The sequence below is a fragment of the Ascaphus truei genome, chromosome 8 (genome assembly GCF_040206685.1).
Source record: "Ascaphus truei isolate aAscTru1 chromosome 8, aAscTru1.hap1, whole genome shotgun sequence".
NCBI classification, from domain to species: domain Eukaryota; kingdom Metazoa; phylum Chordata; class Amphibia; order Anura; family Ascaphidae; genus Ascaphus; species Ascaphus truei.
The window spans coordinates 64,894,569-65,025,572 of record NC_134490.1 but is presented as its reverse complement, the minus strand read 5'-3'; the positions used below and the strand labels follow the sequence as shown (position 1 = coordinate 65,025,572).

General features: G+C 44.0%; 4 protein-coding genes across 6 annotated transcripts; 3 read left to right on the top strand and 1 right to left on the bottom strand.

Annotated features, from left to right (window-relative positions):
- Positions 1-41,931: 41,931 nt before the first annotated feature.
- RRP12 (ribosomal RNA processing 12 homolog) lies at positions 41,932-88,835 on the bottom strand. 2 transcript variants are annotated; one of them, XM_075612389.1, is made up of 34 exons: positions 88,607-88,835; positions 83,443-83,675; positions 83,052-83,135; positions 82,113-82,189; positions 81,496-81,601; positions 80,734-80,850; positions 80,419-80,557; positions 78,086-78,213; positions 76,460-76,558; positions 76,106-76,197; positions 75,343-75,454; positions 74,823-74,923; positions 74,246-74,360; positions 73,995-74,137; positions 67,094-67,215; positions 66,327-66,391; positions 65,360-65,522; positions 64,843-64,997; positions 64,097-64,164; positions 61,702-61,795; positions 61,459-61,617; positions 59,450-59,530; positions 58,297-58,402; positions 57,578-57,685; positions 56,617-56,774; positions 55,290-55,381; positions 54,834-54,995; positions 54,173-54,342; positions 53,636-53,746; positions 51,893-51,945; positions 49,730-49,802; positions 46,089-46,150; positions 44,073-44,155; positions 41,932-42,659 (listed from the first exon to the last, which is right to left on the bottom strand). In XM_075612389.1, exons 1-34 carry the CDS (start codon positions 88,743-88,745, stop codon positions 42,560-42,562), a joined length of 3,870 nt encoding a protein of 1,289 aa, XP_075468504.1. In that variant the 5' UTR covers positions 88,746-88,835; the 3' UTR covers positions 41,932-42,559. The 2 variants fall into 2 exon arrangements, with proteins under 2 accessions (XP_075468504.1, XP_075468505.1); XM_075612390.1 differs by having other exon boundaries at positions 51,893-51,942.
- A 3,962-nt stretch (positions 88,836-92,797) lies between these two features.
- Positions 92,798-109,453, top strand: LOC142501862 (uncharacterized). 2 transcript variants are annotated; one of them, XM_075612388.1, is made up of 12 exons: positions 92,798-93,426; positions 97,497-97,597; positions 98,868-98,919; positions 99,861-99,894; positions 101,034-101,102; positions 101,626-101,790; positions 102,199-102,270; positions 103,116-103,178; positions 104,423-104,521; positions 105,977-106,101; positions 107,467-107,578; positions 108,967-109,453. In XM_075612388.1, the coding sequence occupies exons 1-12, from the start codon at positions 93,242-93,244 to the stop codon at positions 109,156-109,158; spliced, it is 1,269 nt and encodes a 422-aa protein (XP_075468503.1). In that variant the 5' UTR covers positions 92,798-93,241; the 3' UTR covers positions 109,159-109,453. The 2 variants fall into 2 exon arrangements, with proteins under 2 accessions (XP_075468503.1, XP_075468501.1); XM_075612386.1 differs by having other exon boundaries at positions 97,497-97,630.
- Positions 109,454-112,997: 3,544 nt separating this feature from the next.
- On the top strand, positions 112,998-120,344 carry PGAM1 (phosphoglycerate mutase 1). Its single transcript, XM_075612384.1, has 4 exons — positions 112,998-113,181; positions 116,337-116,611; positions 116,943-117,123; positions 119,497-120,344. Exons 1-4 carry the CDS (start codon positions 113,043-113,045, stop codon positions 119,664-119,666), a joined length of 765 nt encoding a protein of 254 aa, XP_075468499.1. The 5' UTR covers positions 112,998-113,042; the 3' UTR covers positions 119,667-120,344.
- A 1,378-nt stretch (positions 120,345-121,722) lies between these two features.
- On the top strand, positions 121,723-128,572 carry EXOSC1 (exosome component 1). Its single transcript, XM_075612385.1, has 8 exons — positions 121,723-121,812; positions 122,278-122,393; positions 123,029-123,103; positions 123,491-123,579; positions 123,768-123,801; positions 125,650-125,700; positions 127,765-127,849; positions 128,103-128,572. Exons 1-8 carry the CDS (start codon positions 121,785-121,787, stop codon positions 128,207-128,209), a joined length of 585 nt encoding a protein of 194 aa, XP_075468500.1. The 5' UTR covers positions 121,723-121,784; the 3' UTR covers positions 128,210-128,572.
- The last annotated feature ends 2,432 nt before the right edge of the window (positions 128,573-131,004 follow it).

The window sequence follows — 131,004 nt, the reverse complement described above, 5'->3', positions numbered from 1 at the left end:
TCTTGCCGATAGTGAACACTTGCCGAGAGCACTTTTTCGGCGCTTACTGCATAGAGCCCCTTGTTCAAAAATATGAACAGAATCCACTTTGTATGGGAAAGCATACAAGCATAACGAAGTATCAGATTATCTGAAAGCAGTACCTTGAAAAACCTTTGTCTACTCTGGTTAAGACCCTGTTTTGGTCTTTTTACTGTTTCCTGATCATTCGCTTCTTGCCACTCCACATTGTAGTGCATTCGACTCCTCCCTGAATCATACTAACAATTTGCCATAAACATTTTTACAGTCATACAACTATTACAATAATAAATTCAGTGAAAAACACACACACACACACACACACACACACACACACACACACACACACACACACACACACACACACACACACACACACACACACACACACACACACACACACACACACACACACACACACACACACACACACACACTATACAGTGTAGTTTAGGATATCCTTAATTGTACGGTGCTACACACAAAGGTAGTTGGTTTTTGTCATTTTAAAGAATCCATTTAATATAAATAAACGTTATTTTTTTTAATAAGGTGAAGTACCAAAAGCAGCCCATTAAATGAATGCACACAAAAAAGATGAATCTTCAAGAGACTAATTAGGTCAATTCATAGGAGCAATTATAGTTCTGAGATATGGGAAATGAGTGTCTTTTTATAGAAACACGCTATTGCTGCATGCTGTAGGATTTATCTGAAATACAGAACTCATGTTAATGATCTCCCCAGTCCAGGTCAAGACAGATTAACACGTGTCATTGTCATAATGAATATTTAAATGCCATATCTAAAATAGTAAAATCAGTCTTTCATGCACCAAATATACATGCAACATTTTATAGAAATAGAATGCAGTCATTCATGATGAAAATGTTAACATGTCAATGAAGGAAATAAAACGAAAACATAAACATAGGGGAAAAGGAATCTCTGACCCCAAGAGCTTACGGGTTTTATATGGCATTTGGGGAGACATGCAAAGACATTAAGAAACATAAATACCCCAGTCTTTCCTGTAATTAACTTAAGACCACCGGAGACCACATGTATTTGAGTGGAAACGGGCAGTAGGACACATTATAAGCATATTAGCTTTATAGTGCATGGCCAAGAAGATAAGTAAGTGTGTTTGTAGGGGACAGTATAACCATCTTTTTAAATCTATTAAAATGTTTCTTTAAAAATGTAAAAAAGAAAAAATTAATAGTTTTTTTTATTGGTTTACAAGCATTAAACAACAACATTTCAACATTGCAATACAGAAACAAAAACAATATGAAACACAGAAAAACATACTTTTAAGTGATGTTTTTGGGTTTGTGAGTGATAATAGAACATCGTCCGCAAATAGTGACACCTTATATTCTTAGTCCCCTATCGCTACTCCCTTTATATCACGATTCCCTCTTATTTTGGATGCCAGTTCTTCTATACATAATGCAAACAGCAATGGTGACAAGGGGCAACCCTGCCTGGTGCCGTTCATAATTTGAAATGGAGCTGAAGTATAGCCCGGGTTCTCTATATATACATATATACATATACAGAGCCTAGACTCCTCTGATTGTTTGTTATAGACCATGTGACAGAGTTTTTTGGGGAAAGGATGTGACGTCATCCAAAGGGAGTCACATGGTGTACAACAACCAATCAGATTGGGGATACAGTTCCCACAATCTGATTGGCTCAAGTACCATGTGACGGCAGCCATGTTGCTTTTGATCACGTCATGTTAAAGGGAAAGGAAACACAGCCATTCTGATTGGCTGGCTTCATTTCCTTTATATAATTTTCTATCTGCTGCTGAACTACCGGCACTTGCTGTCTATAGTTATAGATTTATACTATTGGACATGGTGTCTTGTGGTTGTTTTGTTTTTAATTTATTATTGTGTCGTTAAGTGTCTAGTGATAACATCTGTGTGCCTTGATGATGCATTGGTGTGTGCTCTAAGAGTGGAGATTATATTGTTAACCTTACTCATATTCTTATGGGTTCATTAGTCTCCAGGTGTGTTCACATTCAGTGTCAATTTACCTATTTACCTATTAACCAATCGTATGAGGGTAGCGCAGTATATATGCATCATAGGGCACAGTGCTGGGTACTCTTTGACAAAGTTCCTGATAGGAACGAAACGCGTCAGAGTTTGCTCTGTAGCGGATTTTTTGTGTAATATGCACCAATAAATTACCTTTTATTTTTATTGCGTGTCTTCATTCATACCCCGGCGGCAGCAGTGACCGCCTTGCAACCTTCTATTTTTGTCCTACATACCCTTGGGCTGGAGCACGCTGACATCCTCTTCCGGTTCACAGTTCAGTGACGTCATCGCAGACCGGAGCCCGGCGAGTCAAGACTGTGAGTTTATCTCCCTTCCCCTGCCTCCGTGAGAGGATTTCTGGGTCCGTGGTAGACACCGGGTGCAAGAGGGCAGTGGCGGAGGGTAGCGGTGTACTTAGCCTGTGGTTCCTATTGGAGACACGGCGGTATCACTGCTATTCATTCCTCCCAACCACATCTAGCCCCTACCCGTGGTAGTCATAGCCATGCACTTTCTAACAGGGGTGCTATTACTGTGTTCATTTTAATAGAGGAACAGTGAACGGAAGAGAGTATTATGGACATTTATTTGTGATTTATGGATCTGGTTCTTTTGTAGGTTTTGTCAGTTTCCATTTAGTAGCACCAGTTTTTCTAAGGAGTGATTCTAGGATTTTGTTGGGTGGGTGGGGGGGTGAATCTTGGGTGGGTGGGGGCGGTGAATCTTGTGTCGGTGGGGGGGTGAATCTTGGGTGGCTGGGGGGTGAATCTTTGGTGGGGTGGGAGGGGTGAATCTTTGGGGGGGTGGGAGGGGTGAATCTTTGGGGGGTGAATCTTGGGTGGGTGAATCTTTTGTAAATCTTGGGTGGGGGGGGGTGAGGTGGGGGAGATGGTGAGGTTACATAGTTACATACATAGTTACATAGTAGATGAGGTTGAAAAAAGATGTACGTCCATCAAGTTCAACCTATGCTAAATTTAGACAACAGATACTTTATTCTATATCTATACTTACTTATTGATCCAGAGGAAGGCAAACAAAAAACCCCATTAAGGGGAAAAATTAATTCCTTCCTGACTCCAAGAATTGGCAATCGGATTAATCCCTGGATCAACATCCTTCCCATGTATACTTATTTGGTATATCCCTGTATACCTTTCCCATCTAAAAAGATGTCCAACCTTTTTTTGAACAAATCTATTGTATCTGCCATCACAGTCTCCATGGGTAGTGAATTCCACATTTTAACTGCCCTTACTGTAAAGAACCCTTTCCTTTGTTGTAGGTGAAATTTCCTTTCCTCCAACTTTAAGGGATGGCCCGAGTCCTTTGTACTGCCCGTGGGATAAATAGTTCTTTTGAAAGCTCCTTGTATTGTCCCTGAATATATTTGTATATAGTTATCATATCCCCTCTTAGACGTCTCTTTTCTAATGTAAATAAATCTAATTTAGCTAGCCTCTCCTCATAAGTTAGAATGTCCATCCCCTTTATTAATTTGGTGGCTCTTCTCTGCACTCTCTCTAGTTCCATAATGTCTTTTCTTAGGACTGGTGCCCAAAATTGTACTCCATATTCTAGGTGTGGTCTTACTAATGCTTTGTAAAGGGGCATAATTATGTTTACTTCCCTTCCATCCATTGCCCGTTTGATGCAAGATAAGATCTTGTTTGCCTTTGCAGCTACTGCATGACATTGGGCACTATTGCTAAGCCTGCTGTCTACAAGCACTCCTAAATCCTTCTCCATCAAGGATTCCCCCAATATATCTCCATTTAATTTGTAAGTCGCCTTTTTATTCTTGCATCCCAAATGCATAACCTTACATTTATCTGTATTAAACCTCATTTGCCATTTACCTGCCCACATTTCCAGTCTCTCCAAGTCCTTCTGAAGAGAAATGACATCCTGCTCTGATTCTATTACCTTGCACAATTTAGTATCATCAGCAAAGATGGAGACTTTGCTCTCGATCCCAACCTCAAGGTCATTAATAAACAAGTTAAAAATCAGGGGTCCCAGTACCGATCCTTGAGGTACTCCACTCACGACTTTAGCCCAACCTGAAAAAGTTCCATTTATGACAACCCTCTGTTGTCTGTCCTTTAACCAGTTTTCAATCCAGGTGCATATATTATTACTGAGTCCAATTTTCTTTATTTTGTACACCAACCTCTTGTGTGAAACCGTATCAAAAGCCTTTGCAAAATCTAAGTAGACCACATCAACTGTATTACCCTGGTCTAAATTCCTACTTACCTCCTCAAAGAAACAAATAAGGTTAGTTTGGCATGATCTATCCTTCATAAATCCATGCTGACTATTACTAATAATTTTGTTTGCCATTAGGTATTCCTGAATATTATCCCGTATTAAACCTTCAAGTAGTTTCCCTACTATTGAAGTCAGGCTTACAGGTCTGTAATTCCCCGGGTTTGATCTAGCTCCCTTTTTAAATATAGGCACCACATCTGCTTTACGCCAATCTTGTGGTACTGAGCCTATGGAAATGGAGTCCTTGAATATTAAATATAATGGTTTTGCTATTACTGAGCTTAACTCCTTGAGAACTCTTGGATTTATGCAATTGGGGCCAGGTGCCTTATTTACTTTAGTTTTTTCAAGTCACTTATGAACTTCTTCCTCAGTTAACCAATTGGTCATTAATATGGAGGTTGTGGCTTCCTCCTCTGGCGCTACTATTGAACTTAATTCTTCCCTGGTAAACACAGAGGCAAAGAATTTGTTTAATACCTCTGCTTTTTCCTTATCTCCAATAATCTGCCTACCCATCTCACACTGAAAGGGTCCTATATTTTCTTTTCTCATTTTTTTGTTATTAAGGTACTTAAAGAACTTTTTAGGGTTGACCTTACTTTCTATTGCAATCCTTTTTTCATTATCCATTTTTGCTAATTTAATTGCCCTTTTGCAATTTTTGTTACATTCCTTATAATTCTGATACGATGTCTCTGTCCCTTCTGACTTAAAGAATTTAAACGCCTTCCTCTTCTTGTCCATTTCCTCCCCTACCTGTTTATTTAGCCACATTGGTTTTGACTTATTTCTTTTATACTTATTACCCAAGGGTATACACTGATAAGTGTGCTTTTCTAACAATGTTTTAAAGACTGCCCATTTATCTTCTACATTTTTCCCTGCAAAAACATCATCCCATTGTATTACTACTAGATTAGACCTCAGTTTATTAAAATCTGCCTTTCTAAAGTTTAAAGTCTTTGTTGAACCCAAGTAATCTGTTTTTTGAGCATTTATTTCAAATGAGACCATGTTATGATCACTGTTACCCAAATGTTCCAGGACTTGAATATTTGTTATTACTTCTACATTGTTTGATATGACCAAATCCAGAACTGCCCCTCTCCTGGTTGGTTCCTCAATAATTTGGGTCATATAATTATCTTTAAGCACCCCCAAAAACCTGTTTCCTTTTGTTGTAACGCTAATCTCATTGCCCCAGTCTATGTCTGGATAATTAAAATCCCCCATTATGCAAACATCACCCAGTTTTGATGCCTTTTCCATTTGCAAAAGTATTTTAGCTTCCTCAATCTCACAGATATTTAGTGGTTTATAGCATATTCCCACAAACATTTTCTTTATACTTTTACCTCCACTGCTAATTTCTATCCACAAGGTCTCTACATTTTCATCATTCCCTTCATAGACATCATCCCTTATAATAGGTTTTAGATCTGGTTTAACATATAGACATACTCCACCTCCCCTTCTATTTGTTCGATCCTTACGAAAAAGAGAATAGCCCTTTAAATTAACTGTCCAGTCATGAGTTTCATCCCATCATGTTTCAGTAATGCCTATGATATCATACTGCTCCCTTGCAGCTATTAATTCAAGCTCCTCCATTTTATCTGTAAGGCTTCTTGCATTAGCAAGCATGCATTTAAGTTTTTTTTCAGCCTGTACTATTATCTTATCTGCTCCTTCCTTTCTGCTCCCACTTGATTTAGTCTTTAGAAGTTTTCTAGTATTATCTCTATTTACTATGGGTATCTCACTGCTTGTCAAACTTGCACTTGCCCCCATTCTACCTCCATACCACCTTGTATCCTCATCTATTCCATTTAGTTCATTATCTGTTTCATTCCCCTCCCCCCTCCATCCTAGTTTAAAATCTCCTCCAACCTTTTTAGCATTCTCCCCCATAGCACATGAACCGAACAGTTTGTTGTCTCCCGGGTGCTCGGCTACGGCACATTGCAGATCGGGTAGACAGATTGTTGGGGGGGGGGGTGGGATTGACCCGGCGGTCTTGGTACATGTTGGCACCAATGACAAAGTTAGAGATAGATGGAGGGTCCTAAAAAATGATTACAGGGATCTAGGCCAAAAGCTTAAGGCAAGGACCTCCAAGGTAGTATTTTCTGAAATACTACCAGTGCCATGCGCTACCGCAGGGAGATGGGGGGGATGGTGAGGTGGGGTGTTGTGTTGTCGTCCCCCGTCACAGGCGATCGGTTCCCCCCTCCCCTGTTCCCGGTGCTTGTTTCCCAACCCCCCCCCCCCCCCTCGTCTCTGGCGGTGTTTCTCTTCCCCCCTCCCCCCTTGTCCCCTGCGTGTTTCCCCCCCCCCTCTCCACCCCTCCCCGGCGCTCCCGGCAGTCCCCGCTGAGGGGAGGGGAGAGAGAACAGGGCCCGTGGGTGGTGAGGAGAAGCGATGTGCGCTCCTTCCACCCCCCTCCCCGGTGCTCCCGGCATCCCCGCTGAGGGGAGAGAAAACGGGGGCCACAGGTGGTGAGAGCTGCGGGTGAGGGGGGGGAGCCGGCAGGGAGGTGAGCTGCGTGTAAGAGAGTAAGTAGCGGTGGCACCGGAGGGTGTACTATAGGGGTGGGGGGGGGGTGGTGGTGGCATTTGGGTGTCAGCAGCGGAGGGTGTGCGTGAGGGGGGGGGGGTGACCAGACGGTGTATGGTGTGTTGGCGGGTGACTGCACCGGGCGGTGTTGGTGAAGGGGCGGGGGTGTAATGTGGGGGGCTGGTGTTGGTGTGTGGAGGGGGCACGCGGCAGCGCACGGAACCTGAGGTGGTGTCTAGTCCGCAGGGGGAGGTGAGAGCAGGCGGTGAGGCAGTGATTGTTCTGAGTGTGGCAGTTGGGTTTGTGAGGTCAGCGAACCACGCAGGCCAATGAGAGGCATGTGGGGGCGGGGCCGAGCCACGGACCAATTAAAATGGCCAGAGAGTGATTGACAGACCAACGGACCAATCAGATTACCCATAGGCACAGCAAACATACAACGTTTTCATTTTTATAGATATAGAATTTTTATAGATATAGATTAAAATAAAATGACGAAATGGGAGTAGGAGTTAATAAGAGTGCGTACTTACCATGAATAGTTAATGAAGAACAAATACATTAAATTAACCCTTTCAGTGCGGGAGGGTCTGCAACAAACATCTGGAAAGCACAAGAGCAGAAGCAAATATACTTGTAAATATACATATACAAGAAATTACCTAGTTGTTATGACACTGGGGATATATCAACCTGAACCCCTTCAGTGTACATCTACGTCGCCCCAAAGGTGGAAGCCTGATGGGGCTCCCCAAGAGCTGCTCTTCTCTGCACAGGACCAGTGTGCTAAGGGTTAACATTTGCTTGTACTTTGTGGATCGTCAACCCCACCACTGGAATGTTAATGAGCAAAGATTACAAAGAACTTTGTGTTCACAGCTGCATTCAACCAGAACCCCTTAAATGTACATCTGCGTCGCACCAAAGATAGACAACCTTTGGCGCAGCCGAAAGGCTGCTAAAAGGCATGAGCCTTTTTCAGCCATTCGCTGATGTTGGGTAATGCTAAAGCTGATCTATTTCAATCTAGAACTCACCAGCCCTTTTATCCCTTGTACCCAATTTCCCAACTCTATCTGTGCATGAAATGTATGTGAATTGGCTGCATATCCCTGTTCTATTAATGTAACCATGTATTGTTATAACTCGGTGCCCAGGACACACTTGAAAATGAGAGATAACTCTCAATGTATTACATCCTGCTAAAACATTTTTATAAATAAATGAATAAATAAAAAATAAAAATATATCGAAATGGTGCAATTTGCCCCAAAACAGGGAGTAAATATTTGCATCTGCACCAGCGACATACATATGAATATTTCTAAACTTGCTTCTTACATTTGGCGCAGATCTTTTTAGAGCAAAGACAGGCGCCACCTAAACCTGGCGGGCTAATTTGATGTTAGGAGAGAGAAAAACGGTACCAATTATAGGCGCAACCTTTGATACGTCTCATTATCATGCGCAAATTAACCATCGTCTCCCCTCCTGCCACGCCCCAAACAGCTAATGGCCAAATTGGAGCAAACAGTGGAGTAATGCTAATAGAAACATGGACGCAATCCTGCAGTGTTAAAATGAAACCAGTTACACCAGTTTTCGGAGCAGTGCTCCAGTTTGCAACATTTTATACAGATCCCCATAAACCTTTGAAGTGGGAAATTCCAGTGGCAACTTCATGTGAAATTTACCAAGTCGTATCTCCTATTCCTCAGCAATCAACACATTAGACTGTAAGCTCTGTGGAGCTCTTGCCTGCTGGGAAATGTATAAAAATAAGTTTAGGCAGTTATCTCTGGTTCTGCCCTTACTGCTGGGTGCACAGGTGGCCTTTAATGAGTGCATTGTATGAACTTGTCAGTCCCCACCAGGGTTTTTTTTTTGTTTTTTTTTGACAGACAGACATTATTGTGGCTGTGGGTGACCCTGCTTGGCTGCTTTGCAATTATGGAAATAGTTCACTCATCTTTGCATATATACAACTGTGAAATCACTGGGGCATCTATAATTATGGTCATAGAACAGGTGTCCTTTCAAAGGTGAATAGCTTTGTGAAGCTGTCAGAAACCTTCCTTTCTCATTATTGGTAGTTACTGTATCTTTGATACCTTAGCAGCACAGTATGTAAATGTCAGAGCTAGTGTAGCTGAGCACCCGGAACCCAGATTCTGCGAGCACCCGGAACCCAGGTTCTGCAAGCACCCAGAACCCAGGTCCTGAGAACACCCATGGCAGTATACCAATAATTTCAGCGTGAGTGCTCCTTCCTTCTTTTTCAGAGCCAGAGCAATTGACATCCTGTCCTGATTTCCTTGGATTCTGATGAGTTCTAGATTTACTTGGTGAAAGAACAATTCCGTGACCACCCTTTCAGCCTAAGTGGACATAGAACAGATTGCACTGTGCTAGAAGTTTAAAAATCAAAAAACAGAATTAATCGTATAATTGTGGAAAACAATAAGGAACACGTTAAATATTGTCAAAATATTTTAGGGGCATATGAACTAAGTGGTTTAGTGAGTGGTTGAATAGTGATGGTTCTAGACTAGAGTATAAAGAGCACCAATACTATTTTTCTTTTTCTATTTACACACACTCTTCCAATTTATTTTCGAGAAGCGACCTCCTTTTCTGTGTGTTAGAGGCAGTCCAAGCAGCACTGTCATTTATTTATTTTTAATATTTGCAGTCTTTTAATTACTTTTGTTGAAAACTAATTACCTAAGCTGCCTATTGACTTGTTCTCCCGTGCTTGATCAGCAAAGATCCTGCTTCCCAGGGTTCACTAAATGGCTGCCTTTCAGTTTCAACCAATCCTTCAGTAGGTAGGACTCAGCAGCTACAATATATTCTTATAATACTAAAGTAACATTATTTATTGTTAAAGTTTGCAGCTCAAACTGCTGGGAATATTGGCAACAAATGATCACAAACAGGTAAGTGTTGCAGAGATCTTGCACTGCTGGGGAAGTGTGCTAAAATCAACTATAGAAATCAAAGGATGCTCAGTATATTAAAACTCATGAAAAATGTAATTAAAAGTTGAATAAAAAAAAGTAGTAAGTATTATCTAATACTACAGAACTGATTTTTTTTAAACACACTTGTAGGATATTCAATGAATTGCTTCTTTATGCATATTATATATATCTTTCTAAAACATACTTCAAAGAGCCCAGGTTCAATGTTTGATACTGTTTCTGATTAGAAGAAATTGAAAGCTTAACATAACTTTTTTTAGAGCACCTTAACCACTGGGTGGAGCACATGCGAAAACAACTGATGTTAATGACATTAGCGCCTGCTTAACCACGAACATGGTTTAACCCTTTATATGCCTGGATAGGTCAGCAGCACATCACTATGCAGAATTAGCAAGGGAATAATGAAGGAAGACCCCAACACATCCCCATGGATTGCTCTGTGTTAAATGATAGCACCAAATATATGCATACAATGTTTTTGATCTCCCTCCCACACTGTACTCCTCTATGGCATACGTTGGCACCACACACATAAAAGATCATAATTCAACCAAGTGATGTCAAATAACTAGCTATGAAAGAATTCTGCCCCTGCCAACGTCTAATACTGATTAATGCCTTCCTGGTTAGATTATGGACCAATGCATTGGGCTCTCTCTACACTGGTAAAGAAGTGACATTCGGCCCCCAAGACGTAAGTCACAAACTTTACCTTGTACTTTTTGCTGCCACGGAACAGAGTTTGCCTTTCTAGCCACGGATATAAAAATGTTCTGATGAGGTCAGCTACTTGTGCAAATATCAGCTGAAACCCTGGTATAAAACATGTACATCACGTGGCACTTTCATCACTTCATTTCTTTACAGCACTCTACCTGAGCTCTGTATACAAGGCCAAGGCCCAATACTTATTCAATGTGCTTTGGAACTGCTGATCTGTTCACCAGATCAGGGAGCCAGCTTTCCATCATATTGAATAAGGACTTAAATTATAGATCTACCAGGAAAGCAGATTGTTTACACTTTGTATGCCCACCGTGGCCTGTTCATAAGATAACTATATTAGACATATTGGGGAAATCATCTGTCCAATGCTCAAGGCATGAAGGGACCTGTTTATCAAATCTGAAAATGACCTAAAAAGTAAACACACAATTTGCCCTTATCTACACAGTATTTCCACCCAGAGGAGAGAGAACTGCAGTGAGGCAGAGAAGATGGAAGGAAAGAAGCAAAGATGTGACAGCAGAAAGGAGCAGAACACAAAAAAAAGAGTAGATTGGTTTGAACTACTGCAGGAGTAATTACCCCACACACTCTCTAATGTGGGTTTTTTCCCTGGAAATATACCTTTTTTAATAAATAACCTTTAATAGAGAGTCCAGTGCATTCTTCTTGTTTGTTATCCATGTACAGTAAGTAGTTGGCTGCAGCAGTTACTGATCAGCATGTGGGCTACTGAACATGACAAGTGGCTTCTTAAACTCAGCCACTCACAACATTCCCTGTGGGTTCCATCATACTTATCATATCCTGATACCTCTTCTGCAGGAGCACTCGGTTGCAATAAGGGTTTGGAGGAAATGTAAGTTAAAAAAAAAAAAAAAAGAATAACCCTGCTATTAGTAACATTACTATGTTCAAATTTAAAAATATAAAAATATAATGTTGCTACATGTTGAACGTAGATATTCTTTGTTGGTAATATTTAAATATGCAGTGTTTGTTCAGATAATGTAAACTGGTATCAGGGATTCTGTGACAACGAGCAGCTCACAGCGCTGCAGAGCGCAGCTGTTCCTTTATCCCTGGGGTGACCAGATTGTGAGACGTAGAGACCGGGACACATGAAATAATGAAATCACTTAAAAATAAATATTATAGTGGTATTTGTCTAATAGCGCCCTCATTTATTCTGCTGTATTACTGATTTATTCCAGCTTCCCAACATAACACAAAATCTCGAGTTTAGCAAAATGACAGTCTGGTTTATGTTAATAAATTGTTTTATTAAATGATCTTACCTCTATTGTTGATAACAGGGTCCTCACAGTCTCACGCACAGCGCAGAGCATTGTGTGTTACCTGTAGCTACCGGTAAATACAGTTTACCAATACATTTACAATGTTTGCTCTTTGATATGATCGATCGCATAAAAACTTGCAGTGTCTGTTTTTTACGGTTTTAAGGGAGTCCAAACAGGAAAAAGCTCAAACCCGGGACATTTGTACAATTGAGAAATTTGACGGGACATGTTTAGTGAAAATCCGGGACTGTCCCGACTAAACTGGGACGTATTGTCACCCTATTTTTCCCTCTCCCACACCATCTCCCAACTCACGAATCTTATACAGTAGATATCATCAGTAGCAAAAACAGGCCACAGCTTTATTATCATAATGATAACATTAGACATACAGAAAACAGCCTACAACACCACTCCACCCGTCCTCACAGCCATGATAACCCCACACATGTGCAACCTCCCATTATTCATTTCTCTTCTGTGTGCTGTCCCTTTCCCCACCGTCCAGCACAGGGAACAGACTAGCAACTTTGTGCGTACCCCAGATCTAACCTATCAACCTGACTCGTGCTGAGCAGAAGACTACGGTGCAGGGAACGGCAGTGGGGTCTGTAACAGGGGTAAGCAGATACCCAACAGGTAGATCTGTTCGGTGTCGGCCAGGTAATAATTAAACCCTGTCTGCCGGAAGGTAGGGCTACTAACGAGCCCAACTGGGTGTAGCAATGGTTTAAAAGGCAGGAAAGGGAAGCGTTTGTCTCTCTTCCCTGGTCTGCTACAGACTACATGTATATAGGGACACCAGGGCGTGCAGGCCACATGTACATGTCCATGATAGAGGGACACCAGGGCGTGCAGACCACATGTACGTGTCCTGGATACAGAGGGACACCAGGGCATGCAGACCACATGTACGTGTCCTGGATACAGAGGGACACCAGGGCGTGCAGGCCACATGTACATGTCCGTGATACAGACGGACACCAGGGTGTGCAGGCCACATGTACATGTCCGTGATACAGACGGACACCAGGGCGTGCAGGCCACATGTACATGTCCGTGATAGAGGGACACCAGGGCGTGCAGACCACATGTACATGTCCTGGATACAGAGGGACACCAGGGCGTGCAGGCCACATGTACATGTCCGTGATACAGAGGGACACAGGGCGTGCAGGCCACATGTACATGTCTGTGATACAGAGGGACACCAGGGCGTGCAGGCCACATGTACATGTCCGTGATACAGACGGACACCAGGGCATGCATAGTTACATAGTTACATATAGTTACATAGTAGATGAGGTTGAAAAAAGACGTACGTCGATCAAGTTCAACCTATGCTAAATTCAGACAACAGATACTTTATTCTATATCTATACTTACTTATTGATCCAGAGGAAGGCAAACAAAAAACCCCATTAAGGGGAAAAATTAATTCCTTCCTGACTCCAAGAATTGGCAATCGGATTAATCCCTGGATCAACATCCTTCCCATGTATACTTATTTGGTATATCCCTGTATACCTTTCCCATCTAAAAAGATGTCCAACCTTTTTTTGAACAAATCTATTGTATCTGCCATCACAGTCTCCATGGGTAGTGAATTCCACATTTTAACTGCCCTTACTGTAAAGAACCCTTTCCTTTGTTGCTGGTGAAATTTCCTTTCCTCCAACCTTAAGGGATGGCCCCGAGTCCTTTGTACTGCCCGTGGGATGAATAGTTCTTTTGAAAGCTCCTTGTATTGTCCCTGAATATATTTGTATATAGTTATCATATCCCCTCTTAGACGCCCCTTTTCTAATGTAAATAAATCCAATATAGCTAGCCTCTCCTCATAAGTTAGAATGTCCATCCCCTTTATTAATTTGGTGGCTCTTCTCTGCACTCTCTCTAGTTCCATAATGTCTTTTCTTAGGATTGGTGCCCAAAATTGTACTCCATATTCAAGGTGTGGTCTTACTAATGCTTTGTAAAGGGGCATAATTATGTCTACTTCCCTTCCATCCATTGCCCGTTTGATGCAAGATAAGATCTTGTTTGCCTTTGCAGCTACTGCATGACATTGGGCACTATTGCTAAGCCTGCTGTCTACAAGCACTCCTAAATCCTTCTCCATCAAGGATTCCCCCAATATATCTCCATTTAATTTGTAAGTCGCCTTTTTATTCTTGCATCCCAAATGCATAACCTTACATTTATCTGTATTAAACCTCATTTGCCATTTACCTGCCCACGTTTCCAGTCTCTCCAAGTCCATCTGAAGAAAAATTTCATCCTGCTCTGATTCTATTACCTTACACAATTTAGTATCATCAGCAAAGATGGAGACTTTGCTCTCGATCCCAATCTCAAGGTCATTAATAAACAAATTAAAAAGCAGGGGTCCCAGTACCGATCCTTGAGGTACTCCACTCACGACTTTAGCCCAACCTGAAAAAGTTCCATTTATGACAACCCTCTGTTGTCTGTCCTTTAACCAGTTTTCAATCCAGGTGCATATATTATTACTGAGTCCAATTTTCTTTATTTTGTACACCAACCTCTTGTGTGAAACCGTATCAAAAGCCTTTGCAAAATCTAAGTAGACCACATCAACTGCATTACCCTGGTCTAAATTCCTACTTACCTCCTCAAAGAAACAAATAAGGTTAGTTTGGCAAGATCTATCCTTCATAAATCCATGCTGACTATTACTAATAATTTTGTTTTCCATTAGGTATTCCTGAATATTATCCCGTATTAAACCTTCAAGTAGTTTCCCTACTATTGAAGTCAGGCTTACAGGTCTGTAATTCCCTGGGTGTGATCTAGCTCCCTTTTTAAATATAGGCACCACATCTGCTTTATGCCAATCTTGTGGTACTGAGCTTGTGGAAATGGAGTCCTTGAATATTAAATATAATGGTTTTGCTATTACTGAGCTTAACTCCTTGAGAACTCTTGGATGTATGCCATCGGGGCCAGGTGCCTTATTTATTTTAATTTTTTCAAGTCGCTTATGAACTTCTTCCTCAGTTAACCAATTGGTCATTAATATGGAGGTTGTGGCTTCCTCCTGTGGCACTACTATTGAACCTGATTCTTCCCTGGTAAACACAGAGGCAAAGAATTTGTTTAATACCTCTGCTTTTTCCTTATCTCCAATAATCTGCCTACCCATCTCACACTGAAAGGGTCCTATATTTTCTTTTCTCATTTTTTTGTTATTAAGGTACTTAAAGAACTTTTTAGGGTTGACCTTACTTTCTATTGCAATCCTTTTTTCATTATCCATTTTTGCTAATTTGATTGCCCTTTTGCAATTTTTGTTACATTCCTTATAATTCTGATACGATGTCTCTGTCCCTTCTGACTTAAAGAATCTAAACGCCTTCCTCTTCTTGTCCATTTCCTCCCCTACCTGTTTATTTAGCCACATTGGTTTTGACATAATTCTTTTATACTTATTACCCAAGGGTATACACTGATAAGTGTGTTTTTCTAACAATGTTTTAAAGACTGCCCATTTATCTTCTACATTTTTCCCTGCAAAAACATCATCCCATTGTATTACTACTAGATTAGACCTCAGTTTATTAAAATCTGCCTTTCTAAAGTTTAAAGTCTTTGTTGAACCCAAGTAATCTGTTTTTTGATAATTTATTTCAAATGAGACCATGTTATGATCACTTTTACCCAAATGTTCCAGGACTTGAATATTTGTTATTACATCTACATTGTTTGATATGACCAAATCCAGAACTGCCCCTCTCCTGGTTGGTTCCTCAATAATTTGGGTCATATAATTATCTTTAAGCACCCCCAAAAACCTGTTTCCTTTTGTTGTAACGCTAATCTCATTGCCCCAGTCTATGTCTGGATAATTAAAATCCCCCATTATGCAAACATGACCCAGTTTTGCTGCGTTCTCCATTTGCAAATGTATTTTAGCTTCCTCAATCCCACAGATATTTGGTGGTTTATAGCATATTCCCACAAACATTTTCTTTATACTTTTACCTCCACTGCTAATTTCTATCCACAAGGTCTCTACATTTTCATCATTCCCTTCATAGACATCATCCCTTATAATAGGTTTTGAGGATGCAGACCACATGTACGTGTCCGTGATACAGAGGGACACCAGGGCGTGCAGACCGCATGTACGTGTACGTGATACAGAGGGACACTGGGGCGTGCAGACCACATGTACGTGTCCTTGATACAGAGGGACACCAGGGTGTGCAGATCACATGTACGTGTCCGTGATACAGAGACACCAGGGCGTGCAGACCGCATGTACGTGTCCGTGATACAGAGGGACACCAGGGCGTGCAGACCGCATGTACGTGTCCGTGATACAGAGGGACACCAGGGCGTGCAGACCGCATGTACGTGTCCGTGATACAGAGGGACACCAGGACGTGCAGACCACATGTACGTGTCCGTGATACAGAGGGACACCAGGACGTGCAGACCACATGTACGTGTCCGTGATACAGAGGGACACCAGGGCGTGCAGATCACATGTACGTGTCCTGGATACAGAGGGACACCAGGGCGTGCAGATCACATGTACATGTCCTTGATACAGAGGGACACCAGGACGTGCAGATCACATGTACATGTCCTTGATACAGAGGGACACCAGGACGTGCAGACCACATGTACGTGTCCGTGATACAGAGGGACACCAGGGCGTACAGACCACATGTACGTGTCCGTGATACAGAGGGACACCAGGGCGTGCAGATCACATGTACATGTCCTTGATACAGAGGGACACCAGGGCGTGCAGATCACATGTACATGTCCTTGATACAGAGGGACACCAGGGCGTGCAGATCACATGTACATGTCCTTGATACAGAGGGACACCAGGGCGTGCAGATCACATGTACATGTCCTTGATACAGAGGGACACCAGGGCGTGCAGATCACATGTACGTGTCCGTGATACAGAGGGACACCAGGGCGTGCAGGCCACATGTACGTGTCCGTGATACAGAGGGACACCAGGGCTTGCAGATCACATGTACATGTCCTTGATACAGAGGGACACCAGGGCGTGCAGATCACATGTACATGTCCTTGATACAGAGGGACACCAGGGCGTGCAGATCACATGTACATGTCCTTGATACAGAGGGACAACAGGGCGTGCAGATCACATGTACATGTCTGTGATACAGAGGGACACCAGGGCGTGCAGATCACATGTACATGTCCGTGATACAGAGGGACACCAGGGCGTGCAGATCACATGTACATGTCCTTGATACAGAGGGACAACAGGGCGTGCAGATCACATGTACATGTCTGTGATACAGAGGGACACCAGGGCGTGCAGATCACATGTACATGTCCGTGATACAGAGGGACACCAGGGCGTGCAGATCACATGTACATGTCCGTGATACAGAGGGACACCAGGGCATGCAGATCACATGTACATGTCCTTGATACAGAGGGACAACAGGGCGTGCAGATCACATGTACATGTCTGTGATACAGAGGGACACCAGGGCGTGCAGGCCACATGTACATGTCCGTGATACAGAGGGACACCAGGGCGTGCAGGCCACATGTACATGTCCGTGATACAGAGGGACACCAGGGCGTGCAGGCTACATGTACATGTCCGTGATACAGAGGGACACCAGGGCATGCAGATCACATGTACATGTCCTTGATACAGAGGGACACCAGGGCGTGCAGATCACATGTACGTGTCCGTGATACAGAGGGACACCAGGGCGTGCAGATCACATGTACATGTCCGTGATACAGAGGGACACCAGGGCGTGCAGATCACATGTACATGTCCTTGATACAGAGGGACACCAGGGCGTGCAGATCACATGTACATGTCCTTGATACAGAGGGACACCAGGACGTGCAGATCACATGTACATGTCCTTGATACAGAGGGACACCAGGGCGTGCAGATCACATGTACATGTCCTTGATACAGAGGGACACCAGGGCGTGCAGATCACATGTACATGTCCGTGATACAGAGGGACACCAGGGCGTGCAGATCACATGTACATGTCCTTGATACAGAGGGACACCAGGGCGTGCAGATCACATGTACATGTCCTTGATACAGAGGGACACCAGGGCATGCAGATCACATGTACATGTCCTTGATACAGAGGGACACCAGGGCGTGCAGATCACATGTACATGTCCGTGATACAGAGGGACACCAGGGCGTGCAGATCACATGTACATGTCCTAGATACAGAGGGACACCAGGGCGTGCAGATCACATGTACGTGTCCGTGATACAGAGGGACACCAGGGCGTGCAGATCACATGTACATGTCCTTGATACAGAGGGACACCAGGGCGTGCAGATCACATGTACATGTCCTTGATACAGAGGGACACCAGGGCGTGCAGATCACATGTACATGTCCTTGATACAGAGGGACACCAGGGCGTGCAGATCACATGTACATGTCCTTGATACAGAGGGACACCAGGGCGTGCAGATCACATGTACGTGTCCGTGATACAGAGGGACACCAGGGCGTGCAGATCACATGTACATGTCCTTGATACAGAGGGACACCAGGGCGTGCAGATCACATGTACATGTCCTTGATACAGAGGGACACCAGGGCGTGCAGATCACATGTACATGTCCTTGATACAGAGGGACACCAGGGCATGCAGATCACATGTACATGTCCTTGATACAGAGGGACACCAGGGCGTGCAGATCACATGTACATGTCCTTGATACAGAGGGACACCAGGGCGTGCAGATCACATGTACATGTTCTTGATACAGAGGGACACCAGGGCGTGCAGATCACATGTACATGTCCTTGATACAGAGGGACTCCAGGGCGTGCAGATCACATGTACATGTCCGTGATACAGAGGGACACCAGGGCGTGCAGATCACATGTACATGTCCGTGATACAGAGGGACACCAGGGCGTGCAGGCCACATGTACATGTCCGTGATACAGAGGGACACCAGGGCGTGCAGATCACATGTACATGTCCGTGATACAGAGGGACACCAGGGCGTGCAGATCACATGTATATGTCCGTGATACAGAGGGACACCAGGGCGTGCAGACCACATGTACATGTCCGTGATACAGAGGGACACCAGGGCGTGCAGATCACATGTACATGTCCGTGATACAGAGGGACACCAGGGCGTGCAGATCACATGTATATGTCCGTGATACAGAGGGACACCAGGGCGTGCAGACCACATGTACATGTCCTTGATACAGAGGGACACCAGGGCGTGCAGATCACATGTACATGTCCTTGATACAGAGGGACACCAGGGCGTGCAGATCACATGTACATGTCCTTGATACAGAGGGACACCAGGGCGTGCAGATCACATGTACATGTCCTTGATACAGAGGGACACCAGGGCGTGCAGATCACATGTACATGTCCTTGATACAGAGGGACACCAGGGCGTGCAGATCACAAGTACGTGTCCTTGATACAGAGGGACTTTAGTCACTGAAAACCCTGGACTTTATGCTGCTGGCCTCAGGAATCCTGGACTTTGGGCGAGGATGGCCGAGCTGTGCAGACCACAGGTGCGTTTCCATGATATATAGGGGCACCAGGTATCTGCACAGACATCTACAGACTCATATAGACTTTAATCCGCTATTGCAAACTGTTCTTTGTGTTGCTGCATTTTGCTAGGAAAAGCCTCTATTTCCTGTTGTTAAAGCTTTGGGGCAAAATAAAGCCTACACTTATTTCCGAAAAGCAGTCTCTTGGTGTAAACCGCTGCACACATCTACTTCAGGGTCTTTCTTCCTTCAGATATCCTTCACCCACTTATTTCAGCTCCCCTTTATATAGCCATCAGCAATAATCCCTCCTCCCCATAATTACCCTTCTGTTTCCCGCACTTCCTTCCTAACCTGCCCTGCTAATTTCATGCCATGCCACCTGCGATGGCTGATACAAGGTGAGAGGACCCAAGGTCATATTGGACTCTCATACATTCCATGTGCTCTGTCCTGTCTCTGCTCTCAGTTTGTAAATAGGTTATTGCCGCATCCCTGCTACAATGTAAGATGTTGGAGTATAATTAGAATTAAAAAAAAACAACTTCATCAGCTTCTATTGTCCAACATAAAAGATATAATCTTCCATAAAGTCGCTTGTTGATCACATGATGTCCAATCCTTGAGTTGAATCAGGGAATTCACGTGTGAGATTCAGCTTTCTGAATGAACATCTAAGTGCTAAACAATTAATGATGCTGTAGGTAGATTCCAATCTGATTTTAATTGGCAGCTAATTCTGGCAGCCTATTTATCGAGTGGGTTTGCAAGATTACTGTTTTATTTTCGTCAGTGCAAGCAGGTGAAAAACAACTGAAGCAATAAGAGGAAGAATTATTTCCCACCTATCATTTTTCTTTCTTTGAACCCTCCATGGGCAGTAAGAAACAAATGGATAATCATCTCTTAGCTGAGCGGGACAACTCTGTACTGTAGTTGCTTGAGCTTCACGAGCCCAAGAAGTCGATATAGCTCTGCTGGAACGAGCTTTCAGTATTGCAGGCACCTGTACGTCCCTTTGAATATATACTATCTTGATTCCATGATCCATTCAACAACGGTGTCTTTGCTGGAAATCCTGTCCTTCTCCCGTCCCGAATCACAAATAACTTTTCTGTTTTTTTTTTAAAGGTTTTGGTTCTTTCCAAATATTTACAACAGAGAAAAGAATCCCTAGTATAAGCACTCAACCTCTACTAATAAATAATAACGTAAAAAACTGGGACTGGGTCCTAATAAGGCTCCCTGAATGAGAGACAAATCTCTAAATCCCATTAATGCATCTAAATTATAGAAGGTGATACAGTTGTATATACATGAGAGCTATGCTTTACAAGTTGGTTGATATCCTACTCCCACGCCTGTACATGAATAATAGGTAGTTACACTGACAAATAGGTGCCAGTATAAAAGTGCAGTCATTGAAAAGACAAAATAAATCAAAACAGGCAAAGCTGTTTAAAGAACTGTGTGATCCAAGTGCTATATACTATATATACACAATGTACCCCTGACCAGGGTATATGAAAGTGGTGCAATATATAGGCTACCTATATTCTGCCTGATGTTAAGGCTAGGGATATTACCAAACAGAAACTGCTAAATGGTTGTAATATTACAGGCATTGATTGTTAGTCATTGCCACAAGTACTCTCTTTGGAGAGTTGAAACACACCCTCCCGTTTCTGTCGCCTTATCAGTGCTGTTGAAGCCGGATAAAGATCTTATACTGTTGTAGATATGTCACCATCCAGGTTTAGGGTATTTTAACAATCTAAGGGCAATATCTAAGCTCAAAATAGTGGCTGCCTCAGAGGTCCCACATCACGGCTAGACTAGCTATTCAGCCACGTCTATCACTCAAAGATGCCGGTACTTCCCGAAACCTAACGTTTCGGTAGCGTCTATGATGTCACGATCACTGCGTCAATCTCTGCCCGATGCGCGTTTCGTTCCATTGGTCTCTACATAATAACTCTTCTTCAAAAGGCAATGCGCATAGCCTAATCATAGAGAAGCGATCTACAGACCAGGAGATGATCCATAGCGCTCTCCTTGCTGCCACAGCCCAGGCCATAGTTCTTGCTGATATCCAAACCGCATCATATGAGGCCTCGCAGATGAAATTCACTGCTGTCTGTGCTACTTCTACAGCTTTTAGGCCTTGGCCATGTTTGGCGCTTGCTGGCGGAAGCGTGCTGACGCGCGCTCCCGCTCAGCACTGAGCCCCTACAGCCGCAATTAGAGCGGCTTTAGTAGGGGCTCACCTGCGCTTCCGGAAGCGCAGGTCTTAGGGGAATTTTAAATTCCCCCGCTTGCCGGCGAGACAGGCCGGTCACGTGAGCGGTTCGCCCAATGAGGGCCAGTGATGGGCCAGTGACGCGCCCGCCCCCGGACCGCCCCCTGACGGCCTGCTGAGAGCGCTTGCGGTAAGCAACCGCAAGGCCAGGGAAAGCACCCGCTTTCCCTGAGCCTCAGCGTGCCTCAGCACGCCAGCGGTAAGCATGTCCGAGGCCTTAGGATCGTAGATCTCTTTACTTCCTCCCGGACCTCTCTCCTTGTAAATTGGCCAACCAAACCCTGAGAGTTCTTGCCACTAAAGCCATAGAAACCACTGGTTCTGTAGTACCCTCGCTGTCCAGTCTATTTTCTGGAAAAATGATGTCATTTTGCGATTCATAGGATCTCTGAAGGCAGCCCCTCTTTTTCCACAAGGAAAACTACATTTTTGGGGGGTCTTGAAAAAGGTGCATCTATTTTGGGAAGAACAATCTAGAATTTCACGTTGTGTGCTTGAAAGGGAGACCACCTAGTGAAGCTTCTGGATGTTGCTAGGTTGAAATCCAGTTGCTCCCACTCTTTAGTTACAATATCATGTATTGCTTTTTGCACATAGAAGGAACATTGCTTTCTTTGTGATCTCTCATATTGGAGGTCCTGTGGAGAGCATACGTGTCCTGATTCCTGAATGCCCCATATCGTTTGAATAGACCTTGATGAAATCCTCTGCTTGATCTGAGATGAATGCCTTTTCTTCCTCTCTGTGTTGCTGCTAGTGTCTGATAAAACATGAGACTTGTGATCTGACCGCTTGCATCCAGACGGGTCGGTGACCTTGACCTTTCTGTGCCTGTAACCTCTTTAACTCTTCCTTAGTTACAAATGTTTCTGCTAAAGCAGATTGTAACTAAACAATCACCGAAGTTATTTGTTCAGGGGGTCGAGGATTCTACGGTCAGCACTGAACGTACCCCGCAGTCATCAGTTCATTTTTGTTTTTTCTTAAAGACTTTTTCAGTACCTCCCCTTTCTGGGGGGTCTTGGCTGCGGGTGGGTCAGACATGTTTCCAGCGGGACTACAAAAAGAAGTGGAGCAAAGGAGGGGGGACGGTCCAGGTAGGGATAAAAAACACTGCATTCCCCTATATACCATTTGGGTTTAACCTGTGGGCTTTACAGGTGAGATCCAGCATCCTGCAAAGTTCACCCCTGCTTACAATATGAAGTCATTACGGGGGGGAGAACCACGTACCCCATGGTGGCAAGAGCACTGCCTTCCCTCCATCTGATGCACCCTCCGCATGATGTAGAACAGGTTTCTAGCCAACTCCAGTGATCAAGAGCTACCATTAGGTCAGCTTTTCAGCATATCCCTGCTTCAGCACAGGTGGCTACGTCGGAGAGGTATGCTCGCTCAGCAGGGAAAGGAATAAAGACGCTGGTTGGAAAGACGAGTTGCCTTATATGGGGCTGGGCAAACCGTGGTTTTTCCTATCCCGCTCTGCTAAGGAGAGGAGATTACCCATTTGTTTCTCACTGCTATGGAGGGCAGTAAATTAAAATACCACTTGTGGGGCATTTGCATGTCTCAGACAGGTCTGCAACCCTGTCTGTCCCCATTATCGCTTAGCAAACAGTGCTTCCATTGCAGAAAGGGATTCTGGGTAATGACATGACAATGGCATGTGTCACTCTTTACTTCTTATCCATTTTAACATGGAGCCCTATAAACATATGCCAGCCCTATTACACAGCTTTGCAGCACTGCCTGGGTTAAAGAAGTACTATGGAGGAGAAAGAGGAAATACCATTTTACATTCATACGCAAACAATGTCAATTTTCAGAATAATTACAAAGTAGTTTAATGTTGAACAGCACAAATTAATCTACTATAAATCCTAAGAAATTTGCACCGATCAACATTTGTTTAAAGTTAATGAGAAAATGAAAAAGTGTATTTGCAATCTGTCTCTTGCAACAATTGTAAATTAATGTTCTGTCTACAGGAGAATTTTAGTCTCTAAAATTGAATTCTGCACAGGAAACCAATTGTTGAGTTTAAAGAAGAGCTGCAGTTAAAGCTGACGGTTAAAATTTTTTTTTTATATATACCGTATATATAAATATATATATAAAAATATATATTTATATATTATTGAATACGTGCATCAATACAATCTGCACAATGACGTGATTAGCTAAATTGTTGATCAATCCGTTCTCCTGTAATCGATCGCAGAAGTGGGGGTTATTTCATTCACTGTTAGGGCTGCACAAGAGTACCCAGGATGCAAAGTTCTGTGTTGAAGATCATGTGACCAGGCAGGCACTAGATATAATTGGCGCACTGATAGAGAGAGGGCGGGGCTCAAGAGCCAGAGTCTGTCTCAGAAGTGGAAGGGGGTGTGACTTTGTAAATGGTTTCTATAGAAACAAAAACACTTGCTACTGTACATTAGAATAAATTAAAATGTTTTTTTTTAAATACTACAAGTATTTTCTCATAGTACAGAGCTGATTTTTTTTTTTAAACATGTATGATATTGCTTGAACTGCTGCTTTAAAGTGTGTAGAGAACAGAAAAGTCACTGAAGTATCCAATAAAAATGATATATTATTTTAATAACTAAAGCTCAGTAGAACAAACAAGGTCATACAATTGTGTTCTAATGGCACATCTCCTGACTCAGTTAGTTTTATTCATCAGTAACTCGATAACTTTTTCCTTCCTTCGTTACGAAACAAATAGACAATAACCTTAGGTAAGAGCTATGCTAATGTATGTAGCTTCTTCTAAGTTGAATGGTTGATACATTAGCTTTAAAAGGGGCATATATTCTTAACTGGACCTTGGTATAGAACTCAATACGTTACCTGTATACCGGATTGGGAATTAAACAGTGTGCCTTATGCTGTGGTTGCCAGGTGGACACCACTAGACATCTCCCTCTGGTCACATTATATATGGAATTTGTCACGTTGGACATTTATTATAATATCCGGACATTTATTGATGCTTATACTCAAATACTTTATTGACAGTCACATGTGATTATTGAGCACCATCACCTATAAAGCTTCTCTCGCCTGATCACTTTTTGGCGGGCGCTGTCCTAGTTGGTCATCACTAGGCGCATTTCTGGATTCATGGGTATGTATGTATATATATATATATATATATATATATATATATATATATAAAACAGTGGTTGACAAATCACCAAAAAATCTACTCGCCACCTAGTACCAAACGTGTGCTGCTTGGGCCAATATTTACTCGCCCGGGGGTTAAATCCACTCGCCCGGGGCGAGCAAATGTATAGGTTTGTCGAACACTGTATATATATCTTAATATAGCGCCAAAAGTGTGCTCAGCGCTTCACAAACAATACAATCAGAGCAGCAAAATCAGACAACAGGAATGGAAATTCTTGCCCCGGAGAGCTTACAATCTAAGTGGTATGTGGTAAGACAGCATACGAGGGAATAATTGCAGTATATGGCAGTGCTTGGCCACAATGGTTGGTAGGAGTGACTGAGTGTGGGACAGTAGCCATGAGTGCAGGCTTTTGGGATGCTTCTTTTGGGATGTGGGTTTTAGGGTTGGACAGTATTAAATTAGATGGGTTAACACCATTAACACCAGGGAAAGAGGTGGCAGGGAGCCATAGATGAGAGAATGTGAGTATAGGGCTGGGTCCAGAATGAGGAGATATCCACAGCAGGAAGGAGTGGTAGTGAGGGAGAGAAGGCGAATAGAGGTCTTCTAGGTTACTTTTTATTGACTGGTAAAGAAGTTGTTGGGAAAGAGGTATATAAATAATGGTGCAGTTTATAGACACAGGCATAGGTGGAGGGGAGTGGGGAAGTTTATTTATTTATTTATAAAATATTTTACCAGGAAGTAATACATTGAGAGTTACCTCTCGTTTTCAAGTATGTCCTTGGCACAGAGTAAAACAAATAATACATGGTTACAAATACAGTTACATAAATGAACAAGGTATACATTATATACAAGACATTGCGTGCACAGTTAAAGAAAATATATATTATGGGCGTATGAAACAGTTACAGACCAGATTAAAGTGTGAGACAGCCTTAGATTTGAAATAACTTAAACTGGTGGTGGATGTGAGAGTCTCTGGTAGGTTGTTCCAGTTGTGTGGTGCACGGTAAGAGAAGGAGGAACGGCCGGATACTTTGTTGAGCCTTGGGACCATGAACAGTCTTTTGGAGTCTGATCTCAGGTGATAAGTGCTGCATGTGGTAGGGGTGAGGAGCTTGTTCAGGTAGCTGGGTAGCTTGCCCATGAAGAATTTAAAGGCAAGACAGGAAAGGTGAACTTTGCGCCTAGACTCTAGTGATGACCAATCTAGTTCTTTGAGCATTTCGCAGTGGTGTGTGTTGTAGTTGCATTGGAGAACAAAACGACAAATTGAATTGTAGAGGGTGTCAAGTTTGCTAAGGTGGGTTTGAGGTGCCGTGCCATATACTATGTCTCCATAGTCAATAATTGGCATTAGCATCTGCTGTGCGATATGCTTTCTGACCAGGAGACTTAGGGAGGATTTGTTCCTGTAAAGTACCCCTTGTTTGGCATAGGTCTTGGTTGTCAGGGTATCAATGTGCATCCCGAATGTTAAGTGGGAGTCAAACCATAAGCCCAGGTATTTAAAACTAGTGACAGGGGTTAGGGTGGTGTTAGCGTTGGTTCTAATCAGGAGCTCAGTCACTGGAAGCTTTACAAATTTAGTCTTGGTCCCAAATACCATTGTTACAGTCTTGTCAGTGTTTAAAAAAAGTTTGTTTTGGGAAATCCAGTTTTCGAGTCTCAAAAAGTCAGACTGAAGTATGTGTTGAAGGTCAGAGAGGCTATGGCTGTGTGCATATAGGATTGTGTCGTCTGCATACATGTGTATTGAGGCTTCCTGACAAGCTGTGGGAAGATCATTAATGAACACTGAGAAGAGTAGGGGCCCCAGAACAGAGCCTTGCGGGACACCACAGGTGAAATCCAGGGGGTTGGAGTTAGAGCCTGAGATGGACACATGTTGGGATCTTCCTGACAGGTAGGACTGAAACCAGTTTAACGCATGCTTCCCTATTCCAGAGCTCTGGAGTTTGTTAAGCAGGATAGCATGATCAACTGTATCAAAAGCCTTTGCAAAATCTAGGAATACTGCACCAGTGAGTTGTCCCCGTTCCATTCCACACTGGATTTCATTGCAAACTTTTAGCAGGGTAGTTACGGTGGAGTGTTTGGGACGAAACCCAGATTGGAATTGGCTAGGGAAATTTGTCTTGGTATAGAAATCGCTTAATTGGGAGTGGACACATTTTTCCATGACTTTGGATAGAATTGGGAGAAGTGAGATTGGCCTGTAGTTTGAGACAGTGTTTTTGCCCCCACTTTTGAAGATTGGGACAACTCTGGCAGTTTTCCAGGTCTTAGGGATATGGCCTGCAGACAGGATAGAGTTGACTATGGACGAAATTGGTTTGGCAATGGCTGGGGCACCAAGTCATAGGAACCTAGATTGTAGTAAGTCAGGTCCACATTGGCTGCTTAGTTTTAGTTTGAGGAGCGCTTGTATAATCTCCTCTTCAGATAATGGGCCAAATTGAAAATTGTGGCCAGTGTTGGGAGGGGGTGGGGCTATGTGTGTACTCCCAGAATGAGATTCAGATTTGTGGTTTGGGCTGCGTTTCGCTAATAAGTTAGTGGCACACCCCACAAAGTAATCATTGAATGCATTTGCAATGTCAGTAGGGTTTGTCAGAGTAATATCCCCCTTAGTGATATTACTTGGTTGTTGATGGTTAGGAGGCTGGAATATATTGTTGATAACCTTTCAGAAGTTAGCTGGGTTTGATGTATTTTGGTGGAGATTGTCAGAGTAATATTGTGCTTTTGCGTGCATTGTTTGTCTTGTGTACATGTTCCGCAGGCATCTGTAGTGATTGGTAGATCCTTGGTAGTGCCAGTTACTTTATAGCTTTTCCACAAGGTATCCCTGAGCTGGTAGAGTGCAATAAGGTCAGTTGTAACCCATGGAAGGTAGGCCCCCCGTACCTTTATTTTGCGTAGTGGAGCATGGGTATCGCAGAGTTTTAAGAACTCGGATTGGAAATAGTCGAGCGCAGAATCAGGGTCGGGAATTAAATCGATTCTGTGCCATGGGCAGTTGGTAAGGTCATCCAGAAACTGTTGTGGGTTAAAGTTTTTAAATGTTCTAGTGAGGAGAACTTTAGGGCTTGAATGAGGCGGTTTAATTTTCCTTACACAGTACACTATTGCATGGTCACTGAAAATGTCAGGAAGGATGCCAGAGGATTGGATTCTGCTGGGGTTTGAGGAGAGAATCCAGTCTAGCAAGGAATGGTTATGCGACTTCAGGTTTTTTCGTGTGGGTTGGGAAATGAGTTGTGATAGGTTAAGTGACTTGAGTTGTATCTGGATTTTGTGGTTTTTAGGGTCAAGCCAATTGAAGTTGAAATCCCCAAGAACTAGCAGCTCACTCTTCTTATTCAGAGAGAAAATGGAGCCAAGAAATTGGGTGATATCAGTCAGGGATTGTAGAGGGGCTTTAGGGGGGCGGTAGATGCCAGCAACCAAGATGGGCTTAGAAAAGGGGAGGCAGATTCTGCCAACTAGAATTTCAAAAGAGGGTGGGCTTGGTGGCCAATTTAACAGTGTAAACTGTAAGGTGTCTGCAATATAAAATAACACCACTCCTCCTCTCTTTGACATATCTCTCCTAAAAATCGAGTATCCCTGAATGGCGATATTTGCATCAGGGGTTTTAGGGGTTAGCCATGTTTCTGTAAGAACGATGGCTTTGGGTTTATGCATAAGGCACCATGCCCTTCGTTCGTCCAGTTTGGGCAGCAGGCTCCGGATGTTTATATGGGCGACAAATAGCCCTTTTTGGAATTTAAAGGTGGAATTCTCAGGGGCATGGGACAGATTTGAAATTGGGAGGACCTGGGTTAGGTTCAATATCACCTGCTAAAGAGAGTAACAGTACGAGTAGGAATTTAGGTAGTTGTTTGAAAGTTGTAAATTTGTGGTGTTTGCCATTAGAGTGAGCAGTGATTGGTGTGCTGCTTTTTAGAGTTCTCCACCAACATTCAGTAGATAGTGCAAGGCTTTTGAGTAGTCCAGGGTGTATGGTGATGTTGGGTGTGGGCCAGGATGGAGGAGTTTGTAGTGGATGGAGGGAGTAACATCTCCATGAGGCCAGGAGAAAGAAAAAAGTTAAGATACATAGCAGGTTCATTATGCCAGAGGTAGGCAGTGCTGCATGGAGCTGTTGTGAGCAAAGTGATTGTGTGCAGACTAAACAGCAGAGGTGTGCCTGTTCCTTGTCAAAAGTTTAGCTGCATTGCAATGCTAGAGTCAATTCAGGGTTTCAGTGTATTGTGCAGTCAGTTTTGGGAGAGGCTGCAGTGAAATAAGTTGTAAAGGGGTGGGGGGTTAAAATATGCAGGTTAGCAAGCATGGGATCATAGTGTGATCTGAATAGCTTACCGTTTGTTGTCTTGAGTAAAAGAGTTTGCAGAAAGATGCAGTCAACAGTCACCTCTAGTCAAACTATAGTCTAACTATAACTTCTCACTTAAAAGCTCACTTTAAATGCTTCACTATTTCATGCCAATGCAGTTTCTGCAAATGCAGAAGGGGTAAGTTGGAGAGAACAGAAACGTTTACATAGGAGTGAGGAAACAGCAAACAGAAAAGCAATAGGGAGGGCATAGTGAGATGCAGGAGGAGAGACTTCCCAGGTATTGAGGATAGGAAGAGTACAAATTAGCAAAGCATTTAGAAATCCCAGTTCTCACAGTTGTAGAGTCCCAGATTTTCTTGTAATCTTCACCTCCAATATTAACGCCACAGACACTTTATATGTGACACTTCAGATGTTACACAGCCATGGGTGAAGCTAAGTGACGGATTCTTGAACACGATACTATCTTTAGCCTTAAATATGTTTAACTAGAGGTAGAGACTTGGAGTCTGTCTTTTAAATTACCATCATTAAAAAAAAGATACGCTTGTCTTCCACTTTACATACAAATAACCACTCGTATAATGACGAGGAAATCTTATGTCCCCTCCTTCCAGTGTATCTATTTTTTTATTTTATATCTAGGGATTGCAGTTTCTTTTTTAACCGATAATGATAACAACAAAAAAACAGAACTAATCAATCATCATGTTCTATCCCAGAGGGGGCTCAACTCCAGTACTCAAGACCCCTCCCCCCAACGGTCAGGTTTTCAGGAAAGCCCAGCTTCAGCACAGGTGGCTCAATCAGTCCCTGCTTCAGAACAGGTCTACAACTGAGCCACAGATTGAGGCACCTGTACTGAAGCAGGGATATCCTTAAAACCTGACCTTTTGGGGGGTTCTTGTGGACTGACGTTGAGCACCCCTCTTCTAACCAATAGCCATTAGCATGAACACTAAGTCAAGATATGAGGTGACAAAGTGAGTATGACAAGCAAAAGAAAAAATAGGCAACTTGATTAAACAACGAACTACACGTCTCGTTTTTTTATTTCAAATTTACCCTGTTAAAAAAATAATGTTTATCGAACACAAGAAAAAGAAACACAACGCCAGGATTTGTACTTACAGTTAGGTCCGGAAATAATTGGACACTGACACAATTTTCATCATTTTAGCTCTATACGCCACCACAATGGATTTGAAATGAAACAACCGAGATGCAATAGAAGTGCAGTCTTTCAGCTTTAATTCATGGGGTTGAACAAAAATATCGTATGAAACGTTTAGGAATTGCAACCATTTTGATAAAGTCCCCTTATTTCAGGTGCTCAAATGTAATTGGACAAATTAACACAATCATAAATAAAATGTTCATTTTTAATACTTTGTCGAGAATCCTTTGCAGGCAATTACTGCTTGAAGTATGGAATGCATGGACATCACCAAACGCTGGGTTTCCTCCTTTGTGATGCTTTGCCAGGCCTTTACTGCAGTTGTCTTCAGTTGTTTGTTCGTGGGTCTTTCTGCCTTAAGTTTTGTCTTCAGCAAGTGAAATGCATGCTCGATCAGGTTTAGATCAGGTGATTGACTCGGCCATTGCAGAATATTCCACTTCTTTGCCTTAAAAAACCCCTGGGTTGCTTTCGCAGTATGTTTTGGGTCATTGTCCATCTGTAAAAAGGGAAGCGCCGTCCAATAATTTTTGCTGAATTTGGCTGAATCTGAGCAGACAATATATCCCTATACACTTCAGAATTCATCCGGCTGCTTCTGTCACATCATCAATAAACACTAGTGACCCAGTGCCATTGTAAGCCATGCATGCCCATGCCATCACACTACCTCCACCATGTTTTACAAATGATGTGGAATGCTTTGGATCATCAGCCGTTCCAAGCCTTCTCCATTCTTTTTTCTTCCTACCATTCTGGTACAGATTGATCTTAGTTTCATCTGTCCAAAGAATGCTGTTCCAGAACTGGGCTGGCTTTTTTTAGATATTGTTTAGCAAAGTCTAATCTGACCTTTCTATTCTTGAGGTTTATGAATGGTTTGCACCTTTTGGTGAACCCTCTGTATTTGCTCTCGTGAAGTCTTCTCTTTATGGTAGACTTGGATAATGATATGCCTACCTTCTGGAGAGTGTTCTTCACTTGGCTGGATGTTGTGAAGGGGTTTTTCTTTACCATGGAAAGAATCCTACAATCATCCACCACTGTTGTCTTCCGTTGACGTCCAAGCCTTTTTGTGTTGCAGAGCTCACCAGTGCGTTTTTTTTTCTCAGAATGTACCAAACTGTTGATTTGGCCACTCCTAATATTCCTGCTATCTCTCTGATGGATTTTCTTCTTTTTTTTTTGCAGCCTAAGGATGCCCTGTTTCACTTGCATTGAGAGCTCTTTTGACCACATGTTGTGGGTTCACAGCAACAGCTTCCAAATGCGAATGCCAAACCTGGAATCAACTCCAGACATTTTACCTGCTTAATTGATGATGAAATAATGAAGGAATAGCCCACACCTGTCCATGAAACAGCTTGAGTCAATTGTCTAATTACTTTTGGTCCCTTGAAAAAGAGGGGGCTACATATTAAAGAGATGTAATTCCTAACCCCTTCCTTCAATTTGGATGTGAATACCCTAAAATTAAAGCTGATAGACTGCACTTTAAGCCCACATTCCTTATTTAACTGTAACTTGATTGTATTTTGGTAGACAGCCGCAATAACAAAACTTGTATCAGTGTCCAATTATTTCCGGACCTAACTGTATTATTGTCGTTTCTTTGTGCATCGAATTATGGAAGCGTATCTAATCTAAGTTCTGATATTCAAGTCCCAAATAAAGCAACTCAAAGGAGGCAATATTTTGCTTAAAGTGCTTTTTCAATGTCATATCCATTGTCTTAGGCACAAGACTCTTCCTGCACTTTGCACCAAAAGCACATTTATTTTTATCTACATGTAAAGCTTCTTAATCATCTGATGTCCTCATGCACACGCTGCACCTGGAATGTAATTACGCTTTCAGAGCACAATTACAACTAGGGAGCATGTACTTTTATAGGTCAATAACAAGCCCTTGACGTGCACTGCAGTCTCCCAAAGCCATGAAGCAGCTAATCAAAGTTGCATTGGATTACTAGGACCATACATGTTTTTCCCACACTGCACTTAGTAAAGATTTAACGACTGGGGTACAGTCTAAGTGATTCATAGAGAAGATACCATGTGTGAGACAAGAGAAATACATTGATTGCAGCATTTCACAAGGGTTTTTTTTTTTTTGCCTTTTAAAAAGGTATGTTGTCTTTCTAGGAAGTTACATAAAAAATGTGAACTCACGGCAAGAATTACAGAATAAATTAGGACACTTCATGTATGAATGTTGTGCATATTACTGCTTAGGATTGTACGTAGCTGTCTCTTTTGTCTTTGCATTTGAATGGATATTTATCCGTGGCGCTCTGAGATATTGAAAGGCTGGGCAGGGCTTATGCACAATTTATTATTGATTGCTTAAGACTAACTGAACTTATGCAGCTGCAAAAAAAAAAAGAGAGGCCACTTCTGGTGATATTAGAGCACAATGTCCCACTGGTGTAATCAATTGGAATTTGGAAGAAATATGTTTAATTATAACGATTTGTCCCTAACAAGTAACACTACAAAAATGTACAGTAAACGCAGTATGTCCTGGTGCGCATGTAACCCCTGCAATACCAAAATAAGTAATATCATTGTATCTGCATAAAACTGCAAGCATTTATGTATAGAACAAAAATGTTGAACAGGATCAATGGATGGAGAGAGGGAATCTGCATGTTGTAGCATTGCATTTATCATCCAATGTTATTTCTGTTCGCACTTTTGTTGCCAGGGGGCCTTACACTCATTGTGCCCCTGTGCCGCCCCGCCCCGCCCCCAGTATATGACAGAACAATGGCTTTTTTATTTTCTAGTTTAATTTTTCTTCCCAGGTTCGGCTTTCAGCCTGAACTACCAGGTGTGCATGTTATCACTTTTATATTTTCTAGAGGCTCCTGGAATACCTTCTGTGTCCATAATTTCATTTTAAATCATTGTTCGGTTTTTATTTAGGAAGCACATCAGGGTACAATGTGTCTTATGCACGAACAAAGCACACAGTATGTTTTATGCATGGTGTTGTCATCTTTTATTAGCTTTAAAAAAAAAATGCATATACCCAAAGCTCAGCATATTCCACACAATATATTTAGATTGAATAATATGTAAAATGACATTCAAGTCAAAGGATTATACAAAATGAAACTCGCCCCATTTGTGTTGGCAAGGGAAGCTTTGGAAACAGGGTTTCTAGGTCACTTCTAAAAGAACTGTAGACGCCCCCCCCCCTAGGGACTACTAGTTAATGTAAGGGGGTTAATGGCCCTTAATGGGTTAACTGTGTGGGCTCACACAGAGTAACACCCCTTTCCCCTCATATAGTAACCTGGCAGGAAAGACATCACACCCACTTTATGCTTGGTGGCCAGATCGATATACAGTCCCAAGGTTCTATAACTAGGTTCCTGGGAGTGACAGTTGGAGGAGCCTCACTGTTAATAATACAAATATGTTTCCAAGTATAGATGTGTTTTAGGATTGATCTATCTCTGGTTATTGTTTTATAGTTGGGGAAAGTGCCCTACCCAGATAGCGTCCCTAGCAATGGCCATGATGAACCTATTTAAATCACCAACGACTAAGCCTGACCAAAAGGGGTTCCCCAGATAGGAACTTTAGGCCATAGCTAGATCAGTCCAATTGGAAGGTCCATAGCCAACTCAGACCCAGTCTGCCCAGAGGTGGCAGTCAGTGTACAGTACCGAGATATTGATCCCAAGGAAATAGGTCATCCAATGCCCTCAAGGGGTTCACTGGTATGGGACATGTACGCTCTACAGAAGTGGGACGATTCAGCTGACCCAAAGAGAAACAAGTCTCAGTACCTCCTTAAGAGTATTAAGATAAGGCTAACTAGGGCAGAAGCAAATAGCACAAACTGTAAATATATCAGTAAATGTAATAGAGTGAAGTGTGTCGAAGTGTGAAGAGCCTTATCAACAGCGGTTAATAAAGCTCCTGTTAGAAACTTTTATAGTACAAACACCCATTATTATTTCATCAGCATATCTATGCCCTGTCTGCACAGATCCAGCACCCTTACGAGGTAAGAGAGACTGAGCAAGGTCATGTAAACGGATGTAAACTCCTTAAGAGCCGGGCAGGGAGGGTTACAGAACAATGTAGTATTGCTGCTTTAAGCACCAATTCTCTTTCAAATGTTATGGAATATACTGCACACTCAAACTACACCTTTACGAGACATTGAAGGCCATGCATATTTCTGGTAGAAAAAGCAAATAAAACACAAATCATGTTGATGTACGAAGCAATGTTGGACCCATTTGACTCTCCTTGTACATACCTGCAAATTGAGGGGTAATTATGTGGAAATACAAGATTTGAATGGGAGCTAACGCTGTACCTGCTGCGATAACCCACACCGGTACGAGATGTATGTGCCCATTAGGGAGAAGTGCTACGGTGCACAAATTATAGGAGGAGGACAACCTTTACCTGTAGGACAGTCACTCCTCTCAGCGGAGTATTGTCATCCTCCATGGCAAACACATCGGTGACTACAATAAGCAGCAAGACTGCAATACAGTTATTACACTTGCACATGGGAGAAGCGTTTAAAGCACATCTAAATACACTTCTCAGCACATTAACGAGTTCAATTTGTTCCAGTACTTCCACCATACTCAATGCATTGCCGGCTTCTCCGGAACAGAGTATATTAGACCATTACGCATCACAGAAACGGCAAACTGAAATCGTCCAGCCATTATCTGTTGAAACATCACTCCAGCAGTCTAGAATTGAACAGTAATGTAGTGATATTTATTGACCCTCACACACCTCCAGAGCAGCACACAAAGGTAGCCAAGCCAGCAAATCACAAGTATTCCAACTGGAGAAAGCTCTGCAGGGCTCTTATGTAGCTGTACACGTGACCCGAGTAGTGTGTGCAAGGTGACAATTATTTTAAAAGGCAGGCACCAAGCGTTCCTCAAAAAGGCTTCACTGATAAACGCCGGATATCATTACGAACGAGATAGAATCCTTCTGGCACTGAACTCAATCCCAGTAATACAACGGAACTTGCGATATCTGCAATGCTCCAGTCATGGACCACAGTAGAAATATAGATGTAGATGTATTGTTGGATGCTCCAATGTATTGATGGGTAACAACTGATCTATAGGCATTGCCTTTAGAACAAACCCGCCATCAGCGTACTCTACCCATTACAAGATCAACCACCCGAGAAGATGTGAAAAAACACCGGCGCTTTTAAAACACAACAGTGAAGTGAAAAATCTAAACTTAAAGTGGCCAGCAATGTGCTGAACAAACACTACAAAACATACAATAAACATAAATGTCCTTGGCGCATTGTCTGGTGAATAACCTGACAGTTAATGAAGTCCAATTGGTCCTTGATGATAGGGATATTAAATCCGGAATCCAATCTTTCCTGGAGGCCCTTGGAGGTAGTTGAATCAAATCTGTATTAATATAAAAGACAGAACAACCATTGCGCAGTACTTCTGGTCAAACTTCTACTCCCCCACCGTTGCCAGCTACTTACATAAAAATGATTATAAAAGGGCCTCAAAAGGTATCTTTCACTTCTTCCCCGTCACCTTAATTCTGCTGTGTTGCCAGGTGGGATGACTCCTCTGATAAGAGGGAGGCCTCTCTCCAGCGTGATACCGGAAAATAAGGGGATAGGGCCAATGGTATGATACCGTCACAATTTTAATACAATAAAAACAAGACTATAAATCAGTGCACTCACATGCTTATAGTCCCTATATACGTGGTACAATGTGCCGTCCGCTTGCGTGGCAGGATGCTGGGTTGCTGCAGGTAGGGGTAAGATTCAGCGTGCGTCCCCGCTTCGTGGCCTCGATTCGGAGCGCCTCGTCTCACACCGATGATGTCACCGCTCAAGCTCCCCTGTTCCTCCGTGCATGCGTGGACGTAAGCAACGTAACACTGCTACAGAAACTCCACCCTACGCGCGTTTCGTGACTGCTGACGTCACTTCCTCAGGGGCAATGGAGTGTCCATGGTAGTAAGGGCTATTTAAACCCACCGGATTGTCAATGCAGGGCTCCCATTGGATATAGCCAAATTGGAAACCCCTGCTCATTACGTTGCACAATTTATCAATGTACAATCAAATGATATCATTAATACATGTAAATCAGATATTATAAAATAATAAAACTGCATTAGCACAAAATTAACTCGACAGAATACAGGTAATTAATGTGTATGCTTTATAAAATGAATTCGGAGGGGGTTAACCTATATTGCACTGGGGGTTACCCTCTATTGCATCTAATAGAGAACTCAGAGGAAAAGATGTTTATTGAGGTTGAGGAATATACTAGCAGATGTCTAAACAATGTTATATTGATCTATCCATTTTTTAAAAATGAAGCCAGGTCGAACTCTATATTAAGTCCTTTTGGGGTCAGAGTTTTTAAAGTATATATCCAAAAGCTTTCGCGTCTGGATATCAGATTTATTTTATCTCCCCCTCTCCAATTTTGCTTTGGGCATTCAATTCCCTTACAGATTAACCCTGCTGGGTTCTGCCCATGCTTCAATCTAAAGTGGTTGGAGACACTATGTGTCTCCAAACCCCGTTTAATATTGAATACATGTTCTGCCAAGCGCCGTTTTAGTGGTCTACCTGTTCGCCCCACATATTGAAGCCCACACGGGCATTCTAACAGATAGACCACAAAAGGGCTCTTGCAGGTGATGAATGACCTAATTGGGAATGATATACCTGTTACATTTGACTTGAAGTCCTTACATTTTTGACCATATTTGCAGCCTATGCATTTATTACATATAAAGTATCCATTTAGTTCCTTTAACCATGTTGTATTCCGTGACTTTACCTGGTTAAATGGGCAACTTGGTGAGAGTTTTAATTTCAGGTTGTCAGCCTTTTTAAAAACTATCTGTGGATGCTGGGGTAATATATTTTTTAGCTTCACATCACCAAGTAGGATACTCCAATGCTTTTTGATTATTGTTGTAATTTTATTTGCCATGCCATTATATTTCGTGATGAAAGGAATAAACTCTACCCCATCATTTTTAATTATGGTCTTTTTATTCATTTGAATTAATTCCTCTCTCTTTGTGTTTTTAGCTGCCTCTAGTGCCTTTTTTACCCTATTGTGGTTATATTCCCTTTCAATGAACTTGGTTTTTAGTTCATTGGCCTGTGTGTTAAATATTGCTTCCTGTGAGCAATTCCGTTTCGTGCGTAGAAACTGGCCTTTGGGAATATTGTTTATCCATCTTGGATTATGATTACTCGATGCTAGTAAGTAAGTGTTTGCATCTACTTTCTTATAAAAGGTCTTAGTTTCAATTAATCCATTTTCAATGAATAAGGTCAGGTCTAGAAAATCAATGGTGAGTGGATTTATATTGAATGTAAATTTTAAATTCATATTATTGTTGTTAAGATACTGTTGGAATTTACCCAAATCCGCTTCATTACCACCCCAGATACATAGCACATCATCGATATAGCGCCTCCATAGCACCAGGTCCGCCCCAAATGGGCTGTTGGATTGGATATAGTTTTCCTCCCACATGCCCATAAATATGTTGGCATAACTAGGGGCGAACCTGGTACCCATGGCAGTGCCACATATCTGGAGGTAGTAATCATTATCGTAGTTAAAGAAGTTATGGGTAAGGATATATCTAATCCCTTCTATTATAAATTCCCTAAATCCCGATTCGAGACTATCATCCTGCTCTAACACTCTCCTAATGGCCTCCACACCTTGGTCATGATTGATGACGGTGTATAGGGAGGTCACGTCACACGTGACCCATGTATAATGATCCTCCCACTTAAGATCATTTACTATGTTTAAAACATGGGTGGTATCTCGAAGATACGATGGTATTTGGGAGACATACTTTTGTAATGCAGAATCAATAAACTGGGACAGATTTGAGGTCATCGACTTAATCCCAGAAATTATTGGGCGACCAGGGGGATTCCAGAGATCCTTGTGGATCTTTGGTATGAAATAGAATATTGGAATCCTTGGCTGTTCAATATCCAAGAATTCCAATTCCCCCTTTGTAATTATACCGTCTGTGAATCCCTTATCTAAATATTTATTTAGGGCTAGCTTAAACTTAGTCGTTGGATTACCTGGCAACTTTTGATAGGTCGTGGGATCACTGAGTATTCTCATGGACTCCTTTTTATAATATGCTGAGTCCATGATTACAATACCGCCCCCCTTGTCTGCTCCTTTGATTACAATTTGAGTATTACTCTCTAGGCTCTTAACAGCATCTATCTCTATTTTGGTCAAGTTGTGTTTATCAAATTTAAACTCGCTGGTGGCCTTCTCTAAATCCTGAATTACCAATTCGGTGAATGTCTCTATAAAATTACCCTTAACATGTTTAGGATAGAAAACAGAAGGTCTTTTAAATTTATTTGGTGGACTCACCTGAATGTTATTTAGATTATTGTTTGCCTGCATAACCTCTCTACTCACCGCATCTTTAAGAAAATATTTTTTGAGTGTTAGTCGTCTGTACCTGCTGCGATAACCCACACCGGTACGAGATGTATGTGCCCATTAGGGAGAAGTGCTACGGTGCACAAATTATAGGAGGAGGACAACCTTTACCTGTAGGACAGTCACTCCTCTCAGCGGAGTATTGTCATCCTCCATGGCAAACACATCGGTGACTACAATAAGCAGCAAGACTGCAATACAGTTATTACACTTGCACATGGGAGAAGCGTTTAAAGCACATCTAAATACACTTCTCAGCACATTAACGAGTTCAATTTGTTCCAGTACTTCCACCATACTCAATGCATTGCCGGCTTCTCCGGAACAGAGTATATTAGACCATTACGCATCACAGAAACGGCAAACTGAAATCGTCCAGCCATTATCTGTTGAAACATCACTCCAGCAGTCTAGAATTGAACAGTAATGTAGTGATATTTATTGACCCTCACACACCTCCAGAGCAGCACACAAAGGTAGCCAAGCCAGCAAATCACAAGTATTCCAACTGGAGAAAGCTCTGCAGGGCTCTTATGTAGCTGTACACGTGACCCGAGTAGTGTGTGCAAGGTGACAATTATTTTAAAAGGCAGGCACCAAGCGTTCCTCAAAAAGGCTTCACTGATAAACGCCGGATATCATTACGAACGAGATAGAATCCTTCTGGCACTGAACTCAATCCCAGTAATACAACGGAACTTGCGATATCTGCAATGCTCCAGTCATGGACCACAGTAGAAATATAGATGTAGATGTATTGTTGGATGCTCCAATGTATTGATGGGTAACAACTGATCTATAGGCATTGCCTTTAGAACAAACCCGCCATCAGCGTACTCTACCCATTACAAGATCAACCACCCGAGAAGATGTGAAAAAACACCGGCGCTTTTAAAACACAACAGTGAAGTGAAAAATCTAAACTTAAAGTGGCCAGCAATGTGCGCTTAAAGTGATGAGCAGCAAGAAATAAAATACTCTTCAAAACCCAGTAGAACTGTCCTTGGATGATGTGTGCTATCGAAATGGGGAGCGTAGGATCACACAAGATATAACATTATTGTTTTTTTAAATACGTAGTGCAATATTGCAATGGGCCAGAGTGATAGAAGTGTCTATAAAAACGCGAGGCGTGCTACGAGTGTCCTGGGAGGGTCGGGAATTACTTGTGAGAAGCATCAAAAATGTAGAGGTAATCTAAGCGGCACTTTAAAAAATATATATTTTGTATAAATATATGCATGTGATTACCTTTATTTAAAGCTAATTACCCAAGCGGCTGATCAATTAGTTCTACCGTAATCGATCAGCAAAGATCCTGCTTACAAAGGTTTACTAAATGGATGCCTTTCAGTTTCAATCAATCAATCCTTCACTGTAACTCAGCAGCTACAATGTATTCTTATATTACTAAAGTAACATTGCATATTGTTACAGTTTGCAGCTCGAATGGCTGGGAATATTGGCAACAATTTATCATAAACAGGAACGTGTTACAAAGATCTTGCACTGCTGGGGAGGTGGGCTAAACCCGGCTATAGAAATCAAAGGATGCGCAGTATATTAAAACTCATTAAAAATGGCATTAAAAGTTGAATACATTTTTTTTTTAAAACGCAGTATCATCTAATACAACAGGACTGATTTATTTTAAAACTACATGTAGCATATTGCATGAATTGCCTCCAATTGCCTGCGCAATTCTCTGTACAACGCTGCATACACGGGCAGCGGTATACATTAAAAAAACCTTGTTAAAAAGGAGAAAGTGCGTCAGTATCACTCGCCACCGTCACTGCACATACAGTAATGATAGAAAGATATTATATGCATAGAAAGACATGTGTAGCTGCTCACACACTGCTCTTCTCAAAGTAGTTCTTTATATTCCACTGAACATTCAGCCTGCTGCTGAGCCCTGTGCTACCTACATCCTTCCACGCGTTTATTCCACCACCGCTTCAAATTAGGGTTGCCAAGTGTCCAGTATTGAACCGGACTGTCCTGTATTTGGACACTGTCCAGTAAAAGATTAGAGGTAATACAGGACATGTATGTGTCCAGTATTACCTCTCTGGCCATAGTGACCTGACCGGCTTGGGGGGGGGGGCGCAGGATTTCCGAAGCAGGGCTGTTAGGGGGCTGGGTGGTTTCCTCCATCCTGATTGGCTGCTGCTGGGTAATGCAGCCAATCAAAAGGTGTCAAACCTGGGGATGTGGCCAAGGAGAGGAGAAAACAGCATGGAGCAGAGGTGAGGGGGGCGGGTATCTAGAGCACGTCGCACCTTTGTGTCCAGTATTTTTGGAGAAGCCACTTGGCAACCCACTTCAAATATGTTAACATCTACACAAGTCCGCTTCTGTGTTTGGGAAATCAGAGACACCTCCATTTAATTCGTGACGGTAATAGATCCCAAAACACAGCTAATCACACACAATTCTTTATAAAGTGTAACGTTACAACATTACAACCTGAACTCAGAATATTGTTATTAAACATTATAGAAACACACAGGAGGAAAATCCACCAGCCCCAAACCCAACAATCCCTGTTTCAGATGGTTGCAGCAACGTCTGCGCTGACCAGTTAGTATAGCCTTGCCAACATGATATGCACTACGGACCCCCAGCTATGGAAGCAGAGGCTCATTAAATAATTAAAAATGGATTACAAATGACAAGTTTTTATGCAATTTAGAGAGTCCCATAAGATTACAGCCTCAATAGGGACTCAGAATGTCATTTGTGACCAGATCGGAAATGCAGAAACCCGCACCACACCCTCGCGTTGGTTATTTAGTTAACTCTCATTTGACCGAAAAACTGTGCCGATTAACTATAAAAAAAAGGCCGAAAACAGAATGCATCTTCATATTGACATTCATTATATATCAAAAGAGCGAGATATCATAGCCTTCACTTCAGGAAGGAGCAGTCATTTTTAATGGACATTTAATCGCACGGATTTGCATCTCGCCTCAATAATTAAACCTTTATTGCATTGTCCAAAACAGCAGTTTTTGACATGATTTCATTCTGTATTATGCAATTCCATGCGAAATGCACGAGGAAAACTCCCCAAATGACATTTACGAGAGAGAGGGGACCAACCAATTTTGGAGAAGGTCATTGACATATCACCAAATCAACGAAGCTACACTCCGCATGGGAACACGAGATACCTGGGAAATATGTTAATCTCAACACAATCTACATATTTAAGGTGGAACATTGCCCAGGTGTCTAAGCATGTGGAATACAGGTTACTAATGTACTTGGAGGTACAGTATACAAGTCACTAGATCCTCTCCTAAATTGGTCGTAAAGGTAATTCTTTTGCAATAATGGAAAAAAAGGGACATTCAATTTCCCTTGCACTTAATCTTTCACTCCCTCCCTTAAACTGAAGCCAATCAAGGTTTAGCATCAGTATGGGAAGCCTTACACCAACAGCATTAAAGTGAAGGTACAGTCTGGCGCTCCATGCTTCTCCGCGTCCGTCAGTAACACCACGTAGCAGGGCAAGACATAAAAGAGCGAGGTTTCTTTATTAGAGTTTGAATTCACACACAGTCCTAAGAGCGCCGAGAAGATTAGGCAAATTCAAGCCCGTCTCTCTTTCCTCTTTTTGCGCCCGGCCTGCGCCCCTCTCTGCGCAGCTTTCACCATGCCTTTGAACTGACCCTGCAGCTTGGCTTTTTTCCTACAGATGCAAAAAAGAGAAAAAAGAAACATCACGTAGGATATTCAGAAAAAACAAGTGATAGACAGCACTCAGAAAACAAGATAATCTCACGCAGGGTGCAAATAAAGGAACAAAAAGAAGGACCCAATTCCTCCTAAATAATTACAAAGCAGTAATAATAGTTCCAGCACTCACTCACTGACTGGTAGAGTAGGTAAGAGTAGGTAATTGCCAAATCAAAAAAAGATATTTAATGTCAACACAAGTCAAATCCACAGAGCGATCTGACCAACACAAAAGCGTCTAAAATACATACTGGAAAAAAACATAGTATGCGAAAAACCGAATATCACACAATGGGAGGTGGGGGTGGGGTGGGGGGAGAAACAAGGGGAGGGGAGGCAAAAAATGGAGATAAGCAGGGGGGCAACGTTTCGGGCACAAACCCCTTCCTCAGGGCCATTCCCTCAGGACCCCAAAAGGCGACACAGAGGTACTTCCCTTCCCCAATGCCCCAACACAATGAAACAGCAACCCTAGCAGATTAAGCACACAAAGCACCTCTAAGTAATCAATCTAAGAGTATGAATGACAAAGAAAAATAGAGAGAATATAACTGGTGTTAAATCCGACCACAGGGTATAAGACATCGAGCGTAATCACAAGCACTTCTCCTCCCCTGCTGCAGTCACCCTCGCATACTCTTAGATTGATTACATAGAGGTGCTTTGTGTGCTTAATCTGCTAGGGTTGCTGTTTCATTGTGTTGGGGCTTTGGGGAAGGGAAGTACCTCTGTGTCCCCTTTTGGGGTCCTGAGGGAACGGGCCTGAGGAAGGGGTTTGTCCCCGAAACGTTGCCCTCCCCTGCTTATCCCCATTTTTTGCCCCCCCCCCCCCTTGTTTCTCCCTCCACCCCACCCCCACCTTCCATTGTGTGATATTCTGTTTTTTGCATACTATGTTTTTTTGCAGTATGTATTTTAGACGCTTTTGTGTTGGTCACATGGCTCCGTGGATTTGACTTGTGTTGACATTAAATATCTTTTTTTGATTTGGCAATTACCTACTCTTACCTACTCTACCAGTCAGTGAGTGAGTGCTGGAACTATTATTACTGCTTTATCACGTAGGATATTGCTTGGTCTGCGGTTTTAAGCGGGCAAAAAACCTTCCCATGTGCTAATGCCCACGTGGTGGTGTGGGTACCAGGGCCTCGCTCCCCCCTTTAGCCTCTCCAAGTAATGTATCAAATATAGTAAAACAAGCTTTTACAGAAAGATCCCAAATCAACATGAACATAAATTTGATGAGAAATAAAGTTAAAAACATTACTGCAATAGAGAAAAAGTTACTGCTGATTATACAAACTCAAGTGTAACACGGCCCGCCCCCCCCCCCCCCACTTCCCACAAGAGTAATGGGTATTCATACCTTCGGTTGAGGTTGGCTTTGTTTAGGGGGATGTACGCATACGGATCATGTTTGCCCTTCTGTTTTACGTCACCTTTTCCCTTCTGCAAGGAGAACAGACATTTTGATCGGAAAATAAAAATGTATATGGAGCCTTCTTATCCTGCGTAACCTGTCCGCCAGTGCTTCAGCATTCATAGAAACAGAGAATGGGACAGTAAATAAGAACCACTTGGCACTTGCCATTTTCCTGATGTAAAACAGGTCCTATTTGATCATTAGCTTACTTTTGTACTTAGGATTTAGCCTGGTCTATCTCGAGCATGTTTGAATTCATTTACTATGTTAGCCCCCTACCACCTCTGCTGGGAGACTATTCCACTAATCCACCACCCTTTCCGTGAAGTACCGCCTCCCATTTCCCCCTAGCTGCCACCTTCCAGCTACAGAGAATGATCCTGTGTTCTAGTGCATCACTTTCTTTGAAATATGTTTCGATCTTATACTTTGCTGAATCCCTTCATACATTTCAAAGTTTCCATCATATTCCCCAATCCTCTAAGCCAGGGGTGCTACTCAACTCCAGTCAAGCCCCTACCCCCACCGGATCACCCCCCCCCCCACCCGCCGCCCCCCCTCAACAGGTTAGGTTTTCAGGATATCCCTGTTTCAGTACAGATGGCTCAATCATTCCCTGCTTCAGCACAGGTGGCTCAGAGTTAGTCTTTTACTTTGCCACCTGTGCTGAAGCCGGGATATCCTGAAAACCTGAAGACCTGTTTGGTGGGGAGGGGAGAGAGAAGAGAGGGGTTGTGGGGTTAGTCAGGACTGGGGTTGGGCGCCCCTGCTCTAAGCTGTGCATATTAAGGTCCTTTAGTCTCTCCCAACCAGTCTTCCGCTGCAGATCACGCACCATTTTAGTAGCCCATATTTTGCACACTCAGTGTATTAATGTCCTTCCTGAGATATGGACTCCAGGTGAGGTCTCACCAATGATCTAAAGTGGGATGACCGCCCCTCTCTTTCTGCTGCGAATACCTCTCTCTATACAACCCAACATCCTACTGTCTCTCCACATTGCTCACCTACTTTTAGTTTTGTACTATCATGGTTTTATTTGGCATCACTGTCAAAGGTTATGTCTTAGGTCTCGGCCAGGCTCCCCGCTGGCGTGCTGAGGCGTGCTGAGGCTCAGGGAAAGCGGGTGCTTTCCCTGGCCTTGCGGTTGCTTGCCCTGCGCGCCGTCATGTGGTGGGCCAGTGACGTCACGGAGCTGGTTCGCCCTCGTTGGGCGAACCGCTCACGTGACCGGCCCTGCGCTCTGGCAAGCGCGTGAATTTTAAAGTCTACTAACACCTACACTTCCGCGCGCTTGCGGAAGCGTAGGCGAGCCCCCACTAAAGCCGCTCTAATTGCAGCTGTAGGGGCTCAGTGCCAAGCATGAGCGAGCGTCAGCACGCTTCAGCGAGCAAGCGCTTACCATGGACGAGGCCTTAAACAGTAATGTAATAATTGGTTTGCTCCAAAGTGAACTTGTGACCCGAGGACATACCTGTGTGACCGAGCCTTCTGTGTCCTGTATACAGCATGTGAGCAGTGATGCCCCCGCAGTATTCCATTATTAGCGCTACATCAATACGGATTTCATGTGAGATATTTAGTGGCGACAACGGGGGCGTTTTTCATGTCTTACGTCGGCTGAAATGACGACTCCCAGGTCCCTTTCGTCTGTAGCAGTTGACATTATCGTGCCACTCATTCTGCCTTTGGATTTTTGCGACCCAGATGCATTATTTTGCACTTTGGCATTCATCATTAAGTAATGAATGGAATAACCCTCTGTGCTATTCCAAATTGCATTACATGTATATACACAAGATTAATACAAATCTACACTTGCCAAAGTGCACCGTAAGTAACACACAAGTGAGACAGGCACTTTCAGATATCATCCAAATCAATGTAATGTGATTAAAGTATTGTTTCAGTCCTCGCTGGGAATATATACACACACACACGATTAATTCTCCACTGTACCTTGGATTTATAATTCGTTCCCGGTTTTTTGAAGATTGGCCGGTGAATTCCGGAGCCTCCAGCTGTATAATACATGAGCAAAAACAAAACCCCAATTACAGGAGATTATTGCAACAGAGCGAGTTTAACCACTGACTAAGAACAAAGCAAACACATTAGAGAGTGAAACCACTTGTAGGATTTGTAGTTTTGCTCCTAATTGGGTTTCTCTGAAACGGCCAGATGCTGAATATCTGTGAGAAAAGCACGAAGCATGACAAATAAAGCACATAAAATGCCAGCAAATACTCATCATTACAGTCATTCGCTCCTGAGCATAATATTATTAGCACACAAATGACGATTATTAATGGGGTTATACTGCAAAACAGAACGTTAAAAAAAAAAAAAAAAATCGGGAAAAAATAACAAACTTGTCCTAACAGCTTCCACTCTGTGTTCTCCAACATAATTACCCAAGCGGCACTTTGTGTCTGAATGTAGCTACCGCGTGCGTCACTCTGAATTACAATGTTCTATTCGGCTTTTGCTTAAGACAGGTGGCCAACACCAGTCCTCAAGGGCCACCAACAAGTCAGGTTTTCAGGATATCCCTGCTTCAGCACAGGTGGCTCAATCAGTGGCTCAGTCAAACACTGTGCCACAGATTGAGCCACCTGTGCTGAAGCAGGGATATCCTGAAAACCTGACCTGTTGGTGGCCCTTGAGGACAGGAGTTGGCCACCCATGGCTTAAGAATTCGCTGTTTTTCACCCAGTTTCTTGGCTCCGTTTCCTCTCTGAATGAGAAGAGCGAGCTGCTATTTCTTGGGGATTTCAACTACAATTGGCTCGACCCTAAAAATAACAAAATCCAGATACAACTCAAGTCACTTAACCTAACGCAACTCATTTCCCAACCCAGACGGACAAACCTTAAATCTCACAACCATTCCTTGCTAGACTGGATTCTCTCCTCAAATCCCAGCAGAATCCAATCCTCTGGCATCCTTCCTAACATTTTCAGTGACCATGCAATAGTGTACTGTATAAGGAAAATTAAACCACCCCAATCAAGCACTAAAGTTCTCCTCACTAGAACATCTAGAAACTTTAACGCACAACAGTTTCTGGCTGACCTACCATCTTAGGGATGCCTTGTGCACAAGTCAAACAAGACACACAAAAGCCCAATACTACACTGACAATCTTCACCAGAATACATCAAATCCAGCTAACTTCATGAAAGTCAACAATATATTCCAGCCTTCTAGCCATGAACAACCAAGTCATATCATTAAGGAGGTGTTACTCTGACAAATCCCACTGACATTGCAAATGCATTCAATGAATACTTTGTGGGCTGTGCCATTAACTTATTAGCAAAATGCAACCCAAACCACAAACATGAATCTCATTCTGTGAGTACCCCTATAGCCCCACCCTCTCCCAACACTGCTCACAATATTCAATTTGTCCCAGTATCCTAAGAGGAGATTACACAAGCACTCCTCAAATTAAAACTAAGCAGCCAATGTGGACCTGACTTACTGCAATCTAAGTTCCTAAGACTTGGTGCCCCAGCCATTGCCAAACCAATTGCTTCCATAGTCAACTCTATTCTGTCTGCAGGCCATATCCCTAAGACCTGGAAAACTGCCAGAGTTGTCCCAATCTTCAAAAGTGGAGACAAAAACACTGTCTCAAACTACAGGCCAATCTCTCTTCTCCCAATACTATCCAAAGTCATGGAAAATGTGTTCTCTCCCAATTAAGTGATTACTATACCAAGACAAATTTCCCTAGCCAATTCCAATCTGGCTTTCACCCCAAACACTCAAACGTAACTACCCTGCTAAAAGTTTTCAATGAAATCCAGTGTGGAATGGAACGGGGACAACTCACTGGTGCAGTATTCCTAGATTTTGCAAAGGCTTTTGACACGGTTGATCATGCTATCCTGCTTAACAAACTCCAGAGCTCTGGAATAGAGAAGCATGCGTTAAACTGGTTTCAGTCCTACCTATCAGGTAGATCCCAACGTGTATCTCGGGCACTAACTCTCACCCCTTGGATATCACCTCTGGTGTCCCGCAAGGATCTGTCCTGGGGCCCCTACACTTCTCAGTGTTCATAAATGATCATCATACAGCTTGTAAGGGAGCTTCAATACACATGTATGCAGATGACACAATCTAATATGCACACAGCCCCAGCCTCTCCGACCTTGGTCACATACTTTCAATCTGACTTTTTGAGATTTGAAAATTGGATTTCCCAAAACAAACTGTTTTCAAACAATGACAAGACTGTAACAATGGTATTTGGGACCAAGGCTACATTTTTAAAGCTTCCAATGACTGAGCTCCAGATCAGAACCAACTCTAATACCATCCTAGCTGTCACTAGTTTTAAATACTTGGGCATATGGTTTGACTCCCATTTAACATTTGGGTTGCACATTGATACCCTGACATTTAAAACCTATGCCAAACTAGGTGTACTATATAGCAACAAATCCTCCCTAAATCTGCTGGTCAGAAAGCGTATCGCACAGCAGATGCTAATGCCAATTATCGACTATGGGGACATAGTATATGGCTCAGCACCCCAAACCCACCTTGGCAAACTTGACACCCTCTACAATTCAATATACCGTTTTGTCCTTCAATGCAACTACAACACACATCACTGCAAAATGCTAAAAGAACTAGATTGGCCATCACTTGAGTCTAGGCGCAAAGTTCATCTTTCCTGTCTTGCCTTCAAATACTTTCTGGGCAAGCTACCCAGCTATCTGAACAAGCTCCTCACCCCTACCACATGCAGCACTTCTCATCTGAGATCTGACTCCAAAAGACTGTACAGGGTCCCAAGGCCAAACAAAGTATCCGGCCATTCCTCCTTCTCTTACTGTGCACCCCAAAACTGGAACAATCTGCCGGAGACTCTCACAGCCACCACCAGTCTAAGTTCTTTCAAAACTAAAGCTGTCTCTCATTTTAATCTGATCTGTAACTGTTACATACGCCTATAAAATATATCATCTTTAACTGTGCATGCAATGTCTTGTATATAATGTATAACCCTGTTCATTTAATGTAACTATGTATTGTCATCCCAACTCTGTGCCCAGGACATACTTGAAAACGAGAGGTAACTCCCAATGTATTACTTCCTGGTTTTTTAAATAAACAGTAGGTGCCAGGTGCACATTTTTGGAGGCAGAATTAATGGATTTGTCAATGCCCTGTCCTAGCAGATTACTGTAAATATTTTGGGTTGGGCAGTTGATGAACAGATCAAAATGGCGCTCAGTTAAACTAATAATGAGTGGGTCCAAAAAAATTGGGTTGATGCTATATAATGTAATTGTTATACATGAAAAAACAATGACTGTGTTGACAATGTTGACAAAGATAGCCTTTTGTAGGCATGAGTCCCTGCCCCGTAGAGCTTACAATCTATGTTTGGTGCCTGAGACACATGGAGATAAAGTGACCTTGCCTTGCCCAAGGTCACTAGGGGCCAACACCGGGATTTGAAGCAGACTCCCCCTGCTGCGCACGGTCTGTGTTTTCTTTACTTACTGAGCCCACTGCATCGGCATACCCAAATTATCATGTAAAATGGAAGACCAGTTGGCACATGACTTAAAATCACCTTTATAATTTGAAGTCCTCTCTACAGCCTCGTCATCGTCATCTTCTCGAAATCGCTTCTTCTGAGCTTTTTTCTGTGGACAGTGTGACAGCGTAGAAATAAAATCAATGAGTCAAGGGTTCAAAGTATCAATGTGAGTTTATCTGCACCAAGGTACAAGTGAGAGAGAATTCAAAAATGAGCTCATGCCTCTGAAAACATATTGCTTGGTATCACATTTTTATACATTTCAAAATGAGTAATACGCCCCTTAAGGGGGCTGGCTTAGAGATAAAAAAACAATATGAAGACTTATACAAAAATACTTATTGATGCATAAATATGCTTCACATGCTATATTCTTATCCTATATATCACCATAATGTGGGCCCCTTAACCTCTGAGTTTAAGGAGTAACCCTGTTTAGCCCTCTGTGTGTACTGTATCTGTCAGATAACAGAACCTAAGGTCAGCAGAAATGTCAAAGGAAGGAAAAACCTCTTACGAATGCAATTTCAATTTCTTTCATGACTTGTAGCAATTATACAAGGGCGAGTTACAGCCAAGAGCGATACTCTGCAGGATCAAACAGTCACAAATCATACAGAAATATACATACATTCAAACACTCAAAAATGACCACTGCGCCAAAATGGTGGTGATGATAGTCTGTCTTCATATAGCCTGAGCCACACACATTATCTCAATCTTCACAAGAGAAAAAGCTGTGAGCCCATCAAAAAGGTCTACAAAATACAGGATGCATAATGCTTAAGCACCAAATTCCCACAAAGGTTCATAATCACTCACTTCAAACAGGGCCGGTGCAGGAGTATTTGGCGCCCAAAGCAAACCTTCAGCTTGCGCCCCACCCACCGAATTTACTTTCAGATTTTTTTTTCTATCTTAACTGAAAAATGTATATGTTATTATACCCAATAGATTGTTTCATACGTTCATACACACTCCTCCCTCTCTGCCGTGTAAACACACAGACACACACACACACACACACACACACACACACACACTTTTTTCTCCTCTGCTTCGCCCCGCCCCAAGACTCCTTACACAACCTCCTGATTGGCTGCTGCTGGGTAATGCTGGTAAGGATGGAGGAAACTGCCCAGCTCTCTCTTTCTGCTCTGGGAAATCTCCCTGCAGTTAGAAATCTGCAGGCCCAATATTTTGCCGCCCTGGGCAGGCACCCAGTTGGTGTAATGGGTAAACTGGCCCCGACTTCAAATCACTATATTTTACCTAAACTGGGCATGGGTTAAATACTGTAACAAGCTTGCCATTACTCTTAACCCCTTGAAGCTTAGCTGTTCCACATTTAAACAGTCTAACACCAAGCAATTGTGTTAACATTTGTGCTACAAAGGACGCAAATACTTAAAGGAGCTTTGCCTTCAACAAAAAGGACCCCCCTACAATCGGTTTGAAGCAGGGGGTCTCAGGAGCTGAACCACGTTGATTTCTGCTCCGGGGACCCTATAATCGCTAAGATAGTCCCAAAAGAAGATGATGCCGGTATCTCAGTCCTGTTTAAAGGTCCCGCTGTACGCGTTCAACAGGAAGCCCCGCACGGGATCACGTCACGGCTTCCTTTGGCTCCCAGGACCTTTATGCAGGCATTTTTTCTGCCCAGCTAGGGCGTGTACGTGCACCCTTTCCTGAGATCTCTCGAAAAAGGGGGTCCCTGGAACTAAAATCAACTGGTTCAGCGCCGGAGACCCCTGCATCAAACTTAGTTCTTAAAAAAAAATAAAAAAAGTGGGGGGGGGGGGGGGGGGGAAACATAGCGGTATAGCCAAATTTAAAGCAACAAAGGATATTTGTTCTATAAAAACAAGGTAACAAAATGGTCAAGTAATGCACCATTAACACAGTAGTATTAACATGTAGAAATAGATATGGGACTTATTGTCCATCGCACCAACTGTGGCATAGCTATACATGTAGAATAGGACCTGCAGTCAGAACGTTTGCAATATGTTACATTGTGCCATAGGTTTCCTACTGATGCTTTTTTAAGGGTATTTTTAACGTGATAAAAAGGCAGGATATTGCAAACAGATCCATAACCGTGTGCAGTGACCAAGGCTGAAACAAGCGAGGAAACTTTACAGGATGTCATGCAACTATTCCATCCACCAAAACCGAAAAGAAAGCCCAACTTACAGTCCGAATTCCAACTTCCTGCATGAGATCTGCCATTTCTTCATCTACTCCTGCTAAATAAAGCAAACAAGGAAATGTCATCACAGCAAGTATGCCCCCAACTCTTGTGATGAAATGACCTTTCCACCATTTATTCTGACAGTAATTGGAAAGCCATGCACAGAAAGCGAGTGCGGAGACTTCCAATGCAGAAGCAGACTATCCAACACTGGTCTTCGAACTACGCCCAACCCGCAGCCTCAGGTCCCATCACAATAGAGTATTTGTTACAACAGATTACTGTGTACGGATACAACAGAGAAAGGGGATTCCGCTTATTGTACCACACCAATTAGAGGAATCCCTTTTCTCTCTAGCTACCTTTTTGTGTTCAATTATCTTTGACTCCCCTGTAGCACCCCTTCCCTGCTAGATTACACCTAGTTTATTTATCTAGGCTGGTGTGGCGAAGTTCCCCTCTCCCTAATATACGGATACAAGAGCACATCAAAATATAGAGAGCTGAGGCACTCACTAATTGTGCTTCTCCACATTTACAGACCGTACTTAACGCAACGAATCATCCTTCACTGTGGAGTTTCAGGTCCAAATAGCAGTATACGCCCCGACTTTATTTCAACATGGTCATTTATTGCAGAAAGGCTGCATCACAACGGCTGCATCCAGATGAACAGCGGTTTCATGTAAAGATGCATCTTGTTTCCCTTTCATTAGTCAGCACAGCAAACATTATTAGACAGCCTGGGACAGGAGTATTATTATCGGATACACTCCTCTAAAACAGGCTTCTATCATCTGTAGCTCTTCTCTTCGGCTGAAACATGCCACTAATTTTTTTACACTTTCAGGGTCACAAAACCTTTCACATTAATGACTTAATGCTAAAAACAAAATAGGTAAAAACTGAAAGTAAATGTCTGCATTTTTAGTACCAAAATGTTACTGACATTACGTGAGTGTGTTGACCACTAAAATATCACAATACTAATAAGGCAGGAGGAAAAAAATGAAGCAAAGTTTTCTGGAGACAATAGGGGTCATTCATTGCTTGGTGCCACAATCTGCACTATCGCAGGTTATATAACCGCAAAGGTATTCTTGGATCCTGATCCTGTGATGTACAATTCCTTTGGTGCATGGGATTATAAGGGTGGGATATATGTACATTCTTGGTGAAACAGCAAATACAAATATCACTTGGGAACACATTCACATGTCTTAAGACAGGTCTGCAAATCTGCTTTTCCCCATTATCTCCTATTGTACAGTGCTTCCACTGCAGCAAGGGATTGTGTGTAATGATATGCAAATGAGCACAGGGTGACTTTCTGCTTCTTGTCCATTTTAACATGGATCTGTAAAAGTTTATGCCTGCCGTATTAAACAGCATTTTAGCACAGCCTGGGTTAAGAAAGTGCATAGCCAGTAACCCTACTCACAGACAGCTATTTCCAGCTTTTGGAACTCATCAGTGTGAGGCTGGTTACTGGCTCTGCAATGTGAAGCTTGAAGTGGCTCAAACAACACAAGTGATGTTGGGTAAAAAAAAGTGACAAAAACCCTCCACAGTATAGCATACAGTAAATTAAAATACCACGTGTGGGCACATTCACAAGTCTCACACAGGTCTGCAACCCCTGTCTTTCCCCATTATCTCCTAGCATACAGTGCTCCCACTGCATCCAGGGATTCTGGAGAAACAAGCAATTTAACAGAAAGTAGCACCGCACACGCTGCACACACCTTTTGACTTCTCATCCTCCGCATCGCCATCCCGGATAATAAGGCGACCGTCTGACGTGGTCTTGAAGTCGTGCTTTAGCTTTGTGTTCTTGTTTAGGTCTGGTTTTGTAGCTGTGGGACAAACAAATGTACAATGTTCATGCAACCATTTCCAACCTCGTTTTGCAGCTGAAAGCTGGATAGTACCGTGACTCAATTGCAGGGCCAAGCTCTGGCAAGTAGCTAAATAGCCGGTTTAATTTAAGTATTTAACATTGTACTCTTCTTACAAGTGTTATTTAGAAGCTTACAACTTCACTTTTTAGTTAAATGCATCTGTTTTATAAGGGATCAATTATCTGGATTATATAGGGGGGGGAACCATGCCCATTAAAATATTCCAATAATTATCTATGCAGAACATTATTATTCAACTAGCACAATAACCCCAACTTCTTAAGTTGCGACATATTTCTCAACAGTCACTGGATGCTGTGATCGTGCTGGTGTCTCATCTCATCTCGGCGTCAATGTCACTTAGAGGTTACAATTTCTCACCGAGGACTCGTTGAGCTACATTTGGATCGAGGAAGTTCAGGGGTTCATCTCCTTCGCCTTCCTTTAGCCAGGCTCGACTCTTCTGCCTGGTCTGTTTCTTCTGCTGTTTCGTTGGCTTCTTCTCATCAACTTCCTCTTCCTCATCGGTGTCTGCCAAGATATCGTCTATGCTACAAACAGAAACATGGAGGAGGAATCAACGCAGGAGCGGAAGAACGGTCTGAAAGTCAATGCAAAAGGTTGCCTGGCTTTCTACTGAATGGATCAACAGAATTTAACTCAAAAAGGTCGTCCGATATATTAGCGCCATAAAAATTAACTGCAGCCTCCTTTGCATGGACACGCACTACAAGGAAGACCACCAAAGAAAATTTATTCATTGTGCTGTAACAAACACACACAAACACACACAAACACACACACCTATTAGGGGATTATACATGATGCACATTAGTTGTACTGCACGTGGTTAAGCACAATCACTTAACTAGAGAGGATGTTAGATACTTTTACCAACTAGATAATTTATAGCAGTCTTACGGAGCACCTTAGTTTTGGAAGTACAGCTTATTTATTAAGAAGAGCAGTCAACAAATTGAACCCCTCCCCCAATAGGACATCAATTGTCAACAATTTTGAGGGACGGCAGAGAGGTCCTTACCCCTCTCCCTTGAGCTTTGCCGTTTCCAGCTCATCGTCCGCTTCTCCCTCCGATGCAGCCTGTTTCAGGGATTTCTGTTTCTTGTTCCTCGCCTCTGCCTTACGGATATTCACCAGGACCTTGTGATACTCCTCGGGAAGCATGCTCTTCACTAGCTCAAACCTAGACCGTGGACAGATAAAGGTAAGAGTCAGCCCTGCTGTAAAGAGGTACATAGCAAAACCAAAATCCCATGAGGACTGGAGTGGAGAACCCCATACCTAATGTATTAGCCTGTATTTATCCTGAGGATTATTTGCACATTATATAACATTATCAGACTTGTGATAGGAGGCCGATGCATTTAACAGTACCCTCCCAGGAGGGAAGTTGATACAACGCATCCTGTCCGCATGTGCCTGGCCAAAGTCAACCACGATTTGTATTTTTCACCCAGAGCGAGGGACTATTTCCTACCCGAACTTTCGAAGGAACTTTGTAAAGACGTTTCGGAGCTTAACGCGAAAGAGACGCCTCATGTCTTTGTTAATGTTTCCAATGGCTTCCACCTACACGAAGACAAAGAGAAACACATGAAAGGCTTAGAGAGGATTCAGGGAAATATTCAACATGCCTTATTATACTTTTAAGCAATCATTATGAATTATAGAAAAAGGTCCAACAGGGTTTAGTGCTTTCACCCTACACCAACTCAAATATGCTGCAGATCCTCCTCTAATAACACAGTATTGTCGTTCTGGACGAGCGCGCACACACACACACACACACACACACACCTCTGCATTATTGCATTTCATTGATGACATTTGAACAGACAACTCCTATGCTGCACTCGCAGCGCAGAACTGCCCCACAAAGCCACACACTACTGTGGAGGTGGTGGTTCTCGCATTAATAGGAAGGGAACTGTGAGGAAAATAAGATCCCAGAGAAGGAGGCAACTCCTCTTAGGGGTTTCCATTGTAAGAGGTATAGATTTGGGAGCGGGTAGTGAAGGGAATATGGACGTACAGTGCCTATCTGGAGCTGCAGCTCAGAGGGATATGAGGTGCATTCTAGGAATTGTAAGGGATCAAGACAAGAGGAAGAGGTACATGTCATTGTCCACCTAGGAACTAATGACCTGGCTAGGATAGTGCACGAGCTTAGAGAGTTAGGGAAAACTCAGAGATATTGCCAGTTTATAGGAGAGAGGAAGGCAGGACTGTCACACCAGAGACAATGTGTGGTCGAGGAAGTGGTGTGAAGCAGAGATGATTTATAGGACGTACTGGAGGGATAGAGCCAGGGAATTCAAACATGCTTGGGGATAGACCAAGCTAAATTCTAAACATAAAAGCAAAGGATCAAGCAGGGTTTGAGGTTTTACAGCAGACAGGAGAATAGGTGGACAAGGTTGGCAAGGAGGTTATCCGACATCAAAATCACATTCTACAAACAAATAATACGGACCACACGTGGATGCCGTGGCAGGCGAATCATTCAAGCATTGTACGCAAATTACAAGAGCACACCAAATAATAAAGCATAGACCTGCATTAAAACCATAAACACAGCCGCCACTCTCAGAACCATCACTGTGGTTTGCAAACACTGCAAGCATAACATGACCGTGGCATGTTTACCAACGCTGACCAGAATGCCAGGACTGACGCGGGGGTAACAAATGTTTTAAATGATATTCTTTCCTCTATGGACATTTAATTAGGAAAAACAATCTTTTACCAATTTTGTGCTAAAATGTAGCTACTTGGTTATATACACTTGTGACGTAATATCTTACCATCAGCTGCAGGTGCTTAGAGAGAACTTTCATGTCCATAACAAAGATGATGACTTTAATGAAGCCTAGCGCTGCTTTCACCACCTCCCGCGTTTTGGAGCTCAGCAAAAGGCACACGTTCTCTAGCAGCTGCTCAATGACCTCAACGCCCATCTGATCTGTTAGAATAAAACAAGGGATTCAGTACAAGACATTTTTAGGTCAGTTACATGTGGCTTTAAAAACCTAGATTTGCAGTGTGAACGTGGATTAATTCTATCCAAATAGGTTTACCAGTATACACGGACAGTTTTATGGCTTTAGGGTGATGCAGAGATTGGTCCACTACTGTAGGAGGGATAATCAGACAGGCTAAGTTATGCAGGTTCTCAAAACATTTGTCCGTGTCTGTCATGTGGAAAACCCAGAATTAACATTGCTTAGCAAACGCTAGAAGCCTGCAATGGAAGGGAAGCACAGGGGTCAGAATATACCCAGCTCTATCTGCTGGGAGACTACAATATCTGGGTCTACAAATTGTACGAAACATGACAGCACTCGTGCTCAACTCCAGGCCTCAAGCCCGTCCAACAGGTCAGGTTTTCAGAATATCCCAGCTTCAGCACAGGTGGCTCTGAGCCTCTGATTGAGCCATATGTGCTGAAGCAGGGATATCCTGAAAACCTGACCTGTGGGGGGTGGGAGGTCTTGAGGACTGGAGTTGGGCACCCCTGCTCTAACCCAACAGCATAAAACATATCAAACAACTAAGAGGGGGGAGACGATAGATGTTGATTCCCATTAAGTTCATACGTAAAGTTGACATGTTAATATATTAGATTTTAAAATCAGCATCACAGTCTTATTTTTAAAAGTATAGTTTTAATTTTAAAAATATGCACCATCCATCACATTACATCAGCCTCAGCATTACCAAGGTCATTTATTTTTCACACCAAGATTGCAATATTGCTTTTCTTACCTTTGAATTCAAACAGGAGCCTGGTAAGAGTCAGAACAGTGCAGCTGATCATGGTGACGGAGCCAGTGAGCCCAGCGTAGACGACAGCCAGGTAACTCTCCATAGCTTCTGTCAATGCAACGGAACAGGTGAATGTGAGAGGTCAGGCTCCATATTTACTGCAAGCCGGGGCTTTCTCCTCTCGGGAAATGGATCGTTCAGTAAATATAAAGCAGCCTTCTATTGTTAAACACAAACATTGGCAAACTGATGATACAAAGTATGCACCCAAAATGTTTCCTATGCATGATTATATATACAGCTCGGGCTACTAAATTATGCGAATGTTATCTCACCAGCATGACTAGCCGTAAACAGGAAAAGCACAAGGTCAGTAATTCAGCAACGTATGGCTTTTGAAAAAATCTTAAACTGGATACGAGCGCTGACAAGCTCCTATGTTATTCTCTACTTCCATCTGCTGACCGCTTCCACGTATCCCAGCAATTACTAGCAAATGTCTTGTTTTTCATAGATACAACATGCGTGAGAGTGAGTGAGTGTGTGTGTGTGTGTGTGTGTGTGTGTGTGTGAGAGAACCTCACCCTGTGTCAAATACACACACGCATATTCAGATACAGATGTATGTATTAGCAACAAACATTTTTACAGTGTGATTGAATAGAAAGGAGGATAACAGGTGACCGACATGGTTCAGATACAAGGGGCTAATGTGTCACCTTTCTGATCTTGGCTGAAGCGCAGGAAAGCGTGTCCTATGTCTGCCAGCAGTGTATATGCGTTCTTCCGCGCTCCCACGGACACTTCCTTTGTGCAAATCATCACCTGACAAAATACAAGTCAAACATTCATCCCAACGCTTTGAAAAACCCACATGATGTAATATACAATGTAATATATATACAACGTCATAGATACAACATACAATGCAACTGCTTGGCTGTGTTTGTTTGCCAGGACGTCTTTAACAAGGCTTGCAAACGCTTAGAGGTCATTTGCTAATCTACATAAATCTCCAGGAAGTTAACAGTAATTGCAGTGAATGGAAATTAGCGTGCAATTATTGTTACAGCTGCTTAGTGAATTCATTTAGAAACTGAACATGGAGTTATTCAAAACAGCAGATAATGAAAAGATGGATCTACAGAAGACAAATGTAATCTTGTCTACAATCTAAAGCTGAAAAATAAAACTACACAGAAACCATTTAGCAGGGAAATGGAAATAAGGAAATAGGATATATTAGGATATTAAAATGCATTTATTATGAAAGCTCGTAAGAAGCATGTTCAATCAATTGCAAGTTTCTAGCTGTGAAGGGAAATTCAGCTGGAAAATAGGACGGACATTTAATTCCCTCTGAAAATGTTATCTAACTCAGGTGGGCAAGTCCTCAAGGGCCACCAACAGGTCAGGTTTTCAGGATATCCTTGATTCAGCAAAGGTGGCTCAATCAGTGGCTCAGTCTTTGATATATCCTGAAAACCTGACCTGTTATTGGCCCTTGAGGACTGGCGTTGCCAACACCCCGTCTAACTGCAACTGCTCAGAGGGGAAACTACCTCGATTTTCAAGATAGCAACAACACGTCAGACTGTCTGGCTGCAAAAGGGATTGAACACACGACGAAATCATATATCTCATTGCTAGAAGTCTTAGCGCCATCCTGATAAATCTATTGCTACAGTTCTTATCAAATATTTATCCCTCAAATGCTCATGTTCCCCATATAAATAAAGATTCTAGGACGAGGGGGGAAATTAAACGTGTGCCTGTTGGCCTCTTCTCCAGTGAAGCCTACCCAGTGGAGTAGGAGGTGGACCGTGTTAAGGCATGTTTATACCAGTACAGCACAGTGATGCGGGGCCTCACCTCGGGAATAAGGGAGGTTATGAATTCTTCATGGTCAGCTGTGAGCAGCTTCACAATGTGGTTCAGGCACTTCAAACGCGGCTGGTGAAGAAAAACCAAGAACAAAGTTAGACTGTCAAGACCTGCTGCATAATGTGGTCCACCAATGTGCTAGATGTAGCTGTATGGCATGTTATGTACCTAGGGCATGGACTCTAGGGGCCGGAAATTAACTTCACAAATACAGCAACCCCTACATTGAATTTAGATGCAATTGATAGCATAGGAGAGTACACAAGAAGGATGCTAAAGTGTCAGCAATTGCAAGGATAACTGTCAGCGATCCACAACCAGAATAGTGCAGCCACAAGTGACAAACACACAACAATAAGAAGGTACTCAGAACAGTGACATATAGGCTTTTACTTGAGAAGCAGAGATCTGTGCGCAGAGCAGCGTGGCTGCGCTATTCTGAGATCTGTGCGCAGAGCAGCGCGAGTGCGCTATTCTGAGATCTGTGCGCAGAGCAGCGTGGGTGCGCTATTCTGAGATCTGTGCGCAGAGCAGCGCGGGTGCGCTATTCTGAGATCTGTGCGCAGAGCAGCGTGGGTGCGCTATTCTGAGATCTGTGCGCAGAGCAGCGTGGGTGCGCTATTCTGAGATCTGTGCGCAGAGCAGCGTGGGTGCGCTATTCTGAGATCTGTGCGCAGAGCAGCGTGGGTGCGCTATTCTGAGATCTGTGCGCAGAGCAGCGTGGGTGCGCTATTCTGAGATCTGTGCGCAGAGCAGCGTGGGTGCGCTATTCTGAGATCTGTGCGCAGAGCAGCGTGGGTGCGCTATTCTGAGATCTGTGCGCAGAGCAGCGCGAGTGCGCTATTCTGAGATCTGTGCGCAGAGCAGCGCGAGTGCGCTATTCTGAGATCTGTGCGCAGAGCAGCGCGAGTGCGCTATTCTGAGATCTGTGCGCAGAGCAGCGCGAGTGCGCTATTCTGAGATCTTTACCACGTAACAGACATTTTATGCGAACCAAAAGTGACTTTATTGGATGCAGCCAAATCATTCATTTCCCATGGTCATAAGGAGCTGGCAGTGTCTCAAACTAGGTTTTACCAAGTCAAAGATGGGAGTCACCACTAGCCAACTCTTACGCCCAATTAGAAATATGAAATGAATGTGTTTATTCTTTTACCAGATCTACATACCAAAGCTAACATTTGCAGCCTATGTTACAGCCCTATTTACAAGGTGTTGCTATTCCATAAGACACTTTAGTGCTGTGGGTTCCCAACTGGTTTTTTTTTTTTTTTTAGCACGGGCACAGCTGGAGGATTTGGAAAGTCTCGGGGTACCCCTGTTAACCAGATCGCGCAACCCTTCCCGCTACCCCACACCACACTCACCCTCCTCACATGCACAAAACCACCACTCACCCTTATTCTCAACACACTTCACATGTACCCCCCGTCACACTTCACACTCACCATTATTCATAACACTCTACATTTACCACCCGCGCCCCCGCATAGCACACGCATCACCTCTATCACATACTCCACTGACGGCAGGGAACCTGCGATCCACCGTTTCTCTCTCCTCTGTGCCGGGGCTGAGAGAGGAGAGCGAGTAGAGGTGGATCACAGACTTTTCATTCCCAGACAGCACAGGACACATCAGCTGAGCAGCCTTTCCCTGGAAGCCGCAGCACCAGAGTTGAGAAGCACCGCCCTTGTGGCCATTTAGGTCAACAAGCAGTAAGGAGTTTTCTGGCACCGGGAGGGGTCTTATGGAATAGCACGACGCTGCAAACACTACTGTACTGAGCTTTTATCCCTGTGCTGTATGTCACTTTATGTCAGCACTATATGAAAAATACATACAGATGTAGCCAGCTCCACTGCCCCTGGTGGGAAGTCGGGGGAAATTCTGAGCCATCGCTACCATTGAATCCAAAGGGAACTGTGATATTCTGAGGTATGGCAGGGTATGTATGACTACTAACAATGAGGTATATCTAGGTGACAACACCTCACCCTCTTAGCCGGCGATGAAGCAGTCTTCAGGGAACCCAGCAGAGTCTTCTTCAGATCCTCCAGGTTCTTCGTCACAAAATCTTTACACAGTGGCCTTTCTCCTCCGCAGATTTCTTCCAGCACTCTGTACGCTTTCTTCTGCAAACTGTGATTTTTATTCTGCCAGAGAAAGGAGAAGGGCCCATTTATTTCAGTGAACACCACGCGTCACTTAGCTGGACTTCATTCAACTTCTCAACCCACCTCCAGGTACGGCAGAATAGTGTGGTAAATCTTGGTCATTGAAGGTTCATCGGCATACGGAGCCATGGCTACAATCAGATCCAGCATAGACAGCCTGTGTGGGATAGAAAAAAGACCAGCACACAACTGTATGTGGGATTCTGCGCTCCCAACTCCTTTCTGCACAGGATGTCTGCAATCAGGCAATGATGTGCAAGACGGGCAACTTTCTCTGCTCTTCCCAAATGGATACCCATAGAAAACTTTGCAGCCACTAACCTCTATGCTTTAACAACCTACCACAAAACACAGTAGGCATGTTGGTTATGACTGTGGGTTAGTGTGTCATAGTGGTGGGATAGAAGGCAATTAGGGAGGTATAGCACACAAGATCTGTCTCTGTGTGCCATGCAACAAAAAAGGGCATCATTGCTAGAGCAAGCGGTGTTCTTGCCATTTGGGTGGGATGGAGCTAATTTAAGATATTTCCTCTGAGAGAAAGAAAGGGGGCTGTACAGTTCATAAGCATCCTGTATCATTATGAAGTGCAGACTAATCAGGATATGAACTGTGAATAAAGCAAGTATTGGGCAAGTATGTAAACAATTGTGCTGTATAAAAAGCCATTTTCACTGACACATTTAAAAATAAATAATTATATGATGTAGAAATGAGGTTGCTCGATTTGTTCCTGCCAAAAACATACAAGATGATGTGCTTTCAGGTCTGCTGGGACTCCATGCTGCGCGCTTTAAATGAACCCCAATATCAAGCAGCTTGTGCGCTCATTAGGAATCAACCAGCACAACTCTACACTGTGTCACACAGTCCATCCCTCTCCATATCCAAGAGGAAGTCATCTTTACAACCTGGCCACTTCAGTTTCAGCACACTGCCGGACAAACATTAGCAAAAGGAAAGCCTTGTGATCTTGGGAATGAGTAAAAGGCAATAAGTATGCTTCTTAAAACACTATAACTGGAGAGTATGATCACTTAAAACACCAGCAACACACAAGGAGTTCCCAGCACTCAAGCAAAGAGTAATATATCCTACACACAAGGAGTTCCCAGCACTCAAGCAAAGAGTAATATATCCAACACACAAGGAGTTCCCAGCACTCAAGCATAGAGTAATATATCCTACACACAAGGAGTTCCCAGCACTCAAGCATAGAGTAATATATCCTACACACAAGGAGTTCCCAGCACTCAAGCAAAGAGTAATATATCCTACACACAAGGAGTTCCCAGCACTCAAGCAAAGAGTAATATATCCTACACACAAGGAGTTCCCAGCACGCAAGCAAAGAGTAATATATCCTACACACAAGGAGTTCCCAGCACTCAAGCAAAGAGTAATATATCCTACACACAAGGAGTTCCCAGCACTCAAGCAAAGAGTAATATATCCTACACACAAGGAGTTCCCAGCACTCAAGCAAAGAGTAATATATCCTACACACAAGGAGTTCCCAGCACTCAAGCAAAGAGTAATATATCCTACACACAAGGAGTTCCCAGCACTCAAGCAAAGAGTAATATATCCTACACACAAGGAGTTCCCAGCACTCAAGCAAAGAGTAATATATCCTACACAAGGAGTTCCCAGCACTCAAGCAAAGAGTAATATATCCTACACAAGGAGTTCCCAGCACTCAAGCAAAGAGTAATATATCCTACACACAAGGAGTTCCCAGCACTCAAGCAAAGAGTAATATATCCTACACAAGGAGTTCCCAGCACTCAAGCAAAGAGTAATATATCCTACACAAGGAGTTCCCAGCACTCAAGCAAAGAGTAATATATCCTACACACAAGGAGTTCCCAGCACTCAAGCAAAGAGTAATATATCCTACACACAAGGAGTACCCAGCACTCAAGCAAAGAGTAATATATCCTACACAAGGAGTTCCCAGCACTCAAGCAAAGAGTAATATATCCTACACAAGGAGTTCCCAGCACTCAAGCAAAGAGTAATATATCCTATACACAAGAATAAGTCCGTGAAATATTTTACTGGACAGGAAAAAAATCAAATACGCAAATGAAAATAGAAACAGTATATACACAGAATGGTGATATGTGGATGAGAACAGGCACAGTGCATATACAGACTCAATAACAAGTTGAAAAAAGGCCTAATGTAATAAACCTAAATCATAGTAGAATCCAAGGGGGATAGAGGGATGGGATCCAGGAGCGGGAGAGCACGTCCTCATCTACACTGAGCCTGGACTCGTGTGCTTGTGTCCATATCTCTTTCCGTGGTCTTCAGCCTACTGCCCTTGCCCCCTCCGACTACACGGAGCCTGCGTCTGTTACATGTAATGTCGGTTTGGGATTTTGAGGCATTGGGTTACTGAGGCGTTTGGACACCTGTATTGATATAGTTCTAGAAATCTACAGAGCCTTACCTCATGAACTCTGAACTCTCGGGTTCGGTCAGTTTGCCACTTGCTTTATCCAAGAAACTACTGACCATCTGCAAACAAATGTAAAACGACAGGAGTTACTAGCTTTATTCTGATTAAAACGCACAATTGTATGGTTCATTCCCTGGTTCAGACCTCAGCAGCACGTACTGTCAGATTTCCCTTTCTCCCACCAACAAGAGAAATGCCCGTCTACCTTTGAGACTGGTATCCTGGTAGGAGGCAGCTGTAGTAGAAGAGGGAGAGGGAGTAGGGGGTATGACACCTTTTAGTGGACCAGCAAGTAGTTGATATGTTACAAGCTTTCGAACATAACTACTTGTTGGTACAATAAAAGGCATCATACTACCTCCTCCCTCTGCTGCTGCTACTACATGGAAGAAAGGACACGGCTACTCACTCTTCTTTGCTTACTAATGAGGTGGCAGTGAAAGGATTCCCTCCAGAAATGAAGAATACTTTCCTGGGTGGAGACTGAAAGCAGAACATGCTGATTTGCTGAAGAAACATGCAGTGCGTGTAAGACCAGAACTGCAGTGACAGGTTTGAATAAACGTATCCGAGAGTAACATGTATGTGCATACAAACGTCACCTGCATGGAAAGACCAATGTGTGTTGTCCTCTCACAGGACAGACTGTGCCCCCACTGCAAAACCAGTCTTCTGGATAAAAAGATGGTCAAGCAGCAGCACATTGCGAGACCGTTACAGTTACCACTGCAATTTACCTGCTGGTCGGTGATGGTGAGATAAGCTCTGACCGTGTCCAGCACAGGAAGCTTCTGAGCCGGACCCTCTCCCGGAGCTGGCTGCTGGCTGTACACATTGAATAAGATTGGCAAGAAATTCTTGGCAAAGCGGCCGACCTCAACTTTGTCAACCTCTGCAAAAGAACAAATACAAAAATGTACAAAGCTGCTGTAATGACCTACGGAGGATTGTTCCTAAAAGGTAACCCACACTGCTGCAATGCTAAGTTGCCATTACATGCAGCATCTCGAAATCTGGCAGGAAGACAGAGGGCTATCATTACCCAAACGTGACAATTATTTAAGGCCTGATGCAACGCGTCTCTGTGACTTACCGCACCGAGGAAACAACCCGCAAGGTGCAAGTCACAGAGAATGACACACAAATAGCACTTCGTGAACTTCAGAGCAACACAGAATATTAGAGAAACGCTTCAGAGAAAAGAATGCAGATCAGTTTGACAGGTGTTTCCCATAACAAAGCCGCGGTCTGTACCTGCTTCACATCCCTTGTTTATCAGAGTCCGCAGAGCCTGGCAAACCGTGAGCCTGAGGTCCGGTCGGTCACTGATTGCCATTCCCAGGGTGCGGGCTATTTCCTTGAAGGCTACTGCTACGTCTGTGGGTTTGGTGCAGAACCCAGGTAACATGGTCCAGATCTGTAAAACACAGTCATTCTTTAGAAAATGATTTTTCACCATGGGAGTGACTTTATGGTTAAGCAAGGGAGAACTAGGCTCATGTAGAAAGAAACTTGTCAAATAAGGATCCACAATAAATCATTGAAAACCCCATTTTACAGAACCACACACTTTTTTGCAGGCTTTCATAACAAGGTCCAATCTTCTGTTAATCAATTGTTATCAACGTTTTGCATTTACTCTTAAAGGAGCAATCTAAGCAATATCCTGCGGTTTTTTTTTTAAATAAATCAGTTCTGTAGTACTAGATAATACTTACTACCTTTTTTATTTTAAAATTCAACTCCACTGAGCATCTTTGATTTATATAGCAGGATTAGCCCACCTCCCCAGCAGTGCAAGATCTTTGCAACACTTTCCTGTTTGTGATAATTTGTTGCCAATATTCCCAGCAGTGTGAGCTGCAAAACGGTAACAGTACCTAATGTTACCTTAGTAATATAAGAATACATTGTAGCTGCTGAGTTACACTGACTGAAGGAATTGATTTGAAAGGAAAAGGCAGCCATTTAGTGAACCCCGGGGAAACAGGATCTTTGCTGATTGATCATGGTGGAACCAATTTATCAGCAGCTTAGGTAATTAGCTTTCAATAAATGTAATAAAATCCTACATATATTTAGAACAAACATATATTGCCTCTTTCACTAGTGTTTCATTGCCCGTAAAACAAATTAAAAAGGGGAAATAACTGCATAAATTAAAATATCTGTTACCAACGTAGAACATGAAGCCAACAATTAAAGGAGTTTCCCTGCTTACTTGCCACTGAAGAGTCTCGTAGATCTTGGCTTCAAGGTTTCTCCCTCCCTGGGCGAGTTCCCCAGCTGAACAGACAAAAGCAGGATAAAATTATCAACACTTCTGTCAGTAATAATAAAGCATTATTGCAACATCCCCATGAAATGTATAACCCACACGGGGATAGTCAGGAACCCTGTCACAGATCTAAGTAATAAACGGTAATAACCACATTGGTTCCAAAAGAAAACAAGAGCTCTTGGCAGTCTGAGATAACATTTATGGGACAATGTAAGAAAGATACATTAATGATCATGTACATAAAACCACAAGGTCCACATCAGATGCGAGTTGCAAAAAAAAACTGTGCAGTTTCCAAAATATTTACCGCCTCCGTATATATACCTAGGGTGGGCAACTCCAATCGTCAAGGGCCACCAGCAGGTCAGGTTTAGGATGTCCCTGCTTCAGCACAGGTGGCTCAATCAAAGACTGAGCCACCTGTGCTGAAGCAGGGATATCCTGAAAACCTGACATGTTGGTGGCCCTTGACGACTGGAGTTGCCCACCAATTACAAAGTTCCACTTGAATGCCACGCAGCTTAACAAAGCCACATTTTACTCCTGGAGTGGTAGGGCTGCCAAGACAATATACAGGGTCAACACAATTAGATAGGAGTTACTCGCACATCAGACATTTCACAATCGTCAATCTCCGTTTATACGTCAGCCACGTTCGTTAAACAGATGCGCCACGTTCGTTAAACAGATGCACCAACATTAATTACCTCGTTTTTTGATGTTGGCAGCTAAAGGTAGGAAATATCTTGTAAAGAAACCCAATTCTGTGTTCTTCACGTGGTCCCGAATCACTGGGACTAGCCAGCTGCGTGGGAAGTCACAGGAATCCCTGACCGAAAAAAGGGATTAATCAAAAGGCATGTACATTTCTCCAACATTATGCCCCAATACCCTCTGCCACGGAAGCTGCCTAGATAAACTAGAGCAAGACAGATGCAATCGATATCTTGATTCACTGTTCAATACACATTGACAGCCGCTTTAGAGTAGCAGAATTAGACGTTTTACACGTAAGAACGAGGTTTGTTCAGCAGAATGTGTGGCTTTATTCCACCCCCAAACAAGGGGGGGGGGGGGAGGACAGGAAATCACAGCACATCACTTGTCGCTTTTTCCTCCGCAATATCACAAAGATACGCCCTTTCCTCTGTTACTCTACTGCTAAAACTATGACTCAGGCCCTCATTCTCTCACGTCTCGATTACTGCAACCTCCTGCTGTCCGGCCTTCCTGCCTCTCACCTGTCTCCCCTACAATCTATCCTAAACGCTGCTGCCAGAATCACTCTACTCTTTCCTAAATCTGTCTCCGCATCTCCCCTCCTGAAATCCCTCTCCTGGCTTCCGATTAAATCGCGTTTCTCACACTCAATTCTCCTGCTCACTTTTAAAGCTTTACATTCTTCTGCCCCTCCTTACATCTCAGCCCTAATTTCTCGCTATGCACCATCACGACTCTTGCGTTCTTCTCAAGGATGTCTTCTTTCTACCCCCTTTGTATCTAAAGCTCTCTCCCGCCTTAAACCTTTCTCACTTTCTGCCCCACACCTCTGGAATGCCCTTCCCCTCAATACCCGACTAGCCCCCTCGCTATCCACCTTTAAGACCCACCTTAAGACACATCTACTTAAAGAAGCATATGAGTAGCACTGGATAATCATGGACACATGACACATAAAGCTTGGCCCCCTGCAGACACACTTACTAGTATTCCCTCCTACTGTCTCTGTACGTTCTCCCTACCTACCAATTAGATTGTAAGCTCCTCGGAGCAGGGACTCCTTCCTTAATGTTACTTTTACAGTATGTCTGAAGCACTTATTTCCATGATCTGTTATTTATATTATTTGTTATTTATATGACATGTATTACTACTGTGAAGCGCTATGTACATTTATGGCGCTATATAAATAAAGACATACAATACATACATCAGAAAGAAGGGAATGGATTGAACTCCTTGGGACAGGGGTCATCAACGCCAGTCCTCAAGACCCCCCCCCCCCCCCTCACTCCCCTCCCCAACAGTTCAGGTTTTCAGGATATCCCTGCTTCAGCACAGGTGGCTCAGAGGCTCAGTCGAAGACACTTGTGCTGAAGCAGACAGCCACATGTTTTCAGGATATGCCGGAGCAGGAATATCCTGAAAACCTGACTTGTTGGGGGAGTGGGGGGGAGAGGAGAAGGGGTCTTGAGAACCCCCCTGACTTAGGACAACAAAAATCATTTTTGTATCTCCCAGCATTCTTTTCCCTCCAGGGTCTAACATGGGGAACATGCAGAAAAGTATATCTCCCATTCACTTAGCCTGGATTAGTGCAGGAAGCATTTCAGAGAAATTGAGTAGTTGACAGCAAGACCTCATTATAAATAAGATTAAGAGCAGACAATTACATTAATTATATTAACCTATGTAGCTCTTAAAACTACTTGCAGTGTCTCATAGGAGCCAGCATGTACTCCCACCGACCACATACACCTACACCAGGCCTGCACAACTTGTAAAGCGAGAAGGGACGAACTGCTCTAAGGAAAACAGATTTGGGGGGCACGGGTAAAATCATCATCATATCTCCCCCAGCACCTCTCATCACCATCCTCATATCTCCTCCAGCACCTCATCAATCTCTCCCAGCACCCCTCATCATCCTCATATCTCCCCCAGCACCCCATAAACCTCATATCTCCTCCAGCACCCCTCATCATCCTCAAATCTCCCCCAGCACTCATCCTCATATATCTTCCCCAGCACCCCTCATCATCAACCTTTGCAACTCACCCTTTATCTCACACCCCAATCTCTCCCCCTCACCCATACACAATACTCCCCCTCCACATAACACACAATACTCCCCTGCAGACCACACACATTCCACCCCCCTGCACCTCACATCACTCTCCCCCCTGTATATCATATCACCCCACTACACGTCCCCCCCTGCACCACACCTCCCCCCCTGCACCTCACATCACCCCACTACACGTCCCCCCCTGCCCTCACGTCCCCCCTGCACCTCACTCACCTGCACCTCACCCCCCGCACCTCACCTCTAACTCCCCTGCACCTCACCCCCCCCACCTCACTCACTCCCCTGCACCTCACCCCCCCACCTCACTCACTCCCCTGCACCTCACCTCCCCCCCCTGCACCTCACCTCACTCACCTCCCCCCCCCTGCACCTCAACTCCCCCCCCTGCACCTCACCTCACCTCACTCCCCTGCACCTCACCTCACTCCCCTGCACCTCACCTCACTCCCCTGCACCTCACCTCACTCCCCTGCACCTCACCTCTCCACCCTGCACCTCACCTCCCCACCCTGCACCTCACCACCCTGCACCTCACCTCACATCACTCCCCTGCACCTCACCTCCCCACCCTGCACCTCACATCACTCCCCTGCACCTCACATCACTCCCCTGCACCTCACCCCCCCCCCTGCACCTCACCTCACCTCACTCCCCTGCACCTCACCTCACCCACACCTCACCTCACCTCACTCCCCTGCACCTCACCTCACTCCCCTGCACCTCACCTCTCCACCCTGCACCTCACCTCTCCACCCTGCACCTCACCTCTCCACCCTGCACCTCACCTCTCCACCCTGCACCTCACCTCTCCACCTCACCTCACTCACTCCCCTGCACCTCACCTCACTCACTCCCCTGCACCTCACCTCACTCACTCCCCTGCACCTCACCCCCCCACCTCACTCACTCCCCTGCACCTCACCTCCCCCCCCTGCACCTCACCTCACTCACCTCCGCCCCCCTGCACCTCAACTCCCCCCCCTGCACCTCACCTCACCTCACTCCCCTGCACCTCACCTCACTCCCCTGCACCTCACCTCACTCCCCTGCACCTCACCTCACTCCCCTGCACCTCATCTCACTCCCCTGCACCTCACCTCCCCACCCTGCACCTCACCTCCCCACCCTGCACCTCACCTCCCCACCCTGCACCTCACCTCACATCACTCCCCTGCACCTCACCTCCCCACCCTGCACCTCACATCACTCCCCTGCACCTCACCCCCCCCCCTGCACCTCACCTCACCTCACTCCCCTGCACCTCACCTCACCCACACCTCACCTCACCTCACTCCCCTGCACCTCACCTCACTCCCCTGCACCTCACCTCTCCACCCTGCACCTCACCTCTCCACCCTGCACCTCACCTCTCCACCCTGCACCTCACCTCTCCACCCTGCACCTCACCTCTCCACCCTGCACCTCACCTCTCCACCCTGCACCTCACCTCTCCACCCTGCACCTCACCTCTCCACCCTGCACCTCACCTCTCCACCCTGCACCTCACCTCTCCACCCTGCACCTCACCTCTCCACCCTGCACCTCACCTCACTCACTCCCCTGCACCTCACCTCACTCACTCCCCTGCACCTCACCTCACTCACTCCCCTGCACCTCACCTCACTCACTCCCCTGCACCTCACCTCACTCACTCCCCTGCACCTCACCTCCCCACCCTGCACCTCACCTCACTCCCCTGCACTTCACCCCCCCCCCACCTCACTCACTCCACCGCACCTCACATCCCCCCCCCCACACCTCACCTCACTCACTCACTCCCCTGCACCTCACCCCCCCCCCACCTCACTCACTCCCCTGCACCTCACCTCCCCACCCTGCACCTCACCTCCCCACCCTGCACCTCACCTCCCCACCCTGCACCTCACCTCGCATCACTCCCCTGCACCTCACCTCTCCCCTGCACCTCACCTCTCCCCTGCACCTCATCTCACTCCCCTGCACCTCACCTCACTCCCCTGCACCTCACCTCACTCCCCTGCACCTCACCTCACTCCCCTGCACCTCACCTCACTCCCCTGCACCTCACCTCACTCCCCCGCACCTCACCTCTCCACCCTGCACCTCACCTCTCCACCCTGCACCTCACCTCCCCACCCTGCACCTCACCTCCCCACCCTGCACCTCACCTCCCCACCCTGCACCTCACCTCCCCACCAAGCACCTCACCTACTCCCCTGCACCTCACCTCACTCCCCTGCACCTCACCTCCTCACCTGCACCTCACCTCACCTCACTCCCCTGCACCTCACCTCACTCCCCTGCACCTCACCTCACTCCCCTGCACCTCACCTCACTCCCCTGCACCTCACCTCTCCACCCTGCACCTCACCTCTCCACCCTGCACCTCACCTCTCCACCCTGCACCTCACCTCTCCACCCTGCACCTCACCTCTCCACCCTGCACCTCACCTCTCCACCCTGCACCTCACCTCTCCACCCTGCACCTCACCTCTCCACCCTGCACCTCACCTCCCATCACTCCCCTGCACCTCACCTCCCCCCTGCACCTCACCTCACTCACTCCCCTGCACCTCACCTCACTCACTCCCCTGCACCTCACCTCACTCACTCCCCTGCACCTCACCTCACTCACTCCCCTGCACCTCACCTCACCTCACTCCCCTGCACCTCACCTCACCTCACTCCCCTGCACCTCACCTCACCTCACTCCCCTGCACCTCACCTCCCCACCCTGCACCACACCTCACTCCCCTGCACTTCACCCCCCCCACCTCACTCACTCCACCTCACCTCCCCGCACCTCACATCCCCCCCACACCTCACCTCACCTCACTCACTCCCCTGCACCTCACCTCCCCACCCTGCACCTCACCTCCCCACCCTGCACCTCACCTCGCATCACTCACTCACCTGCACCTCACTCCCCTGCACCTCACCTCACTCCCCTGCACCTCACCTCTCCACCCTGCACCTCACCTCCCCACCCTGCACCTCACCTCCCCACCCTGCACCTCACCTCCCCACCCTGCATCTCACCTCCCCACCCTGCATCTCACCTCCCCACCCTGCACCTCACCTCACATCACTCCCCTGCACCTTACCTCACTCCCCTGCACCTCACCTCCCCACCCTGCATCTCACCTCCCCACCCTGCACCTCACCTGCACCTCACTCCCCTGCACCTCACCTCACTCCCCTGCACCTCACCTCTCCACCCTGCACCTCACCTCCCCACCCTGCACCTCACCTCCCCACCCTGCACCTCACCTCCCCACCCTGCATCTCACCTCCCCACCCTGCATCTCACCTCCCCACCCTGCATCTCACCTCCCCACCCTGCATCTCACCTCCCCACCCTGCACCTCACCTCACATCACTCCCCTGCACCTTACCTCACTCCCCTGCACCTCACCTCACTCACTCCCCTGCACCTCACCTCACTCACTCCCCTGCAACTCACCTCACCTCACCCACTCCCCTGCACCTCACCTCACTCACTCCCCTGCACCTCACCTCACTCACTCCCCTGCACCTCACCTCACTCACTCCCCTGCACCTCACCTCACTCACTCCCCTGCACCTCACCTCACTCACTCCCCTGCACCTCACCCCACTCACTCCCCTGCACCTCACCTCACTCACTCCCCTGCACCTCACCTCACTCACTCCCCTGCACCTCACCTCACTCACTCCCCTGCACCTCACCTCACTCACTCCCCTGCACCTCACCTCACTCACTCCCCTGCACCTCACCTCACTCACTCCCCTGCACCTCACCTCACTCACTCCCCTGCACCTCATCTCACTCACTCCCCTGCACCTCACCTCACTCACTCCCCTGCACCTCACCTCACTCACTCCCCTGCACCTCACTCACTCCCCTGCACCTCACCTCACTCACTCCCCTGCACCTCACCTCACTCACTCCCCTGCACCTCACCTCCCTTCACTCCCCTGCACCTCACCTCACTCCCCTGCACCTCACCTCACTTCACTCCCCTGCACCTCACCTCATTTCACTCCCCTGCACCTCACCTCCCCACCCTGCACCTCACCTCACATCACTCCCCTGCACTTCACCCCCCCCCACCTCACTCACTCCCCTGCACCTCACCCCCCCACCTCACTCACTCCCCTGCACCTCACCTCCCCACCCTGCACCTCACCTCGCATCACTCCCCTGCACCTCACCTCGCATCACTCCCCTGCACCTCACCTCGCCTCACTCCCCTGCACCTCACCTCACCTCACTCCCCTGCACCTCACCTCACTCCCCTGCACCTCACCTCACTCCCCTGCACCTCACCTCACTCCCCTGCACCTCACCTCACTCCCCTGCACCTCACCTCACCTCACTCCCCTGCACCTCACATCACTCCCCTGCACCTCACATCACTCCCCTGCACCTCACCTCACATCACTTCCCTGCACCTCACCTCACATCACTTCCCTGCACCTCACATCACTTCCCTGCACCTCACATTACCTCCCCCCCCCCCCCCCGCACCTCACCCCCCCCCCCCCCCCGCACCTCACGGCGGCAGAGCAGGCAGGACTAGCACACTTGTGCAGTCCTGAGAGCAGGCTCGAGGAGGAGTAGGCGTAGGAGGGGGAGAGCAGGCTCGCAGCTCGCGGGCGGCAGAGGAGGCGGAGAGCGGCTTGCGGGCGGCAGTGGAAGGGGAGAGCAGCTCGCGGGCAGGAGAGGAGGGGGAGAGAGCAGCTCGCGGGCAGGAGAGGAGGGGGCAAGCCACCGCAGGCCGCACAATGAGTGCAGGCATGTTGTGCAGGCCTGACCTACACCATACACGCATCCTTACTCTGTGCCATCGATTTGCAGAGGAACAGCTTTTAGGACGACCTCAGGACCCATACTCTCCACTGCAGCACCCACTGCCCGATCCAGCTCCCCGGTGTATGGGAAATGTGCAGAAAGGCGCAGGTCACAGAGAGACTGCAAACACTGAAATGAAGACGGGTTAGTGAATCAGTGTGTGGGATTTAAGCCTGACGAGCATTGCAGCAGGAAAGTGAGAGGTTTACATGTCACAGACATATTGTGCTTTCTTACCTGTTTCATAAACGGGTGGCAATACTTTCCAGCAACCTCAAAAAATGTCTGCAAGGCCTGAAGGACATAGGCCCAGGAAGCATGGAACTTGTATGTTAAACCTTCTTCCACAACCCTACAACCACAGATAGGAAGGTCAGTCTCTAAAAGTACCTGTTTATGCTGGGAGGAAATCCTGCCCACCTGACGAGATGAGAGTGCAGCAGAGAGACAGACACACAGAGGCAGACACACAGAGGCAGACACACAGAGGCAGACACACAGAGGCAGACACACAGAGGCAGACACACAGAGGCAGACACACAGAGGCAGACACACAGAGGCAGACACACAGAGGCAGACACACAGAGACAGACACACAGAGACAGACACACAGAGACAGACACACAGAGACAGACAGAGACAGACACACAGATTTTACTAAGGTAAATATAAAATGGGTAATGCCCAAATTCCTAAATAAGAGTTTTTGTTGTTAATGGGTGGATGAGTGAAGTGAAACATGAACTTGCTTTACATCTGCACAACTCAATGCTTCATATTATTAAAAAAAAAGCCTCATTATGTAGCCACTCGCCTGAACATTTTACAGATGTGAGCAGCTGGTCCAGACGTTGGGGATGAAGAGACAGATCCAACGTCCGCAATATGAGGAGCGATGCATTCTGTGAGGAGACACTGCAGACATGAACACAAAGTGAGTCCAACATTCACAGAGCCCACTACAGAGTACATATCGTGTGTATTACACCCTTCACCATCACAGGGAATTGCACCTTGTGAGGAAAACAAAAAAGGGAGAAACACAAGAGCAAATGATATTGTACACATCTGACCCTAAATCAATTAACCCAATACTCTAGCTGGGACTAAAATATCAATTACAGTTATATTTGCCAAGAAAACGGCTCTAGAAAAGTAAAATAGTATTTGGAAAGGCAATAAAAAAACCTTGCAAGAAGTAATTTCGACATGTCCTTATCTATGCCTACAGGTCTTACCATAAACCTGACATTTGCATTTGGCCTCGCCTGCCTGCATTACACTGCTTGGGTTGTTAGATCCGCACGCATTATTGTAGAGGTCAGACCACATACCCTCAATGTTTGGGCAGCTGCAGACACAACCTGCGAGTGAGGCGACAGGAAGCAGTTCATGGAGGTGGAGAAGAGGCGGGGAAGGTGAGCCAGGCACAGCTCACCCTGCAATCTTCATGTAATAAAGGGGAGGAAAAAAAAGGCTTTAATAAAAATAAAACCGCACAGGTCCAGATTCACTAAATGGTGCTATGCTTTAGCACATACTAACGCCCGAATCGTGCTATGGTTTAGCACCCTAATGAATATAGGTCACAATTGGGTCGTATGTGTCCATCTAATAGCACAATAACGTCTTGCCGATTAGAAAACATTCATTTTTTCATAGTGTACATTTGTTTTTTTTATTGGTTAAGGTGGCTGATCATGTAAAAAAACACCTTAGGCTGAGTCCATGGTGCCTCAGCCCGTGCGGAGGCGCGCTGAGGCTGAGGGAAAGCAGGTGCTTTCCCTGGCCTTGGTTAGCGCGCCATCCGGGGGCGTGTCGGGGGGCGGGCCAGTGACGTCACGGAGCTGGTTCGTCCTCATTGGGCGAACCGCTCACGTGACCGGCCCAGCGCTCCCGTGAGCGCTTGAAACGAAATTTTTCCTAAGACCTACGCTTCCGCACGCTTGCGGAAGTGTGCGCGAGCCCCTGCTAAAGCCACTCTCATTGCGGCTGCAGGGGCTCACTGGTAAGCGTAAGCACACCTCAGCACGGGTCAGCGCTCTTAATCAGTAAAGAGCAGCCAGGTAAGGAATGCCACAATTGCACAGCAGTTACCTGGACAGGTTGACGTGAGCTTTCTCCATGACTGCTAGCCACGCCGACAGGGGCTGCAGGTCATTCTCACTGGGCAGGTAATCATACAGCGCCTGTCAGAACCAGAGGCACAGAAAGAACATAAGGCTAATTAGTCAACCATCAGCTTTGAGGCTAGTTAAAATCAACAGATCAGGTACCAAACCGCAGCAATAATCACCATGGAAACCACTGAATGGACAATATATTTCCTGTGGTTATAAAAATGAAAAAATTTCAAACAATGAGGACAGACGTGATTCCCAAAATGTCAAGCAACTAAATAGAAGAATTATGCTTAAAAGATGCTATTAACTATACCCATCCCATACTCACCGTGATGATTTGACCATTGAGCTCAGCAGTCAGTGTGGAGGAGCTTGGTTTGGAACGGAAGAGCTCATGAAATGCCTGCATTGCACACGCTGTGATTAGCTGCAAAGTGGGAAGAATATCCAGGTTTAATACAGAGGAACACGGAACAGAGGGAAGAAATATGACAATCTTTGCAGCCAACCTAATATCCAACTTCCCTCCCCCCCCCCCCCCAGCCTCATTGAGACCAGCTGTGTGGCTGGACCAATCTCTACCCTAAGTAACATCCCCCCACGCCAAACCTTAATGGCTTCAGATGTCAGACTGGGTCATATTGTAACCCGAACCACACCTTATCCTACTACAATGAGTAGCCACCTTAGCTTCTTTCTTTTTTTTTCAAAATTGTCCCTCATTCCCTCTAGACTGTAAGCGCTCACCAGCAGGGCCCTCCTCACCTCTTTGTATCTGTTTGTCCTCCCTTATATGTAGCCGTTTTGTTTTTTGTAAAATACATAAATTATTGTACCGTGCTGTTGAATATGTTGGCGCTTCACAAATAAACTATGATATCCTCACCCCAGGCATCTCAGTTTTTTGGAAGAGCGAGTCTGAACTAGGGGTTCTTTCTCCTTATTTAGGACTGTGGCGTTCCTACACGTGGAGACCCCACTGGCTATATAGAGCTTTTATCAAACTTGGGTAGAAAACTGAAACAGGGTTTCATGTCCGCCTAAAATAAATAATTCCTACTGGAAATATGTACACACTTCAAAATCTCAGAAATGGGAAGCAGAAAGTAAAACAGTAACTGTGAGGGGGTTGGCAGAACTATAAAACACCAGGTGACCCAATACCATGGGGAAAAGGATCTGCTTATGGTTCTCTCTGTGGCATAGAGAGGAGGAAAAACATGTACAATAAGCACGCCCGGTATGCACAAAGAAGGGGATTCCAATGGTTGAGGAATATCATTTCAGAACTCGTATTTATACTTTAATAGTAGAACACACCACACACACCACACGTGGTTCTTTCACGTCTCAGACAGGTCTGTAACCCTGCCTTTCCGCATTATCTATTAGGATATAATGCTTCCACTGCAGACAGGGATTCTGGGTAACGACATGCAAATGGGCAGTGTGTCACTATTTCTTACTACTTTAACATGGTCCCCTATAACATTATGCCTGTCATATTACACAGCTTCTCAGCACAGCCTGGGTTCCTGGGTTAAAGAAGTGCACAGCCAGTGAACGTACTCACATAAACACACACAAATGTAGCAGACATTAAAGATTCCACTGGCGCATTGCAGCAGGGGGACGACGCGCCAACTGGGGTGGGGAGGGTGGGGGGTGTTGGTGTGTGTGTGTCTTGGGTGTGGAGGTGTGTGTGTGTGTGTGTCTTGGGTGTGGAGGTGTGTGTGTCTGTGGGGGTGGGTATATTCCAAAAAACAAGAACACCCGTTCCAGCTTGCAAACAAAAAAAAAAAAAATCGGGACACATACAAAATGAAGAGGGAAGGAACATTATCCAACTTTGTCCTAGAGAGAGAGGGGAAAGGTAGGAAAAAGGACAAGAGGATCCTTTCATGTAATAAGTGCATTTCAGTGGTAGGGTATTAGACAGGTTACAAGTGCTTACCACGTGGCTCAGCGTCATGACCTTCAGCAGGGTCTCGCTACAGGATTTCACCACACTGACAGGGAAACAGGACAGCGAGTCCTTGAGCAGTGTCAGCATGTGCAAGGTGGTGGTGGCTTCTTTACTGCCTGATACAAACACGATAGGAAGGAATTATTAGACTAATTGCGAGTGATGTTTATAGACCTCTGCAACAGGGATAGGATTATATGCTCTCAGGACGGGCAAACATGTTCTCATCAGATCAGCACAATGCCTCATGAGAGAAGACTGTTCTAACTAAAGCGGCAAGCGCAAAATTGTTTTGCCGAATTACTTTTTTAAACAGGATTGAAGCTGGGGGGTCTCAGGAGCTGAATCTCATAAATTTGAGCTCCAGGGACCCCGACTCCGAAGATACGCACCTCCGCTCAGCTAGCAGGGTTAACGTAATGGCAGCATTTGAAAGCTCCAGCAACCCGCGGGCCAATACGAGGCCGTGACGTCATCACGTTCGGCTTCCTATTGCCCGCGTGACGCGGGAGCTTTAAACTTTGCCGAGATACCGGCACCCCCTTTGGAGGTCTGAATCTGGGGAAGCAGGGGGTCCCCGGAGCGGAAATAAAAGCAGCACAGCACTGGACATCCCTTACTTTCCACCAAAATGCCTCTTTCTTTAAAGAGTGAAGCAGAGCTATCCTGGCATATACAAACACCTATAGATTGCAGGATTTGTCTTTGAATATACCCAGCTCTGCAAACCCCTAAAGAACTAGAATATCCCCAAACCATTTGCTTTTGGATTATGATAAGATAAATTAACCAATATTTTGCAATGCATTTATGTAAGAGAATAACTATTTGTAAAAGCTTCCTCACCCAGCATGATAAATATAGGATTATTCCAAACATTATGTTATGTGATTAATAATATATAAAAGGTATCGATGCGCTCAAAAATCAAGATACTTGCGGGTGGCTGAAACTAAATGGTGGTGGGTTTGAATAATTTTAGCAACTGGTTCCCTCTCCCCTTACCGCCTTTTCATAGTGAAAAATCACAATCAACAGCTTCTCCCTCTCATCATCAGATCTCCCCAAGCCCGCATCATTCTCCCCAATCCCGCTCAGATCTCTCCCTCACATCTCCCCTCGATCTCTCCTTCACCTGTCCGGGAAGCGAGCGGCGTCTCCCAGCATGCTCCGGCATCGCATGTTCCCCTGCAAAGCTTTTAAATATGGCTGCGCAGCATCACATGGCTCTGCGTTGCCATGACAACACGAAGCGTGACGTCATGTTGCGGTTACGTCGCGTGGCATTCCCGTTGACATGGAAACGCAGCGCCAGTTGATGCAGTGCGGCCATATTGAGAAATATGCAGGGGAAAGATGCCGGGAGATGCTGGTAGACGCCGCGCGGACAGGTGAGAGAACTAAGCACCGGTTCGGCAAACTTGTGACATTTTATTAAGAGGTTCGCACAAACCGGTGCACACCAGCTGAATCCCACCACTGGTGGTATCCCATAGAAATGTCGCGAAAAGAATAGCGCTCCAAAACAGTGGAATATTTATTTATTCATCCAAAATTTCGATCCAACACTGCAGGCCTTTCTCATGAGAAATGTTGTATCAGTGCTGGCCAACTCCAGTCTTCAAGAGCCACCAACAGGTCAGGTTTTAGGGATATCCCTGCTTCAGCACAGGTGGCTCAATCAGTGGCTCATGAAGCAGGGATATCCTTAAAATCTGGCCTGTTGGTAGCTCAAGGACTGGAGTTGGCTACCCCTGGGTTAGATAAATAAATACTGACCACTATGTTGGAGTGCTAGGCTTTTCGCTTAATCTCTGTGCGTCTAATAATGTCCTACAGATGCTACACTAGACATTTGAAGGGTTTAAAAATTATTTAAACAAGCAAATACAAAGAAAGCAAAGGTACATTTACACACTGAAAGCGTAATTCTACCAACGCTGTATATTTTGTGTACTGCTTCTTCTTTTATGGCTTTTGGTCAAAAATGGCCAGTCACGGTTTCTACCATGTGTGATAAACATCTTAGGGAGGGCTAATCTTTATTTTTCTGATCAAATAGTACATGGCCTTGCTGCTACGGTTTACAGATAAAGCACCACAATGAAGCCACGGGACATCGGAAAACAGGGGCCTTTCTGTCTAGTCCATATGTGGAAAAATGCTCAGGGTAGAAAGGATGCAGAATAAACTGTTTATTTACCAAGGCAATACTCAATTAAGCAGGGTTTTGTGAAATGTAACGCACAACATTGAGTCTTACAGGAACTGTGCTAACCCCAACCCAACGCACTGCCTCTAAATCCAGCAGCACCTCCTACCTCCGGACTTCTCAATTTCTTGGATGCAGAATTTTGCTGTAGATTGTGCAGCTGGATGGTGACTGGGAGCAGAGTCGCTAAACATGAACTCGCTGCCTTTTAAGATAGAACATACACCCAGCTGGGCCGCCTTCCGGATCTAAAAACAGAAATTAAAAACAATACATACTCAAGAGAGAAAAACCATTTCTCCCCAAAGAAATCGCACATGTATGAAATGACTGCTTCCCCACCCCCCCACGCTTTGCCCTAAAAGCAGTTGAAAAAAAGGACTAGGTCCTCGCAGTGCGAGTACTGCAGATGTGGATCACTCACCTTCGGCTTTGTGTGGACTGTGAAGCTGAGTAAGCCGTGATACACCTGTAACGTTGACGGGTAGCTCCACGCTGACAGATCCTGCTTTCGTAGCAAGACAGCCAGACAAGAGACAATCTAAATAGAACAAGAAAGGCACGTTTCTTTTAGAAAGTCACATAAATAACTAGTTTAGCGCACCCATTTAAAAAATGCAATTAAAAAGAAAAGCAAAGTTCTTGAATGTTATCACTAATGCAGGGGTCTAGTCATGAACACAGGATTCTAGCAAATAGATATAGATGATGAAGCTATAATAATTCTCTATGGTTAAACTGGAAGAAGCTTCTAAATCCAGCGCACAGTTCACATTATTTAATAACCGAGCCAAAGGGGGGTGGGTGTGTGTTACTTTCATATAGAACAATATCTACAGACTACCCATTGCACAGGAAAACAGCATATCAATATTAACGAAAAGATATTCCAAACAACAAGTAAAATGTTGGGGAAAAAAATTTCACGACAAGCTCCTTCTGTTAAGCTTATCTGAATGTCAATCTACAATGCGCTTTGTAGTCACCAATGGATGCATTTTTTTTCCTACAATGTTTTCGTTTACATATTTAATACCTAATATTTTTCAGCATTCTGTGTGTTTGGGAGATTGCGGAGAGAATCTCCGGGAGTTCGTTTTAAGAACCATTGTATATTTGATCTTATTGTTGTTACTTTGGTCATTTTCAAAACGCATATCTTGCTATTATTATTGCTGCCACTTACCCAGCGGACAGTCGAGGTGCTGCCACAGTTGGCCTGTGAAGCCATGATATCCATGAAAGCCTTGGAGGTGTCGGAGAACTTCTTGATCAGCACAGGACCTGGAACCCTGAAGGACATGAAATGAAACAGGTGGTAACGTAGTGACAAGCTGGATTAGAAGTATTTTATCCCACAGGCTGAAAGATACTTGTGTACAATGTAGATTTTACATATACTTCAAGTTGCTATACCTCTCGGTAATTCTTTTGATTTCAGCTCCGGGGACCTGTGCTTCCTGAGCTACTTACATCGGAAAGTGATGCCGGTAGCAGCTCCAGATGGGCAAAGAAAGGGCCATCTCTTGCGGCTTCCTATTAGCCCATGTGATGAGCAGAGATATCAGCATCACTTTCAGATGCAAGTATCTTAGGGGGCAGGGTCCCTGGAGTAGAAATGATTGTGGTTCAGTGTTTGAGTCCCCCTGCTTCCCACCTAGGGGAGAAATAATCTATATATATTTTTTTTTTAATGGCACTGGTGCATTAATGCATCTCTGGCATGTGAAAGTCATGTTATGTTCTAACATTTAAAAGGGATGAAAAAACATCCAAAGAATTCACTCGAATAACACAACTGACCTTTTCAGAACGAGGTTGAGCAGGTATGCAACTGCAGCCACTGATTCAGGGGATTCTACTGCTTCCAGTGTGGTCATCTAAACACAAGGGCAAAACATGAATAAAGCAGAATTTCCCACTGTGCGCTTATTACACACATACATCAGTCCCCCCAGAATTAATAATATACAATGATCTATCTCAAGATGAAAGACCTGCACGAATCACCATGGAAGGTCAGATACCAAGTGTATTTTAATACAAGGGAAACTGTTGCTTACTACTTATACAGCAACGTTGGATTACCTTGTCAGTAAAGGGTACGCTCTCTGAACATCTCGAGTACCAATCTCCTATAGCTGACACTTATTCCAGTAGTCCCAAAATGATCTCCTATAGCTACAAACATCCCTCTGTTCCTACAAAGATTACAAGCCAAGGTCAGGCTCTCTTTTTCTTAGTGTACAAGGTTTGGAAACTTTGGGCATTGCCCCTTTCTATATAATTGTATAGCCACATTGCACTTTAAACCAGATTTCCGCTTTCTCACAAATAAAATGTGTGATGTAATCATAGTATAGCTTGATAAAAACATCTGTGATTGCATTATCTAATGTGCTTAGCAAAAAAACAAGGTGGAAATTACAACAATCATTTGTGAGGCAAATGATAAATTGGTCGGGAAAATGAAGCGCTACTTCCCGCTAGACTAAAATACTAGTTTTTATCCCGATTTTGATTGGACCATACATTAATGCAAGATGACCTTTTAAGTTCGATGTTATGTGCATCATGTGAACATAACCAAACATTTATGTTCAGTTTGCCGCATACACAAAATAAAAATAAGGCAGCTATGTTACGCATTGAAAGAACCATAATGTGCTAAACCAAGCAATACAGATGACCGCTCCTAACACTAAATGTATATGGCCCATGAGAGCTTCGCTGACAACTCACCAGTGCAGCAAAGTATTCAGTCTCTGTCTCCTTCCCTCCCTGTGTGCGGATCACTTCAGTAACAGCAGCCAGAACAGCACAGATCTGAGGAGCAACCAACACAGGATTGAAAGATGTGAGCAACTAAGGATCAGTCTTGACTGACATTTGGTGAATTGATTGGTCTGCAATAATAAAACAGTGTTTGTACCACGTAACATCTTCTACTTCCTGCTCTTCTGGCCGTGAGAACCATTACTTAGATGTACATAGCCATTAATGTAGATGATTGTATGGATATCCAAAGTGGTTTATAACATCTCAGCACATTAAAGGTTTCCAGAAACTGCCTAGATGAAGGTATAAAGCCCACAGCTAAACAAGAGATTTGAACCACAACAGGAAAACTCACCTCCTTGTGTGCAGCAGAATTTGACTCCCAGAACCTTTGCACTTTGCCGAATGTAACATTAGTGCAGTCAGAGAGGCCACTAAGGAAAGTGGCACCAGATTTCACAGTTATCGCCATTTCATTCTCCTCTTCCATGTGGTCTTGGAAGGCATCAGCCTTCTTCGGCATGGACAGGGACCCTGACTGAAGGTCATTGTGAAGTTTCAGAGCATCTACCGTCAAGTCGCTATTTACTGCAACAGAAACATTGAGGTCAGCACTGGAAGCACTTTCTATACACTGGGTACCTACACGGTATCGAACTCCACTTCTCAGGCTCTTATACAGGACAATTTTTAATTACATTCAAGTAGAGATCATGTGGTTTGGAGATGCAAAATGCATGCTTGTGACCAAATATCTGAATCCCACAATATCCTATGTTCCTTCCCTCTACATAAACGTTTGCAAAATGATTATATTACATCACTGCCTCTTTCAAGAACGAAGTTAACTACAGAAAAGTTTACATAATTCAAGTTAACCCAAGACAGTAATGTAATGAAGAAGTGATAATCATCTATCCGAGAACGTACACAGTAGACCAAAACCAAGAACTCTAAATGTTGTTCAACAAAGCCCCTCTATCCAGGCACCTGGACATTGACTAGTGTAAAGTTGCCCTGTCTCCCTTATGCTTCTGAACTTCTGGAACTAATTTTCTTCTTTACGTATAGATCACTTTCAGAACTCCCATAACCTACTTGACCTTCTCCAAAGAGGCTTCCACACAGCATACTCTACAGAAACGGCACACAAAGTAGTTAATGACTTCCATGTTGCAAATCTCAAGAAAACAACTTAATTGTGATTCTTCTAGACCTCGCCTCAGCTTTCGATAGTGTTGACCACCCGCTTGTCCTATACATGCTTCACTCTTTTGGCATCCGTGGCACTGCTCTCCTGGTTTTCCTTCTACCTCTCTCACCATCCCTTCAGTGTCTCTTATGACAACTGCTCCTCAACCTCTATGGAATTCTCCGTAGGCGTATCTCAAAGCTCAGTTTTAGGCCCCGTAGTCTTCTCTACATACCGACTCGCTGGGTGACCTCATTGACTCCTTTGAATTCCCCCATCGTCTCTATGCCGATGATACACAACTATATACACATCTCCACCTGACCTTACACTTCCAGTCCAGTAAAAAATTGGCCCTTTGTTGCCTAAAGCTTAACATGGTTAAAACATAACGTCTCATTCCCTCCCAAAGCAGGTGTCATTGTTCCCTTCTGTGTTAGTCAATAACACCAGTATCCAAAGCCTCGTTAGAACACTGCCTATGGGTTACATTCAACTGCCCCCTTTCCTTCTCCCCCCACCCCCAATACAAACCTGGTTACTAAATCATGCTGCGTCATCCTTCACAAAATTGCTATGTTTCACCTCCACACCAATGCATGCCCTTGTTCTTTCCCGCATTGATTACTGTAACATTCTTTTATCTGGCCTCCCTGCCTCACACCACGCTCCTTTACAATCCATTCAAAATGCTATTGCAAGGTTATTGAATCATCTCTTGCTCTTTTAGTAACTTATCTGCTTTACCTCCTCAACTCTCTCTAGCTTCCTATTAATTTCCGTATAAACCACAACATTTTTCTGCTTTCTTTTAAGGCTCTACACTCCTCTCTGCCTCTCCATATATCTCCAATCTCTTGTTAATCCCTTACTTCTCTTACGTTAAACCCAAGGTTCTCATCTTTTACCTCTACAGCCCTCTCCCGTTGAACCTTTTGCACTACTCTCTCCCTGGACGCTCTTCCACTCAATACTCGTCAAGCACCGTCACTTTCCACAAACCCAGCTGAAAACCCACCTATTAAAAGCAGCATCTCATTAAACGGTTTATGCCTCTGTTTCACTCTCCAGGTGCACTTGACCTTCCCTGTCTGCACTTCTACCCCTGTGTCTGTAAGCCCCCCAACATAAGTTAGATTGTGTGCTCTTTGGGGCAGGGGCTCCTCTACCACGTCTTCCCATTGTAATGTATTTACCTCCTGTTGTAATGCGCTGCGTACATGGTTGGCGTTATATAAATAAAATGATAAATACATGCCATGCCAATGACATATAACAGCACAGAACATAAGGGAAACACCTGTGCAACTACATGCGCACATCAGTTGAATTGAAAAGAAAGCTGAGACACTAACCCAGTGCAAGTTTACCAGAGATTTGAAAACAGCTGTCAAAGCAGCCGTTTTTGTCGCCCCCCCCCCCTTTAATATGTGCCTCAATACAATTCATACAATAAGTAATTAGCTAAATTGGCGATCGATCGGCGAAGATTCGGCTAAAGGGTTCACTAAATGGCTGTCAGTGTAGCAGAAGAGGACCAAAGATGCAAAGTTCTGTGGGGAAGATCATGTGATACACAAAAGGGGGGGGGGCCTGCTCAGCCTTTTAATGTTGTGGGGGTGCAAATATGGATAAAATATATGAACACAGCAAAAAGAGAAGATCCCATAAACATTGCACTCAACCTCCATTTATAACTGGAAATATAATAATCATGAGAGATAGAAATCCATCTACACACATTTTAAATAAATGTTTAATGATTATATAGACAAAATAAATGTCAATTTAAAACCTATCATTAGTAGCACATCTAGTGATATCTTTGACCTGGGGCTGGGATAATTCCCTATTTATCAATATTGCTAGATCCAGAATTAAACAGAATATTCTAAGGACACACAAAGTTGGTTTCCTGTAGATCATGTGACCAGACAGTCACTAGATACAATTGGGTCACTGCTAGAGAGGTCAGGGCTCAAAAAGGAGTGTTCCAGAGCCTGTTTCATAAGAGGAAGGGGATGTGACTTTGTAAATGGTTGCTATTGAAAACAAAAATGCTTATAATACATTACAAATGTAATTCAGAGTTGTTTAAAACAAATGCGATAAGTATTCTCTCATGGTACAGAACTGATCTATTTTAAAAACAAAACAAACACGTAGGATATTGCTTGGTCTGCAGCTTTATGTGAGGAGGAACCAATTAACTACTTCAACTGGTGACAAACTGCTAATCAACATTCATCTGCTCATGTGTTAGCACTGACCAGCAAAAGATTGCATGCACAAAAATTATGGTAATTTAAAGCTGCAGACCAAGCAATATCCTACATGTGTTTTTTTTTAAATAAATCAATTCTGCACTATGAGAAAATACTTGTATCACTTTTTTTAAAACAGCTCTGCATTACATTTGTAATGTATTATAATGTAAAAAAAAAGGGATAACAGTGCTGCACACCTAATCAGGTATCAACATAGAGCAAGATACTTGTGAATAAATACCGGTGCTCCTGGGTCAGGGAATCCTGTAACACAAATTCCTAAACTAAGGCACGTAATAGATGATCCAAGGCACTACGGATTTAAGAAATTTATTATCAAGCTAAGCACAACGTTTCGACCTTCTCTGAGGTCTTTCTCAAGTGACTGGCATGACGCCAGTCACTTGAGAAAGAAGACCTCAGAGAAGGTCGAAACGTTGTGCTTAGCTTGATAATAAATTTCTTAAATCCATAGTGCCTTGGATAATCTATTACGTGCCTTATAATGTACTGATGCAGCAGCCGTTATTCGATCACATCCCGGCGCCGATTTGGAGTTCTCTGCTGTTCCCCACGCAGCATGAACGCGGCCAATCGCCCCAGGCACCCGCGCTTATCGCGGATGTTTTGTTTCAATTTCATGGATTATGTTTCTTCGTTTGCAATAAAATGGATGAATTGTAATGTGTACAGTTCTGTGCTATTGTGCTACTGTGTCAATTTCATGTTTTTAAAAAGCCAGAACACTAAAATTCGTTTTTCTGCACTCGCCGCGCTTGCATCTTATTGCGGGGAGGCTGGAATTCATCCCGCGGTTTCAAATCGGGATTCCGATGTACATGACACGTGAAGTGTTCGAATAACGGCCGCAGCATCACTAACAAGCCTTTTGTTTATATAGCAACCATTTACAAAGTCACAGATACTGAGTCAATACTCCTCTGCAGCAATTTAGTGAACCCCTAGCCAAATCTTTGCCAACCGATCACAGGGAACGGATCTGCAACTTAGCTAATTACTGATTGTGTGGCTTGAATTGATGCACATATAAAAGGAGGAGAGGGAGAGAACTGGCAACTTGGACTGCTGCTTTAAAGTTATAAATAGTAAGCTGCAAGAAATTTTTGTGTCTAATGCTGCACTTGGTGCCAGCAACAGCGACGTCGCGTCAAAACAAATGCATTGCCGCCGTCGCGTGCGCTTATAGTAAGCGCGACGCGATGGCCTCGCCGCGATCGCTGGAATGCCGAGCTCAGACTGGCTGCTACGTCCGTGCACTTGCGTGCGCACCTCTGCCGCACGATCCTGCAGTCCAGCGATCTGTGCTCAAACTTCAAGAGTTGGGTCGCGGTGTTTGGGGACGTGGTGGGGGCGTGACGAACACGTCACGGCGCTGGTTCGCCATTATTGGCTGAACCAGCTCACGTGACGCAACTACAGCCCCAAATTTAAATTTGAGTTGTAGCGTCAACGCTGTAATTTACCGCAACTAACAGTTTCTTGTGTGACAACTTTCATCCACTAGCCTCAAAGAGTGACAAACGTCACGTGGCATCTTGTCTGATCTGGGCCAAAATCATCTCAATTTGATTTTTCCAGCAACCGTAGCCTGACATCACCGGCACTATAAGCATAGCCCAAGATTCTACTGTACATACAGCAATGTCCCTGTCACTACTATAATAACGCACTATTATCTCTAATTGGGGTCACTATTGCTGAACATTTACGTTCTGCCTTGATACTGGGTCAAGAATCACACACAAAGGGAACCCCCAAAATAGCTGGGCCGCTGGCACACCCTATAAAGTTGCACCTCCCTCACCCAATATAGCAAACACCTCCGCCAGACCCCAATAGAGCAGCACCCCCTACCGAAGACCCCTATATAATAGCACCCCCTATCTTGTAGCACCCCCTACCGCAGACCCCTATATAGCAGCACCCACTGCACTACCCCTATATAGCAGCACCTCCTACCGCAGACCCCTATATAGCAGCACCCACTGCACTCCCCCTATCTAGCCGGACACCCTGCCCCACTCGGGCCCACTCCTGACCTGCCGTGCGGCTGAAAAATCGGCTCCGCGCTGCCTCCCGGTGCTGCCGGATCACCGGGTTGGAGTCGCTGCTGTGCCCCTTCTTCCAGCGCTTCACTTTGCCGGCCGCGCCGGAGCGGAGCTTCCCAGACTTCCCCATACCGGAGCCGGACAGGAGCAAAGCTGCGAGACACGCTGTACCCACGTGCGGCCACAAACACGGCGACTTCACTTCCGCTCTGTGCCGACAACTCTATGGTCAGCGTGTTGGCAAGAGGTGCCTGGCAGCGGCACACTGCCCCCTGTGTCTTGTTAGGAAGTGTGTCGTATGGCTCCGGAAAGGAGCATGGGGGGCCTCAAGAGGGGGCTATGGGAGAGGGGGCTATGGGAGAGGGGGCTATGGGAGGGGGAGAGGGGGCTATGGGAGGGGGGAGAGGGGGCTATGGGAGGGGGGAGAGGGGGCTATGGGAGGGGGGAGAGGGGGCTATGGGAGGGGGGGGAGGGGGCTATGGGAGGGGGGGGAGGGGGCTATGGGAGGGGGGGGGAGGGGGCTATGGGAGGGGGGGGGAGGGGGCTATGGGAGGGGAGGAGGGGGCTATGGGAGGGGGGGGAGGGGGCTATGGGAGGGGGGGGAGGGGGCTATGGGAGGGGGAGAGGGGGCTATGGGAGGGGGAGAGGGGGCTATGGGAGGGGGGGGGGGGTTCTATGTGCAATCCCTATTTAGATGGGATTTTATTGGGGACCCAATTATCACGTCTTGGTAATCTTCCTTTGTACACCAAATACAGAATTGGGGTCCCAAAGGTAAGAACCAGGGAAACAGAAGTCCATCTAGTCATGTTGTCAGGGCCGGACAGAGACATTATTGCGCCTGGGCAGACTAAAAATTTGGCGCTCCTGTAAAACAATTTTATTCTAGACCAGGGGTGCGCAAAGTTTTGATCCTGCACCCCCCCTGCCTGCTCACCTCCCGGCTCGTGCCCCCGCCAGCTCTGCTCCGGCGTCAAATTACGTTGTGGGGTCATGTGATGTCACATTGCCATGACGACGTCACGTGACCCCTGCAGCCGCTTTTGACGCCGAGTTACCATGGCGACGCGTCGCCGAAGACCAGGTAGGAGAAGCTAGAGAGGCCTCGGGCGGTCCCCCGGCATTTAATTTATATGCCTTGGGGGAGAGCGTGGGACCTCTGTAGCCGCCGCACCTCCCCCCATGAAAATCTCCCACCCCCCCACTTTGCGCAACCCTGTTCTTGACTCCCCACGCGCCGGAATGTGACGTTTGTCCGCTACCAAATCGGCACCAGTGCTCTACCGCCAGGACTACTCATCGCAGGTCACTTTGACGCCTCCCACCATTTTTAAATGTCCTCACCGCTCAGATATCCCCAGCCGCAGAGCACCTCGCTGGGCCGCCGCTCTGACGCCATTTGTGAGCGCGCCCGGAACACTAAGTTTAACCACAAGCAGCCAGGACACATTTTTACGTTTCCTGCGCAGCCAAACGGTGTGTCCTGTGCGCGCTTGCAAATGGCATCGGAGCGACGGCCACGCAAGGTGCCCTGCGGATGTGGATATCTGAGCGGTGACGACATTTAAAGATGGCGGAAGGCAGCCGTGTGACCTGCGGCGATGGTGAAAGGTGCCCGTTTTCAGTTGCCCAGCCAGCTTTAATCCGGTTCGGCATGTTGTAAGCAGGTTGTCGTATATTACACAGCGGTCAGAGTTGCGGTTAAAACATTGTAGGCTTAGGGACATGATTCATCCAACATTTTGTATGAAAATATTATTATTATTAATAATGTTAATAAAAATCAACGTTCGAAATGGCCTTAAAAAGGAGTTGTTCCTGAACCTGATTTAAAAATGATATCTACATTTATTACAAATTGGGGTAAAACTGGACTGTGTTTTAGATTTAGACAATGTTTATGCTTTAAAAATAGGAAGAGGCCTTCTAAAATAAATCCCCTTCAAAAGGAATGTGGAATTCGAAGTTTGTAATTGAAATAAAGTAGTGTTTCTCTAGGTGCAAAAACGAAAAGGTAACTGTAGTCATTACCCCAAGTACCATTACACATCATTATTGGTCTTTCACGAAATTGCAACTGTATGGGCTGAAGGAGTATCTCAGTGAGAACAATGCCTTCGAAGAGGTTTGAATCCCAGTTTTTGACCTTATGACGTTGGTCAAGTCACTTTATGTCCCTGTGCATTAAGAGCCACAATTAGATGGTACATTCGTCAGGGCAGGGACTCATTGTGCCTGCAAAATGCCACTGTTGTGTTTTTTGCAATACACAACAGCATATACAGAAGAGCAAATAAGCAATATAAAAACCAACACTGCTCAAAAAAGTCAATCGAATGATACTTATCTGCAGGCAGAGTGGTGAAAAACAGGGGAGCAGGAAAAAAATGTAAAAGGGGGAGACTGAAAACATGGGGATTTGAAACGAAGGCAGGGAACGATTGCAAAAAAAATCACAAAATTGGCCTTAAGGGGTTAGCTGTGTGGGGTCGCACAGAGTAACGCCCCTTCTCCATCACATGGTGCTTGGTGACTAGGCAGAATCATAGCCCCGTCCTCTTCTGCCTAGTGACGTAATCGCAGGATATATAGAGGAGAGGTTTCTAGGTCAGGTCCTAGGAGGAGTTGAAGAAGAGGGATCTCACTGTGGATAGTGTATATACGGTATACCAGTGTTTCCCAACTCCAGTCCTCAGGGAACCCCAACAGGTCAGGTCTTAAGGATATCCCTGCTCCAGCACAGGTGGGTCAATCAGCAGCTCGGTCATTTTGACTGAGTCACCTGTGCTGGAGCAGGGATATCCTTAAGATCTGACCTGTTGGGGTTCCTTGAGGACTGGAGTTGGGAAACACTGCGGTACACTATAGATGAGCCTAGGATATAGGGGGGTAAGGATCCCCTTTATTGTTTTATAGTTAGGGACAGTGCCCTACATAGATAGTGCCCCTAGGAATGAATCCACACTACTCATGATTCACATAGAGGAAATCAGAGGGGTTCCCCAAGCCGCAGCCTCGAGGCATAGCTGGATCAGCCCAATTGGAGGGTCCATAGGTGACTCTGACCTAGAAGGCCAAGGAATGACATTCAGCAGCCGAGATGGGGATACTGACAACAGTGAATAGTACTGGGACCGACAGAGGCCCAAAGGAGACAGAACATTACCGACGGGGATCACTTAGGTAACAAGGATTAGTCAAGCTTCAGCACCTCCCTAGCGGGCAGAGATAGAGGGTACCCAGGGAAGAGGATACAGACAGCACAAGTAGGAAACAGAAATGATGCTATAGTATACAAGAAGTGTATATATATTGAGGATGAAAGGATATCGACGGTGATTAATAAAGGTGCTTGTTTGTATGAATGAAGTTCCTTGCGCCCATCATTGCATTATCAATGCCCGGCCTGCACGAATCAAGCACCCTGACAAGGTAATCAATACTGAGTAAGCCATTAATGAGACGTTTGATGTAAACTCTTTAGGACCCGGGCAAGGAAGGTTACATAATGTCTAAAAAGAGGCATTCATGCAAGTAGAGATGGGTAAATTGTTAGCCAAAATTAGAATTCCCTGCAAAAAAAGATGTTTTACTTTTTAATATTTCGCAAATTCGTTGGAGTTTGCAAAAAGCTGCTACTATATTTTTTATTTTATTTTTAAATGTGAACGTTAGCAAACATTCAAACATTTTGAAAAAATAAGGGGCGGGGGTCACATTTTAGAGAATATATATTTTGTGAAAGAGAAAATGTTTTTTTGAGTGTTTGAAAATTCTAAAAGAAAGGAAAATGAGAGAATATTTTAATATTCACATTCACACACATACACATTTTCAAAAAGGTTTTAAAAAAGCGAAAATCCAATTTGTACACCGTTGCCCATCTCTGCAGGTGAGTTTATAAAGATACTAAGCATTTGTATTTTATATGCTATGATTAATTTCAGAACAGATCAGTAAATGTTCCACCAATATGAACAGCAGCTTAAAATTAGGAGTAGTTTCTGCTGGATATTATGCTCCCATATAAACAGGAACGCACCCTGAAATTGTCCTGCTTCGGCCTTTGAGATGAAAATACAATATTTGGACCATCATTCTCAAAAGAAATGTCATTGTTTCTCAATAATATACAAAGAAATGTGTTTATTGGACAAAGTTATTGCCTACAAATATAGAAAGTCCGATGAAGACATCTTGCCCAAAAGGTAATTATAACGGTCAAACATTTTTTTCATGCACGTTGTCTCCAAATATCACAAAACAATACGGTATGGTATAAGCAGGGGAATGTATTGATGAATACACGCAGCTCAAAATACCGTTATAGTTTCCTTGGCTCTGTGACCCTCCCCCAAACAGGATCAGCAAGAAGCCTTTAATAAAAGCTGTCCCCAGCTTTGCTTGTTGTAGATACTGTCACCAAGGGGCAGGGATTGTGGGCTGTCAGAGAGGGACATTTAAACAAGAAGCAGAACAAAACAGCAGAAAGGGCAGTGAATATAAACACGCTGAGCTAAGGAAATAACCAAATAATATAACATATTGACTTTATTTTGTACAATGGGGATTTTTTTAAGGAACATCCTAGATTTTTGTGTTTAAGTGTATGGCGTTAGTAGCACCATGTCCTATGTTCCAGCTGATGAGAAGCTGGTTGATGTGGATATCCTAGAAGTGGTCAGCTTCAGAAGTGGACCTGGGTCCTCGGATACCAGTCTGGATGAAGTGCTTACATTTTCCCCCGATCTGGGACTGTCGCCTGTCACCTCTTTGTCTGGTAACATGGGACACCTGAGCTGCATGGACAGGTATGTATGTATGTATGTATGTATGTATGTCTTTATTTGTATAGCGCCATAAAATGTACATAGCGCTTCACAGTAGTAATACATGTCATATAAATAACAAATATAAATAACACATCATGGGAATAAGTGCTTCAGACATACTGTAAAAGTAACATTAAGGAAGGAGTCCCTGCTCCGAGGAGCTTACAATCTAATTGGTAGGTAGGGAGAACGTACAGAGACAGTAGGAGGGAATACTAGTAAGTGCGTCTGCAGGAGGCCAAGCTTTGTGTCATGTGTCCATGATTATCCAGTGCTACTCATATGCTTCTTTAAGCAGATGTGTCTTAAGGTGGGTCTTAAAGGTGGATAGCGAGGGGGCTAGTCGGGTATTGAGGGGAAGAGCATTCCAGAGGTGTGGGGCAGAAAGTGAGAAAGGTTTGAGGCGGGAGAGAGCTTTAGATACAAAGGGGGTAGAAAGAAGACATCCTTGAGAAGAACGCAAGAGTCGTGATGGTGCATAGCGAGAAATTAGGGCTGAGATGTAATGAGGGGCAGAAGAATGTAAAGCTTTAAAAGTGAGCAGTAGAATTGAGTGTGAGATACGCGATTTAATCGGAAGCCAGGAGAGGGATTTCAGCAGGGGAGACGCTGAGACAGATTTAGGAAAGAGTAGAGTGATTCTGGCAGCAGTGTTTAGGATAGATTGTAGGGGAGACAGGTGAGAGGTAGGAAGGCCGGACAGCAGGAGGTTGCAGTAATCGAGACGTGAGAGAATGAGGGCCTGAGTCAGAGTTTTAGCAGTTGAGTAACAGAGGAAAGGGCGTATCTTTGTGATATTGCGGAGGAAAAAGCGACAAGTTTTAGAAACGTTTTGAATATGAGAGGAGAATGAGAGAGAGGAATCAAGTGTGACCCCTAGGCAGCGTGCTTGGGCTACTGGGTGAATGATCGTATTTCCAATAGCAATGTGGAAGGATGTAGTAGGGCCAGGTTTGGGAGGTAGTATAAGGAGCTCTGTTTTTGCCATGTTAAGTTTCAGTCGGCGGATGGCCATCCAGGATGATATTCCAGAGAGGCATTCAGAAACTTTGGTCTGTATAGCAGGTGTAAGGTCAGGGGTTGAAAGGTAAATTTGTGTGTCGTCAGCATAGAGGTGATATTTAAACCCAAAAGATGTGATTAGGTCACCTAGAGAGAGTGTGTAGAGAGAAAAGAGTAGGGGTCCCAGGACAGAGCCCTGGGGTACCCCCACAGAGAGATCAATAGAGGAGGAGGAGGTGTTAGCAAAAGAGACACTGAAGGTACGATGGGAGAGGTAAGAGGAGATCCAGGATAAAGCTTTGTTCCGAATACCAAGAGTATGGAGAATGTGAAGGAGAAGAGGGTGGTCCACGGTGTCGAATGCTGCAGAGAGGTCGAGTAATATGAGCAGAGTGTAATGACCTCTGTCTTTGGCAGCGTGGAGGTCGTCAGTTATTTTAGTGAGGGCTGTTTCAGTAGAGTGAGCAGTGCGGAAGCCAGATTGTAGAGGGTCTAGTACAGAATAGGTGTTGAGAAAGTGTAGCAATCGAGAGAATACAAGACGTTCAAGGAGTTTGGAGGCAAAAGGCAGGAGGGAGACAGGTCGATAGTTAGAAGGACAGGTAGGGTCAAGCTTGCTGTTTTTGAGTAATGGTATAACGGTTGCATGCTTGAAGGATGAAGGAAAGGTACCAGAGTAGAGGGAAGAGTTAAAGATCTGTGTGAGCATAGGGATTATAGAAGGAGCAAGAGGTTTTAGGAGATGGGAGGGAATGGGGTCAAGTGGGCAAGTGGTAGAGGGCGAAGAGGAGATCAGCAGTGATACATCCTCCTCCGAGATAGCAGAAAAAGAGTCAAGAAAGACAGGAGGAGAGTTGGGAAGCATTGTGGGATGGGAGGAGGCAACAGATGGGATGTTCTGCCGTATAGAATCCACCTTTTTCTTAAAAAAATCAGCAAAGTCCTGAGGTGAGATGGATGAAGAAGAGGAGGCAGCTGAGGGTGGTCTGAGTAGAGAGTCAAAGACAGAAAAGAGACGGCGTGGGTTAGACTTGTGTGTGTTGATTAGTGATGAAAAGTAGGTTTGTTTAGCCTGAAAGAGGGCAGAGTTGAAACAGGATAGCATAAATTTGTAGTGAATGAAGTCTGCGAGCGTATGAGATTTCCTCCAGAGGCGTTCAGAGGAACGAGTGGAGGAACGCAGCATGCGTGTGTGGGAGTTTAGCCAGGGTCTGGGGTTAGAAGGGCGAGGACGGCAGAGAGAAAGTGGGGCATGAAGATCAAGAGAGGAAGATAAGGCAGAGTTGTAGTTCCTGACCAGGTTGTCAGGGTCTGAAGCGGAACTGAGAGAGGAGAGGGAGGAGCGTAATGTGGAATCAAGAGCTGGTAGGTTAATAGAGTGCAGGTTTCTGCAAAAACGAGGGCGAGATGGAGATGGAGATGGAGAGAAGCGAGAGAGAGAAAATGAGATGAGGTGATGGTCAGAGAGAGGAAAAGGGGAAATGGAGAAGTCGGAGAGAGAGAAGTTTTTAGTGAAAACCAGGTCTAAGTAGTGGCCATCCTTGTGGGTGCTGGCTGCAGTCCACTGTTGAAGGCCAAAAGAAGAGGTAAGAGAAAGAAAGCGGGAAGCCCAAGAGAGAGAGGGGTCATCAATGTGGCAATTGAAGTCCCCAAGGAGAAGAACAGGGGAGTCTGAGGAGAGAAAGAAAGAGAGCCAGGATTCAAAGTGAGAGAGAAAGGCAGAAGGGGGATGAGTAGAGGAAGGTGGGCGATAGATGACCGCCACATGGACCGGGAGAGGAGAGAAGATCTGAACTGTGTGAGCCTCGAAGGAGGGAAAAGCAAGAGAGGGGGGAATAGAAACTGTTCTGTAACGGCAGAGAGAGGAGAGCAGGAGCCCCACGCCTCCACCCCTGCCATCAGGGCGTGGAGTGTGGGAGAAGGAAAGGCCACCATAGGAGAGGGCAGCTTCCAGAGCAGAGTCAGACTGAGTGAGCCAGGTCTCAGTTATAGCAAAGAGAAGCAGGGAGTGAGAGAGAAAGAAGTCATGCACAGAGAGGAACTGGAGAATACAGGTAGTGTATTCTGTATCGCTGTGACACACCACAAGCTTACACAATGCCTTTGTGTTACTGGGCATACTGAGCTTTTATTAAGCCCTCTTTTTTCAATAAGAAAAATTAAAGCAGCGAATGTTCTCTTTTACTTCAAAATTGCGCTGAAGCATCTGCCCCATTTGAGTTATTTATTCAATGATTATATGTTTGCAGCACCACAATTACCGGACATGCATGAAGAAAAATGACACATTGTAGCACATTTTTGAAGACAGATGTGTTAAATCTGAGTTATGTTTTGTATATAGCCGGGTAACCAACGCCAGACCTCAAGGGCTACCAACAGGTCAGGTTTTCAGTATATCCCTGCTTCAGCACAGGTGGCTCTATCAGTGGCTCAGTCGAAGATTGAGTCTTAGACTGAGTCACTGATTGAGCCACCTGTGCTGAAGCAGGGATATCCTGAAAACCTGACCTGTTGGTATCTCTTGAGGACTGGAGTTTGCCGCCCCTGAGCTAGCGTTACCGTAGCAATCTCTGATACATATTTGTCAATAGGACATCTGTTTTTTTTAACCACTTGTATATTCCAAGGATGTGGAAACAGGAATGGGTTAATTAATACCCATTACCATGGAAGGATTGTTACTGCTGATATAATAATAATAATAATAATAATCATCCTTATGCAGGTTTTATTTTTTTTCTTTCAGTTTGGTCAAGGTAAGGAGCATACAGCATGTTTATGTCATGCCAGAAAAGTTTACGTTTTTAAGATCACTATAAAGAGTGTGAATAAAACACTGACTGTAACGCCCGCGGTTCTGGAGGGTAATATTGCGCCGCATCTCCAGGTTTAAACGAATTCGCCGGGATGCACCAAGCACCATTGCGGGTATCGCACGCTGACCCGGCGTGAACTGCTATTGAACTGAATGGCAATTGATGTCCGATTCATGTGCAATCCCCGTCACCACGCACGGTAACTCTCCCCCATTGTATGTTACGCAGCATCACGCGAAGGCTGAAGCTGTCTCCGGACTCGCAGAACCCAAGCCCCACTGACTCAGGCAGCCATCATCAAGTTACCATGGAAACAGCAACTCCTACAGGTCAAGGCAATTTCCCATCTTACAGAAAGCAGGGTAATTACTTGTGTGCCACAAGCTATGGCTGACATCTGGTCTCTCATTAAAGCCGAGTTACCGATTCTAACAACTGTTAAATGTCCCTGGAGAATCTAAGCATTCTCAGGACTTATATACGGACATTTACTTGTTCTTATTTGCTGCCTGTTTTCAGCGTCTCTTGAGTCCCTGAAACACTTGTAGGCGTGTTGGGATCTGGACCATACAGCTATATCGCACGGTTTGCTGTGTGTTTATTTCCTGTATCAGCATAGCCAATGTTTTGGCTTTGTACGGTCATTCCTCAGGGCATATGCTCATCAAATGACTTGCATGTTTGTTTCAGGTATCATTATTGCAAACTAAGGCTGCGGCCACGCTGCCGCTGACCGTGCGGTGCTTGAAGAGGTTACTTGTCGCAATTTAAATTTTGTCTTCCCTGCTCATGCGGTGCGCGCGCGCTCGTGCGCGGGCACACACGCTCTCCCACGCTTGGCGCTTACATAAACAAAAAAAAAGTGACTTTGAACGGCGCTCAGCTTGCCTGCAACGCCCCCCCCGCGCGCCGCTTGCGAAATAGCTAGGACACCCGGCGCTCATGCTTGGAGAGCTGGTGATGTCACCGCTCTCTCCAAGCATGAGCGCGGTCAGCGCCAGTGTGGCCGCAGCCTTAGGCACAGATCCACAAAATAGTACTAAGCTTTAGCACGCCTCTACTCCAATTCACATGAATGCTAAAGTTTAACACTCGTTTGTGGCTCTGGGCCTAGATTGGTAATAATCCTACAGAACTTAATCACGGCATTGCTGTCCTGAGCACTGAAATATTAGCCATGCTGCAACATGGAATAAATATGTAATAATTAAATGAACGTACAGGGACCTCATTAGTCTCCCGGCTGCAAAATTGGGGCAAAAAACAAATCAAATAATTGCACCAAATTCATCAGAGGAAAAACTCCAATTGCTTTCAGCTGGATTCTTTACCTTTAATAAACATAATGCTTTAATAACAAGATCTCTTGTTTTGAGGACGGATCCCATCAATACGTTGGTTATAGTGATACTGAGATAGACATGCACTTCCTCTGATATAACTGCCTGGCTTCTAGTTTATCTCACTCACTTATACACTGATTAAAATAGTTGTTTGATTTTGTCTGTGGCGCCAATTTGTGTTAATTATTCTTTTTTTTTACTTCTGACTGCTCCATCTAAGGGGGTTTCGGCAATGTTTTATTTTATGCATTTGCAGGTTTCCCAGCTGAGTCAACACCAAGATCAAATTCACAAATCTGCGTCACAAGGTAAACCCACCAACACATATAGCACTACATATGATATAATGCTATATACCAGGGGAGGCCAACTCCAGCCCTCAATTGCCACCAACAGGTCAAGTTTTCATGATATCCCTGCATCAGCACAGGTGGCTTACTGATTGACCTACCTGTGCTGAAGCAGGGATATCCTGAAAATCTGACCTGTTGGTGGCAAGTGAGGCCTGGAGTTGGCCACAATACTAAAATCTATGCACTAATACCTCCACCTGTAACATTGGCTTGTTGCTCCGTCCTTATAATACAGAGCCTATGCATCAAGCTGCCTCTGTTAACCCCATGCATGGTATCACATATATTTAACTTTCTGCCCATCATAATGCACATTAGTGTAAAAAATACATATTTATTAAGTCAACATATTAAAGCATGTTTTTGAGCCATGCAAGGTTTAGGTTTTCTCGATCCTAATTTATTTTTTGGCACACAAAACATTGCAGAAATACTGCAAGATGCAAACATAGATACATTTGATAATTCACTTAAGTTGCATTAGGTACCAAGGTTGTATTAGAAGATCTTCGTATTGTACGAATGAGATCTTGTGTTGTATTGCACAGTGCTGCAAGTGTTGTAAATGCCACATGGAAAATACTACAATTCCACAGTGTGGGGAAACAGCCTCAGGCGAGGAGAATCCGGTGTGTGCAGCCCACACAACACTGGCAAACAATATCTGCAAAGTGCAGCTCTCCTGTAGGACAGAGATACAAAGCAGATCTCTACTCACAAGTTCATAATGCAATTCTCCATTTAATGTGACAGCCAAGAACAGTGGAGAGACAACGTTTCAGGTCCCATATGGACCTTTCACCTGACGAAAGGTCCATATGGGACCTGAAACGTTGACTTCCCACATGGAAAATAGTCAAATACAACAACTCCAATCTCGTATTTTTCTTGTGCAGTGACTCGACTATTGGAGGACGTATCTGTAAGCCGGTGAGTGCTCTCTGTATGTGTTATTGAGGAAGCTATACTTTAAATACAACGTTCTCATTTATAAAAAGCAAAGTGAGGGAGGCGTAAGAACATTATACATATTTCTGTTATATAGGAGAGGAGAAGGTTGCAATAGTCAGGTTGGGAGGTAATGAGGGCCTGCAGGAGAGTTTCAGATGTCGAGTGACAGAGGAAAGTGCGAATTCAGATAATGTCGAGGAGCAGAAATCGTCAAGATTTAGCAACAGCGTGAATGTGAGAGGAAAAGGAAATGGAGGAGTCAGATATTACACCAAGGCCGTGATTATACCTAAAAATGCCAGTGGCTCAAAAACAACATACAAAAAAAAATGAATGTACACATACCTGTAGCGGCGTGCGCTGCTTGGAGCTGCAGGGCGGCAGACTCCTGAAGAGATTTTCAAAATAGTTTCAGGCAGGCGACGGCCGCGTCACGTGAGCGGTTCAGCCAATGAGGGCCAACCGCTCACGGCCACGCCTCCGCCTCGCCTCCTTGCCTCCTCCCCTGTCTCCTCTCACTGCCTCCTCTCCTTGCCACTCGGCGGCAGCGTGAGGGTGACGTCACAGGATCGCGCTGCCACTCAGCGACATCTGGTATAATCGAGGCCTAAGGCCAGGTCCCCAGTGGCCGCTGCAGCGCACGCTATGCTGCACGCTACGGCGTGTGCGCCACACACCACAGCACAGCCCTCTATGGGGCAGGCCCCAGTCGCCGCGTGTGTGTGGGCGTGCAAAGCGCGATGACGCATACGCTGGCAGGGAAGACACGTATTTTGTCTTTCCTTGCCGCAACGCGATCACGTGGTGTGCGGGCAGCCAATGGAAGGGCAGATTTGCTTTGTGCTGCTATGACGTGATGGCCGTCCCCCTCCACATCTCCCCCTCCCCCCGCGCATCCCATCGCTCCACATACCCCTGCACGCGCCGCCAGGCACTCAGACGCATGCGCCGCCACTAGGGCCGCAGCCTTAGACCCTTAGACTGCGTGCTTAGAGACAGGTGAATGGGAGAGTTATTCACTGTGACAGGAATGGAGTAATTGGGCCTGGTGTAGGTGGGATTCGGACAAGCTCCATTTTACACATATCCTAATATCCCAATATGTTTTTATTTGGAAGAAAAAATCAACAAGAAGAGCAAAGTTGAGAAACAATGAGGAGAATTCAATCCCTGCCGGCACGAGGAAGGTAAATAGAAATAGTAACTCGACATCATACCTACTCTGCGCACCAGGGAATAGCGAGTGGGTCGCAGCTTGAAGCTTCTTCAGGGAGCAGACAGAGACGGGAGGTGAGAGGGACGACCAGAGAACAGATTTCTCCTGGATTTGTTATCCTGCCGCTTTACATTTTGTTGGCCCAGATGCTCAGTTCTTCTCATAAGCTGCCATTTAATTACCTGTGTAGCACCAGCTGCATAATGTACCTACTCAACAAAGAAACACATTCATTGTATTTATTCTTTACATTATCAACTTTATTTGTGACAGTGTATATCAGCATTTTTTATTTTTACAAAAATATGTTTATTTTTTTAGTCAATAAAATACACGGCCCCAAGAAAAACAAAACAAGGACAAGCACATTTGACTGATGAATTGCAGGCTGTGGGACATGGGTGCAGCAGTGCCTTAGCCATTGATGCACATGGATGCAGCCATTCAATTATGGAAAGGCTTCTAAGTAAACAGTATTTCCTTTTGGTGTTTAGAAGAAGAAATCTCATCTGAACCTTACAGACCTGTTTCATAGCCCTGAGCATGTGGCAGGACACCAGAGGCAGCAGTCAGAAAAGGCCAAACCAGGACAGGGTGCCAAGGAGCGGAACGTCCACAGTGGAGACAACAGAGATATATCAGAGTCCAACAAGCTTTCTGTAAGTAGCAGAGTTGGGTCACCGAGTGTATTTTTGTAACACCATCTCTAGCTTGAGATCATTTGTATACTGATAGCAGATACCCAAAGAGAACCACAAACCTACACTGACTTTTCCACCCAAGGATAAAATACCACCAAGAGGCCTTCGGGAAAAAACACAACCACAATATAAATATCATGTACATGCTCTTGATTCATTTTTTTGTCCATTTAAATTGTGCTTGTGCATCTAATGTACTTCATACATACCAAACCATACCGAAAATGATACACGTTGAACTTTTCAAGACAATTTCTCTGATATCTTCTGAGGAATAATATATATATATACAGTATATTCATATATATTATATACATTATTATTACATATGTCGTTTCCTAAACTCTTCATTCTGCTTGTTTGTAGGTGAGTCACATCAGTCCAAAGAGTAAGGATGGTGATAGTGAAGATGGTGATCTTATTGGGGATTTTTCTAAAGTAAGTTGAACAAATTATTTATTTATCATTATAGTTCATGGGAAATGTGTATATAATTCACAATATAAAAATAGGACGTTTATGTATGAACAACATCGATATGAAACGGAGAATAATCGCGCAGCGCTAAACCCTAGGAGTGCCCCGTGGGGTATGGCTCTCCTCCAGAGGCCCTATGACGTAGTGGCTATGGCAAGGCTTTTAAGCTTGTTTTTCTAGTGCCGATCGCGTTCTGCAATTCATGGAGCAGGGGTGCGCAAAGTTTTTGGCCTGCGCTCCCCTGCCCCAATCCAGTGTTTGCGCCCCCACGGTCCTACGACCCAGTGTCAAATGACGACACAGGTCATGTGACGTCATGACACGTGACCCCTCAGCGTAACGCGTCACGTCACATGCCCCCGCAGCGTCAAATGGTTGCCATGGCGACGTGTTGCCGAAGAGCCGGCTGGCAGCAGGTAAGGGATGTTACAGAGGCCTCACGCCTCCCCCGGCATTTAATTTAAATGCTTTGGGGAAGGGCGCGGGGCCTCTGTAACCACCGCACCCTAGAATATCTTGTGCCCCCCCTCTTTGCGCTTCCAAGGAGCACTGAACGCGATCAGGCCAAAGCAGGAATGGAAGAGGACTTATCTTTTGTGGAATCGGACATTTGGTCACGGTCGTTTTGCCACGACCAAGTCGGCGCTGGTGCTTGGCCACCGAGGGACCCTTCACCGTAGCCGCTGGACACTAAGCCGCCGGACGTTTTGCCAATAAGCCAAGTTAACTGATGAAGGAACCTGCTGGGTCTTGATATATATGGTTTCTATACGTTTAATCGTGATTGCATTGTTTCATATTCACAGCCTTATCGTTTGCCCGTGGAAGTTGGGAAACATCAGGATCTTAAATATATAAACTGTGCCACCGTAAGTATTACCTGGCTTCTTACTAGCTTTCATTTCGGAACATATCACTATGAGGCCTTGTGGACAGCTACTGAAATTACAACAGGGAATGTGTAGTGTAAGATCACCTCTAACCTACAGTAGGGGGAGATTTACCAAGGTCTGTTGCAGGTTAATGCACCCGAGTCAATGGCCCAGATACATCAAGTAAGGAAAACTGTCAGTGTTATCTAGCCTGCAAGTTGACCAAAAATGTACTAATTTTGGGAGATAACACCTCCAGTTTTCCTTACCATTGCTTGATGTATCTGGGCCAACGGCAGTTAACACCGGATCAGGTGTGTTATCCCAGAACAGAACTTACTGAATCTCCCATGTGGTGCGTTAATGAAGAGTTGGGTCAACCATTCTTTCTGGGAATGAAGTGGTTAAGATATGTTGTGAATTGCACATGTACCAGTCTTAAAAGGGAACTTCAGCTCACAAAATGTATTTTCAGCACAGAATGTGCGAAGAATTTTAGAAGAAAGAGGGTTAAATCTGCAATCCCACGTAGCTGGGCTAAAAACACCCGTTTGGCAACAATGTCTTTCTTAAACTAATCTAACCAAGTAAAAAGCAAATATTTGGCTTATTTTGTTTCTCTATAAATTGCCTTTGTTGGGGGGCCTCTGAATTTGGGAGTGTTTGTCAAGTAAGTGTTTCCTTCCCCTGTAGCGCACCCCATCCTTCTCAGACAGCCAATAAAGATAAGGGGAGGAGGGGGCGGTCAGTTTACCTGCACAGCGTCTTGTTAAACATACAGTGACATCAGGCAAAAAAGGAAATCAAACCCCCTCCCAAGTCTCAGCTCGCCATTTTTAGAAACGAATTAAAAAAAAATATTTAAAACTAATTATAGGTGTCCATATTTTTGTAAACTAATAAATCAATCACCCAAATGTGACCCCTAAAATACCTCACTGCCATTACTACACGTTGATCCTACAAGGGATTGCCCCTTTCAGAGTAATAGTGCTATGTATCAAAGTTTGTCAGCAGTGAAATGTGGGAACAAGATAGCACCCTCCTGTTACAGCGAGCCTACTACCTCCTATTCAGTACGGCAAGAAGTGGGTGTCGTACAGTGAACAATGCAATGACTCCCATTCAAGCAAATGCATCATTGCTACACACAACTGCCCACCATACTGAGCTAGGGTGCTCTGCATCCTACACACACATGCAGCACCCTCATTCCCTCCCTTCTCCCGCCTTGTCTTCAGTTAGCTCATCTTCTCGGGGGAGGATATAAGGAGATTGGGCAGCATTACCATGTGGTGGACTGTCGCTATCCCTATGAATACACTGGAGGACACATTAAGGTACAGTATGTGATCCTTACAAGACATGAGACAATCTGCGCTGCTCAGCTTCGCCGTTTCCCTTCGCAAATTGTCTAAAATAGAAAAAAGTGAGCAGAATCTGCCGGTTCTTTTTGTTTGTGTGATTCTGGACGTATTCAGGATTGAATCAAGTGCTGTGATATGTCACAATATACAACACAATGTCACATTTGCTGCTGTATGAGTTGTATATCTCTCATCCTCTTCATATTTTACTTTGTAGCCTTCATATATTCAAACGGATTCTTTCAATCGCTGCTTCGTGCCTTAGGCTGCGCTGACGTCACGCTGTGGTTGCTGGAAAAATCAAATTGACTTGACTTCCAGCGATCGCGACCAAGCCGTCACGACGCTTCTACTATAAGCGCACGCAACGGCGGAAATACATTTGTTTTGCCGTGACATCATGTCGCCGGCACTATAAGCGCAGCCTTAATAAGCTTTCTCAAAGCACAAATCCAACAACATATGGGCCTAAGGCCGCGTTTATAGTGGATGCGACGGTGCGCACGTGCGCGGCACGAACAACAGACCTCTTTTCTATGAGATCGCCCATAGTGCGCACGACTGCGCGAGCGATGGAGAGCGACCGCGCGGCAGATTTTTGAAAAGACAAATAATTTTGTCTTTTTGCGCTCCGGCCGGGTCATGTGCGCGGTTTAGCCAATGAGGACGTTCCGCTCACGTGACGTCAGGGCCACGCCTCCCCGTCGCGCAAACCCTATGAGCACAAATCACTCAAGCAACAGACGCGTGTGCTCCGTCGTGCGCGCGCGCCCACTATAAACGCAGCCTAAGTGTAAATAAACATATTTAGTATACTGTGAAGACCCTTCCTCGTGCTGAAGAAATCAGCTTGATTCAACCTTCTAAATGTAGCATAGGTTGAACTTGATGGACATATGTCTTTTTTCAACCTCATCTACAATGTAACCATGTAACCAAATGGGGCTAAAATATTTTCCGGCATTGGAAAGAGAAACTCACAGGATATTGAGGCAAAAATAAAAATATTGGGCAAAATTTCAATAGCTTTTAAACGTATCCTACATTATTTAAATAGCTTCATCCTATCGCCAATAGTCTTCATTAATACATACGGTTGGTTTAATTAGAGGTCATCAGCACTTGACCTGTGCTGTATTTTCATATATCCCGATGCATAAAGCATGTGGACAAAATAAACACCCTTCAATCTTAACCTTCACTATTTTAAGGAAATCATTGAAATACTAAAATGTGCCGACAGGTTATCCATAAACGACTTCTTGCACATCATTTACACAAACCTCTGTAACCGTGCGTAACCCTTTTTCTGACATAGGGGCAAGGTATTTGGCGGCACCTTTGGCAGCAAAGAAGATAATGTTAATATTTTCCTTTTTCGTGATGTTTTTCGAGATCTTCCTGATTTCGTGTTCTTGTCCTGCACAGGGAGCTCTGAATTTATACCGGGAAGAACACATATCGCAATCCTTCCTAAAGAATCCAGCTCTTCCCCAGAGCAGGACGCTCTTGATCTTTCACTGCGAATACTCCTCGGAGAGAGGACCAAAGCTGTATGTAAAATGAATTGATAATGACATACGTAAGAGTGAAATGTCCAATAAGTCAGCACTTCAAGATGCTCTATGTATGGAAGGTGTGGTCAACTCCAGTCCTCAAGGGCCACCAACAGGTCAGGTTTGAAGGATATCCGTGCTTCAGCACAGGTGGCTCAATCAGTGGCTCAGTCTTCAAACCTTCAAACCTGACCTGTTGGTGGCCCTTGAGGACTGGAGTTGGCCACCCCTGCGCTATGGGTTTCAGGAAAAGTTCAGTTCATATATTTCGATAATGTTAGATTTAGCAGCTAAACAAAGGGGATTAGTGGGTGAACGGTGTATTTGTGCAAATGCAATGTGCATTTCATGGAACGCCGGGCAGCAGGCAGAGGTTAGCAGACCAAGGATTTTAGCCAGCTGAAAATGCACACGTACTCTGAGCTAGTTCTGTATCCTAGAACACGGTAACAACATGTAACCGTAACAGACAAAGTCCCAAAGCAAAAAATAATAGGAGGTGTGGGAACAAAGAGACAGGGTGGGTTATATTTCCTATGCCTAAGCCATTATATTGATGCTAAGAGAGACATTTTTGTTCTGAATCACTAAATGTTAATTAATCAAGACAGTTTTTATCTGTTTCCCCCGTATGCCCCATTTTGTAATCTGAGTGACCATAGGAAGCGTTTGGTAGGAGTTACCCAACAACACACATATTATAACACAATGTAACAAACTGCATCTTCTTCTCTTTTCTTGGCTTCAGCAATATCCACCAAGTCTGAGATGACAAAAAGTCCCCTGAGTATCAGCAGGAAATGTCGGACACTTAAATAGCAAGTGGGAAACTGTGCGGGCAAAACATATAGAAAAAAATCTGTCTGTTAAAAAGAAACAATTAGGGCAAGATAAAAAAAAGGACGTGTTCTAAATTATGTCCATCGCTATTTATTTATTTATTTTTTTTGTGTTAACGCTCTATGAATATTCTACTCTACATCTTACACATCGTCTGGAATATTATCCCATGGAAACATTTTCAAAATATTTGTGTTAAATTGCTATTTCTCTTTTCTGTAACATCTAGTTCATTAAAGGAAAAAATATATATATATATATAAAAATATAATTTATACATTCGCTGACCTTTGAATTACCGGTAGTCAATTAAAACAAGTACATTAACAGTGCAGACAAATTGGAATAATACAGTATGTTACTTACCTGTAAGCAGACTTTGTTGGTTATTGAATTCTTTATATCTCTATTAGAAATAATTGAGTATGTTTGATGTTAAATTCTAAAACTCCGAACCTACTGATTTTACTGATATGACTTTATTTACCTGTGTTTTTTTTGGTTTGTTTTTGTTCGTGGAAGGTGTCGCAGTTTAAGAAATCTGGACAGAAATGCAAACACGTACCCCAATCTGTGTTACCCAGAACTCTATCTTTTAAAAGGCGGATATAAGGAATTTTATGAGAAGTTTAAGGTATGAATCCCTTTTTCAATCACAGCATGGGCCAAGTTGAATAAAGCCTAGTTCAGCTTAGTTTAAGGTTGTATATTTACAATGCAAAGTATATTTCGCGGCTGAGTAACACCTCGCAGATGTCAATCACCTAGAATCCAAATCAGTAGGATTTAAAAGTGTTGAGGTCCATGAGACGGCTGATGCTAAAATTCTGTGAAACTAACTCCAAAATCAGTGAGACTCACAGAAAATCATTGAGTTGACTAGTTTGACATCAACAGGGTGTAGCACCTAGGTAGCAATTGTACCTCACTTTTGACAAACTTTGCAACCCTGTGCTGAAACCAGCGTTTTTCAGCCAGGGTTCCTAGGAATCCTTGAGTCCCCCAGGCATTTCTAAAGGGTTCCCTGGAATTTTCAGATCATTTGAAAATTGTACCAAATACTGATGAATTTACAATGCATCTGATCTCAGGCTCACTATTAGAGAGGGTTGGGGCTCCATAGAATGCAACTGATCTCAGGCGCACTATTAAATAGGGTTGGGGTTCCTTACAATGCATCTGATCACAGACACGCTATTAAAGAGGGTTGGGGTTCCAATTTCACAATATAAATATAGGGTTCCTTATCCAAGAAAGTTGAAAACCACTGGCTTAAGCTGCGCAGAGATTTCAGATGTAGCGGTGACATTTACTCATCAAATCTGAAGTAAGTTACCAAGTAATTAGGATTTGGCCCTCTGATGCCAAAATCCAATGGGCTTGGCTAATCTTTATGGTAAAACCTCACTGCAGGATAAGCAACCAGCACAGGTCCTAAGGACACCCTCCTGTACCTACAAAGGCCCCTCTTTTCCTGGACAAAGTCACAATAGCAATCACGTAAGGCCTCGGGCATGGTCAGCGCTTATGCGCTGACCCGTGCTGAGGCGCGCTGCTGCTCGGCACTGAGCCCCTGTAGCCGCAATGAGAGCGGCTTTAGCACGGGCTCGCGCACGCGCCCGCACGCTTGGGCAAGCGTGTGTCTGACGGAGTTTTGAAATTTGGCGCTCGCCGGAGCGCAGGGCCGGTCACGTGAGTGGTTCGCCCAATGAGGGCGAACCAGCTCCGTGACGTCACTGGCCCGCCCCCAGACCCGCCCCCGACACGCCCACGGACGGCGTGCTGTGTAAGGCCAGGGAAAGCACCGCTTTTCCTGAGCCTCAGCGCGCCTCCGCACTTTTTGGGCACTATGTCCCAGGCCTAAGAGTAGTAGAAGCCACTTCTCCTTAGTGGCAGAACACACCAATTTGGAACAATTGTGTATTAATGAAAAATACCAAATGAACACATTATGGAACAAAACCAACGTTTTCTATCCCAAATAGGGCCCTGTTACATTGACCCAGCTTTGTTCTTTTCCAGAGTCTCTGTGAACCACAAGGTTATGTGCACATGCTGCAGAGGGACTTCCGTGACCAATTTCGGCAATATCACAGGAAGAAGAATCCATGGGCAGCACGCAGGATCCGGAAAGAACTCTTTGAGCCTTTATCTCCAAATAAAAACGTTAAGACTGCAACAAAGAGCTTGTCCAGAGACGTGGAGAAAAGCTGAGTACGACGAGCTGGGACTCTTAGGAGTGGCCTACATCTATAGAAAGAGTGCTGGGACTGTACGTGTTTCTCTTAAATCGATGTATTCATTATCACCAGACGGTAAATAAGGAGGAACTTGGACATAATAGTGACTATTCCTTTTGCATAGTGCTGAATGCTCCTCTTCACATCAAATCTACTAGATTCGAACGACAGACATCAGACAATATTTAAGGCTCATTTCTTTTATACCATTAAATATTACCATGTAAGAAGTATATTAACGTTCTTGGATATTAAACTTTTTCATTGTTTCTTTCCATCATGTTTTATTTTTATATAAAATCTCCCTATTGTTGTCAAGATAACTGCAAGTTACAACCGATAAGTAATTTTAAGGTGTGAATTGAATGTTGTGTCTACAATGTTTCATGTGCTTTGAAATATTGTGTAAGGCAGTTAATTTACAATCAAATTTGAATATATATATACACACACAGTGGTGTGAAAAAGAAAGTACACCCTCAAATACTTAGTTTTTCACACATGGCTTCTCATTTTTGGCTTTATTTTTGTTAAATAAATCATGACACGGTGTAATATGTCATGTGTTGTTGTTCATCTGAGGTTGTATTTACCTAATTTTAAGACCTTCTATGGAACAGATGATTGTTATTATGTCCTGATATGTAAAACCATAGAATTCAAAGAGGGTGCACTTTCTTTTTCACATGACTGTACATCTTGGGTCCTCTTCTGCTGCACTGGCAGCCACAGTTCTGTGAGGAAGATCATGTGACCAGGCAGGTACTAGATTAAATTGGTTCACTGTTAGAGAGGGCAGGGCTCCAAAAGGGGGTGCTGTTTCAGAAAGGGGAGGGGATGTGACTTTGTATATGGTTGCTATGGCAACAAAAATGCTTGTTACATTAGAATACATTACAAATGTCTTTAAAATAGTTTATTTTATTGTTTTAAATGCTACAAGTATTTTCTCATAGTACAGAACTGATTTATTTTTAAAAAAAAACACACGTAGGATATTGCTTGAACTGCAGCTTTAAAGATCAGAAAGTTTGCCATCCTCTGTGCACACAACTTTATACAGTTTAGTGTCAAGCAAAATCCCAGATTCAACAAAACAAATTATTCCACTCAGTCTAGCATGTACCTCACAATCCGCTTCCAATATCCCAGCGGAAAGCTGTGACGGCTCAGTGGTTATCAGCCCGCTCCTTTGATGATCAAAACTACATCATGTTTTGGGAAAAGACCGCTGATGTTACATCCTTATGTAAAATTAGTAATTTTTGTGTTTTTGCTTATTTATCTGCAATTACTAAAAACTGATTTGCCCTGAAATCAAAGCTGCATCATTTCTGGAAGGCTAAAGCAAGATATGTTTACACAAACCAGCAATTATATATTGTAGACAGAGCAAGGGGCTAAGCTAAAAATATCAAATGAGATACCTTCTTTATATAGGAATGCATAATTGTGATTTTAACAAGCTGCTTATGGTGTCTACATTTACTTTTGAGCTATTTGTACTTTTCTTCAGACCTTTGCAAATTAGGATTATTTGGGTTGGGGATGTGTCCTCCCCTGTGATGGTATCCCCTTTCCCACTGTGCCCCCTTGTGAATTTCCCCTGTACCCCCTCCCTACCCCCCAATGATTCTCCCTCTGCCCCTTTGATTACCCATGTGCTCCACTTGATCCCAACTGTGGTGGCACCCCGACCCTGCCTTGTGATTTCACCTGTGCCTCCCATGTGATTTCACCTGTGCCTCCCCATGTGATTTCACCTGTGCCTCCCCATGTAATTTCACCTGTGCCTCCCTATGTGATTTCACCTGTGCATCCCCATGTGATTTCACCTTCACCCCCCACCTTTGCGATTTTACCTGTGCCTCCCCTTGTAATTTCTTTTTATAATCTTTTATTAGGTTATAGCTGCACATGCTTGATTTATAACCGTTGACCCATCTTTAGTGTGCGGGATTACTGCAATATGTTGTTAAATAAATATTTGTTGGATATTAAATGTATGTATTTAAGTTCTTTAAAAAAAGAACACAGCTCATTTCCAAGCATGGGAGATACATTATATACATCAGCCATTGATACTTTATTTGCGGATCACGATTATCAGTCCATGGCCACAGTTCATGGGCAGGACCGATAGTAGTGACTCCCTGTCAATGGAACAGTTTGGCCCCATATAGGATATTGCACAGGGCCCAGCATTTGCTAATGCCAGCCCTCGGTAAGTGACGGAAAGATGCGGAACTACTGGATTTATTCATTTATAACTTGATAAAGGACTCTTGAATTTACTTTTAACATGGCTAATGTAGCGTTCTGTTAATAAAGGTCTGCCTGGGGGTAACGCCAAATTTAGGTAAGACTCAACTAACATTGCGCTTTGAATTCCGTGGACTCAATGTATTGAGGGGTGTGTGGGCTGACAGATGCGTAAAAAAAACACAACTTTTTTTCCATCTGAAACACGACATATTAATAAAGTGTGAAGTATTCTGCGCTAAAGGACAGATTTACGCCACAGAGAAAATGAATGCAAAAAACGTTAAGAAAATAAAGCTAGTTGCAACAAAATATCTTTGCAATGGAATTTGCCCTTTGATAAAGAGTCTGAGGTGTTAAGATGCCGGTCTAACGAAATCAACCATTTTATTCTCCTTCAAACTACTGTGGCCCCTCTATTCTGTTGTGAAAAAAGCAGACACACAGGAAGTTATGGTGAGTCAAGTAGTGCCAAAAAGCCCTCCACTGTACTGTATACAGCAAATAAAAATACAATGTGCTCATAAGTGGTATTTTATTTATTTATTGTGAGAAAAACAAATCTGTCCAACTCTCTCTCATTATATATGAACACAATGGAGACAAAAATGGTTTTAACATAATGACAGACTTCTACCAATCAGCATAGTTAACCTAGTTGATCACCCTGTTTCATCCTAATATCTGAACTCTTTTCAGGGAGATTTGGTTGAAAAAATGATATATTCATTTTCCATTTACTTAAATGGGGTTGGGTTCTTTTTTTTTTTAGGGAAATGTATTTAATATATTTTTTTCACATCAATAAGGTGAGTTGGCCCGTGTGTCTGGGTCCTGGGAGTTAGGTCTGTATCCTGGGAGTGACAGCACTTTTTATTAGATCATGCACAGAACCACTCGTCCTATGTGTAGCTGCAAAGAGGCCCTAGTGATGTGTGAGGTACAAAGACATCTCTGCTGCATCAGGCCATTGACTGAAGGTCACGTCGCCCTCAGCCAGCTACGTGCAGCGCGTGACTTGGAGGCGGAGGCAGCCCAGCCAACGCCCGCAGGGAGTACCAGGCAATGGTGAAGCCAGCGGCGCCCATCTTTAAGAAGGGCAATATTGGAATTACTTTGTGGGAAAGATATAAAGGAATCCACTATAGTATTGGCAGAAACAATATAAATGAATGCTCACATCCAAGACACCATTTAACCCCGTCAGTGCCCTATTCATTGAAGGGGTTAACAGCTACAAGATCAACCGAAAATGCCAGATTGTGACATTTAATATCAAGAAAGGCAAATGCCTATTTATACTTGTAATGCTATGTCCTGTTTATTTCCTTTTGGGGTTGCATATCGTTCAATGTGTTTATTTTGCTAGGAGCAGAGATTGCTGTCGCGTGCCATCCCTCCAGTAAAGGCAGCTGTGCCGCAACCTCGCGGCCGCCAGTCACAGCGCATCTACAAAGAGGCGATGTTGCAGCAGGGCACTGTGACGCAGGCGCTCCCCCCGCAGTGTGACGTCGCCGGTGGGGGAAAGAGGGCGGCGTGCGCATGCGCATGCGCCGCACTAGTCCGCAGTGTGACAGCCGGCGAGAGGAGAAAGACATGGCCGCCTACAAGCTGGTCCTCATCCGTCACGGGGAGAGCTCCTGGAACCAGGAAAACCGCTTCTGCGGCTGGTTCGACGCTGACCTCAGTGCTACCGGGCAGCAGGAGGCGGAGCGAGGCGGCCAGGCCCTGAAAGGTGTGTGTATGTAATTAGATTGTAAGCTCATCGGAGCAGGGACTCCTCTTCCTAATTGTTACTTTTATTTCTGAAGCACTTGTTCCCATGACCTGTTATTTATATTATTTGTAAGGCTGAGTCCATGGTGTGGGAGACTGCGTGGATGCGTCCGCACTGGGCGTTATCAGATTGCCTTAAGGCAGTGATCGCGCCCATAGACCGTGCGGGCGGAGGCAGGAGGGGGCGCACGTTGCGCAAGAAATCAGTTGAAACGCAGGTCACGTGAGCGGTTCGCCCAATGAGAGTGAACTAGCTCTGTGACGCCCCTAGGAACGCCCCCTACGGCCTGTCGACCATGGCCAGGGAAAGCACGCGCTTTACCACAGCTTCCACACACCTCAGCGCGGGCGAAGGCACCATGGCCCGGGCCTTATTTATATGATTGTCGCGTATTACTACTGTGAAGCACTATGTACATTAATGGTGCTATATAAATAAAGACATACAAAAGATATATAATCTCTCACGGCTGCAGCTCTCTGGGTTGAAACCCGGCTCCCCATATAGTTGGCTGCTTTACTCTGCCCCTCAGTAGGTCTTTCTGGGGTTCCCCTATACACTTTGGTTTTTGATCCTTATTGGGGTAACAGTCTTTTTGTGGGGTTAGAAAATATGGCAGCCAAGTGTTGGCCTCAAACTGGGCAATATTGGAACCTCGTCCAGCCCTTGTGGCTTTTCACTATTTTCTCATTTAATGTACCATGACAGGATACATGAGCTTGGCTCAAATGAATCGTGTGATGTCATTTTAAATGGTGTAACACTGTTATGGTCCTTGGGGAGCTTGATTGTCATATTTTTTATTTGTATGGCGCCAACATATTCTGTAGCATAGTACAGGGGGGCGCAAACTTTTTTCCCTGCGCCCCCCTGCTGACAGTCACTTCACCCCCGTGCCCCCCCTCACACCGGCTCCGGCGTCATAGTCACATGACCTGCGGCGTCATGGTCACATGACCTTGCGGTGTCATTTGACGCTGCGTTGCCATGGCGACGCGTGTGGAGCCAAGGTAAGTAAAGGTTTACAGAGGCTCTGCAGCTCCCCCGGCACTTAATTTAAGTGCCTTCTGGAGGCGCGCGGGGCCTCTTTAAACCGTGCTCCCCCCCCCCCCCCCCCCGCAGGCAGTCTCGTGCCCTCCAGTTTGCGCACCGCTGGCATAGTACAATGTGGGGGGAGGACCGTGAAATACACAAATAGTAAGTTGATACAATATATATGACGGCAGGATAGGTTTGCTGAGGTTGGGGGTCACCATCATGGATTCTCTTGTGATGGAGAATCGGTTAATTCGTTATCTTGTGTGCTTGGTGATGCATTAGAAGTTGGAAATCAAAAAAGGACTGACACACTCAAAGTCATCAAATTGGATTGAAACACTGCATTTTGTTATTCTGCAAAGGACCACTAGCAACCTTTTCAAAGGGTCTTTTAAAAATTAATATATTGGTGGTGACATTTTTCTCGGAGTTCATTTAAACCTCAATAAAATGATTAGTTAAATTATGTTTTGTGAATTATTGTGGTCAATGGTGCATTTGTCTTCGTTTCCTTTTCTGAATCTGTCTGTTTATTAGGGTTCCTCTCCTTGCCAGAAGCCTATTGAGGAACATTTGGTTTTTATTTTGGAGGAAAATGATTGTGCGGGTTGTATTTAGGGCTTAATGTGCTCTGCATAGGAGATACTTTACGTATTTTGTAGGGAAGTTGGCCAAGTCATGAAAATGTGATCAGCGATACCTGTCATTAGTCAATGGCAGATATCGCCAATTTTGGGTGCAATAGCGTGGATCAGGCTTTCATGACTCCCTGTCATTGTTTTTTTTTGGGGGGGGGGGGAGGGGGTAAGCAGAGCTTTTCCATACCAATTGGAGGGTTATTGATTGATCCTTCTTGCTGCTTGAAAAAATCACATTTCTATTATTGATTTCCATCAGTTGGTGGAAAGTTTCCACATAAGTCAATTTTTTTTCTTATCGCAGTAGGAGTGAGTGGTGAGATGATTCTTTCCATGTATGGAGAATATATTCACTATCTTGCTCTCAGTTCTCATACTGGCTTTGATGCCACCCCTTTTCTTGGAAATGAATCAGTGACTGAAAAATGTCACTGAGCTGAAAATGGTGAGCTACAAGAGCATTATACTGCATGTTTAAACCAATGCTGTGTTTTTCTGTTTGTTTTTTTTTTTTTAGGAACCCTATAATTTATATTGTGAAATTCTGTGGAACCCCAATCCTCTACAATAGCAAATCTTGAGATCAGATGTATTGTAAATTATTTGTGTTTGGTATAATTTTCAAATTACCTAAAAATGGCAAGGAACCCTTTTAAGAATGCCCGGGGGAATCGCATGCATAGCGTACTACAGAGGCATGAGTGCGAATCTCAGAAATAAAGAAGTACTGTACAGTGAAAGTAAATGGCTGAACACATTTGACCTCTGATGAGTTTTGTGAAGGTCTGTCAACCCTTTGCGTGTGCGTGTGTGTTCTACAAAAGACAAAAATACTCAATGCTACATCCAATGTGACAAAATACATAGTATTGTTAACATTTAAATATTTAACTGTATTTTGTCACTTTGGATGTAGCATTGAGTATTTTTGTCTTTTTGTTCTATACATTTGGCCACGTGTAGCACTCCTTTTGAGATATGTATATATGTGGTGGGTTCTGGGATTAGATTGCTGGGATTGTGTGTTTGTATTTATGATTGATTGTAATTAAAAAAACAAAACTTAGTGTTGTATTTTACAGCTGCAACTTCCTTAAAGTTTCTCACCACAATTTCGGCACTTACATTGGTCCCACCCTCATTACTGACTATACATTCATCGTTCTTAGCTAACGTAGAAAGAAAATAGGGCCAAAATCAACCAGAGCTTCGAGAGCATTAATCTCTTGGGCCAGAGATGGTTATTCATTTGAATATTTATTTTTTTTCCTCATTAACAGAGCTATGACTTGGAGAACAGATACATATATCAGTTTATCTAAATCTAAATTAAGTATGTTTTGTACTCGCCTATTAGTGTACTATAATTGCTACCATTTGTACCGTTTTTTTATTTTAATAAGGATTTTTTTCCCCCTCTTGACCTTATTTGTCCAGATGCCGGTTATGAGTTTGATATCTGCTATACCTCTGTACTTAAGCGAGCAATTCGCACCCTATGGATGGTGCTAGAGAGCATTGACCAAATGTGGCTGCCGGTCGTGAGAACTTGGCGGTTAAATGAGAGGCACTACGGTGGCCTAACAGGCCTCAACAAAGCAGAGACTGCTGCTAAGCATGGAGAAGAGCAGGTGAAGGTTTGGAGGCGGTCATTTGACACTCCTCCGCCGTCCATGGATCCAGATCATGATTATTACAGTATCATCAGTAAGGTAAACCAGATTGTGGTCTAGTTAATTTATTAAGAATTTTTATTTTTTATTCATTTCTCAAATCTGTTTAGCTTAAGTGACTGATTCCTACATAAGTAGTTTACAAAGGTTACGCTGAGGGTTGATATTTTTGTTTTACGTATAATATATATATATATATATATATATATATATATATAATTTATATATATAATATTATAATTTTTTTTTTTTTTTTTGCAACTTCAGCTCTCTAGATTCTGAATCTTTGGTTCCCTATCATGCTGTGTTTTGCTTGCTAACTTTTGGTGGGTGTTTCTGTTGCATTTATCATTTTCCCACTGTTTTGTAGGATCGTCGCTATGCAGACCTGACTGAGGACCAACTCCCAAGCTGTGAGAGTCTGAAGGACACCATTGCTAGAGCTCTGCCCTTCTGGAACGATGAGATTGTCCCACAGATCAAGGAGGGAAAGAGAGTGTTGATTGCAGCCCATGGCAACAGTCTCAGAGGAATTGTCAAGCACCTTGAAGGTACATAAACCTGTCTGTGCTGGATCCCTTCACAGCACTGAAGGATTAATAATGGCCACTCTCTTATTCATCTGCTCCAAACTGGGTTCTCCAGTTCTAGATGAGTCTTCCACTCCCTTTAAAGGGGATCTCTGACATGAACAACCTATTTATAATATAGTACTGATTCTGCCATGTAATATTGACAAATACAAAGCAATACAAACTCTCATTTTATCAGTGGCACGCATATTAGGTGGCAGATGAGAAATGCAAGAGGGGGGTAAAGTTCAGGAGTCGGCCTTGATAATTTTTGTACATTTTTAAGATTTTCCATTTCAGGGTTCCAGCAACTACACTGCAGACAAAGTTTTTACTACAATCGTGGATGGGCATAATTTTTTTTTCTCTAAAAACAGTACGCATATGTTTGTTGGTCTGAGGTAGTACATATTTATTCAGCAATTTTGATGTCCCATAGTTAAGATCAAAGCGAAGTGGTTGTGACGGTAACTTTGTGACAGGCTATTAATAATACACACCAAAAATATAACTGGGTTGAACTGAACGAGGCTTAGATATGATAAACTATAATTTATTCCTTGAAATAGGTGAACACACGAGATATATACAAATAACAAACAAAATATAGACCCTTACTTAAGATGGAATGATAAAACAGTCACATCTTGACTGGCAGTTCATACAGCACGAAACACGTACAGACACGAAAGACAATAACCATAGGCTGAGTCTGGTTCTTATACAATTATTTCCCATTGAACACAACCTAAACCCAGCCCCTCTCATAAATCAGTGGTGAGGTTGACAGTTTTCCCCAGAGTAAAACTCCTCCCACCCAAGGACGTTTAAAAACTGCTTTTCCTATCTAAATAACTTCATAACTTCAGTTCAGTAATACTTACTGGCACGCGAGACATATTAATACATTCCGGCACGCATGACGCTCCCAATGAGACTAAATATTACCGTGTAATACTAAAATTAAGAGAGATATTAATATCTGTCTCTTAGGACCTGCTAGACATCATGTGTCTGTAATCGTTATGTGCGGCTCGGTCCCCCGGTTACACATATGTAATTTTTAGCATGTTCAGCCGAGGACATCTCATGGTATTCTTATATTTAATAAGGTCACTCATTCTGATATCTCCTTGCGTAACCGCACCCCTGGCCCCCATAACCCCTTGTCAAGAAATCCTTTGAAGCTGGGCCTGTGTGTAGAGAACATTTGTCACAGGTGCTATATTTCACACCCAATGCCCCAGACTTGGGTCCTAGCTGTCTCTACCAGCAATATACCCTTGGCCTGCCAATTAGGTATTAACATACTGTACACTAAACCCCCTCTGTACTTTTCACACCCAACTTCAATCAAGCCTGTTGAAGCCCAGATATTTCTGAAAAGACACCACACATTTGTATTTTCCTAAACTGCAGCTCATTAACCCCTTAAACCTCCCACATCAATCCCAGTGTATGTGTTGGGGCAAACACTGGAACACAAACAATACATTTTTACAGGGAATATACATTAGGATGCTGAAGCAAGGTAAAAACACATTACTGGACCACAGTCCAGTTAACTCCTTACTTCCCAGGTGAGAGTAGGGGGTGGCCAAATGGGGTGTAACCCCTTTAATCCCGGGCCAAAACCCCTCTACCATGACAGTGGTCCAGTTGCTTTAAAGTTTAAACAAATCCATGAAGCGCTTGGCTTGCTGTTTTGTGAAGCTTCTGGCTCTAGTACATGTGGCTGAGTTGGACGTACTGAAGAAACATGTTTATTTAGCATTTAATTTGCTGCATGAACAGTCAAATTTTTAACATCAATTTTTCACTAGGTCTAAGTACTTTTAACTACATTTGGAAAGTTCATAAACTGTTACGTTTTCTCTTGTAATGGAAAAGCTGTGGGGATGGGGGTTATTGTAATGTAACCTGCTATTCACTTAGTGGAAGAATTATCAAATTCACACACACTAGCTAAAAACATGGGACGACAGGGCAGAATATAAAGCAGTTAACCCCACCCTCTAATTAAAATGTATTTTTTTTTTAGTTTAAATCGCCATCAATTTCAAAACTGTTACTTCCGTAATAGCAAGCCAGATATAATTCTTATAAAACGTGTAACAGACAAGCAGACATTTGGAGACCTCAACATGTGGAAAATTAAGAAAGTCTTGTTATAGATGGTGTAAAATTGCAATGTATTAAAATGACTGCAGGCGGATCAGCAAATTGCCTCAAGTATATAATCCAAGTGTCACAATTGACAAACACTGTAAACTGTCGTAGCGTTTTCTAAGAGGGAAATATTTGGATCATGTGGAATCCTCCCAGTAATACAACCTGATTTTTAATATGCAGGTATGTCAGAAGAGGCCATCATGGAACTCAACTTGCCCACTGGCATCCCTATTGTTTACGAGCTGGACAAGAACCTGAAGCCCATCAAGCCCATGCAGTTCCTGGGTGATGAGGAGACTGTGCGGAAGGCAATGGAAGCCGTCGCTGCTCAAGGCAAAGCCAAGAAGTAAATGGTCCTTCGTGGAGGAGCAGCAGCCGCCGACATCCCTTAGTTTACTTTCCCCAGTCACTGCACAGCTAGGGATCCCGAAATACAGCTGTGCGTGAGCGTGCAGGAGCAGCCCACATAGTTAAACTTGAGTGTCTTTGTAACTCTTTCTGTGCTGGAGGGGTCTACGACTCAAACCCTCCGGCTGCAATGGGGTTAATTGTAATTTGCATAAGTCATGTCCATTCATATGTACACTTATCTGAAAGTATAGTTGATGATATAGAATACACCTATCATGTATACTGAAGCAGAAATACTGTTTGTAATTCATCTTGTTTGTGATTCATGTTTTATTTTCAGTGGCCAAGTACTTGGTAACGGTTATCTTTGTTTACTGTTGCTAAAGGGCACCCTTTTGTTTTGAGGATTAACATTCACATGCAGTACATTTTCTTCCTTTCAAGTTACTGTAAGTCTTGTGCACTTAAATACTCTTAAGTTGAAGCTGCTTTGTGCAATTTTTTGACACCGTACGACGATGAGAATCTTGCAAAATGGGATAAAGTTTATTTTTTTATTTCTTTGACCTGTTGTATCGATAATGTTGACTTATGAGCCGGGTCCATTGAACACACTGTTATTAAATTGGTCCAATATGTACATTATTTGTAATCGCAATACAGATAGTTTGTCAATTGCCAATGTACGTTTTAATTTGTGACACATTCTGCAAATTTGGCGAGTCCCAGGGAACAAGCAAATTTCAGGAGCTGCTTTTCAGAAGATATTAAAATGTCTAGAAATTGTATCCCTTTTTAAACATACTTTTTCAGTAAGCCAGCCAAAATACATGTTCCTTTATAGCAGGGCTGCACAACTCCAGTCCTCGAGTGCCGCAAACAGGTCAGGTTTTCAGGATATCCCTACTTCAGCACAGCAAGCTCAATTAGTGGCTCAGTCATACTGAGCCACTAATTGAGCCAGCTGTGCTGAAGTAGGGATATCCTGAAAACCTGGCCTGTTTGCGGCACTCGAGGACTGGAGTTGTGCAGGCCTGCTTTATAGCATTGATTCTCGTGTGAAATATTTAAGATGCACAGCACATTTAGGATTGGAGGCTATTCTGGCACTAAAGGGGTTAATTTAGAGATGCATAATACTGTTATCAGTAAAGCACGGTTTGTATTTTAGATTGTCTGAAATACCAAAATCACGACTGATCCCTCCTACTCACATTGTTGTGCCAGTAAAATACATCAGAATACTGTGGATGTATTTGAGTGCATTGTTCCCCTCCGTTGCATGTCTCTGCTGTACTGTGGAGATGGCATCAGTGCTCTTTGCCTATGAAGTGCAAAGAGAACTTTGCACTTATTTTTTTTTTTAGCTGTTTCCTAATAGTGATGTCATTTATTTAAAATCATTTCAATAAAGGAGTGATGTGCAATTACTTACTTTTGTGTGTGAGATTATTAATGTGAAACAAGAACTTGGAGAGGGAGAGGAAGATATGTTGATGACCCTTGGGTTCTGACGTTTGTGTGAAATGTAGAAGGGGAGGTGAGGGGTGTTTCCTGAATTACTTTTTGGCACTACCAGTCTGGTTAAGCTCACACATGTTCCCAGTAAATGAGGCAATGCATCTTTTAATATAATGATCTAATAAATATTTAAAGATCAATGTCACTGCATACACGTTAATGCAGGCTGGGACCTTTCCCCCCCTCGCACCCCAAGGTTTACATTATTGCTATTGGTAATGTGACTAATAAAGAAGATTTTGCAATATGCCATACTTATGACCTTCAGTGACCTTCTTTGTAGTAGTTTTGGATGCCCACCATAAGATTCTCCAAAAGCCATTTTCACCCTTAACTTTGGCAGTCATCACGAATTACCACATTACTGTACATTGTAAAAACCATATGTTGCATAAAGCCTAAACACTCGGATTTGTATAAGCTTTGTGCCCAAAACAAAGATGGCCGTCATTGCCTCGAAGCCGGTGTGATTGGGGGACGTCAGCACGCTGCGACGACTCCACCAGCCAGTGTCTGGACTTCATGTTAACAACGCGTCAATGCGCGCGTGCCAATAGGAGCGCGTAGAGCACGGGGGTGGCGCGCACGTGGTTGTCATGGCTCCTGCTAGGTGCTGTGTTCCGGGTGAGTGCGAGATGTGCACGGTCTGCTGCTGTCACGGGGTGTGTTATATCAGGGTTCTGTGTCACCTTACTCTCACCCCCCCTGTGTCTGGAGGCAATGGGGAGTCGTGTATCCAACGAGACACTCAAATGAAGCTGATATAGTATATAGGGTGATAACCCAACTCCTTAATGTCCCTTTGCTATGGCACAGTAGCAGTCTGTTGATTTTACCCTCTTATATATTGTTATTAATTATTTGTAACTTGAGACGTTCGAGTTAATGTTCGGATCTTTGTGTTTTAATGTTAAAATACTTAACAGCAACATATATATAATTTGAAGATCGTATCAACTTGCTAATGTTTTTAAGTACAGTTGCTCCTAACACATTTATACTGGGCTACTTTAATATCCAAAGGCTGTATTGCACCTCCACATGAAAGAAGGACGCAGTATCTTCTATTTACTGTCTGCATATCTGTAGGTGAAAGGCTGTGTAGCCTTGAGGATTGCACCCCTGGATATGGGACATACTGCAAACATGGCTATATCTTTGCCTCACTTTCGGGATACATGGTAAAGAAAAGTGACAATGGATTGGTAAGACTCGTTTTTCTATTCAATCACATCTCTGATGTGCCCTATTACAAATTTCTACTCATTAACCGCTTTGCTGGGAGAAGAAAATTTGAAATGTGGTGTTGGCACATCTAGCTCCCAATTGTGATACATTATTGTTTAAAGTTATTGACCGATTTGTGAAGGTAATGGTAAAATACTCCTTTTCAAAATCATATAATATACATTTCTAAAGTAAAAGTCCAACGCTTATTTTTACACATAGAATTCAGTGATAATATTCAACTTCTTATTCACGATTGGTTTTAGCATATGTAAGAAACTTCCTGAAAAGTGCACCTCAGGTAAATACTGAGTAGACATTGACTAAACATTTTTATTCTCAAGATTCTCCACTAGGTTAAAGCCAAATGTATTATAAGGGGGTGAGGAGAGTTGCAGGATATAAAACGCCCAGTATCTCTGCCCGAAATACAGGAAATGAGCAAGGGTTACAGATGCAAGGATTGGGGTAATGGGAGTAAATCGTGACATGTTTTTTAATTTGTGCTCTTTTATTTTTTAAATAAAATGTTTATGCCAGGAAAACAAATGCATTTGATAGTTCTAGTATCCTATTCACCCCTACAGATTATTCTCCCCATTTTTCTTTCTAGTTGCCTGTCGTTTCTGTGATGAGAGAGACAGAGTCCCTTCTCCTGCCAGATGTGGGTGCTGTTGTCACATGCAAGGTAGGAAGCTGGCGTTCTAGCAAATGTTAATAAAAAATAATCTTTGATTTAATTTGTGTTAATCTTCACTATATATCATAGCAACAAATATAATAATTTTCTTTTGCGAAATGCACACTGCAATTAGCATACTGTGTTTGTAATGTAACAAATTCGGCATGCATAGATTTGAGCACAGAAAACATTGGAATATATTACACATTTACCAATATCCGTGCATGTGTACAAATGTAAAGTATAGTTGTAATAAAGACTAATTTTCTCTACAAGAGGCCATTAATTACATGTAACTTCCTAAACAAATATAGGTTGCTTAAAATGTGTTGAACTAAATGAAAAAGCAGTGTTCTACATGTCATTTTTTTCTCTTCTCAAATATGCAAATAGGTGATGAGCATTAATTCACGATTTGCTAAAGTCCAGATTATGTATATTGGGTCAACACCACTGATAAACACATTTAGAGGCACTATCAGGTAAGATGCAGCTTCATGCTACAGTGTATGCTTTGTGTGTCCAGATATATGTAGCATTAATCACTTTGCAGCCAGAGGAGAATTGCAATGCTGTGCAGACTCGGCAAAGCATTATCATAATTTTATGTAAACCTAAAATGTGGATGAATAGATGCATATACACATACGTTTTTGTCTTTGGTTTCTAGGAAAGAAGATATTCGAGCTACAGAAAAAGACAAGGTAACAGTTTCTTTAGGCATGCATACAGAACTTTACTAGGTGTGTTGTGTGAACTATAAAATACTGGCATTCTGGCCATTCACTAATTTTATCCTATTGCAAAATAAAGTTTAGTACCTGAAATTGTTTTGGGGGAAATGATTGTGTGTTAGAAATTCACTGAACTGCATTTGCAGAAATTTCTCAGCCACAAACGTGTGCTTGGGGATCTAAGAAGCTTCCGCTCAAAGGAATTGTGACTGAATATACAGAAAATAATTATTTACTTTACTGTGGAGCATTTTATCCTCTTAAATAAAATTACAGAAGTATAGGGATCCCATCTACAGAAGAAGTGTGGCCTCAAACTCATTTGCATCCGCAATATAATTATTGTTGATCTAACTGCAGGGCTGACCAACTGCGGTCCTCAAGACTCCCAAGCAGGTCAGGTTTTCAGGATATCCCTGCTTCAGCACAGGTTTTAGGAAGGAAGAGCCTGGGCACTACGGATTTCTGCTTGTGAATTTTTTTTTTTATTAAGCCAGTATGATGACGTTTTGGCCCCTATGGCCTTTCTCAAAGGTTAATGGCATGATCATCATCATCATCATCATGCCATTAGCATTTGAGAAAGGCCATAGGGGCCGAAACGTCATCATACTGGCTTAATAAATTCTTTTTTTCACAAGCAGAAATCCGCAGTGCCCAGGCTCTTCCTTCCTATTTCACTTGGAATACCACCCAGAGATTCCTGAACCAGGAGCACCGGTGTTTATCATTATTTTCTTTGTTGGGGAGTGCAGCATTCATCTTCCTTTTTGTCAGCACAGGTTTTGCCATGAGTTACCTCTCGTTTTCAAGTATATCCTTAAAGTACATTATTATTATTTTTTTAATATAAATAATTCCGCTGGTGGCAACGGATTAAACATAGTGTGACAGATTGAGGGTATATATATTAATTTGAAGGACCTGTGCGCAGGTGAAGGAGTCAGCTACTGTAGATAGCTGTGTGTATTAACACTTGTCTGATATGTCACTTGCTCACAAGTGTGCCGTTTGTGACAGATGGTTTCTTGGAATGGATTAAGAGAAGATATTATTAATTTGAGGAGCCTTTGCGGAAGGTAAAAAGTGGGCCAGCTAGATAGCTGTGCATATAAACCCTTGTAACATAAAAAAAAGTCATGTGCTCACAGGTGTTTCTTATGGCACACCTGTGAGCACGTGACTTGTATACGGGACAAGGGTTAATGCACACAGCTAATGGCTGACTCACCTGCGCCCAGGTCCCTTTTTGGTACCGGATGCAAAGTCAAATTGTGCCTTTAAGGATTACAGGCATACCCCGCATTAACGCACGCAATGGGTCAAGAGCATGTACTGTATGTAAAGCGAAAATTTACTTAAGTGGAAAAAAAGCTAGTGCTTCACTTTATCGATGCTTCGGTACAGGTAGGGCGGCCGGTATTGCTGTTCAGTACGTGCTGACAGGCGCATGCGCGAGGGGAATCAGCACGTCACTACTACGGCGGTCTGTAGGGCAGAATGTCCATACTCGCGAAGCGAGCGTACGGACACAGGGGTAAGGGGCTAGTGAAAATATGTCCTTACTCGCGAGTGTCCTTAAACCGGGGTATGCCTGTATTGAATGCTCCAAAGGAAGTCAATTACAATGTTAAACTTTTAACATTGAGATGTAGATAGGATTTCTATTTTAAATACTACCAATAATAAATTATTTCTTTCACTGCGACACACAGATGTATTGGTTACTGTTTATAAACCCAGTTCTAATCTTTAGATTTTGTCTGGGTTTTCTTTTTGGCATTTATTTTTTTAATATACTCTTTATCTTTCTTGTAGGTGGAGATGTACAAAAGTTTTCGTCCAGGAGATATTGTTGTGGCAAAAGTGGTATCCTTTTTAGTCGTAAAAAGGAGGATTCAGAAGAAGATTGCAACCCTCAACATAACTGAATGACCTAATATTTAGAGCGGCAATCTCGATGAATTTCAATAGTTTTTTTTAATATTCAAACTGGGGGCGTCTTCCTGGGCTAAACAGCTTGTTTATCCCCAACCAGGTGTTACTTCCTGAACCATGAAACAATTATCCAATAGGAAGACCCCACTTTCTTTTGGTCCAGGCACCTGTCGAATTTGGTGGCCATTTTACCCGTAAAGGGCAGGTAAACACCGGCAACTTAACCCTGTAAGAATCTCCAGAACAAGGGGTGTCCCCGGAGCTATAAATTGCGTGGATCAGTTCCTGTGTGATTTTCCAGTTTAAATTCTGTAAAAAAAATAATAATATATATATATATATATATATCTATATCAGTTATCCCTAGCAAGGGAAGACAAAGGACAGCACTCAAGGACGTTTCGGTCCTTGTAGGACCTTCCTCAGAGCTACCCTGAGGAAGGTCCTACAAGGACCGAAACGTTGGTCTTGTTTGTGCTGTACCATCTGAATACAGGTTTTGTTGTTGCCATTTATCCTTGAGTGCTGTCCTTTGTCTTCCCTTGCTAGGGATGACGGATTTCTCTGTTTATTTCTATAGGACAGGCACCATACAATTTCACTTTGATGGGAGTGCCAGCTGCCCCTCTTTTATTTTTTTTTATATATATATATATATATATTTATATATATATATAATTATTTTATTTTTTTTGGAAAGTTGTCTGTTTGCTCTGCGTTTGGACATCTCTTAGGCTTGGTCCATAGACACTACGCCCGCGCGGAGGCGGTGCTTTCCCTGGCCTTAGAGCGCGAGCCGTCCGTGGGCGTGTCTGGGGACGGGCCAGTGACGTCATGGAGCTGGTTCGCCCTCATTGGGCTAACCGCTCACGTGACCGGCCCTGCGCTCCGGCGAGCTCTGAAACGTAACATTTGTTAAGACACACGCTTCCGCAGGCGTGCGCGAGTCCCTGCTAAAGCCGCTTTCATTGCGGCTTCAGGGGCTCAGTGCCGAGCAGCAGTGCACCTCAGCACGGGCGCTGACCATGCCCGAGGCCTTAAGATATCGTACGATATCTCGTTCCAGAGATCAAGGTGCAGGTTTTTTTTGTCTGTTTTTGGAAATTGGATACATTCTGTTTTGAATTCTGAATTATTACAATTTTTAACAAGCAAGTCAGCTGGTACCTGGTAGGCGATGCACCTCATACGTGACCTCATAATGCACATAGCCTGGTGGCAGATAAAGAGAGATAGGAAGTTTATACAGAAGCAGACAAAGAAAGACAGGAAGTCAGTTGGCACGTGTGGAGAAAAGTAAGAATGCGGGAAAGGGGAGAGAGGCGGAAAGAATTGGGGACATCATAAGGTATTAAAGGAAAGAGATGAGGGTGCAAAAGAGAACGGGGTAGGGAGGGTGAGGGTTGAGGTTGGTTTCTTAGAATTCCCAAGCAACGCTGGCTACTTTAAGCTGGTAGTATATATATTAAAAAAAAGGGCAGGTATTTGTGCGCAGAATAAATAAGGCTGCCAGCAACATAGCAAACAAATCTAACCTCAAAGCTATGATAATCAGCACTAAGTCTGGTTATCAAGCTGCTGTCAAGACACTTGAACATACTGATTTGTGAGTATTTCTTGAATACAAAATGACTGCTTTAAAAGCTTGTGTGCAACACATGAAATACATACTTTGTAGATGACGTCCAGTAGTAATTGATTAAAAGTTACAAGGCGGGGTGCACACACAGATACAAGTCTTAGTGAATTGACAGTAACAGAGAGTACTCATTTTGATTGTGCCTCCGCACACACATATTTCACAATGCATGTGTTTTTAAAGCTCTTGATCGCTTTATTTTTTCTTCTGTTATGGGCCACAAAGTGGTTCATGTTGCTATTTGCAGAAGAGAAGTCTTCTTCTGGTTGACATCCTAACTTAACATCTTCCCCTTTCTGTAACATGATAGCAATCTATTTAGAAAAGATGTGTAGTTTCCTGAACTCCTGTACTAGATATCTTTGGGAGACGTCCAGTCCAATTATTTGTTGACCACTGCAGAAAATGAGCTCGGAGTTGTGGTTGCCCACAGTGAAGCAGGTGAGTAGAACGGATGTGCACACGTTTGGAAGTGAGCATTGTGAAGTTGATTATTTTATTAAACAGACATTGGCACCTGATGTACAGTATTGTGGCCACTCGCCGATACAGGTATAAACAGGGTGTACTGCATTGCAGTGCTGCTGGGCATCATGTAAACTTTTTGGAATGCCTAATGGAACGCAAAGCCATTCATTGCAAATCTCCAGCATTTTAAGTGGTTAAAACCCAATTTATTTATTTTTGTCCGTAGGGGTGGCCATGGTACCGATCAGTTGGTGCGAGATGCAGTGCCCAAGGACACACATTAAGGAACAGAGGAAGGTGGCACGCGTGCAGCCAGAGTTTCTTCAAACGTAGAACATGACGTGCATCTCGTCCATTAGGAAACATTCTCTTAACCCAAGGGGTCTTGAGTACTGGAGTTAAGAACCCCTGTCTTAATCCCAGTGTCATTGACATGATCTGTAATCGCAGTGCGGTTACGTAGTTGTCTTCTGCCCTGAATTTCATGTCCATCGAGGCAATGTTTGAAATAATTGTGATGCGTTAAAGACGGCAACACTATCACAATTTATGTTTTATATTGTTTTAAAGAACTTTCATTGACGTGCTGCATTGCCTTTTTGCCACCGGCATACTTATGTTGTAACATGTCATTTTAACAGGATAACCACATTGATGGAGATTAATTGTTTTGTATATAAAAACATTATGAAAATAGTGCTCTGTTTCTGTGCTGTCATTTTGCAATTCCTCTAACTTTAATTTGTTTTTGAGGGCACAGATGAATTTTAAGTACAGAATTTGCGGCCGGCATTACAGAGAAATGCTTAATGTATGTATAGTACAGAAATGTAATAACCTTCATTAGTTGGTTTAGAGCAGGGGTGGCCAATTTCAGTCCTCAAGTGTCACCAACTGGTCAGGTTTTAAGGGTATCCCTGCTTCAGCACAGGTGCGGTCACAATGGCAGCCACTGATTGAGCCACCTACGCTGAAGCAGGGATATCCTTAAAACCTGACCTGTTGGTGGCCCTTGACCGGAGTTGGCCACCCCTGGTTTAGAGCAGGGTGCGCAAACCAGGGGGGGGGGGGCGGGGGGCGTCAGTTTGCAGAAGCCCTGCGCTCTTTCCCAAGGCATTTAAATTAAATGCCGGGGGGGTCGGGTGAGGCCTCTGCAACTCTCTACTTACCATGATTCAGAAGCTCTGACACGTTGCAACGGCGACATCAAATTACACTGCGGGGTTATGGGGTGTCATTACGCCATGGGTAATGTGACGTCACATGACGAAGCTACAAGGTGGGGGGTAAGGGGGCGCGAGCAACGCGGCAGGCAAGACTGGGAGCAGCAGCAAAAGTTTGTGCTCCCCTGGGTAAGCGCATTGGTTTTCACTATCCTAGCTATCGGTCTGTACTATCTTCTAACAGGACCAGTGAAACTAGTGTTTTTTCACTCTATACTGCAAGTTTATATTGAAAGTCCTTTTCAAGACCAAAATACGTTCTTATTCGGGCACACTGGTAGCGGGGAAATCGGTTACTTGTTATTGGAATGTGATGTTGGGTACTCAGGAGCTTGTCTGTGCTCTAAATGGCCATGTAAGTGACACCCTACATTTCCATTATTGTCAGTACTGTCTCGCTTCATGGTTACTACAATTGTATTTGGTGAAGGAGAAGACATTTTGTAGTACACAAATGTATCTCGGGATTAGTTCACACAACTGGAAACCTCTCTATTAGTTTGCTACTCACTCTAAAGTTCACTGTTTAAGTCTACATCTGTGTCACCCCCAAAGGTGGTTGTGTGAAAGGGTTTCGCAAGAACTGCTCCCCTCTGCACAGAACCAGCATCCTATGGGTTAACATCTGAGATGTCTTGCTGCAATGTGTTTTGTGAACCCTCACCCCATGCAGTGTTTGACAGGACAAAGGAATTTCAAAGCCCAGCTGAATTCATTCAGAACCCATTCAGTCTACATCTGTGTCTCATGCAAGGAGGGGGGGGCGGCAGCTCTTGCTACAGTCAAAGAACTAGATGGTGCCAGGGACCGGGTAATGGAAGGCAAAACATAAGTCTTGCAAAGATGAGACAGAAAGTGGCCCCTATCGACTGGCACTCATACGTGATTTGTAAGTGTGTAATGATAATAGTAAAACATAATCTTTACTCGTGATGAAAACTAATAAAATATTGAAGGACAAACTGATATCTCCAGCAACCATAAATGATGTTTGGCTAATGGGTTATCTAAGTTGTTCCGACAATTACCAATGTGCTCAAGAACCAGTCTGCGCAACTGGCGGCACGTTTTGCAGACCTATTTTTTGCCACAAGCACAGACCACCTGGTAGATAACCTCCTGTGGTCCAGCAATTGACAAAATGTTTCATGCGGAAAGATTTGCGGTCATTCCAGTCACCAATTTTTTTTTTTTGAACATTGGTAAACTGGCATGCTTGCTACCTATAACTCCCAAGGGACTCTTTTGGTCAGCCAGGTATTTTTGACAAGTGGTTCCAGATGACTGTGGACTCGAGTGTCTTTTATGTCTGCTGACCTGCAGCTGACCATGGTAGGTCTTGTTTGTAGTACCTGGAGTTCACCATCCTCCATTAGAACATGCAAGTGTTGTTGGGAAATGTTATATATCTGGTGCCATTGTTGCTTGTACGTGCCGAACATCCTGATTACTTTTGTTTCTGGCTTCGTTAGTTTATTACACAGTAGTGAAGCTCTGTTGGTATATTTAGCTCTCTGATATGCCTAGTTTAGGTATTAGGTGTTCATTAATACACCTTGCTGATCCACTGACAATCATTTGTCACAGCATGACCTAGTATTCCGCTGCTCATTTATGCTACTACGTATTAACCTCTTGAGGTGTCTACCTATACACCTTACTGAGCAGGCTGGATGTAACTTACATACTACTTTCTGACATCACCAATCGGCAACAATATGCTTTGGTGTGGTCTTTCACTAAAGCATTTATAAACCTCCATGTAAGCCAGCTTTTATGTGGCAACCTGCTTCATGATACCTCCTGGTACTTTAGCAATAAGCCTCAGCATATTGCTCTTGTTCTTTAGTGCAAAGAAGAATAGAAGGTTAGGAAATAACTGTTTTGTATTTGGCATTCATGAAT

Coding starts and splice junctions, on each gene's coding strand:
- RRP12 (XM_075612389.1), bottom strand. CDS start 88,745: ATGGGGAAGTCTGGGAAGCTCCGCTCCGGCGCGGCCGGCAAAGTGAAG. Junction 74,361..74,822: donor CACATCTGTAAAATGTTCAG/GCGAGTGGCTAC, acceptor CTGTGGTTGTAG/GGTTGTGGAAGAAGGTTTAA. Junction 55,382..56,616: donor CTAAGCACCTGCAGCTGATG/GTAAGATATTAC, acceptor GTCTTCGTGTAG/GTGGAAGCCATTGGAAACAT.
- LOC142501862 (XM_075612386.1), top strand. CDS start 93,242: ATGTCCTATGTTCCAGCTGATGAGAAGCTGGTTGATGTGGATATCCTA. Junction 93,427..97,496: donor CACCTGAGCTGCATGGACAG/GTATGTATGTAT, acceptor TATGTTACGCAG/CATCACGCGAAGGCTGAAGC. Junction 103,179..104,422: donor AATATATAAACTGTGCCACC/GTAAGTATTACC, acceptor CCTTGTCTTCAG/TTAGCTCATCTTCTCGGGGG.
- PGAM1 (XM_075612384.1), top strand. CDS start 113,043: ATGGCCGCCTACAAGCTGGTCCTCATCCGTCACGGGGAGAGCTCCTGG. Junction 113,182..116,336: donor AGGCGGCCAGGCCCTGAAAG/GTGTGTGTATGT, acceptor TTATTTGTCCAG/ATGCCGGTTATGAGTTTGAT. Junction 116,612..116,942: donor ATTACAGTATCATCAGTAAG/GTAAACCAGATT, acceptor ACTGTTTTGTAG/GATCGTCGCTATGCAGACCT.
- EXOSC1 (XM_075612385.1), top strand. CDS start 121,785: ATGGCTCCTGCTAGGTGCTGTGTTCCGG. Junction 123,580..123,767: donor ACATTTAGAGGCACTATCAG/GTAAGATGCAGC, acceptor TTTGGTTTCTAG/GAAAGAAGATATTCGAGCTA. Junction 125,701..127,764: donor ATATTGTTGTGGCAAAAGTG/GTATCCTTTTTA, acceptor CTCCTGTACTAG/ATATCTTTGGGAGACGTCCA.